Source organism: Pristis pectinata, chromosome 40 (assembly GCF_009764475.1).
Source record: "Pristis pectinata isolate sPriPec2 chromosome 40, sPriPec2.1.pri, whole genome shotgun sequence".
NCBI lineage: Eukaryota > Metazoa > Chordata > Chondrichthyes > Rhinopristiformes > Pristidae > Pristis > Pristis pectinata.
The window spans coordinates 6279369-6389493 of NC_067443.1; the positions used below are offsets into that span (position 1 = coordinate 6279369).

At 55.7% G+C, this 110125-nt stretch overlaps 8 protein-coding genes across 12 annotated transcripts in view; 2 read left to right on the top strand and 6 right to left on the bottom strand.

The window, feature by feature from the left end:
- LOC127587375 (bolA-like protein 1) overlaps positions 1 to 5689 on the bottom strand; it is a 15911-nt gene extending 10222 nt beyond the window's left edge. Inside the window, exon 1 of the mRNA XM_052045666.1 lies at positions 5682 to 5689. The gene's annotated coding sequence lies outside the window, so the exon portion shown is untranslated. The remainder of the gene's footprint in view (positions 1 to 5681) is intronic.
- On the bottom strand, positions 3546 to 4163 carry LOC127587404 (bolA-like protein 1). Its single transcript, XM_052045703.1, is given in 4 exon segments — positions 3546 to 3759; positions 3761 to 3958; positions 3960 to 4005; positions 4090 to 4163. Coding segments are annotated over 4 exon segments (423 nt in total). The 3' UTR covers positions 3546 to 3654.
- Positions 5690 to 18295: 12606 nt separating the features above from the next.
- Positions 18296 to 20331, bottom strand: LOC127587351 (leucine-rich repeat and immunoglobulin-like domain-containing nogo receptor-interacting protein 3). The gene is made up of 2 exons (XM_052045616.1): positions 20280 to 20331; positions 18296 to 20197 (listed from the first exon to the last, which is right to left on the bottom strand). The coding sequence occupies exon 2, from the start codon at positions 20183 to 20185 to the stop codon at positions 18362 to 18364; it is 1824 nt and encodes a 607-aa protein (XP_051901576.1). The 5' UTR covers positions 20186 to 20197; positions 20280 to 20331; the 3' UTR covers positions 18296 to 18361.
- A 5044-nt stretch (positions 20332 to 25375) lies between these two features.
- LOC127587405 (prostate-associated microseminoprotein-like) lies at positions 25376 to 29207 on the bottom strand. Its single transcript, XM_052045704.1, has 3 exons — positions 29060 to 29207; positions 28241 to 28349; positions 25376 to 25744 (listed from the first exon to the last, which is right to left on the bottom strand). Exons 1-3 carry the CDS (start codon positions 29205 to 29207, stop codon positions 25570 to 25572), a joined length of 432 nt encoding a protein of 143 aa, XP_051901664.1. The 3' UTR covers positions 25376 to 25569.
- A 1853-nt stretch (positions 29208 to 31060) lies between these two features.
- Positions 31061 to 37101, bottom strand: jtb (jumping translocation breakpoint). The gene is made up of 6 exons (XM_052045662.1): positions 37042 to 37101; positions 35119 to 35302; positions 33870 to 33910; positions 32505 to 32590; positions 31654 to 31733; positions 31061 to 31548 (listed from the first exon to the last, which is right to left on the bottom strand). The coding sequence occupies exons 2-6, from the start codon at positions 35235 to 35237 to the stop codon at positions 31392 to 31394; spliced, it is 483 nt and encodes a 160-aa protein (XP_051901622.1). The 5' UTR covers positions 35238 to 35302; positions 37042 to 37101; the 3' UTR covers positions 31061 to 31391.
- A 2074-nt stretch (positions 37102 to 39175) lies between these two features.
- Positions 39176 to 53733, bottom strand: LOC127587357 (cyclic AMP-responsive element-binding protein 3-like protein 4). The gene is made up of 10 exons (XM_052045626.1): positions 53705 to 53733; positions 52526 to 52681; positions 51712 to 51973; positions 48327 to 48454; positions 47417 to 47506; positions 46564 to 46670; positions 44980 to 45048; positions 42901 to 42985; positions 41047 to 41143; positions 39176 to 40638 (listed from the first exon to the last, which is right to left on the bottom strand). The coding sequence occupies exons 2-10, from the start codon at positions 52676 to 52678 to the stop codon at positions 40322 to 40324; spliced, it is 1308 nt and encodes a 435-aa protein (XP_051901586.1). The 5' UTR covers positions 52679 to 52681; positions 53705 to 53733; the 3' UTR covers positions 39176 to 40321.
- Positions 53734 to 54319: 586 nt separating this feature from the next.
- On the top strand, positions 54320 to 66854 carry slc39a1 (solute carrier family 39 member 1). 2 transcript variants are annotated; one of them, XM_052045635.1, is made up of 4 exons: positions 54320 to 54570; positions 57297 to 57424; positions 63483 to 64124; positions 66539 to 66854. In XM_052045635.1, exons 1-4 carry the CDS (start codon positions 54387 to 54389, stop codon positions 66566 to 66568), a joined length of 984 nt encoding a protein of 327 aa, XP_051901595.1. In that variant the 5' UTR covers positions 54320 to 54386; the 3' UTR covers positions 66569 to 66854. The 2 variants fall into 2 exon arrangements, with proteins under 2 accessions (XP_051901595.1, XP_051901596.1); XM_052045636.1 differs by lacking the exon at positions 66539 to 66854 and having other exon boundaries at positions 54321 to 54570; positions 63483 to 66526.
- Positions 66855 to 77514: 10660 nt separating this feature from the next.
- LOC127587343 (CREB-regulated transcription coactivator 1-like) lies at positions 77515 to 104652 on the top strand. Of its 4 annotated transcripts, none has more exons than XM_052045598.1 (16): positions 77515 to 77824; positions 79771 to 79881; positions 83431 to 83532; positions 84806 to 84867; positions 88201 to 88272; positions 91892 to 91995; positions 92314 to 92349; positions 93507 to 93589; positions 93693 to 93742; positions 96598 to 96723; positions 97635 to 97879; positions 98210 to 98538; positions 101241 to 101685; positions 101716 to 102227; positions 103495 to 103681; positions 104231 to 104652. In XM_052045598.1, exons 1-16 carry the CDS (start codon positions 77708 to 77710, stop codon positions 104434 to 104436), a joined length of 2787 nt encoding a protein of 928 aa, XP_051901558.1. In that variant the 5' UTR covers positions 77515 to 77707; the 3' UTR covers positions 104437 to 104652. The 4 variants fall into 4 exon arrangements, with proteins under 4 accessions (XP_051901558.1, XP_051901559.1, XP_051901557.1 ...); XM_052045599.1 differs by having other exon boundaries at positions 101241 to 101595; positions 101686 to 102227; XM_052045597.1 differs by having other exon boundaries at positions 101241 to 101358; positions 101389 to 102227.
- The last annotated feature ends 5473 nt before the right edge of the window (positions 104653 to 110125 follow it).

Genomic DNA, 110125 nt, shown 5'->3' on the forward strand with positions numbered 1-110125 from the left:
ACCTCCAACTCCGTCCCACCTCCCTCCCCCTCCCCACCTCCAACTCCCTCCCTCCCCCTCCACCTCCCCCCCTCCAACTCTCCTCACCTCCCCCCCAACTCTCCTCCCTCCCAACTCCTTCCCCCAACTCCTTCCCCACCTCCCTACCTCCCCAAGCCCAACTAACCGCTTGTCCCTAACCAGAACCAACTAACCAGTCACTCCATAAAAAGACCCAAGGAACCATCTCCGACAAGGTCTAACCAATCACAACTACCAGCCTCGACCCGCACTCAACCGTTCAATGACGCCCAACTAACGAGTCGGTTCCCTACCAGACCCAACCAACTAGTCATTCCGCAAACAGATCCTAATAACCAGACCAAACCTTCCTGCCAATCCAGGCAGTCTAACCCGAGTCCAGCCGGACTCTGACCATACCCGACCAGCAAGGCAGTCCAACCAGAATCCAGGCAAGCAGTTGCTCTGTGGCCTGACCCAACTAACCGGTGGCTCTCACAGAGCCGGTCCCAGACCAAGTCTGGACACGTGTCTGGTTCCTGTGTTCACACCACGCAGCCTGAGTTTGACCCTCTCCCCGGCTCCCTCCCTCCAGAAGGCGAAAGGGATAGAGGGTAGATCAGAAAATGCCTCAGAACTGTTGACGGGGAGTCTCCCAAGCCCCCTCCCCTCCCCTGTGGCTCTGTGGTGTCAGGAGCCACCCATCCTTAGTTGCCAAGTTGTCCCTCCCTCTCGTGCGTCCCGTTGTGACTCTCAGTACAATTCTGACCTTTGAGTGGTGTAGATTTAGAGAAACATTTTGCGTGAGAGTGTGCGTGTGTGTGAGTGTGTGAATTCTGTGCAATAGTGTTCCTTGTACCAGGGTCGATGTCTGTGTAAAACCCTGTGCTAGCTGGAAAATTCGATGTATAGTTTCAGTTGTAATAGAGTTCTTGTGGTGTGTTGGAAGTTAACTGTTTTGTATGATATTTAAAAAAAAAGGCCAAGAACTCAGCACAAAAATCTACTTCAAACCGTAGCACAATAAAAGGACAGATGACGAGGCTGGTCTGAATTTTTTTGGGGGGTGGTACAGCACAGGAACAGGCCCTGCGGCCCACAACGTTGTGCCCAACTATTTAAGGTAACGATGTCTAATCCTTTCTCCCTGCGCGTGGTCCATATCCTGCCAGTGCCTATCGAAGAGCCGCATAAACCCCTCTATCGTATCTGCCTCCACCCCCTCCCCTGGCAGCCCGTTCTGGGCACCCACCACTCTCTGTGTGTGGGAAAAAAAACGCCCCCTCTCACCTTAAATGCATGTCCTCTAGTACTTGATGTTTCTACTCTGGTGAAAAGATTCTGTCCACCTTAATTTCTGCCTCTCATATAAACCTCCATCAGGTCTCCCCTCAGCCTCTGACACTCAAGAGAAAACAACCCCAGTTTGTCCAACCTCTCCTTATAGCTCATGCCCTCTAATCCAGGCAGCGTCCTGGTGAAGCTCTTCTGCACCCTCTCCAAAGCCTCCACACCCTTCCTGTAATGGGGAGACCAGAACTACACACAACACCTCAAGTGCGGCCTGACCAGAGTTTATAAAGCTGCAATGTAACTTCTCGACTCTTGAACTCAGTGCCTCGACTAATAGAGGCAAGCGTGTCGTACGTCGTCCTTACCGCCCTGTCAACGTGCGGCCACTTGCAGGGACGTAGGTTTGGACTTGGACGCCAAGCTCTCTGTACAACCCTGTACAAGGGTCCTTAACCCGAAACGTTGACCGCCTGCTTTTCTCCACGGATGCTGCCCGGCCTGCTGAGTTCCTCCAGCATCGTTGGTGTTTTTCAGCTCTGCACATCCTCCTCTGTTCCTGGGGAGGAGGGGTCAAGGGCAGTAAAACTCCGATAATCCGGCACCGTTTCTGGACTGTTGGATACTCCTCCCAGCGATACCCAAAATACACTTATTTTACTTCTTTTAAACAAAAACACGTTTAATGAGCAGGTACATTTCTCAGTGGACCCGGCGAGTTTAGCGGAGGGGGGAGGATGCGACGCTCCAGACCCCGGCTGCAAACCCGGACACAGTCTGATCCCAGTCCCTCACGGATGAGGGAGCCAGATGCCAGACGCCGAGGAATGGGACGCTGGACAATCGGAGTTCACTGTTCTGGCAGAGTGGAAGGCACAGCCTTAGTATGATACGGGAGACCATTCAGCCCACGTTGGCAAACCCCTCTGCCCCGTCCTTATTGTCTCCCCCCCCCCCCCTCCCCAACCCCTGCACATTATTCTCTCATAAGCCCATCTGGTTCCTTTGGGCACTTACACGCACTGGGGGTAATTAACTGACCCCGTTCGTCCGTGGGGGTGTGGGAGGGAACTGGAGCACCCAGGGGAAAGCCACGCGGTCACAGGGAGAAGGTGCAAACTCCACACACACACAGCGCCTGAGGTCGGGATCCAACCCGGGGCTGTGTGGCAGAGGCTCTTCCCACTGCACCACCGGTGGGGGGGGGGGGGGGGGGGGGTGGTGAGTAGGAACTGCATTGGAGGGGAGGGGGTGTGGGGGGGGTGCGAAGGGGAAGGAGGGAACTGGGAAAGAGCAGGTGGGAAGTGCGGAGACCCCGATGACATCCAGCACAAGGTCAAAGGGCCCGAACGGCCTCCTCCTGAGCAAGGACGGGAAGCCCCGAAGGGGGAAAGAGTCACCAGAAGGGGGTCTCGGGAACCGGATGACCTCTGCGGGGTTGGAGCAAAGGCCACAAGCAGCTGCAGGGGGTGGTGAGGGGTGCACAAGGTGGCATTTGGGAGGAAGAAGAAAATGTGAGACAACGTTTAAAATGGGGAGAGACCTCAGAAATCGGAGGTGCTGAGGGGATTGGGAGTCCCAGTTCCGGATTCCCTCCAGGTTAACTTGCAGGTTGAGTCAGTATGCAGTGCAGTGTTGGCACCCATTTCGAGAGGGCTAGAACAGAAAGCAAGGATGTACTGCTGAGGCTTTACAAGATGTTGGTCGGACCACATTTGGAAACATTGTGAGCGATTTTGGGCCCCGTATCTAAGGAAGGGATGTGCTGGGCGTTGGAGAGGATCTGGAGGAAGTTTATAAGAATGATCCCGGGAATGAAAGGGTTAAACGTACGAGGAGCGTTTGGACGTCTCTGGGCCTGAGCTCCATGGAGTTCAGGAGGATGACGGGGAATCTCATTGAAACCTCCCGGACACTGAAAGGCCTGGATAGAGCGGACGTGGAGAGGAAGTTTCCATCAGTGGGAGAGTCCGGGATCTGAGGGCACGGCCTCAGAATAAAGGGACGTCCCTTTAGAACTGAGATGAGGAGGAATTTCTTCAGCCAGAGGACGGTGAATCTGTGGGATCTGTTGCCACAGAGGGCTGTGGAGGCCAAGTCATTGGGTGTATTTAAGGCAGGTTCTCGATTAGTAAGGGGGGGGGGGGGTTAAAGGTTACAGGAGGAGAGAGCGAGAGAGATTCAGCCATGATCGAATGGCTGAAGAGATCGATGGGCTGAATGGCCTAATTTTGCTCCTGTATCTTAGAAAAAAGAGGGCGCCAATGGCTTGGGAGAGGTGAATGTGGGCTCCCAGAAGGGTAGTGGGTCAGTCAGCCTCAGACAGCACCAACAGTCGACAGTGGAGAGTTCATTGTTTATTGGTCAGTTGGCGGGGGAGGGTTTCCCTGCTCCGTGACGGTCGTGCTTGGATCCTCCCAGGCAGGGGGGGCTCCTGTCGACGGTCGGGTCGTCCGCCCACTGCCGGGGGGGTCCTGGCGTGGATGGAGAGGGCGTGCACCTGGGCGGCCATCTCCTCCCTCACGGCCTCGTGGACCAGCCGGTGCCGTTGGATGAGGGAGAGCCCTCGAAGTGCTCGCTGACCACCACCACCTTGAAGTGGGTCTTCCGAGCCGGCGGGCACGGCGTGCTGGTGGCTCTCGTTGACCACCTCCAGGTGGGCAGGGCGCCAGGCTGCTCTCCAGCTTGGCCCGCAGGGCGGTCTCGACGGGGCGCCTCGCGGGCCCGGACGATCGTCGCCATTAGCCCGTCGGGTGGGACCCACTGCCGCCAGACTCGTGCCACTCGCTTGCCGCCAACCTCTGGGGCTGAAGGGCAGAGAGATGTCGTGAGGAGAGCGAAGGGTTTAAGCTACGGGGATAATAGTTCCCCATCCCTCCCCCCGCAGTACAGCACTCCCTCCTCGCTGCGCGGTGCTCCCTCCTCCATTCGATGCTTGTGGTGGGCACTTAGATCAGATCGAAACACACGGTGAAATGCATCTTTTACGCAGAGTGTTCTGGGGGCAGCCCGCAAGTGTCGCCACGCTTCCGGCGCCAACATAGCATGCCCGCAACTTCCTAACCTGTACGTCTTTGGAATGTGGGAGGAAACCGGAGCACCTGGAGGAAACCCACGCAGACATGGGGAGAACGTACAAACCCCTTACAGACAGCGGCCGGAATTGAACCCGGGTCGCTGGCGCTGTAATAGCGTCACGCTAACCGCTACACTACCGTGTCTGCACTTGAAGGAAAATTAAATTTGCAAAATAGGGGAAAAGGGAGCAAGAAAACAGGAGAGTCCGAATGGTCTCCACTGATGTCCAAAATTCGACCCAATGACCTCAACCAGTGGTGGGGGCTCTGAATGAAGCAGGTTACGTTGTACAAGACGCCGGTGAGGCTGCATTTGGAGTACTGTGTTCGGTTTTGGTCGCCCCTGCCTACAGGAAAGTTGCCGTTAAGCTGGAAAGGAGCGCAGCGGGAGGTTTTATGAGGATGTTGCCGGGACTGGGTTATGGAGAGAGGTCGAGCAGGTTGGGACTTTCTCCATTGGAGCGTAGGAAGTCACCTTATAAAAGTGTATACAAGTGAGGGGCAGGGTGAATGCACACCGGGGTTGGGGAATCAAGAACTAGGGGGCATAGTTTGAGGTGAGAGGGGAGAGATTTAATAGGAACCCGAGGGGCAACTCTTTCCTCCCAGAGGGTGGTCCGTATGTGGAAACTAGCTGCCAGAGGGAGTGGGTGAGGCAGGTACATGGATAGGAAAGGTTTAGAGGGATGTGGGCCCAATGTGGGCAAATGGGACTTAGATGGGAATCTTGGTCGGTATGGGCCAGTCGGGCCGAATGGACTCTAAATTTCTCCCCTTCTTGCTTCCCTATCCTCCCTGCCCCTTTTTCCAGAGATGGGGACCTCTGGTCCTAGACTCTTCGACCAGGGAGGCATCATCCCGACTCCCGCCTGTCCAGATATTTTGTGCAGTCGACCGGATGGCTCCGCAACGATCCGGATTGGCTCCGGGCCCGAGCTTGCGATGAAAGCAAGTTTGCAACGAGAGGCAAATATTGGCAATCAGCGCGGTTCGACCTCAGACGGGGTGCGGCGTTTGGGGTGAGACGCAGAGGCCAGAGACAGAGGGGGGGCAGAGACAGAGGGACGGGGAGGGGGCAGGGGGAGGGGGGCAGAGATAGAGGGAGGGGGGAAGAGAAGCATAGAGAGGGGGCAGTGCTCTTGCCCTGTCTGCATTGATCCGACACACAATGGATAGAAGCAAAGATACAACAGGAGAGGGCCCGAGCGGCCAGCCGGGCCTTGTTGCCCGGTAAACCCTCCTGCAGGGTCCCGGGACCCCAGCGCACCTGTCCGAGGACCGGGAACCCCCGGCCCCCGCTCCCCGCACCCTCACCCTCTGCAGCGCCCCGGGGACCAGCTGTCAATCAACCGCTCCTCGGAAGCGAGGCGGCGACTCCTGCCCAACGCGCCTGCGCGCCATCGCAAAGCCCCCCCGGGACTTGTAGTTCCTTTCCAGCGGGAAAGCGCCGGAGGGAGAGAGACGCTCACCATGGCAACGGGGCCTAAGCTCATGGTGGAGCTGGTGGAGCCTGAAGCCGAAGGGGGTCCGGAGGTCCCGACGCTGGAATCATGCCCAGTGGCTTCATCCGTCACTGGAACTGGATCCAGTGGGAGCCCCCCCCCCCCCAGAACTGGATCCAGTGGGAGGCCCCCCCCCCCCAGAACTGGATCCAGTGGGAGGCCCCCCCCCCCCCCCAGAACTGGATCCAGTGGGAGGCCCCCCCCAGAACTGGATCCAGTGGGAGGCCCCCCCCAGAACTGGAGTCCAGTGGGAGGCCCCCCCCCAGAACTGGATCCAGTGGGAGCCCCCCCCCCCCCCCCCCCCGAACTGGATCCAGTGGGAGGCAGCCCCCTCTGGAACCAGATCCAGCTGCTTCAGCACCAACCGTGGGGCGAAGGCTCAGCTGGGGACAGGAGCCCCTATTAGTGATAATGGAGGCCGGGCATCTCACACACACATTCACAAATCCACTCTCACATAAAGCAGACAGTCAGACACTCCCTCACACATAACACAGGCACAGACACTCACACATTACACACTGAGAGAGAGCGAGAGGCACACAGACACTCACAGAAACACTTTCTCACAGACAAAGCACAGACAGACAGTCACTCAAACAGAATATGGATACAGACACACATCGCCGACACACTCAACTGTCCTGCCGACCAGCAACATGAGAATCAGGGTCAGTATCGGTGTGTTAAGGAGAAGGTATCTCACCCCTCCCTCCCCATCTCACTCCCTGGTTCACCACAGGCTCAGTATTCTGGCTTCTGTCTCTCTCACTCACACACACACACTTTCTCAAGAGCCCTGCCTGATTTTTGCTTCCTAAACCTTAAGTATGCTTCCTTCTTCCTCTTGACAAAATGTTTCACCTCTCGTTAACCATGGTTCCTTCACTCTACCATCCTTTCCCCGTCTCAGTGGGACAAACCTATCCAGAACCCATCCAAGTGTTCCCTAAACAACCTCCACATTTCTGTGATGAATTTCCTGGAGAAAATCTGTTCCCAATTTACAGTCCCAAGTTCCTGCCTAATACCATCGCAATTAGCCCTCCCCCAATTAAAAACTTTCCCATTATCATCTGCTCCTATCCCTGTCCATGGCTACGTGAAAGGTCAGGGAGTTGTGGTCGTTATCCCCGAAATGCTCACCCAACGAGAGGTCTGTCACCTGACCAGGCTCATTACCTTGAACTAGATCCAGTACGGCCTCTCCTCTAGTCAGCCTGTCCACATACTGTGGCAGGAATCCTTCCTGGGCACACCGAACAAATTCTGCCCCATCCAAACCTTTTGCACTAAGGAGGTGCCAATCAATATTCAGGAAGTTGAAGCCTCCCATGACATCAACCCCGTTATTTTTGCACCTTTCCAAAAATCTGCCTCCCAATCTGCTCCTCAGTGTCCCAATGGCTATTGGGGACCCTATAGAATACTCCCGATATAGTGATCGCTCCCTTCCCGTTTCTGACCTCCACCCACACTGACTCAGTGGACGGTCCCTCCAGGACGTCCTCCCTTTCTGCAGCTGTGACACTGTCCCTGATCAGCAATGCCGCTCCCCCACCTCTTTTACCTCCCTCCCTGTCTCTTGAAAATCTAAACCCCGGAACATCCAGCAGCCAATCCTGCCCTTGTGGCAGCCAAGTCCCTGTAATGGTCACAACATCGTAATTGCACGTACAGATCTATTCTCCAAGTTCATTGCCCTTATTCTTAATATTTCTTGCATTAAAGTAATCACATTTCAACCCATCCAACTGACTGCATCTATGATCCATCCACTGCCCATCCCTCCTCAGTCTCTCCGCAAACGGCATCTGCCTTTACACCAACAGCTCCATCATCTGACCCAATACTGGTTCCCCGTGCCCCTGCCAACCTAGCTTGAACGCTCTAGCAAACCTGCCCGCAAGGACACGGGTCCCTCTCCAGTTCAGGTGTAACCCGTCCCTTTCGTGCAGGTCGTACCTTCCCCAGAAGAGATCCCAATGATCCACTGATCTGAAAACCCTGCCCTCTGCACCAACTCCAAAACCACACGTTCATCTGCCATATCTTCCCATTCCTACCCACACTGGCGTGTGGCACAGGCAGCAATCCAGAGATTACTACCCTTGAGGACCTGCTTTTTAAGCTTCCTCTCCTACTCCCTATATTCCCTCTTCAGGACCTCGTCCTTTTTCCTGTCTATGTCGTTCGTACCAACGTGGCCCGCGGCTTCTGCCTGCTCACTCTCCCCCTTTAGAATGTCGTGGAGTCGTTCCGAGACGTCTCTGACCCTGGCGCCTGGGAGTCAACGTACCATCCGGGAGTCTCGTTCTCGTCCACAGAATCTCCTGTGTTCCCCTAACCAACGAATTCCCCCATCGCTGCCACAGTCCTCTTCTCCCCCCTTCCCTGCTGAGCCACAGTAGCTGCGAGAAGATGGCGTGGCCCAGACGGTGGGGATCTTTGATGATGGACGTTGCCTCCTTGAGGCAGCGAACAAAACAGTACAGCACAGGCCCTTCAGCCCACAATGTTGTACCAAACTAACTAAACTGTTCCCTTCTGCCTACACAATGTCCATACTCCCCCATTCATGTGCCTATCCAAGAGCCTCTTCAACCCCTCTATCATATCTGCCTCCACCACAACCCCTGGCAGCACATTCCAGGCAACCCACCACTCTTAAAAAAGAAACTTGCCCCGCACATCTCCTTTGAATTTTCCCCCTCTCACCTTAAATTCATGCCCTCTGGTATTCAACATTTTAACCCCCGGAAAAAGATACTGGCTATCTACGCCTCTCATAATCTTATAACCCTCTCCTCAGCTGCTCCAGAGAAAACAACCATGTTTGTCCAAACTCTCCCTACAGCTCATGCCCTGTAATCCAGGCAGTGTCCCGCTGAACCTCTCCTGCACCATCTCCAAAGCCCCCATATCCTTCCTGTAATGGGGCAGCCAGAATTGAATGCAATTCTCCAGATGCGAACTAGAGTTTAAACTCCAGCTGCCATTTCTCCGACCACATCTGCAGCTGAGCTATATCCCGCTGTATCATTAGCCAGGCTTCTACACTATCCACAACACCACCAACCTTCGGGTCATCTGCAAAATTGCTAACCCACCCATCTACATTTTCATCCAGGTCATTTATACACAAGACAAAGCACGAGAGGTCCCAGCACGGATCCCTGAGGAACACCACTAATCACAAGCCTCCAGCTAGAATAAATCTCATTGACCACTACCCTCTGTCTATGGGCAAGCCAGTTCCGAATCCAAACGGCCAACTCACCATGCATCTTAATCTTCTGGATGAGCTCCCATGAGGGACCTTGTCAAACGCATTACTAAAATCCATGTAGACAACACACACAGCTCTACCTTCATTGATCATCCTCAAAAAACTCAAGTTAGTAAGACACGACTTGCCCTGCACAAAGCCATGCTGACTCTCCCTAATTAGGCCATGGTTTTCCAAATGCTCATAAACCCTATCCTGAAGAATCCTCTCCCGAACTTCCCCACCACTGACGTGAGACTCACCGGTCTATAGTTACCAGGATTATCCCTGGTTCCCCTTCTTGAATAATGGGACAACATTCGCTACTCGCCAGTCCTCCGGGACCTCGCCTGTGGCGAGAAAGGACACAAAAATATTGGTCAAGGCCCCAGCAATCTCATCTCTTGCCTCTCTCAATAACCTGGGGTGTATCCCATCAGGCCCCAGGGACTTATCCACCTTAACGCTCTTTAAGAGACCCAACACTCCCTCGTCCTTTACCTCGAAGTGCCCCAGCACATTAGCACGCTCCACACTGATCTCCCTGCCCTTCATGTTCTTCTCCTTGGTAAATACTGACACAAAGTACTCATTAAGGACCTCACCCACATCCTCCGCTTCCAAGCGGACGTTCCCTCCTTTATCCTCGAGTGGTCCGATCCTCTTGATATACGTATAGAATGCCTTGGGATCCTACTTGCCAAGGACTTCTCATGGCCCCCCCTGGCTTTCCTAATTCCCTTCTTGAGTTCCTTTCCGGCTTCTTTATAATCCTTAGGAGCTCAGTTTGATTTTAGCTTCCTAAACCTCACACATTTCCTTTTTCTCCTTGACTAAATTCACCACCTCTCTCGACATCCGAGGTTCCCTCACCCTGCTGTCCTCGTCCTTCCTTCTTACTGGAACACCCCTGTCCTGTACTCTGTGCAGTTGGTCTTTAAACACCCTCCACATGTTGGATGTGGACTTGCCCAAAAACGGCTGTTCCCAATTAACTCTCCCTAGTTCCTGCCGAATTCTCCCGGAATTTGCTCTGCTCCAATGTAATACTCTCCTGCAAGGTCCACACTTATCCTTATCTGTAGTATCTTAAGTTGTGATCACTGTTCCCCAACGAAAGGTCGGTCACCTGGCCAGGCTCGTTACCCAACCCCAGGTGCAGCAGAGCCCCTCCTCTCTTTGGACTATCTACATATTGATTTAAGAAACCGCCCTGGATGCACCGAACAAATTCTGCCCCGTCTAAAACTCTTACACTAAGGAGGTCCTAGTCTCTATTAGGGAGGTTGAAGTCACCCACGACAACAACCCTATTAGTTCCACACCTCTCCTTAACCTGTCTGGTCCTCAATGTCCCGATGGCTAGTGGGGGGCCTGCAGTATAATCCCATCAGATTGACTGCACCTTGTTTATTTTTGAGTTCTACCCACATAGACTCAGTGGAGGAGCCCTGCATTCTGTCCCCTCTAAGTGCAGCTGTGATATTGTCCCTGATTACTGGTGCAACCCCCCTCCCCCTCCCCCTCCCCCTTTTGCCTCCCTCTATTGTTTCTAAAGCATAAAAACCCTGGAACATTCAGCACCCATTCCTGTCCTATGTCTGTGTTACAGCCTCAACATCACAGTCCCATGTACTGATCCACGCTCTATAAGTTCATCACCCTTCCCCCTAATACTCCCAGCATTCAATAATACTCCACCTCATCTGTCCCGTTGTGTCTATTACTTTGCTCCTTACTGGTCACAAGATCTCCCTCCCTCTCAATCCTCCACTTTCTGACCCAGTGCTCTGGTTCCCCTCCCCCTGCCAAACTAGTTTAAACCCTCCCCAGTAGCACCAGCAAACCTCCCGGCCAGGATATTGGTTCCCCTCCAGTTGAGGTGCAACCCGCCCCTCTTGTACAGGTCACCCCTGCCCCAGAAGAGGTTCCAATGATCTAAGAACCTGAAACCCTGCCCCCTGCCCCAGTTCCTCAGCTGCTCATTCATCAGTCCTACCCCCCTGTTCCTGCCCTGACTGGCACATGGCACCGGGAGTAATCCAGAGATGGACAGTCAGAGACTTTTTCCCAGGGCGACAATGGCTAACACGAGGGGACATCATTTTAAGGTGATCGGAGGAAGGCATAAGGGGTAAGTTTTTGTTTTAAAATACACAGAGAATGGTGGGTGTGTGGAACGCACTGCCGGCAGAGGCTGTGGGGGGCAGATAAATTAGGGATATTTAAGAGACTCTTAGATAGACACATGAATGATAGAGAAATGGAGGGCTATGTGGGAGGGAAGGGTTAGATAGATCTTAGAGCAGGATGAAATGTCAGCACAACATCGTGGGCTGAAGGGCCTGTACTGTGCTGTAGTGTTCTATGTTCCATGCTCTATTAATACCTTGGAGATCCTGCTCTTCAGCCTCAGGAAAGAGGCAATATTCCCTATACTCACTGTGCAGGACCTCTTCCCCCTTCCTACCTGTGCAATTGGTGCCAACGTGCACCACGACCTCTGGCTGCTCACCCTCCCCCTTGAGAATATTCTGCAGCCACTCTGAGACGTCCTCAACCCCTGCACCTGGGAGGCAACACACCATCCTGGCATCTCTTTCACAGCCACAGAATCTGTCTGTCCCCCTAACTATCAGGTCTCCTATCACTATTTCTCTGTCTGACTTCACCCTTCCCCGCTGAGCCACAGAGCCAGCCATGGTGCTACTGACCTGGCTGCTGCCGCTGTGCCCAGATAGGTCATCCTCCCCAGCAGTATCCAAAGGGGTAGACTTTGCCAAGGGGTATGGCCACAGGGGAACCCTGACTGACTGCTTACTCCTCTTACTTCTCCTGGTGGTCAGCCATCTATCTGCAGCCTGTACCCTGGGTGTGACCACCTCAGCAAAGTTCTCCTCTATGAGGTTTTCAGCTTCCCAGATGGTCCTGAGTACATCCAACTCCAGTTCCTTGACCCGGTCTGTCAAGGGCTGCAGCTGGGTGAACTTCCTGCAGATGTAGTCATCAGGGAGACCGCAAGCTCCCCGGACTTCGTGCATCTTGCAGGAGGAACATCCCACGGCCCCAACTACCATCCTGCCTGCACTGAATCAAGGACGGAGGACTTTCAGACAGCAAAATAAAAACCTTACCTGTGCCGTCTCGCTGAAGCCCTTTTTTTAAAAAAAATACCTGCTTAACACTGAAGGAGCCGGAGCCGGAGCCGGAGCCGGAGCCGGAGCCTGAGCCTCCCCACTCTAACACTGGCCACTCCAGTACACCGTAACTTCTTTCTATTGGCTGCTGTTAACGACCTAATTAGCCAATCAATTATTAACTAACAATGTGCCAATGTGACACTTTTAGGCCCCTGTTCAGTGAAACTCGCCAGAAAGTCCTGAGACTTTATCTCTTTTAAACACTCAATTTATTGGTAAATTGGTTTCTTATTGTCACACGTCCCGAGGTACAGTTAAAAACGTTGTTTTGCATGCCGTCCATACAGATCATTTCATCACATCAGTGCATTGAGATAGTACAAGGGAAAACAATAACAGAATGCAGAATAAAGTGTTCCAGTTACAGAGAAAGTGCAGTGCAGGCAGACAATAAGGTGCAAGGGACACGACGAGGTAGATTGTGAGGTCAAGAGTCCATATTCAATAGTCTTATAACAGCAGGATAGAAGCTGTCCTTGAGCCTGGTGGTATGTGCTTCCGGCTTTTGTACCTTCTGCCCAATGGGAGGGGGGAGAAGAGAGAACGTCCAGTGTGGGTGGGGGTCTTCGATTATGTCGGCTGTTTTACCAGGGCAGTGGGGAGTGTACACAGAGTCCATGGAGGGGAGGCTGGTTTCCGTGATGTGCTGGGCTGTGTCCACAACTCTCTGCAGTTTCTTGGGGTCACCTGCGGAGCAGTTGGCGTACCAAGCCGTGGTGCATCCGGATAGGATGCTTTCTAGATGCTAGGGAGGGATGTGCCCATGATGTGTCGGGCAGAGTCCACTATCCACTGCAGCTTGTTGCATTCCTGCAAATTCGATTCGCCGTCCCAGACCATGGTACAACCAGTCAGGACACTTCCAACAGCACATTTGCAGGAGTTGGTCAGCGTGTTCAGTGACAAGCCGAACCTCCTTAACCTCCTAAGAAAGTAAAGACACTGTTGTGTCCATGCTGTTATGCTGCACTGTTTTGTTCTCCCGCCGCTGATTCGGACCCTGCACCTTCCGCACAGGACCCGTGAAGAGGGGCACTGACTACGAGGGGGCAGCTGATTGGGCCGAGGTGACATCTCAGTTGCTCGGCCAGTGGGAGGGAGGAGACCCGCTGTCCCGCCGGGTGTGGCGAAAGGTGCAGGTGTCCTTGTCACGGTTCATCCCCAGCAGCAGCGTAACAGAGGATTCTCTGATCTACGGGCTGTTCCCGGGGACACACACAGACGGACATCAGCTGCTGCTGGAAGGTCATCAACTCGGTGAAAGACGCCCTTTGTCCTGCCTGAAACTTGTTGGTCTTCCAGCACTGTGAGATGTCCGTAGGGGAATGCTGCCGGCTGGTACATTCCAAGCTGCAGGAGTACGTGCTGAGGGACGCACTGAAGCTGGGTGCAGCCAATGCGAGGGCTCGGTGGGGAAGGACTACAGTTTAGGGCTCTTCTGCCACAGGAGAGGGAGGGTCAGGGTCAGGGAGAAAGCCCCTAAATATTGTAAATACGGGACCGGGTAGTTTCCAGGGAGCCACACGTGTGGCATCGGTGCTGTTTTTTATATAAAAAGTTAACACTAATGAGTGATCTGTACAAGAATGTAAAGGTTTGCACTGTTTTATAATTGTATATAGTTTGTCTTTTATCATGAATAAAGTTTATTTTGGTCCCGCCGGCCGCCGGGAGGGAGCGACCAGGAGCGGCAGCCCTCGGCGGGGCTGCCGCTGGGGCTCCACCGGGCGCTGGAAGCAGGGAGGGCAGCTGTCCATGGTGCTGACGGCGGACTCTCCATTCGGCGAGGCTCCCCTTACCTTTGGAAGCGACCGTGAGGGGCTGGAATTCTTGGATCCATGTCGGACGCAGAGTGAACCAGTCTGCCTCGCCGAGCGGCTGTCATCACCACCTCCAATGAAGCACGCACTACCCACTCAGTGACGGGACACAGGCCTGGAGGGCAGGAATAATTCACTGGAGAGCGTCCCGGGTCCCAGACCACGTCCCGGGTTCCAGGCGCCAATATCCAGGCGAGCGCCGTCTTGTTGCTGGGCACAGCCGAGGAAGCGACGGGGACTGAGAAAACTCTGGAATAGTTTTGGGATCAAGGATGTGATTAAGCTGGAAAGGGGGCAAGAGAGTCACAAAGCCGTTGCCAGAACTAGACTGCTTGAGTTATAAGGCTGGGACTGTTCTCTCTGGAGCGTAGGGGCCTTGAGGGGTGACCTGAGAGTACGAGGGGCATCGATAAGGTGAATGATCACGGTCTTTGTCCCCAGGGTAGGGGAGTCTAAAACTGGAGGGCACAGGTTTAAAGTGAGAGGGGAAATTTAAAAGGGACCCGTGAGGCAACTTGTTCACACAGAGGGTGGTGGGTGTGTGGAACGAGCTGCCAGAGGAGGTGGTAGAGGCGGGTACAATTAAGTTTAAGAGACATTTAGACAGGTACATGGATAGAAAAGATCCAGATAATTAAACGCATTAAACGCAGGGCCAATGGGACTAGCTCAGGTAGACGGGCCGAAGGGTCTGTTTCCATGCAGTATCACTCTGTGACGCTACTGGAGATCTCCTGCCTACCGGTCAGCAGTGGGATATGTTGAGGGGGGAGCATTTGCAATAATGGGCCTGCCATCGAGACGCTCGGGTGTTGCGGGGATGGGGTGGGAGTGAATCCTCCTCATTGCGAGAGAGCCAGGTCTGAGGTCACCCCAGACCTGCAGACTTCGTGGGCGAAAGATTTCCATTCACCGATAAGGGTACAAGGTTGGCGACTTTTTAAACCCCAGGTCAACAACCAGGTGCACAAGTGTTCAGCTCTGGTCTGCGCGCTCCTGGGAGGGTGTAGAGAGGGTGCCGAGGCGCACAGTGCCAGAGAGAGGGGGCGGACTCTTTGGTACGTGGGCAGGCTTGGAGGCGTCCAATATGAGAGCGGGCAGGTCACGTACCGTGGATCTGTGCAGCACACCAGGTGGTCCACAGCGTGAACAGTGCGTGTTCCTTCTGGTCTCGGGGAGTCGTGATCGCTCTGGAGAGGCTGCAGGCGGTGCTCCCGGGCGTGGAACATCGTGGCCGGGCGCGATGATTGCAGACGTGGGCCGGTTTTTACTGGAGCAGAGGAGGCCGCGGGTGGGGGAGGGGGGCGGGGGGGGGGTGGGGGCTTAACTTCTATTCCCATGTCACAACTTTCGGGTGACTATGCACTTATACCCCTCAGTCTGTCCGTTCCACACCTGTCTGGAATGTCCACAGGAGGCTGGGACAGGTTGGGATTATATTCCTTAGAGTTTGGAAGAACGAGGTTTGACCTTATTCAAACATCAGGGGGACGTTGAGATGGTTCATTCAGTGGGAGAGTCGCGCACAAAGGGGGGGGGGCACAACTACAAAATAAAGGGGCCGGTCATTCAGAACTGAGGTGGGTAGAAATTTATTATCCCCGGATTCTCTGCCCCCCGGGGGGGGGGGGGGGGCGGTGGGCGGAAGAGGGAGAGCGCTGTTCAGCGCTGTGTGTGTGTTTGTGTGTGTTTGTGTGTGTGTGTGTAGCTGTGTGTGTGTAGCGGTGTGTGTGTGTAGTGCTGTGTGTGTGTGTGTAGCGGGGTGTGTGTGTGTGTAGTGATGTGTATGTATGTGTAGCAGTGTGTGTGTGTAGTGCTGTGTGTGTGTGTGTAGCGATGTGTGTAGTGCTGTGTGTGTGTAGTGCTGTGTGTGTGTATGTGTGTCTGTGTCTGTGTGTGTAGTGCTGTGTGTGTAGCGGGGTGTGTGTGTATGTGTAGCGGTGTGTGTGTGTGTGTGTGTGTGTGTGTGTGTGTGTGTGTGTGTGTGTGAGACGGTTGTTTGTCTGTGCGGGTCTGTGGGTGTATCTGTGTGAGTGCGCGCCCGCGCATCCCCCGGCGCCTCCCCGGATAGAAACGCACCGCAGGCTGGTACAACCCGACACATCCCGGGGCCAACCGACTGTCCCGGTATTTTTTTCACCCGGACTCGGAGAAAGGAAAGTCACAACGAGGAGAGCACAACAAGCGGCTTCTTCCCAAAGTGTCAGCCAGCCCACCAGTGTCTCCCTGACATCACCATCGGTTCCACCGGTAAATAAATTACTGCGGGGGGGCGGGCGGGGGTTATTGCCACGTTGACAGGCTGCTGATACAATCACTGGAATTCATGAGGTTCACTAGGAGCGGGCGGACCACGTCCTTTGGAGTTTTCTGATGATCTTGTGACAGATGATGGGAGGGTTTTTTTGTGGCGATTACAGGACGGGTTTGGGATATTCTGACCCAGGTTGAAGTGAAGGACAGAGTCAGGGTTTAACCTGCGCTCGGACCCCGGTGCAGCAGCCAGCGGGAGCCCGGGCACTGGATTCCCTGCTCAACCAGTTGAATAGGAGTCCGCCCGGAGACTTTGCGACACCTTCCCTGCATCTGTTGGTTGAGTTTCAATGAGGTCGCCTCCCATCCTTCGGGTGAGTCCACGCAACCCGTGAACAGCTGACACCCTGTCACGCTGCATCGAGCTTTCTCTGCGTTTGGCTTTCATTCCCAGCGCCCCCTCCCCTCCCCTTCCCTCTCCTCCCCCTCCCCTCCCCTCCTCCCCCTCCCCTCCTCCCCTTCCCCCCTCCTCCCCCTCCCCTCCTCCCCTTCCCCCCTCCCCTTCCCCCCCTCCCCTTCCCCCCTCCCCCTCCCCTCCTCCCCATCCCCCCTCCCCTCCTCCCCTTCCCCCCTCCCCTCCCTCCCCTCCCCTTTCTCCCCCTCCCCAACCACCCCTCCCCTTCCCCCCTCCCCTCCTCCCCTCCCCTCCTCCCCCTCCCCTCCTCCCCTTCCCCCCTCCCCTCCTCCCCCTCCCCTCCTCCCCTTCCCCTACCCCTCTCCGCCACCCCCTCCCCAACCACCTCTCCCCTTCCCCCTCCCCTACCCTCTCTCCCACCCTCCCCCTCCCCTCCCCCTCCTCCCCCTTCCCCCTCCCCTCCCCTGTTTTTCTTCTGTTTTAGGATAATTATGTTAAAACACTCGCAAAAGCCTCATGTAAGATGGGTGCAGGATGCATTGGGGAGTCCGCAAGGACCCAGAAGACCTCCAGCGAGCGAGCCAGGCCAACGGCTCCTTTACTCTTGCCCCGGGTCCCAACCGCTCCGGGGAGGGGTGCTGCCCAGTTGCCGGAGTCGGGAGGCTGGGAGTGTTGACAGAGGAAGAAGTAACGAGGAGGCGAAGAGAAGAAATGGAGTCTCAAACCAAGAAATATCCAGAGGCGGCGGCTTCACTTCGCAGCTTTTATTCGGGGCTCCGCTGCAGCCTCACACAAGGACCAAACTACAGCGGCCGACAGCGGTGTGGGGAACCAGCAGCGGCCGGTGGGGCCGAGTGGCTCCTGAGCTCAGCACAGAGAACGTCAGCAGGAAATTCGAGCCCCCCCCCCCCCCCCCTCCACGCCCCACCCCCGGCTCAGGTACGGGACACCCTGGGAGAGGCCGGACGAGAGGGTGAGAGAACGTGGGCTGGGGGGAAGGGATGGGGGGGGGGTGTTGACGTGGGATGGGGGAGGGACGGGGGCTGGGGAGGTGGGACTGGAGAGGGGGGACGGGCTGGGGGGAGGGGGAACGGGGAGGACGGGGACGGGGAGGTGGGACGGGGAGGGGGGTGCTGGTGGGACGGGCTGGGGGGAGGATGGAGGTGGGCTGGGGAGGGAGCCTGGAGGGGAGGGGACGGGGAGGGGGAGCGGGGACGGGGGACGGGGAGGAGGGAGGCTGGTGGGACGGGCTGGGGGGAGGTGGGCTGGGGAGGGGGCCTGGGGGGGGGAACGGGGAGGGGGAGCGGGGAGGGGGAGGAGGGAGGCTGGTGGGACGGGCTGGGGAGAGGTGGGCTGGGGAGGGGGCCTGGGGGGGGGACGGGGAGGGGGAGCGGGGACGGGGGACGGGGAGGAGGGAGGCTGGGGGGACGGGCTGGGGGGAGGGTGGAGGTGAGCTGGGGAGGGGGGACGGGGACTGGGGGAGGGGGGACGGGGACTGGGGGGCTGGGGACGGGACGGGGCCGGGCCCCCCCCCCCTCACACCACCTTCACGTTGAACCTACCGTCGCCGCCGGCCCCCGCCCCGGCCCCGGCCCCCGCCCCGCCCTCGCCGCCGGCGTGCGGCACGAAGTCAATGTGAGTGTTGTGCCTGATGGGGCCGCAGATCCGGCTCCAGGCCAGCAGCAGCGAGAAGCAGAGGCCGACCACCCCCAGGAAGGAGCAGAGGCCGAGGCCGGTGGCCGTCAGCAGGGCGCGGCGGCCGAGCGGCGGGTCCGGGACCCCGGCGGCGCCCAGCCCCAGCTCCCGGGCCGACAGCGGCCGCACCAGCAGCACGGCCGAGGCCGTGTCGTTGCCGCCGGCGTTGCGGGCCACGCAGCGGTAGGTGCCCGCGTCGGCCGGCCGCACGCCGCTGATGTGCAGCGTTCCGTCGGGCAGCAGGCGGCTGCGGCCGGCGCCGGGACCGGAGGAGGGTCCGGGCCCGGGCACCAGCACCTGGCGCCGGGGGTTGAGCCACACGATGCGGGGCGGCGGCTGCCCATCGGCGGCGCAGCGGAGACCGACGCTCTGCGCCTCCCGGACCCGCAGCCGCTGCGGCGGCTCCTTGCCGCGGATGACGGGGCTGCGGCAGCGGAAGGCTCCGGCGGGCAGCCTCTCCTCCACCTCGGGCCCGTCCAGCCGCAGACCCCGCAGCCCCTCGGGCGAGGCGCAGACCGGCCCGGCGCCCAGGAAGCGGAGGCGCCGGCGCCGCCTCACCACCCACAGCAGGCGGCAGTCGCAGGCCAGCGGGTTGCCGCCCAGCCCCAGGCTCTGGAGGGCGGCGACCGTGCGGAAGGCCGCCTGCTCCAGGCTGGTCAGCTGGTTGTCCGCCACGTCGAGCAGCCGGAGGCCGGGCAGGCCGCGGAAGGCGCCTGGGGCCACGGTGACCAGCTGCCCGCCCAGCAGCCGGAGCTCCTGCAGGCGCCGGGCGTGGTGCAGCAGGGCGGCGCGGACGGCGCGGATCGGGTTGTAGGAGAGGTTGAGGAAGCGGAGCTGAGCCTGGAGCCGGAGGCCGGCGTACGGCACCTCGCTCAGGTTGCAGCGGGTCACCGAGAGCCACACCAGGACCAGCCCCTGCAGGCTCCCGGGACCCAGCTCCGCCAGCGCCGGCCAGCCGTCCAGTTCCAAGGCCCGCAGCTGGACCAAGTCCCGCAGCCAGCCGTCGGGCACCGAGCCCGGCCTCCGCCAGCCCCGCAGCCGCAGCGCCGTCAGGTTGGCCGGCCGGCCCAGCGCGTCGGCCGGCGCCTGCCCCACCGCCGAGGCCGACACCGTCAGCTGCTGCAGGCTGCCCAGGCCGGAGAAAGCCTCGGGTCCGATGTGGACCAGGCTGGGGGCTCCCAGCGCCAGGACCCGGAGCTGGCCCGGACCCCCGAGGCCGTGGTCTAACAGGGCCACCAGCGGGTTGTCCCCCAGGTCCAGGGAGGTCAGGGCGGGGAGGCCGCCGAGGGCCCCCGGTTCCAGGAACCTCAGGCGGTTGCCCTGCAGGTTGAGGGCCCGCAGGCGGTCGAGGCCCTGGAAGGAGCCGGGCTCCAGCTGCGACAGCAGGTTGTAGCCGAGGTCCAGGTCCTCCAGCCGGCGGCTCCAAGCCCCGGCTCGGGCCCAGTGCCCGCGGCCCAGCGACCTGATCAGGTTCCGGCTGAGGTCCAGGGTCCGGGTGCCGGCCGGGACCCCGCGGGGGGCGGCCTCCAGCTCGCGGCCGTCGCAGCGCACCGTCCGGTTCCGGGCCGAGCACTGACAGGCGGAGGGGCAGCCGGTGCCTGGGTTCAGGAACAGGAGGAAGGCGACGCCCCACAGGACAGCGGCGGCTCCCGTTCCGGTCGACATCCCGGGCCGGACCTGTTGGGGGTAAAACGGGCAGCGGGTCAGCGAGGGATCGGAGGTTCCGAAGGACTTTCACAAAGCAACGGGGAATTAACACCTCCGGTTTAAATATATCCAGTGGGTAGCGGTCAGCGTGATGCTAATCCAGAGCCAGCGACCCAGGTTCAATTCCGGCCGCTGTCTGTGAGGAGTTTGTACGTTCTCCCCGTGTCTGCGTGGGTTTCCTCCGGGTGCTCCGGTCTCCTCCCACATTCCAAAGACGTGCGGGTTAGGAAGTTGTGGGCATGTTTTATTGGCGCTGGAAGTGTGGCGACACTTGTGGGCTGCCCCCAGAACACCCTACGCAAAAGATGCATCTCACTGTGTGTTTCGATGTACATGTGGCTGATAAATCAATATCAACATTGATATTCCGGGGATTCAACCCCACTTCCCCCGAGAGAGGAAATTTCTACCCCTTCGCCTCCTTCTGTAGTGATCTCTCCCCTTGTCTACGATCCTCCCACTGGTGAGAACTTCTCAACATCTACCCCGTACGTCTGCCCTCAGCATCTACACAACCTCTACCCTGTCCACTTCTCAACGTCTCCCCTGTCCACACACAAATGGCAGGAGAAACTCAGCGGGCCAGGCAGCGCCTGGGGAGAAGTGGACGGTCGCCGCTTGCGCTGGACGCGGTCTGACCCGCTGAGTTCCTCCAGCGTTTTGAGCGTTGTTCCAGCGTCTGGTGTCTCCATCTGCCCTGTCGACACCTCTTGGGGTCCTACAGAATGGAATCAACCCTGAACTGCAAGGAATAAGGTCCCAAACTGTCTCGCCTCTCTGAAGAACCACCACCCCCCGCTCCCAGGGGACCTACGACACCGGGGTCCCATCCCCAGGTCCACCTCCCACTATCGCACAGTTGCTGCTCCTGATCCCACCGGCGTTTCCGGCCGCTCTCTGTCCCTCGAGGGGGGGGGGGATGGGACCGGGCCGTGGGGCGGGGGAGGGGGTGGGACTGGGCCGTGAAAGGGGGGAGGGGGTTGGGACGGCCATGGGGGGTGGGTCTGGGCCGTGAGGGGGGGTGGGGGTGGGGGTGTGGGACTGGGCTGTGAGGGGAGGGGGGGTGGGACTGGGCCGTGAGGCGGGGTGGGGGGGGGGTGTGGGACTGGGCTGTGAGGGGAGGGGGGGTGGGACTGGGCCGTGAGGCGGAGTGGGGGGGGGGGTGTGGGACTGGGCCGTGAGGCGGGGTGGGGGGGGGTGGGACTGGGCCGTGAGGCGGGGTGGGGGGGGTGTGGGACTGGGCCGTGAGGGGACGGGGGGGGGGTGGGACTGGGCCGTGAGGCGGGGTGTGGGGGGTGTGGGACTGGGCTGTGAGGGGAGGAGAGGGGGGTGGGACTGGGCCGTGAGGCGGGGTGGGGGGGGGGTGTGGGACTGGGCCGTGAGGGGGGGAGAAGGGGTGGGACTGGGCCTTGGGGGCGGGGGGGAGGGGCGGTCAGAAGTCACGGCTTCTCCTTGAGACCTCTGACCTCCGGCGCAAGAAGCGGCGCGGACCGTGAAATGCAGAGGCTTTGTGCAACCCGCGCCCTTCCCCTCCCCGAGCGCCCCAGGTCAGGACAAGGGCGGAGGTCACAGAACTGGTACAGCACAGAAACAGGCCCTTCGGCCCTTCACGTCGTGGCCCTTGCACCTTATTGTCTGCCCGCACTGCACTTTCCCTGTAACTGTGACACTTTATCCTGCATTCTGTTATTGTTTTATCCTGTACTGCCTCAACGCAGTGTAATGAACTGACCTGTACGATCGGTTTGCAAGACAAGTTTTTCACTGCACCTCGGTACAAGTGACAATAATAAACCAACACCAATTCATCTCTCCTCTCAGTAAACTTTCAACCTCTGGCTCCTATGAAAGAAAATAGCCTGAATTATATATTTATTCCAAGATTAAGATCTCTTTATTAGTCACATGTACATCGAAACACACAGTGAAATGCATCTTTTGCGTAGAGTGTTCTGGGGGCAGCCCACAAGTGTTGTCACTCTTCTGGCGCCAACACAGCATGTCCACAACTTCCTAACCTGTACATCTTTGGAATGTGGGAGGAAGCCGGAGCACCCGGAGGAAACCCACACGGACACGGGGAGAACGTACAAACTCCTTGCAGAAATGCAAAAGAGGTTGTGTGGGATTAATCGGCAGATGTTCCGGATAGAACACAGCACAGGAACAGGCCATTCGGCCCACAATGTTGTTCCAAACTAATTAAATTAGTAATCAAATGCCCAACGAAACTAATCCCTTCTGCCTGCACGATGTCCATCTCCGTTCTCTGCACATTCATGCACCTATCTAAGAGCCTCTTAAACCCCTCTATCATATCTGCCTCCACCCCCACCCCTGGCAGCACATTCCAGGCACCCACCGCTTTCTGTGTAAAAAAACTTACCCCACTCATCTCCTTTGAACTGTCCCCCTCTCACCTTAAACGCACGCCCTCAACTATTAGACATTTCAACGCTTGGAAAAAGATACCAGCTGTCCACTCTATCTGTGCCTCTCATCATGTTATAAACCTCTATCAGGTCCCCCCTCAGCCTCTGACGCTCCAAAGAAAACAGCCCAAGTTTGTCCAACCTCTCCTTGTAGCTCATGCCCTCTAATCCAGGCAGCATCCTGGTGAACCTCCTCTGCACCCTCTCCAAAGCCCCCACATCCTTCCTGAAACGGGGGAGACCAGAACTGAAAATAGAAAATGGGGCGATGGTACTGGGACAATACGGGAGGGAACTGCGATATGTTTTAAAGTGGCGTGCATTTACCTCTGGGGCATGGTCCTCAGATGGAGTGAGATGTTGGTTCAGACCGGATCCGGCACAGGTTGGGCTGTGCTCCTGCAGCCGGCGCGGTGAGCAGCAGTCTCTGCTGAGCCAACAGTTTGCCCAGGGTTTTGGACCCACTGTGATCGAGTTACAGGTTTCTCCGGCTGCATCCCATGACTGCGTCTCCAGCACAGGAGTGAGCGATCAGGTTACCGCAACAACATTGTTCCTCTGAATATTTAAACAGGCGTCTTGTGACGATAAAGGTTTGGGGATGTAGGAGAGAAAAGAACGATTTGTCAGGTAGTGAGAGCACTGGTAACCGACGCTCAGGGACACTCTGCTGTCAAACCCAGCCAGGGCAAGGTGCTTATTGTTTGAATAGAGTTATTTTAAATCAAAGCGCACACACACACCACACACACACACACACACACACACACACACACACACACACACACACACACACACACACACCTCATCCCACAGCAGGGACGGTACAGGTTAGACGGGGAGTGAAGCTCCCTCCACACCGTCCCATCGCACACTCCCGGGGTCAGACACAGGGTGAAGCTCCCTCCACACCGTCCCATCGCACACTCCCGGGGTCAGACACAGGGTGAAGCTCCCCCGCACCGTCCCGTCACACACTCCCGGGGTCAGACACAGAGTGAAGCTCCCCCGCACCGTCCCATCACACACTCCCGGGGTCAGACACAGGGTGAGGCTCCCTCCGCACCGTCCCGTCGCACACTCCCGGGGTCAGACACAGGGTGAAGCTCCCTCCGCACCGTCCCGTCACACACTCCCGGGGTCAGACACAGGGTGAAGCTCCCTCCGCACCGTCCCGTCACACACTCCCGGGGTCAGACACAGAGTGAAGCTCCCTCCATACCGTCCCATCACACGCAGGTAAGGTCTGCTCCTAGACCTGGCTGTGATAGCCAATCACGGCAGCGGGCCGTGGATGTGTCTGTCCGAGCTGACAGTCTGCCCCTCTTCCTAGGATACGTCTGTGCGCGGTGTCCCTGGAGAGAGCACACGTGGCGCTGGATCAGTGTAAGTAGGTGTCGCTGGTCAGTGCGGACCCTGCTGTATCTCTGTGGCACTGCCATCTAGTGTGGTCTCATGAGCAAACTTCGATATGTGACACTTGATTCCCAATTTCAAATCATTGATTCGGGTTGTGAGCACCTCTGGGCCTGGCGCTAAATGGTGCCTCACTCTTCATGACTTCCACCCATTTATTCTGCACATTGACCACGATATTGCCCTCAGATCTCCTTCTCTGATCTTGCTTAATAATCCCTGGTGTAACAAAGGGCTGAAAATGAGACGTCTGGAACCATGGACCAGACCCAGCGTTCACGCGTTAACAATAAACAGCCGCCCCTTTGCCGAGGGGAGATGGATGTCTTGATAGTTACGTGGGAAGGGGATTGTTCCTGGGGGCAGGTAGGATGTGAAGTCCAGGTTCCCATCAGATTAGCCTGAATCTTAGATTGTGGAGTAATTATCGGTTAGACCAAATGCGCCATGACATGTGGTTTGCCCTGGCACATGTTGCTAGTCAGAACCTCCTGCAAAATTGGTGGGATTTTCTCTTGATCGATCCACACTCAATCTCCACATTCACATGCAGTGATGGGGTTGGGATGTCCCACTCGATAAATGACCTGAAGCTTCCGATGCCAATGCACCCCTCCCGCTGCCCGCAATCAAAGAACAGATCAATCGTGGAATTGAATTTAGGAGCTGAGAGGTAATGTTGCAGCTGTATAGGACCCTGGTCAGACCCCACTTGCTCAGTTCTGGTCGCCTCACTACAGGAAGGATGTGGAAGCCATAGAAAGGGTGCAGAGGAGATTTACAAGGATGCTGCCTGGATGGGGGAGCATGCCTTATGAAAACAGGTTGAGGGAACTCGGCCTTTTCTCCTTGGAGCGACGGAGGATGAGGGGGGACCTGACAGAGCTGTGTAAGATGATGAGGGGCATTGATCGTGTGGATAGTCGGAGGATTTTCCCCAGGGCTGAAATGGTGGCCACAAGAGGACACAGGTTTAAAGTGCTGGGGAGTAGGTACAGAGGAGATGTCAGGGCTAAGTTTTTTACTCAGAGAGTGGTGAGTGTGTGGAATGGGCTGCCGGCAACGGTGGTGGAGGCGGATACGATAGGATCTTTTAAGAGACTTGAATAGATACATGGAGCTGAGGAAAATAGAGGGCTCTGGGTAAACCTAGTAATTTCTAAGGTAGGGACGTGTTCAGCACAGCTTTGTGGGCCGAAGGGCCTGAATTGTGCTGTAGGTTTTCTATGTTCTGACAACAACAGACCACATCACTGCAGGATTATTGTTTATTATATTGACAGATAAACAAGGAACGATGCAGAGACCCTGAGGCACCGCTCATACACACAGAGAGGCTCGAATCCCGGATCAGTTCCTCCGCAGACATTTGAACTGGATTAAATCGTGCCTGTTTCTATTAACAGGAGCAGGATTTAACTTATCATTCAGACCAAGATAGGGCAGGAGACACAGCAGAGGAGGTGCAGTGAGGGGTGGGGGAGTAGCTCCTTGTTAGAACCAGGGTCCTTTCTCGCCCTTGCGTGCTCTGCCGGGGTGCAGGGGGTTGGCGGCCGAGTTGTCGATGCACGGCATCCCGGGATTCGCTTTCATGACGAGCTCCAGCCGGCAGGACTCAGGCCTCTGGACAAGCTGGCACCACTCTGGGTAGTCGACGGGTTGCTGTATGCTGGCAGGGGTTGGGGGGGGGGGGAGAAGATGGCGGTGAGTGTACCGAGCACTGACACACAGAGTGAAGCTCCCCCCACACCGTCCCGTTACACACTCCCGGGGTCAGACACAGGGTGAAGCTCCCCCCACACCATCCCGTCACACACTCCCGGGGTCAGACACAGGGTGAAGCTCCCCCCGCACCGTCCCGTCACACACTCCCGGGGTCAGACACAGGGTGAAGCTCCCTCTACACCGTCCCGTCACACACTCCCAGGGTCAGACACAGGGTGAGGCTCCCTCCGCACCGTCCCGTCACACACTCCCGGGGTCAGACACAGGGTGAGGCTCCCTCCGCACCGTCCCGTCACACACTCCCGGGGTCAGACACAGGGTGAGGCTCCCTCCGCACCGTCCCGTCACACACTCCCGGGGTCAGACACAGGGTGAAGCTCCCTCCACACCGTCCTGTCACACACAGCCAGGGCAGTGACAGCACTGGTTAGATTTTAATTTAATTTATTCTAAATGAAGTTATTTTAAGACAAACCACCTAGTATTTAGGCTCCTGAATGAAGGGTAAAACATGCTTAGGCACAGTGTAAAACCTCCTCTCCGTTATCCTGTCACACACCCCCAGGGCAACTAAAGTCCCAGCAACTATTTACTTTAAGCTTGGAAATGGATGATAACAGATAATTTGTTAATGTTAAATAATATAATAAAATTACTTGTGAAAACGTTGACTTGAACGAACTATATTTTAGATATCGTGAATGAAGGAAGTAGATTTTGAAATGAACAAAAGGTTAAATACAAAGTCAGGTTGGATATGAAGTTCCCAGAGCAGGGGTTGGGTACAGAGTAAATGCTGATCCATTGAACTAAAAGGTCAGAGGATGAAGGGGAGAGGCTGTTGGTCATTGAGAACATCGGTGCGAGCTGCCGGGGGCTGCAGATGAAGATCTGTTGCTGGTGCAAAGAAGAGAATTTATCGTTGCTGAAGCAGACCCCCTTTTCTCGGCTCGGTCGGTGGTTCCAAGGACGGGGTTGGGGGAGGCGGGAGAGACTGGAACGTCGCCGGGCTGGCTGGCATCACAGGAAGGTTGTGTCAGCGTTCCGCACACGTTTAACGGGCTGCGCCGTCTCTGCGAAGGAAGTTTCTCAAACCTTGGACTTTGCAACGCTTTGGCCAACTGTCCAGGTGAAGAGGCGACTCGCCGGCTGTGTTCCTCGTCCGTTCCATTTTAAACCTCACTGTAGCGTGCGGCGATCACTTCACACGAGGCTAGATCCGACGCTACGTAAATACAGGTCTCAAAATCCCCGCCGAAATTGAAACAAAGGGGAGACATGCAAACCCTATTCTGCATTAATCCGACGTTTCACCTGTATTTATCCCTGAGGTGACTCCAGCTTTCACTAAATGAAAGCAAAACATGTTAGACCCAGAGTGGATTTTCTTTCGCTCTGTCTCATCCAGTATCCCCGAGATTCATTGTGTCTGGCCCCCACAGTTAGAGCATAGGACAAACCGCACAGGAACAGGCCCTTCGGCCCACAATATCTGTGCCGAACACGATGCTAAATCAAACTAAATCCCTTCTGCCTGCACATGATCCATCTCCCTCTATCCCTGCATATTCACGTGTCTGTCTAACAGCCTCTGAAACCCCTCTATCGTATCTGCCTCCACCCCCACCCCTGGCAGCCCGTTCCAGGCACCCACCGCTCTCTGTGTAAAAAACCTGCCCCGCACACCTCCTTTGAACGTTCCCCTCTCACTTTAAATACATGTTCTCTGGTATTTGACATTTCGACCCTGGGAAAAGAATTTGACTCTCTACTCTGTCTGTGCTTCTATCAGGTCTCCCCTCAGCCTCCGGAGAAAACAACCCAAGTTTGTCCAACCTCTCCTTGTAGCTCATGCCCTCTAATCCAGGCAGCGTCCTGGTGAAGCTCTTCTGCGCCCTCTCCAAAGCCTCCACATCCTTCCTGTAATGGGGGCGACCAGAACTGCCCTGTTGGCTAGAGTTTTGAAGAAAGGGGGTGGGGGGGGGGGGGATCTCATAGAAACCCTACAAAACTCCAGCGGGACTGGAAGAGGTGAACTTTCCACAGAAACCATTGAATATATTCAGTAGGGGAAAGGAATTGGAGTCGTGGGAACGGCCCACATCAACCACACTGATCCCGTTTCATTCTCCTCCCAACATGCCCGGCAACTCCCCCCAGATTCCACCCCTCACCCACACACCAGGGGGGCAATTTACAGCGGCCGATTAACCCACCGACCCCCGCACTCCGTTGGGACGGAACCGGAGCACCCGGGGGGAACGTGCGGCGGAGGTCGGGATCGAACCCGGATCTCCGGGCACTGAGAGGGAGCGGCTCTTGTGTCTCAGGCGGAGAGGGTGATATTGCAGGTTTGAAGGGCCGATCGGCCGCTCCTGAAGGAGCACCGACTCGCTCAGGTTGGGGTACAGACCGGCCCGTTTACCTGGGGTACACCCACCTGTCACAGCAGCCCACGCCGAACGGACTGAGGCAGACACACTGGTAACAGTCCTCGGTAACCCAGGTGTCGCCCGTCTGCAGCTCGACGCCGCGGTGGCCACAGGTGGCTGCGGAGAGAAAAGGGGGGTCAGCGCGGCGTGAAGGTGAGGCGGGGGCCGGGAACAGGGCAGCCGAAACCCGCTCCCCTACCGGGGAGCCCACGATCGGGGCGGGACATCAATCCGGGGCGCTGGGATTTGCCGGAGACCCACGTCCGGCCCCCGCACCCCTTCCAGTCTCTGTGATCCCCTCCCTCCCTCCGACCCCTGCATCCCTCCCCATCTCTTGTGATCCCCTCCCTCCCTCCGACCCCTGCACCCCTCCCCATCTCTTGTGACCCCCTCCCTCGCTCCCCCACACTCCTCCCCGTCTGTAACCCCCTCCGGCCCCTACACCCCCTCCCCGTCTCCGTGACCCCCTCCGGCCCCTACACCCCTCCCTCCCCTACACCCCTCCCCGTCTCCGTGACCCCCTCCGGCCCCTACACCCCACTGTCCTGAGCTGCCTCGCCGCGGGTTCTGGATCTCCCTCCTCTCCGAATCCGGCCGGCTTTGGAGCCCCGTCCACCGACGCTCCGAGGGAGGGCGCCCCGGGGTGGAGCTCAGGCAGGGTGCGGGCGCCTCCGTCCCGGAGATGGGAGGATCCCAGCCCGTGCGCCGGCGGAGGAGGGACTCGAACCGGAGAGGGGCACCCAGGAACGGGCAAAGATTCCTCTTCATCCAAACCCCCCCCCCCCCCCCCCAAGGGATGCAGGGTGGCTCCTGGGAGACAACCACACCTTTTGCGTTGAAGAAACATTCTCCAGCTCCGCCTGTGGTCGCCGGGAGGAGCAGGAAGATTATCAGGCACAGAGAGGGTCCCTCAGTCCCCATCCCGCTGCCTCCGTGTGTGGCTCCCTGCCGTGCGCTCCGGACGTCCCGCTCCATTTATCCGTCTCCCGGACCTCGCCCCCCACCCCCTGCCCCGCCCCTGTCCCCCTCCCCCGCCCCTCTACCCATCTCCTGCCCCTCTCCCCCCTCCCTCACCCTCTCCCCCGCCCCTGTGTTGTTTCCCTGGTCCGGGACCCATTCAGCGACCGACTGACGGGGCGCCTTGGTCAGACCCGGAGGCTCCACAACTCCCCGCCCCCGGCCGGGTGGCCATTAGCGAGCAGGAGGAAAACCCCACCCCCGAGCCCGCAGAAAGTGCACAGCAGGATCCCAGGGGCTGGCCGGCGTCGCTGCTCCAGTGATGTTGGTTGAAGACCGTTGCGCTTGGAACAGAATTTCCTGACGGCGCGGCGCTCCCTCGGGGCCGCTCTTGCCGCGGCGCTCCCTCCCTCGGGGTCACCCCTCCCGTGGGCGGGGGGGGGGGGGGGGGGTGAAGCTCCCTGGCGGTCGCACTCTCCGCAGAGCGGCGCTCCCTCTGCCCCGCGCCTCCCCCCCCCCCTCCCCTCCAGAGAGCGGCGCTCCCTCGGGACAACGCACGACCTTCGGGGCTGACCGCCGGCCGGTGCACTGTGCGTGAGTGTGCGGGAGACCAGGCGACCCAGGGGGAGCTGAGCTGGGCTGTTCCGATCCCCTCCCCCCCCCCCCCCAACCCTGAGGCAGCTGCAAGGGATTTAACACGAGGAGCTCCCTCACCGGCTCCCCGACCACAGGTGGGTTCGATCCCCACCTCCGGCGCTGTGTGCGTGGGGATGGGGTGTCCCACACGGATGCCCCAGAGAGACGCAGCCCCGGAGGCGAGAGCAGGAACCGGGCAGTGAGGGGGCGGGTGGGTCGCTGTGAATTGTGAGGGTGAGAAGCTGGGAGCAGTTGATGAAAGGGTGGGTGGGGGGGGGGGGGGGGTGAAATAGGACCGCTGAAGTTGCGAGAGCTGCAGTCGGATCACCGGAGTATGGCCAGCCCCGGCCGGGTGGGCAGCAGCAGGGAAGGGACCCCCCCTCCCCCGGGGCGAGCCGTTATCCATGTTTGTCCAGTGTGTTTGCCCTCCGATCAGGGACGTCATCCCACAGCTGACGTAACCGGACCCATCGCTGGGCAGCTGAGATAGGGAGGTCGGCATCAATCACAGCTTGTGTGTGTTCAGACACAGGGTGAGGCTCCCTCCGCACCATCCCGTCACACACTCCCGGGGTCAGACACAGGGTGAGGCTCCCTCTGCACCGTCCCGTCACACACTCCCGGGGTCAGACACAGGGTGAGGCTCCCTCCGCACCGTCCCGTCACACACTCCCGGGGTCAGACACAGGGTGAGGCTCCCTCCGCACCGTCCCGTCACACACTCCCGGGGTCAGACACAGGGTGAGGCTCCCTCCGCACCGTCCCGTCACACACTCCCGGGGTCAGACACAGGGTGAGGCTCCCTCCGCACCGTCCCGTCACACACTCCCGGGGTCAGACACAGGGTGAGGCTCCCTCCGCACCGTCCCGTCACACACTCCCGGGGTCAGACACAGGGTGAGGCTCCCTCCGCACCTTCCCGTCACACACTCCCGGGGTCAGACACAGGGTGAGGCTCCCTCCGCACCGTCCCGTCACACACTCTGGGGGTCAGACACAGGGTGAGGCTCCCTCCGCACCGTCCCGTCACACACTCCCGGGGTCAGACACAGGGTGAGGCTCCCTCCGCACCGTCCCGTCACACACACCCGGGGTCAGACACAGGGTGAAGCTCCCTCCGCACCGTCCCGTCACACACTCCCGGGGTCAGACACAGGGTGAAGCTCCCTCTACACCGTCCCGTCACACACTCCCGGGGTCAGACAGAGTAAACACAGTGCACCTTCAACAAGCCATGAATTCGGTGAGCAGAGAGAGGCACCACCTTGATTTGTATTGTACATGAATGTAACAGGGTCCGAACACTGGGCACAGTCCTGGCTCCCCAGAGCCCGCTGTATCTCTGGCCCAGTGTGTGGGCACTCCAGAATCCCCGTGCAGTCTCACCCACAGGTGCAGGTTCAGTGTGAGCGAGGCTGCGCTTGCAGAGTCCCTCTCGTGTGCTGAAGCGAGGGGTGGGGAGGGGTCTCCGTCCGCCTCCCACAGTCCGTGCACCCCGATGGGGGGGGGGGGGGGGAGGCCATCTGCAACCCCCGCCTGGATCCCCTCTGCCTCATGCGCTGGGCCTCAGATCGACTCGATTTGCTTGCGGACTTTCTCGGAGGCGAGGCGGTCGAGCGCTCTCTGGCGCAGGACGACCGCCGCGGCGAAGACCACGGCCAGCGAGATCACGGTGCCCTCGAACCGCCAGAAGAGGGTCTCCTCCATCGACGCTGACCGGCAGCTGTGGGGCGGGAGGGAGAGGGGAGAGGTCAGGACACAGCCAGGGGGTGGGGGTTAGTTTGCTGCGGGGGCTGGGCATGGAATGCCGGTGGAATTGTGGCCTTACCTCTTGTACTCCTCCCTCTGCGACTCGGGGCAGTTTATCTTCATTGCGAATCCGGTCTTGACGCAGGCTGCTCGAGTTTTCTGTGTGGACGGCACAAGGTGGAGCTGGCAGGCGTTTCACGAGGTGGGATGGGGGGGTGGCGAGGGGGGGGGGGGGTAAAAGTCCCTGAGGGGAGGGGGGAAGAGGTACAACCCCTGATCCCCGAACCTTGTGGAACTGCCTCGGCTGAGGTGGGACCTTCTGCACCGTGCAGGGACGCCCCAGGGTCCTCTTGCCCCACCCCCCATATATCTCTCTCACTCTCCCCCCCCCCCCACCGCGCACCACACTCTCCCCCAGTTTCCCTCCACCCCCCCACCCCCGAACCTCCCCTCTCATGATCAAAGACCCCCCCCGGGACATTCTCTCTTCTCTCCTCTTCCATTGGGTAGAAGATACAGGAGCCTGAGGGCACGTACCACCAGGCTTAAGGACAGCTTCTACCCCACTGTGATAAGACTCCTGAATGGTTCCCTTATACAATGAGATGGACTCTGACCTCACGACCTACCTTGTTGTGGTCTCGCACCTTATTGCACTGCACTTTCTCTGTAGCTGTGACACTTTACTCTGTACTGTTATTGTTTTTACCTGTACTACCTCAATGCTCTCTGTACTGACTCAATGTAACTGCACTGTGTAATGAATTGACCTGTAGGATCAGTTTACAAGACAAGTTTTTCACTGGACCTCAGTACAAGTGACAATAATAAGCCAATACCAATACCGGTTACCGCTCCACCCGGCCTCCCTCCCTCTGATTTGCCCCCTGCTGCTTCTCCTCACGGCTCCCTCCACCCTCAGGTACTCACCACCTCGAACAGGGTGCACTTCTTGCACTCACTGGCCACGACAAACTGCTCGACCTGCCAGCACGGTGTGGCGGGCAGCATGCCATCTGTGGGGGGGGGGGGGGGTGGAGAGGAGAGAGTGGGGGGGTAACACATCTGGATCCACATTAGGCGGCAACCCCAGATCACCATCATCAGAGAGTCACACAGCACGGAAACAGGCCCTTCGGCCCAACTGGTCCATGCCGACCAAGATTCCCATCTAAGCCAGTCCCATATGGCCCCCATTCCTCTGAACCTCTCCTGTCCAAATGCCTTTTAATCATGTTTGTGTCTACCACATCCTCTGGCAGCTCGTTCCACACACCCCGCCCTCTGTGTGAAAAACTTACCCCTCAGGTAATCCAGGAAACAAAGTCCCAGCCCGTCCAGTCTCTCCTCACAACTCCAGTGATTGACACACCCCCTGTGAATGTTATCCGCACACTTTCCAGCTTAATCCCATCCTTCCTATAGCTGGGCGACCGCAACTGCAGACAATACTCCAAGTGCGGTCTCACCAACGACTTGTACAGCTGTAACGTGACGTCCCAACTCCTGTACTCAGTGCCCTGACCGATGAAGGCCAGCGTGCCGAACGCCTTCTTCACCACCCTGTCCAGCACAGTGTCACCACTTTCAGGGAACTGTGTACCTGTACCCTGAGGTCTCTCTGTTCTACCACACTCCCCAGGGCCCTGCCATTTACTGTGAAAGTCCTGCCCTGGTTTAACTTCCCAAAATTAAACACTTTGCACTTGTCTGAGTTCAACTCCACCTGCCAATCCTTGGCCATTTCCCCGGCTGATCGAGATCCTGTTGTAATCTTAGACGTTTAATCTTGGTGTTGTTCACAAACCTACTAACCAGGCCAGATACATTCTCGTTCCAATCGTTAATGTGGATGGCAAACAGCACAGATCCCTGCAGCACACCGCTGGTCACAGGCCTCCCCCACCACCCTCTGACCCCCATCACCGGCAGTTTGGTATCCAATTGGTTAGCTTAATTAAACTGTGCAATTCACATCTCCAGGAGTCAGCTGATCTGAAGCAGATTCCCCGGGAACAGAGAACCAGGCTCAGTCTTTCAATACCAGCAGGAGCAGGACATGGGTTCAACACAGACACACTGTCCCGTCAAACATTCCCAGAGCACACATTTGACACAGAGTGAAGCTTCCTCCACACCGTCCCATCACACACTCCCAGGGTCAGACACAGGGTGAAGCTCCCTCTACACTGTCCTGTCACACACACAGAGTGAAGCTCCCTGTAAAGCCACCCCTTTTACACACTCAGGGCAGGACGTGATAATCGTAAGTTGTAGAACAAAGTAGTCATGTACCTGAATCTTTCACTTCACTCAAAGTTAGCAAGTCACCTAAACTGGAAGACAAAAACAACAGGGGCGTTACAGAGTTGGTAATCGGGAGCAGGAAGCCCTTCTAACCTTTCCCTTACCAATCCGGGGACTGTCTCCCATTCCACAGTGTACCTGGGGAGAGCGGACAGGGGGTGTGAATCAGCAGTGGACGTGCACCAGGGACCAATTCACTGGGAGAGGAGGGGAAGTCTGAAGTTGGTGCTTACTGGGCTTCAATTCTCGGCCTCACAGCCAATCGCCAGACACTGTTGGTAAGCAGGCAGTCAGTTATACAGCACGGAAACAGGCCACCTCGTCCAAGCTGCCTAACTGGGCCAGTCCCACGTGCCTGCGTTTGGCCCAGATCCCCCCAAACCTTTCCTATCCATCTACCTGTCCGAGTGTCTTTCAGATGCTGTACCCCCTCTTTTGCTTCCTTGGGCAGCTCGGTCCATACACCCACCACCCTCTGTGGGGGAAAGCGTGCCCCTCAGGTCCCCTTTGAATCTTTCCCCTTACATATTAAACCTATGTCTAGTTTTAGACTCCCCCACCCTGGGAAAAAGACTGGCTGTTCACCTTATCTATGAGTCTTTAAACCTCTATAAGGTCACCCCTCAGCCTTCTTCACTCCAGGGAAAACAGTCCCAGATTCTCCTTATAACTCAAACCCGGTAACATCCACATAAATCTTTCCCACACCCTTTCCAGTTTAACAACACCCTTCCTACAGCAGGGTGGCCCGAACTGCACACAATGTGGCCTTATCAACCCCTTGTACAGCTGCAACATGACGTCTCAGCTCCTGTACTCAATGCCATGGCTGATGAAGGCCAGCAAATCATACGACCTCTTCACCGCCCTGCCTACCTGTGTTGCCACTACTTACAGGTTAGGAAGCTGTGGGCACGCTATGTTGGCGCCGGAAGCGTGGCGACACTTGCGGGCTGTCCCCACCACACTCTACGCAAAAGATGCATTTCACTGTGTGTTTCAACATACATGTGACTAATAAAGATCTGATTTGATCTTGGTCAGTATGGACGAGTTGGGTGGAAGGGCCTGTTTCCGTGCTGTATGACTCTATGACAGGCTTGAGGGGCCGAGTGGCCGACTCCTGCTCCTATTTTCGTGTGTCTTTCCCCTGAGCAGTCGCCACAAGGGGTTGCAAGGTGTGGGAACGGTGCGATGGTGAGGGACAAAGGTTGAGGCCCACGACTTTACAACTCACCGGATGTTTAACACGAAGAGACAGAGCAGCATCAGGAAGAAACCCTGGCTGGTGTGTCTGCACCAGCCGACAAAGCCAGACCCTTCCGGGGGAACCAGCGGCCCGCAGCTTGGCGACATGATTCCGGGAACTTGGCCGAGCCTCAAACTGTTCGAGAACCTACAGTAATGGGGGGTGAACGTTCCTGCCACATAGAAGAAAGGTTTAGTTACAGGACCGTACCTGGACAGTGGGGAGTCTTCACCTCTCCAATACCTCTCTGCCCCCCACCCCCTCCCCAAACTCCAATACCCTCCACATCAGAGCTCGGCTGGACAGCACGCAGTCTCCCGCAGAGCGGGAGGGGGCAAGGGCTGGATGTAAAAGGGGTAAGAGGTGCTGTAAAGGGCCAGGTTACTATTTGGTGAATGTCCCTTTAAGACCTGGACAGTGGAGTAGTGTGTGTGTGTGTGTGTGTGTGTGCGCGCGCGCGCGTGTGTGCGGTGCCATCAAGACAGCAAGCATCAATGTGCTGACTGTTTTGCTCAGTAAGGATCGAATTGCGCGAATTGTGTCGGACGAGAGAGAGAGAGAGAGAGAGACTGCCGGTCTCTGTATCGATGGATGAAGAGCAATAGCTGTGTCTGTCACTACAATCCATGTAAGGATTTGTCGAGCAATCAAGTGGAGTCCACTTTGTCATTAATCTGTAGTGGGAAACAGGTATTTGTGTGGGCGGCCACGTATCGAATGCCTTCGGGGTGGCAGATACTTCGGAACAAAGCAATGGAGATCATCGGAGATTGAGGTGTCGTCAGGGTTCCATCGTGGAACATGTGGATTTTGTAAATTCTCTCTACGTTTTGGCTTCAGTCAACGGTGGTTTTGCAAAAGTCTTTGCTCATGTTTCACCTTAGGACTTGCTGAACTGAACTTTGAGAACCACTCCTAGACTTGGGGTTTGGGAATTTGCCACACACACACTTCGAGTTTAGTTTCGGGGATTATGTTTGATATTTAACATTCTTATTACTACAAGTACTTATTAATAAAGTAGTGTTTAACACTCCTACGTGACTCGGTGTGTTTCTATTGTTGCTGGTACGTAACAGTGCATCGGGGATGGTCGAGAGGCGCATTGGAGAAGTGCAAGGGTTGTATTGCAGCAGAGGTGTATTGGAGCGGGTGAAGGGTGCACTGGGGAGGGGATATGGGGTACTCTCTGAGGAGAGGACTGTTCCCAGGGCCTTCGAAACCGTCTCGCCCCTTCCAGCCTCCCTCCAAGGTCCTCTTCCACCTGCTTCCTGGGAGTTTGTGCCCCTTTTGGGGCCTTCTCACGTCCCTCAATATCGCCCTAGTCCCCTTATCCCATCGGCCTCCCGCCTCCCTCCTCATCCTTCCCCGTCCTTCCCCTTCCCCATCATCCCACTCCCCCCTCGCCCCCTCCCTCACTCCCCTCCCACTCCCTCATTCTGCCCCCTCCCCATCCCTCATTCTCTCCCCACTCCCTCCCTCTAGGTCCCGGTCCCACTTCTCCACCCCCCCATGACCTGTTCCCCCAAACCCTCCTCCTCCTCCTCCTCCCCTTCCCCCCCAGACCCTCCTCCTCCTCCTTCCCCCCCCCCGGACCCTCCTCCTCCTCCCCCCCCCCCCAGACCCTCCTCCTCCCCCCCGGACCCTCCTCCTCCTCCTCCTTCCCCCCCCCGGGACCCTCCTCCTCCCCCCCCCGGACCCTCCTCCTCCTCCTCCCCCCCCCCGGACCCTCCTCCTCCTCCTCCTCCTCCCCCCCCCGGACCCTCCTCCTCCTCCTCCTCCCCCCCCCGGACCCTCCTCCTCCTCCTCCTCCTCCTCCCCCCCCCGGACCCTCCTCCTCCTCCTCCTCCTCCTCCCCCCCCGGACCCTCCTCCTCCCCCTCCCCCCCCCCCCCGGACCCTCCTCCCTCACCGTCTCCCGACGTCCCTCCGCCGCCATTTTACCGCCCCAGCCGACGAGGTGATAAAGTCGGGAAGAGCGGCGCCAGAGAACGCGAGGGAGCGAGGGCGCCGGCACAGCGCCCCCTGGCCCGGAGGACCGGCCGGCACAGCGCCCCCTGGCCCGGAGGACCGGCCGGCACAGCGCCCCCTGGCCCGGAGGACCGGCCGCCACAGCGCCCCCTGGCCCGGAGGACCGGCCGGCACCGCGGGTGCTGACGCGCAGCAAGAGATCACTCGGCCCATCCTGAATGTCCTGCTCCCCTAGCCCTTCCTTATAACGTATTTATCCAACGTCCTTTTGGCAGTTCCCGGGCAATCTATTTCCTTTTGCTTTTTCAGATTCATTTAATCTTGGTCCATGCCAAGCACGATACCATCTAAGCCGGTCCCACTTGCCCGCGTTCGGCCCGTATCCCCTGTGGGAAAATCTGGAACTCGGGGGTCACTTTTAAAAATTAAGGATATGCCCATTGAAGAGAAGAGAGACAAACCTACCTACTAGTGGCCCTTGCACCTTATTGTCTGCCTGCACTGCACTTTCCCTGTAACTGTAGCACTTTATTCTGCATTCTGTTATTGTTTCCCCTTGTACTACCTCGATGCACTGATGTGATGAAATGAGGTGTATGGACGGCATGCAAAACAACGTTTCTCACTGTACCTCGGTACAGGTGACAGTAATAAACCAATCTTTTTCTCTTGGAGGCTTCACTCTGCATAACCCTCAAAGGGTGATGTTGCTGCATAACTTTTGGAATTGTACCATTTCAATCTGAATTGTACTATTTGATTTATATTTCCTCTCCTGTTTTGTGCACTCCGTCCGCTCGTTTCACCCGTTTCTCTGTACCCTCCCCAAAGTCCGTTCATTTTAACGACATTGCAAAGTTCGCAAGTTGGCTCGAAAGTTAGCAAAGTGTCCCACGATATTCATACCTCAGAAGTGAAAGCTTTGCTTCCCACACCAGCTCTGGGGAGCAGTCCTGATAACATTGGCTTTTGGCGCACTGGCCTTCGTCAGTAAGGGAACTGAGTATAAACGTTGAGGGTGTCACGGTGCGGTTGTACAGGACACTGGTGAGGCCACACTTGGAGTATTGCGTTCAGGTTTGGTCGCCCTCCTACAGGAAAGATGCCATTAAGCTGGAAAGAGTACCGAAAAGATTTACGAGGATGTTGCCGGGACTCGAGGGACTGAGTTATAGGGAGAGGTTGGACAGGCTAGGGCTTTATTTGGAGTGTCAGAGGGGTGATTGTATAAAATCACGAGGGGCATAGACAGGGTGAATGCACATAGTCTTTTCCCCAGGGTCAGGGAATCAAGAACTAGCAGGCATAGGTGAGAGAGGGAAGGTTTAACGGGAACTTGAGGGGCAACCTTTTTCACACAGAAGGCAGTATTTATATGGAACACACTGCCAGGGGAAGTGGGTGAGGCAGGTACAATAAGAGCTTTTAAAAGACAGTCGGACAGGTATGTGGATAGGAAAGGTTTAGAAGGTTATGAGCCAAACACGGGCAAATTAGACCAGCTTGGATGGGCATCTTGGTCAGCACAGAGCAGTTGGGCCGAAGGGCCTGTCTCCATGCTGTACGACTCTGTAACTCCCATCTGGTCCCCACCAATCTCTTCTTTCTGTCCCTTACCTTCTACAGGACCTAACGTGGCTGGCAGGCCTTTCACGTGGAACATTGACAAAGGCTATTTTGTTTGTCCATGTACACAGCATCCACCACATTACACTGCATGATCTCGTCTCACACACACACACACACACACACACACACACACACACACACACACACACACACACACACACAACCAAACTCTTCTGTCAGCTACAGAAGCTCACTCCACATTTCTCCCTTGTTCTTAACCAAAGCAGTGGAAAAGGACAAGCTCAACAAATGATCGTGGAGTGGAATTCACAGTACAATTCCAGCAGGGCTCCGGATCCGTGCGACACACTCACTTTTACTACAAAGAGTTCCCTTGCCCTACGTAAAAATTATTCGGACTCGAGGTGACTACAAAATATCAGGTAAGAGAATCAGTTACAGGAATGGTGTGACACTGAGAGGGCTCTTCAGCAACTGGAGGGTTTGAGGTTATGCAGATATCAAATATTTTATTTCATGTAGATTGCATCCCAGAACAAACAGAGAGACAGTGAGAGAGAGACAGACAGACACAGAGAGAGTGACAGAGAGAGAGAGACAGACAGACAGACAGAGAGGTGGAGACAGAGAGGGGGAGAGAGATGGAGAAATAGAGAGAGACAGAGAGAGAGACAGAGAGATACAAAGAGAGAGACACACAGGCGGAGAGAGAGACAGACAGACAGAGAGGGGGGGACAGAGAGGGGAGAGAGATGGAGAAATAGAGAGAGACAGAGAGATACAAAGAGAGAGAGACACACAGACGGAGAGAGAGACAGACAGACAGAGAGGGGGAGACAGAGAGTGGACGAGAGATGGAGAAATAGAGAGAGACGGAGAGAGAGACAGAGAGATACAAAGAGAGAGACACAGGCGGAGAGAGAGACAGACAGACAGAGAGGGGGAGACAGAGAGGGGACGAGAGATGGAGAAATAGAGAGAGACGGAGAGAGAGACAGAGAGATACAAAGAGAGACACACAGACGGAGACGGAGACAGACAGAGAGGGGGGGACAGAGAGGGGAGAGAGATGGAGAAATAGAGAGAGACAGAGAGATACAAAGAGAGACACACAGACGGAGAGAGAGACAGACAGAGAGGGGGGGACAGAGAGGGGAGAGAGATGGAGAAATAGAGAGAGACAGAGAGAGAGACAGAGAGATACAAAGAGAGACACACAGACGGAGAGAGAGACAGACAGACAGAGAGGGGGGGACAGAGAGGGGAGAGAGATGGAGAAATAGAGAGAGACAGAGAGATACAAAGAGAGACACACAGGCGGAGAGAGAGACAGACAGACAGAATGAAGGGAGAGAGTGATAGACAGTGTAAGACACAGACAGAGGGAGAACCAGGGACAGGGCAGAGGTTTCGGGGAACCTAAGTATAACCCGCCACAGTGAGGAATGCCGCACCCACAGTCCCCTCTCCCGAGCCCGGTGGGAGAGCGCCTGTCCCGTCAGGAGGGGAAGTGTCTGGGGGTCAGTGCGGCCGGGCACCCACTGACCGGTCCCTCGGTGTCCTGTCGTCCACACAGGCCGGGGGTCCCGTCAGCGGGCGGGGGTCAGTCGGCAGCCGTGCGGTTCCCCCCGTCACATCTCGTCTGCGTGCCCGGGTTTGGACGAGTCGGCGCCCGCGGGTGAAGGGTCCTGTCCTGGAGGTTGAAGGCGGCTCCCGTTGGCGGTGGCGCCGGGACCGGACGGGACAGGCGAGGGGCTCCTGCCCGCCTCCTGGTGGCTGCCCCGGGCGACGGCAGGCTCCCCCTCGGGGGAGGGTCGCGTCCCGCCGGCGGTGGGCAACATCTGCAAGGGGTCCGCTGGGTCCCGCCGATCGCCCTGCAGATCCACCGGTTCCGCGCCTTCCGACCTCCGGGAGGACTCCACGTCGGTCAGGATTGTCCGGGAGATCACTGCAGAGGGAGAGAGAGGGCAGTATATCCTGAGAAGGGCGGTGAGGAGGGAGCGCTGCGGGAGGGGCGGTGAGGAGGGAGCGCCGCACTGCGGGAGGGGCGGTGAGGAGGGAGCGCCGCGCCGCGGGAGGGGCGGTGAGGAGGGAGAGCCGCGCCGCGGGAGGGGCGGTGAGAAGGGACCGCCGTGCTGTGGGAGGGGCGGTGAGGAGGGAGCGCTGCGGGAGGGGCGGCGAGGAGGGAGCGCCGCGCCGCGGGAGGGGCGGCGAGGAGGGAGCGCTGTGCCGTGGGAGGGGCGGTGAGGAGGGAGCGCCGCGCCGCGGGAGGGGCGGTGAGGAGGGAGCGTCGTGGGAGGGGCGGTGAGGAGGGAGCGCCGCGCCGCGGGAGGGGCGGTACTGAGGCCAGGTGTACCTCCGGTGGGTTTGTAGCCCTGCTGGCTGACCGGATTCTCCAACCGGAACGGGCTGTAACTGGGAAAGATCAGCAACACCAGGGAGCAGGCCAGGATCTGCAGGAGGGACAGAAAGGCGTGAGCGGGGCGGCCTCCGGCGGGGCGAACGCTCCGTCCCGGTGACCCGCGCCTCGGCAGCGGGAACAGGACGGCGGATCCCTTCGGATCTCCGTCCGAACCGTCCCGGGTTCAACCAGGGCAGCGCTCCCCCAGCTGAGTGAGGGTGACTTGTTCCACCCCAGGTCCATCTCCCCATCTACCTCCCCACCAACCCCCAGAGAAAACTCGGCTCCAGAGAAAACAACCCAACTTTGTCCAACCTCTCCTTGTGGCTGAAGCCCTCGAATCCAGGTGAACCCCTTCTGCAGCCTTATTTGATGTAGCTTACCCCGTAGCCTCACCCTTCACAACAGATTTCACAGACAAACATCTGTAACCTTCTCCAGCCACCATTTGGTCTCGCCTGGGAGTTCACTTGATTTACCCATTCCTCTCCCAACTTCCCTGCCACTGAAAACCGACTTGTATTTCTCTTTCTGTTGAAGGATCCCAGACCCAGAACATTAACAGTTTCTCCTTCCACAGATGCTGCCTGACCTGCTGAGTGTCTCCAGCATTACCTGTTGTTTCAAAAATCTACCAGTTGTAGTCATACTTTCTGCTTATAATTCAGGTTTACAGTCCAGAGTATTTACCATTGGTAACTTTAGACCCTGCACTCTGCCCTCTCTCTTCCCCCACTCCTCCCCCTCCTTCCCCATTTTCTCTGAAACTTAATTATTGCTTTGGTCAGTTCTGATCCTTGGCATGAAACATTAACTGTTTCTCCACAGATGCTGACTGACCTGCCAGGTATTTCCAGCACTTTTGAGTTTTGATGACCGAATTTATTTTTGGATTGAGCGCCTTGCCCAATGTCCGAACTTTAGTGAAGGGTGCGGAGTGAGATCAGGATGTACCACGGGAATCCCAGGCCACATTAGATTCTTCCGGTCTGAGGACGAAGAGGTATCAGATACCTGACATCTACAGGAGACGCTGCCTCAAGAAGGCAACGACCACCGTCAAAGATCCCCACCATCCGGGCCGTGCTGTCTTCTCGTGGCTCCCATCGGGCAGGAGGTACAGAAGCCTGAAGTCCCCACACCACCAGGTTCAGGAACAGCAACTTCCCTTCAACCATTCGGTTCTTGAACCAACCGGCACAACCCTAATCACAACACCAGGACCACTTTGCGCTACAGTAGACTTTAGTTTTTGTTCTATTTGTGTTCTTTCTTCTATAACATGCTTTTCTTGCAAATGTTGTGTTTCTAATACAATCTGCCTGTTGTGCTAGTGCGAGTATGATTTTCCTTGCACCTGTTGAAATGTCTAAAACTACAGGGCATGCATTTAATATGAGAGGGGGAAACTTCAAAGGAGATGTGCAGGGCAGGTTTTTTTTTACACAGAGAGTGGTGGGTGCCTGGAATGTGCTGCCAGGGGTGGGGGTGGAGGCAGATATGATCGAGGGGTTTAAGAGGCTCTTAGACGGACCCATGGATGTGCAGGGAATGGAGGGAGACGGACATTGTGCAGGCAGAAGGGATCAGTTTAGTTAGGTGTTTTATCACGAGTTTAATTAATCCAGCACAACATGGTGGGCCGAAGGGCCTGTCCCTGTGTGGTACTGTTCTGTGTTCTATGTTCTGTACATACATGGACTTGAGCGTTGACTTTGATGCCCTAGTGGGCCCCTGGATCCCCCCGCTCAGTATTCCACTCCCCCCCCCCCCCCCCCCCAACCCCTGCTGACGTTACTGCACACTCACCATGACGCAGGTGCTGGTCTGGGCCGCTTTGTTTGACGTCTGTTTAATTAGAGACTGCAGTCTCCGCAGCTGGGTGATCAGAGACCTGGGGATGAGAAGAAGGAAAGTGAAATGCAGCCGCTCTGCCCAGGACCGCGAGAAACACAACCCAGAGAACATCGTGCAAATCAACCTCCCCTCTCCCTCAGCGATGGAACACCCCTTGCAGCACCATGGACTTGTCCCTGATTGTGTTTCTGTACAATCTTTTTCTAAAATTTATGTACAATTTACGTTCTGGGTGTTGTCTGTACCTACGTGCCTGTGATGATAGAGAAACAAATGCTGGAATCTAAATGAAAAACACGATGATGCTGGTGGAACTCAGCAGGCCAGGCAGCGTCCGTGGAGAGAAGCAGGCGGTCAACGTCTCGGGTCAGGACCCTTCTTCGGGACTGAAGATAGGAAAAGGGGAAGCCCGATACATAGGAGGGAAAAGCAGGGCAGTGATAGGTGTCCGTAACCGCGACCTGCATCTCCCCGTTGCCGGTCACTTCAACTCCCCCTCCCACATTATCACTGACGTCGGTCCTCGGCCTCCTCCACTGCCGGGAGAATTCTGAGCGCAAACTGGAGGAACAGCACCTCATTTTCCGGCCTGGAGCCTTGCAGCCGAACGGCATGAAGATTGAATTCCCCCACTTTAAGTAATCCCCACCCCCCTTCCCCACAAACACCCACCCCCCCACCATGCCCCTTTTCTTCCCTTCCTGCGCCTCTTTCCCCTCTCTCTGTACCTTTGACCCGTCCCCCAGTGGATCTGCTCTCCCCTCCTCCCCCACACCTGCCCATCACCATCTCTTACCTGCATCTACCTATCGCCACCCCGCCTCCCCTCTTTTGTCCACCTATCACTGCTCTGCTTTTCCCTCCTATGTATCGGGCTTCCCCTATTCCTATCTTCAGTCCTGAAGAAGGGTCCTGACCCGAGACGTTGACCGCCTGCTTTTCTCCACGGATGCTGCCCGGCCTGCTGAGTTCCTCCAGCATCGTCGAGTTTTTCATTCTCATTGTCCCTCCTTGTGCTCACGCCACGGCCAAGAAAGCTCACCAGCGCCTCCACTTCCTCAGAAGGCTGAGGAGATCCGCAATGTCCCAGTTGACCCTTCGCCGTAACGGTTAGCGTGACGCTATTACAGCGCCAGCGACCCGGGTTCAATTCTGGCCACTGTCTGTAAGGAGTTTGTACGTTCTCCCCGTGTCTGCGTGGGTTTCTTCCGGGTGCTCCGGTTTCCTCCCACATTCCAAAGACATATGGGTTAGGAAGTTGTGGGCGTGCTGTGTTGGCGCCGGAAGCGTGGCGACACTTGTGGGCTGCCCCCAGCACACTCTACACAATAGATGCATTTCACTGTGGGTTTCGATGTACATGTGACTAATAAAGATACCTTATCTATCTTATCGATTTTTATAGATGCACCACAGAGAGCATCCTATCCGGATGCATCACGGCTTGGTACGGCAACTGCTCTGCCCGGGACCGCAAGAAACCGCGGAGAGTTGTGGACACAGCCCAGCGCATCACGGATGCCAGCCTCCCCTCCACGGACTCTGTCTACACTTCCCGCTGCCTCGGGGAAGCAGCCGACATAATCAAAGACCCCACCCACCCCGGACATTCTCTCTTCTCCCCCTCCTCCTCTCAGACAGAAGATACAAGAGCCTGAAAGCGCGTACCACCAGGCTCAAGGACAGCTTCTACCCAGCTGTTATCAGACTCTTGAATGGACCTCCAACACACACTAAAGATGGACTTTTGATCTCCCAATCTACCTCGTCGTGGCCCTTGCACCTTACTGCCTGCCTGCACTTTCTATGTAACACTTTATCCTGCATTCTGTTTTCCTTTTTACTACCTCAATGTACTTGTGTACGGAATGATCTGTCTGGATGGCTCGCAGACAAGAAATTTTCACCGTATCTCAGTACGTGTGACAATGATAAACCAATTACCACACGTTACTGCACGGTAAGGGAGCGACGTACTGCAGGGAGGGCAGAGCAGAGGGAACGCGGACGGGACGGACGAGAGATACTCACAGGTTGTGGTGCTCCAGCTGTTCCACCTGCTTCTGAAGCTCTTGGTTCTGAGCGGTGCATGCAGCAACTCTGGGGGAAGACAGAAGGCGTCGGAACCGTCACTCACCTACCACAGGCCCCGCCCCTCCAGTCCCAGGCCCCGCCCACCCTCAGACGTCCCTGGAACCCCCCCCCCAACCCCTCATTCCGCCCCCAAGATCCACTTCCTACGCAAACTCTGGTCCGGCCGCACTTGGAGTATTGCGGGCAGTTCTGGTCGCCCCGTCACAGGAAGGATGTGGAGGCTTCGGAGAGGGCGCAGAGGAGGTTCACCAGGACGCTGCCTGGGTTAGAAAGCATGAGCTATAAGGAGAGGTTGGACAAACTTGGGTTGTTTTCTCCGGAGTGTCGGAGGCTGAGGGGAGACCTGAGAGGAGTTTATAAGATTATGAGAGGCAGAGATAGGATAGACAGCCAGAATCTTTTTCCCAGGGTAGAAATGTCAAACACTAGAGGGGGAAAGTTTAAAGGAGGTGTGTGGGGCAAGTTTTTTTTTTACACAGAGAGCAGTGGGTGCGTGGAACGTGCTGCCGGGGTGGGGGTGGAGGCAGATACGGTAGAGGGGTTTAAGAGGCCGTTAGACACACAAATGTGCGGGGAATGGAGGGATGTGGATCACGTGCAGGCAGAAGGGATTTAGTTTAACTTGGCAGCATGTTCAGCACAGACATTGTGGGCCGAAGGGCCTGTTCCTGTGCTGTACCGTTCTATGCCAGAACCAACCCAACTGCAGACTTGGCCATGCCCCTCTCCCACTCCCCTCCTACCTGCCCCTCGTCTGCCTCTCCCCAGTCCCCTCCCAAGCCACCCACGCCGTCCCTCGCCCACCTCCTGGGCCCAGCCCACGGACCCTGTCCCTGATCCACCCTCCAACCTCCGCACCCCCCCTTCCCGGAACGTCTTCTAGTCCCCATCCCGGGCACCGCTTAGAGTCATGCTGCACGGAAACAGGCCCTTTGGCCCAACCAGCCCGTGCTGACCATCTAAGCCAGTCCCATTTACCCCTGTTTGACCCTTATCCCTCTAAACCTTTCCTATCCGTGGGCCCGTCCAAGTGTCTTTTAAATGTTGTTAACGTTCCTGCCTCAAGCACTTCCTCTGGCATACGGACCACCCTCTGGGTGAAAAAGTTGCCCCGCAGGTTCCTATTAAATCTCTCCCCTCTCACCCTAAACCTGTGCCCTCTAGTTCTTGATTCCCCAACCCTGGGGAAAAGACTGAGTGCATTCACCCTATCTCTGCCCCTCATGATTTTATCCACCTCTTTAAGATCACCCCTCCCTCTCCTGCGCTCCAGTGATAAAAATCCCACCCTGCTGAACCTCTCTCCAGAGTCCCTCGAACATCTTCCGCTGCGCATTTTCCAGCTTAATGGCATCTTCCCAACAGCAGGGCGACCAAAACTGAACACAATCTTCCAAATGCGGCCTCGTACGACCGCAACGTAACATCCTGACCTGCTCCCAGGCACAAAGCCCCGGCCAAGCCGTGACGGACCACCGACGCCCCGTCGACCCCAGCACTCCTGGCCTCCCTGCACGTCACCTGCTCTCCAGCCCGTCGATGTATTCCTTCTTCCTCCTGCGACTCTCCTGCGCCGACTGCTTGTTCCTGATCTTCCTCCGAACCTTCTTCAGAATCCGCTCCTCTGCCTGGGGTGGGGAGGAGAGTGAGGGAGAGAAAGGGTTAAACACAGACTGATCAGAATCAGCTTCATTATCACGGCCCTAGATGACGTGAGATGTGTCGTTTTGCGGCAGCAGTACAATGCAAGGCCATAAAATTACTATAAATTACAAAAATGAATAAATACTGCAAACAGAGGAATAACGGGGTAGTGTTCATGGGTTCATGGACCGTTCAGAAATCTGATGGCGGAGGGGAAGGAGCTGTTCCTGAATCGTTGAGTGTGGATCTTCAGGCTCCTGTACCTCCTCCCCGATGGTAGTAACGAGAAGTGGGCATGTCCTGGGTGGTGAGGGTCCTTAGTGGTGGATGATGTCTTCTTGAGGTATCACCTCTTTCACCCCTCCCCGTCTCCGTGACCCCCTCTGGCCCCTGCACCCCTCCCCGTCTCCGTGACCCCCTCTGGCCCCTGCACCCCTCCCCGTCTCCGTGACCCCCTCTGGCCCCTGCACCCCTCCCCGTCTCCGTGACCCCCTCTGGCCCCTGCACCTCTCCCCGTCTCCGTGACCCCCTCTGGCCCCTGCACCCCTCCCCGTCTCCGTGACCCCCTCTGGCCCCTGAACCCCTCCCTCTGCAAATTCCCATTGTTCTCCACTGGAGTTACGGGAATTCCTTCCCTGATTCCCACCCACCCCCCACCCACCGCCTCGTCCCATTGCTGTTCCCCGGATGTGCCCTGGTGCTGGGGTGTTGGTGACGGTTGCCAGGATACCTTGGTCAGCGGTAGGTTGCTAGGCAGTACGATGCCTTCCTGACTCAGCAATCGCTTCTCCTCCTCGGTTAAGGACAGATCCGGGAAATGCTGCCAGATAGGAAGGAGACAGTTACCCCGATCACTTCCACCAACACTGCCCACCCCAGTCACCCAGAGGTACGGCCCGGAAACAGGCCATTCGGCCCACTGAGACCGTGCTGACCATCGGCCAACCACCTACACCCATCCCATCCTCCCCACGTTCCCATCAACTCCCCCCACACACGAGCAGCCCATTTACCCACCGACCCCTGCACTGCAGAGGGACGTGGGCGGTGAACCCACGCGGTCACAGGGAGAACGTGCAAACTCCACACAGGCAGCGGCAGAGATCGGGATCGAACCCGGGTCACCAGCGCCGGGAGGCAGCGGCTCAGCTGTGCCGGCCCATCCATTACACCCAGTGTATCAGGCAAGAATGGGCGCCCACACTGGTGAGGACCCACACACCATCTCCCCGGGGTGCCACCTCTCGCCAGGGGAGACAGGGCCCTCCTCTCAGTGAGGGATGAGACCTTCCTCTCCCCCCGGGACAGGCACCCGCTCTCCCCAGCATCCCTCCTCTCCCCCTGGGACGGGTGCCCCCTCTCCCTGGGGACCTTCCCCTCGGGACGGGCACACCCTCTCCTCCCCCACCCCCGGGTCAGGTCCCCCCCTCTCCCCAGCGTCCCTCCACTCCCCCCGGGACGGGTGGCCCCTCTCCCCAGGGTCCCTCCTCTCGCTGCGGGACGGGTTGTACACTGTAGCCGGCCACGGTGCAACCAGATGCGGATCCCTCCAGCCGGGCAGTGCTGGGGCCTGAGCTGGCTGCCGGACCCATCCCTCCCTCCCCCCCACCCCCAGCACCCTGCCCCTCCGCTTGCCGTACCAGCAGGCTGTCCGTGGTGCCCGGGTCGCCGCCGGCGCCGTATCCTGCCCTCCTGGCGCCGCTGCTGGTTCCCGGTGCAGTGTCTACGATGCAAGCCTCGGGCAGCAACACCTGGCTCTTCCAGCTGCCTGCAACGGGTGGAGGGAGACAAAACAGCTGGCGGTCACTCCACCACCCCCCACGCAACCCGACCCCTGGCACACGTGTACCCACCGCCTGCGGTCGCGCACTGCCCTTCCTTCACCGTCACCCGCGGCTGAACCCCGGAGCCTCGCAGTGCCATGGGAGCACCCTCCCAAGGGGCAATTAGGGACAGGCGATAAGTGCTGACCTCGCCTGGAACACCCACGGGAGAGTGAACAGAGGACCACAAACATTCGGACGCCGCTACGGCCGTACAAGCGATCGGTGAGACCCACTCGGCAGACAACACGGCAGGAAGAACGCGATAGCAACAGAGAGGGTGCAGAAGAGATGCACCAGGACACTGCCCGGAAGGAGGGCTGCGGTTAGGAGGAGAGGTTGGATAATCCGGGTTTATTGGAGACAAAGACCACGGGTGCGGGAATCTGGAGCAATGCACAAAATGCCGGGGTCAGGACGTCACAAGTCCACAAGGCAAAGGAGCAGAAGTAGGCCATTCGGCCCATCGAGTCTGCTCCAGGAGCTAAACTAATACTATTCCTATCCAGCCCCAATTCCCGGCCTTTTCCCCATATCCCTTGATACCCTGACTAATTAGGTACCTATCAATCTCCTCCTTAAACACCCCCAAGGATCGGGCCTCCACAGCTGTATGTGGCAACGAATTCCATAAATCCATGATCCTCTGGCTAAAGAAATTTCTCTCCATCTCTGTTCTAAATGGGTACCCTCTAATTCTAAGACTGTGCCCTCTCGTCCTGGACTCACCCACCAAGGGAAACAGCTTAGCCACATCTACTGTGTCCAGTCCTTTCAACACTCGAAATATTTCTATGAGGTCCCCTCTCGTTCTTCTGTACTCCAGTGAGTACAGTCCAAGAGCCGACAAATGCTCATTGTATGTAAGCCCTTTCATCCCAGGAATCATCCTCGTAAATCTCCTCTGAACCCTCTCCAACATCAGCACATCCTTCCTAAGATATGGGGCCCAAAACTGCGCACAGTATTCCAAATGAGGCCTCACCAGTGCTCCATAGAGCCTCATCAACACCTCCCTACTTTTATACATGATACCTCTCGAAATGAATGCCAACATAGCATTTGCTTTCTTTACCGCCGATCCGACCTGCTGGTTAACCTTTAGGGTATCCTGCACATATCACGGCTTGGTACGGCAACTGCTCTGCCCAGGAATGCAAGGAGCTGCAGAGAGTTCTGGACACAGCCCAGCACGTCACGGAAACCATGGACTCTGTCTTTACCTCTCACTGTCTTGGTGAAGCAGCCGGCATAATCAAAGACCCCACCCACCCGGGTCATTCTCTCTTCTCTCCTTTTCCATCGGGTAGAAGATACAGGAGCCTGAGGGCACGTACCACCAGGCTCAAGGACAGCTTCTACCCCACTGTGATAGGACTATTGAACGGTTCCCTTATACAATGAGATGGACTCTGACCTCATGATCTACCTTGTTGTGACCTTGCACCTTATTGCACTGCACTTTCTCTGTAGCTGTGACACTTTACTCTGTACTGTTATTGTTTTTACCTGTACTACATCAATGCACTCTGTACTAACTCAATGCAACTGCACTGTGTAATGAATTGACCTGTACAATCGGTATGCAAGACAAGTTTTTCACTGTACCTTGGTACAAGTGACAATAATAAACCAATACAAATCTGCAGAGGGAAATGGACAGTCGATGTTTCGGGTTGAGAACCTTCGTCTGGTTTACTCTCACTGGAACGGAGGAGGCTGCGGGAGCAACCTTAAAGGCAGGCACGGTAGTGTAGCAGTTAGTGTAACGCTATTACAGCGCTGGCGACCTGGGTTCAATTCCGGCTGCTGTCTGTGAGGAGTTTGTATGTTCTCCCCGTGTCTGCGTGGGTTTCCTCCGGGTGCTCCGGTTTCCTCCCACATTCCAAAGACGTACGGGTTAGGAAGTTGTGGGCATGCTATGTTGGCGCCAGAAGCGTGGCGACACTTGCGGGCTGCCCCCAGAACACTACGCAAAGGATGCATTTCACTGTGTGTTTCAATGTACATGTGACTAATAAAGATATCTTATCTTATCTAAAGCATGAATAGGGTAGAGAGGATTCTTTCCCCAGGGCACAGGGAAGTCCAGAACCAAAGGACGCAGGTGAGAGGGGGGAAATTTAAAAGGGATCCAAGTGTAAGATTTTCACAGTGAGGGCGGTGATGTCTGGATCAAGCTGCCAGAGGAGATAAAGTTGGTAAATTAAATTGGTAAGTTGGTTTATTATTGTCACGTGTACTGAGGTACAGTGAAAAACTTTGTTTTGCATGCCGTCCATACAGATTAATGTATTACAATGGTGAATTGAAATAGCACCAGAGAAAGCAGTAACAGAATGCAGAATAAAGTGTCGCAGTTACAGAGATAGTGCAGCGCAGGCAGACAATAAGGTGCAAGGGCCACAATGAGGTAGATTGTGAGGTCAAGAGTCCAACATCGTTAAATAGTCATAACAGCGGGATAGAAGCTGTCCTCGACCCTGGTGGTACGTGCTTTCAGGCTTTTGTATCTTCTGCCCTATGGGAGGGGGGAGAAGAGAGAATGTCCGGGGTGGGTGGGGTCTTTGATTATGTCGGCTGCTTTTCCGAGGCAGTGGGAAGTGTAGACAGAGTCCATGGAGGGGAGGCTGGTTTCCGTGATGCGCTGGGCTGTGTCCACAACTCTCTGCAGTTTCTTGCGGTGTTGGAGGCAGATCCAGTTGCAAGGTTTGGAGGTGTTTGGAGAGGGACTTGGATAGGAAAGGTGTAGCGGGGTACGGGACCAATGTGGGTGAGTGGGGTTAGTGCGGACAGGTACCACGGTCGCCATGGACACGGTGCGTCAAAAGGGCCTGTTTCTGTGCTGTAGGATTCTATACACACACACCAACAGATCTACAGATGTTACTGTTGGAAGTATCCTGACTGGTTGCATCACTGGGAGGGGGACGGGGAGATGGGGGGGGAGGGGGGAGATGGTAGGGGAGAAGTGGGGGGGAGATGGGAGATGGAGGGGGGAAATGGGGAGGGGGAAATGGGGAGGAAGAGGGGAGGGGGAGATGGGGGAGGGAAGGGGAGGGGGAGTCAAAGGTTGGGGGGAGATGTGGGGCAGGGGAGGGGGAGTGGCAGGAGAGGGAGGAGGATTTCACCTACCCTACTGACAGAGCCCCCCCACCCCTCCCCTCCCCTCCCATCCCCCCACTGCTCTGAGATCACCGACCGAGCTCGATGGACACCAGGTCGGCATCAACGCTCGGTGCCTCCGTCTTCACGCTGACCCCGTACACGAGCTGGAAGAGGCGGGCAGGGGTGGTCTCGGCGGGAAGGGGGCTGTCGGGCCGCTGGTCGTCGGAGATGCCGCTGTCCGTCTCGGAAGCCGTCTCGGCCGCGCTGTTGTTGTTGTTATTGTTGTTGTTGTTGTACACCTCGTTGGGGTTCACGGGCATCTGCAGCAGCTTGTCCAGCTCCACCCTGCTCACACCCTGCGGGGAGGGGGGGGAGATGCTGGCCTCAGGAGGGTAAACACCAGACTGACCCTCCGACCCAGACCTCCCCCTGCGGGGGACCACTCCCTACTGGCTGGGCCTGAGACCGAGGGGGCTCAAGGTCACCTGATGCAGAGGGTTGAGGGGTCCGGGGAGGGAATTCCAGAGCTCGGAGCGACAGAGGAGGAGGTGATGGGAATCGGGAATGTTCAGGGGGGCTGGGAGTGTGGGGGCTGCAGGTGTCTGAGAGGGGTGTAGGGGCTGGAGGGGGGTCACAGAGACTGGGAGGGGTGCAGGGTCCGGAGGGGGTCACAGAGATGGGGAGGGGTGCAGGGGCCGGAGGGGGTCACAGAGACGGGGAGGGGTGCAGGGGCCGGAGGGGGTCACAGAGACGGGGAGGGGTGCAGGGGCCGGAGGGGCTCACAGAGACGGGGAGGGGTGCAGGTCTGGAGGGGGTCACGGAGACAGGGTTGCATGGGATTTCAGAGACTGTAACATCCTATAAATAGTATCCACATCAGGACACAACTCCTCAAAAGCATCGCTCACCCCAGGTCTGGTGACTGACCATTTAGCCATCACTTCTTCTGCCTCTTCCTGTCCTTCGATGGTAATATTCGGTCCGGAATAGCCATTCCCTGGGAATATTCCCTCCTGCTGTTCCTGGTAACTGACCAGAAGGTCCTGGTCACCAGGATCCATGTCCTCAGAAAGAAATAAGAAAACTGGTACCTAGTTTAGCACTGCATTCTCTGGTCAAATCCCCAAACCTAACCCTCCCAGGCAGAGATAGTACAAGTTATACACAGAATGAAGCTCCCTCCACACTGTCCCATCACACACTCCCGGGGTCAGACACAGAGTGAAGCTCCCTCTGCACCGTCCCATCACACACTCCCGGGGTCACTCACAGAATGAAGCTCCCTCTACACCGTCCCATCACACACTCCCGGGGTCAGAGACAGAGTGAAGCTCCCTCTACACTGTCCCATCACACACTCTTTGGTCAATGACAGGGTCATACAGTCGGGGGGATCAGTCAGTTGCACGCAGATGGGATCACACTGTCGAGGGGTCAGTCAGACACGCAGTGACGGGTCGCACTGTCCAACATCTCGATGGGGAACCATCGAGTCTCCACCCCGTCAAGAATCATTCAGGATCGCCTCTTGTTATTCTAATTCCCCATGAAGAGAAATTCAATCTGCTCAACTTTCATCATACAGCTACCCATTCATCCCAGGAATTACCCAGTGAAGCTTTTGAAGTAAACCCTCTCTGCCCTGCCTCCAATGCAAACGCATCATCCCTTACACCAGGACACCCAAACTGTGTGCAATTTTCCAGGTGTGAAAATCTCATCACCTCTCTGTACAGAAGTTCCCTACACTGTTTCCCTATAATGGCAATTACATCGTTTGGAACTGCACCTTGGCTGCAGGACTGTGCTTTTATGCTTGCACAGGACTTGGGCTGTGCAGGATACCAAGATCCTGGATCTGCCCTGCCTCCCTTTACAATGAAGTAAATGCAACAACAGCTGGTTTGACAAGCTGTCATTTTCCACATGTTTACCATTGCACATTAAGTGTTCAATGTGCACTTTTTTTAAAACCGTCTTCTTCCTTGCTTTAGCACTCGGGTAAATTGCACGACCTGATTTAAAAGCACTGCCAGATCAGAAAGCCCCTCACGCAGACACCCTGCCTCTGGACTTGGGCAACTTACCACAACTTCCAACCTGGCACCGATGACGTCACCGCGCCTCAGCCTCCCCCAAACTGCGCATGTCAAGAATAACAGGCCCGCCCTGCTGCAAGCCGATTGGTTCAATTAACAGACCCGCCCACGGCCTCGGCCGCGTTGATTGGTTGCTCGGCAGCTGACCGCCATGTTTGTGAGGGGCAACTGGTAAATCTTTGACAAGAAGACACCAATTCCAGGCTTGAATGATACATCTGGAGTGAATTCAGGTCCTGGTGGTTGTCATTATCCCCGCGACGGTTCCGTTTGGTTGGTAATCGAGGAGGATTCAGTCTGTGCCCCTCACAGAAATGGCGTCGGAACCCCGCCAGCTGTTTCGTGATGGGCGACGTCAGGAACCAATCCGGTGCGGAGGTCGGGAACCACGCCCACCAATGGGAGCACCCCTCTCCTCAATAAGCCACGCCCCCTAAGCCATCCGCGTGCTCTTGCGCCAAGCTCCGCCTCTTTCCAAAACCGACAGCGGTTCGAGGGAGAGCCCGCCCTCCGGCTCGGAGATTCGAAACGCTGATTGGTCGGAGTCATGTCAATCGGGGTCCGAGCTGGAGCCCGATTGGCTGGTTGGGCTGCCCCTCGGGAGCGCTCCGCCCTCCCGGGTCGGCGTCGACGGGGTGGATGGTGTTGTCGGCGGCTGTGGCCTGAGGCGATGGCAGAAGCGGGGCCGGGGAAGGTGCCGTTGGAACCGGGCGTAGACCTGAGGATGAGTCCCGGGACGGAGGTGAAGGTGGTCTCGCTCGCCCTGCTGCTGGGCCTGACCGTGCTGAGCGGGCTGCTGCCGGTGTGCGCCCTGAGGGGAGCGGCGGCCGTGGCGGGAGGCTCGGCCGGAGCAGGTGAGGAGGTCGGCGGCTGGAGGGCCTCGGGGTGGGGTGGGGTGGGGACTGGACTGATGTACCCTCGGGGGGTGGGGGGGTAGGGAGGGAGGGGTCTGGACTGATGTCTCCTCGGGGGGTAGGGAGGGAGGGGTCTGGACATGTCCCCTCGGGGGGTGGGGGGGTAGGGTGGGAGGGGTCTGGACTGATGTCCCCTCGGGGGGTGGGGGGGGGGTAGGGAGGGAGGGGTCTGGACTGATGTCCCCTCGGGGGGGGGGGGGGGAGGTTGGACTGATGTCACCCACCGTCCCGGGGCAGTCAGGGGTTAATTAACACCCCTAGCCAACAGACCCCTGGGGCAGTAAAGGAGACAGGCTGGGGCTTTAAATGCTCTCGGGGGAGGGGGTTAACTGTGCCCTTTGCCCAGGTGAGGCCGTGAGGGAGGGGTTAATTGTCGTCTCCTGGTGAGTGAGGGCAGTGAGGGAGGGGTTAATCATGGACCCTCTCAAGAGGGATGATGGGGGTGGGTATTTGTGCACCCTCCCCAGCTGAGATCCTCCCTGGGTGAGTGAGGGGTTAATTGTGGCCCCCTCTGAGCAAGACTTAGTGGGGTGGAGGGGATGGGGTTAATTGTCACCTCCATCCAGCTGAGGTGGTGTGAGGGGTTAATTGTGGCCCCTCTGAGCAAGATTGTGAGGGGGCGATGGGGTTAATTGTCACCTCCAGCTGAGGTGGTGAGTGAGGGGTTAATTGTGGCCCCTCTGAGCGAGGTGAGGGAGGGGGTTAACTGTGTCTCGGTGAGATGGTGCGTGAGGGGTTAATCATGGCTCTTCTCGGTGAAGGGGGGTTTAATTTTGGAACCCCTTCCCCAGGTGAGATGGTGAAGGGGGGGCGGTTTAGTTGTGCCCCCTTCCCTGTTGAGCTGGTGGAGGAAGGGGGGGGTGGTTTAATTGTGCCTGTTCCTGGGTGGGAAGAGGTGGTTAATTGTGGGCCCCTACCCCCTTCCCAAGCAAGATGGTGAAGGTGGGTTAATTGCCCCTCTCCAGGCAAGATGATGAGGATGGGTTAACTGAAATGGGATGAGGAGCGGTCTTAACGGCCAACGGGTTGGGAGGAAGTGGAATTGTGACACAGGTTGGAAGGGGGAAGAAGAATTGGGAAAGAGGATGTGTTTAACATGTCAGGCTTTTCCCAGAACATGGAGCCTCTGAACCTCCCGCTGGTCCCGACTGTTCCCTGTACCCTGTTTACAGCAGGCACGGGGTGGGTGCAGGGGAATGCATTGTACTTTTCAGCTGGGGTCATTCTTTCTGCAAGCTTCTGGGGCCGTTTTGTCAATACTGTTCAAAGAATTATAACGGTATATCTCTGCAAGCCCCTGTTTCAATCCGTACATGCCTCATTTCCACAGGCAGGTGACCAACTTGCAAGCAATGCTAAAATGCTTAATTTGGATTAATGGTTAATCAAACTCCACAGTTGAGGATCTGATTGATTAACTTGTGTTCGCTAACCTGCATTGTCTGCTGGTTAAGTATTAGCTGTGTCGATGTGTCGAGTTACAGCCATGGTCTCAACTTTTTCACACTTCCATTCCCCCCCCCTCCAGCCCTACAAACCTCTCTGCTCTCCTCAATTCTGGGCACTTGCTTTGATTATTCTGCCACTTGTGAGCTGTCTGGACCCTGAGTGCTGGTCTTTTCTCCTGAAATCTCTCCTCTCCTCTAAGATCACACTCTTGGACTTGTCTTTGAGTCACCTGCTTATAACCTTGTTTGCAAAAGCACCAGTTTTATTGCTAACTCTCCTGTGAGGTGCCTTGATGTTTCAATGCATTAATGGAGCAAAGGAATTCTGTTGAGAAGCCCCAGGTACAGTAACTTTTATTTCCCTCAATTGTTGGCAATTTTTGGAGGTTAAGAGGAGACCTGATAGAAGTTTATAACATTACAAGAGGCATAGATAGAGTAGACAGCTGGTAGCTTTTTCCCAGGGTCGAAATGTCTAATATTAGAGGGCATGCGTTTAAGGTTGGGGGGGGGGGGGGGGGGGGAAGTTCAAAGGAGATGTGCGGGGCAAGTTTTTCTTCGTACAGAGCGGTGGGTGCCTGGAATGTGCTGCCTGGGGTGGTGGTAGAGATACGGTAGAGGCTTTTAAGAAGTTCTTAGATGGGCACAATGTGCAGAGAATCGAGGGATATGGACCTTGTGTAGGCAGAAGGGGTTAGTTTTATCACTAGTTTAATTAGTTCAACACAACATCGTGGGCTGAAGAGCAGGCACGGCAGCGTAGCGGTTAGTGTAACGCTTTATAGCACCAGTGACCTGGGTTCAATTCCGGCCACTGTTTGTACGTTCTCCCCGTGTCTGCGTGGGTTTCCTCTGGGTGCTCCGGTTTCCTCCCACATTCCAAAAGACGTACAGGTTAGGAAGTCGTGGGCATGCTATGTTGGTGCAGGAAACGTGACCCGCAGAACACTCCATGCAAAAGATGTACATGTGACTAATAAAGAAATCTGATCTTGCCTCCTCTGATCTGATCATACCTGTTCCTATACTGTATTCTCCTGTGTTCCATGGCTTTGTCCTGGTTTGCCCAGGCTGGGTTCAAAGGGCTGAATGGCTCCTGGGCCTGATCTGCACTGGGGTTAGTCCCACCTGTCAGACTCTCTTCAGCATACATTTTACTGCCAGCCAGTGTTTAACCCCAAATGTATTTCTCACCTGGTTCTAATGCTTTTCCTGCAGGCCAGCGCCGCGTTCTCAGTCTGCTCAGCTGCCTGGCTGGGGGGGTGTTCTTAGCCACCTGCCTCCTGGACTTGCTCCCAGACTACCTGGAAGATATGGCTGCGGTGTTGGACAAGATGAAGATCGTCGTGAGTATCCCCTCTGCTCTCCAATCCCCCCACCCCCCTCCCCTCCCCCCCTCCCCCCCCCCCCACCCCACCCCCCCCCCCCGGCGCCAATGAGTGTTGTTAGTCTGTTTCTCTCTGTTCCCTCGTACTCCGATGTGAAATGTCCTTGGTGGAGGGAGGATTAAAAACTTCAAGGCTCTTTTATTCCCCACCCCACCACCACCACACCCCCTGCTCTTCCAGTTGTGTCTGGGGATCTTTTACCTCAGAGACTGCACAGGGCTTTGGTTTAAAAAGGTGGCAGAGCATTGGATTCCTTTGGTGCACCTTTTCAAACCACCACCCGTGCACGCCCCCCCCTCCCCCGGGCAGGTCACACTGACAGGAACGCCATCCTGAGTAACTGTCTGTAGGGTTGAGATTTTCTGATAAAAGATCCTCAAGACTGCACGAAGAACAGAGGTTCTCCCCACTGTCCATAGTGCAGGCTTGCACACTGGTCTGTCCAACTCCCTGATTATCCCAATTCCGCAGATTATTCTTTCTGTTTTCTCTGTAATGTTTAGTCCACTGTCCAAGTGATCTCCCACCTGTGGTGAGCACCATCCCTCCTCCGGGAACATTGCTTCATGAGATAAACAAAATTTATCGTGTCTGTGTTAAATGGGAGACCCCTGATTTTGAAACGGCTGTCCTTTAAGTCAATATTCCTCCATCTAGAAACCTCTCCACATCTGCCCCATTCAAGTCCTCTCTTGCTCCAGGCACAAGCCTAATCTGCCCAAAATTTCCTCACTGGGCAATCTACACATTCCAGCTGTCGGTGTTGTGACTATTAACTGAGTCACTGGAGATGCTGAAGCTGGTAGACAGGTCCTTTTTCATCACAACAAGCAGACATTATCTTGGAGACACTCTCAGTTAAATCTCTCTGCAAAAAAAGTACATCAAGATTTTGTGCAAAGATAACAGCAAGTGATTCAATACAACTTCAACAGCTACAATGACGTTGTTTACTTCAGTATCTTGAGTCTTACTTACAATGGGAGCGCACTGTAACTGACAAGATGCCTCTGAATGTTTAAACACCTTTGCTGGGACACACACGTTCACGTGGATGATCTAAAAATCTGAAGACAGAACCCAGGCACCCAGAACCAGTGTTAAGATAACGTAGCTGGAGTCTAACACCTCATCTAACATTGTCCTCTTGTGTGTGACTACTGCACGCTTCACCATCTCACAGTTGTGAGTTTGCAGACCACATCTTGAGTATCTTCCTACTGTAGCCACTATCTACAAAGCTGTCCTTTTAATTTTAAACTGGTTCCTGCTTGCAATTTCCATTAGGACCAGTTTTCCTGAAGACTGATTCTCATTTGAATTAGTGTCCATTATATCCACATTATTTCCATAACTCCCGAACAATTGGTCTAGTAGACCTTTCCTGAACTGCTTCCAATGTATTAACGTCCTTAAATAAGGAATCCAGTGTACTGCTTTAACCGGTGCCTTATCTAACCAAAGCATCTCCCTCACAATAAGCAAAGAACATTCCTTTCTCTGCTGACATAAGACGAGCAGAGCTCTGCAATCTTCACCGTTAATATGATGACTTTTCTATCAAAATGGGCAATTTTGCATTTTCCCCCATTCTCCTTGCTGGATCTTTGCCCCTTCGCTTTGCCCATCCATATCCCTTCCCTGCTCCTTTGCGTCCTCCCAAGCTGAGTGTCGCTAACCTGTGCTCCACACCAACCGGCAATGTCTTCCTGCCAACCTCTGGTGCAGGGCAACTGATGGTAATACCCTAGGCAAGCATTTTCCCCACTACACTCGTCAACGCAGATAATTAGTTTATTATTGTCCCGAACTGAGTTGCAGTTTTTAAAAAAAACTTTGTTTTGCATGCCATCCATACAGATCATTTCACCACATCAGTGCATCGAGGTAGTACAAGGGAAAACAATAACAGAATGCAGAATAAGGTGCTACAGTTACAGAGAAAGTGCAGTGCAGGCAGACAATAAGGTGCAAGGGTCACGACAAGGTAGATTGTGAGGTCAAGAGTCCATCTGAGCGTACAAGAGGTCTGTTCAAGAGTCTTATAACAGTAGACATAACAGCATAATTGGTTCCCACTCTGCTGGAGAGATTCGTGTGGCTAGGAGAGCAGGTCAGAGGCTGGGTGATCTGCAGTGAGTGGCCTTGTGGCACCCCAAAGCCACAGTGGAATATTCTCTACTGTTCTGGGTGTGTGGAGCTCCTCAGAAACTCGAAGCCATTTGGGACAAAGCAGCCTGCTTGACTGACACCCTGTCAGCCACTGAATATCCAGACTCTGGGAACTAGTGCGAGGGGGCTGTTGTTGTGGGAGAGTTAGCTCCTGCACCACTGTGGGGGCAATTCCCCGCTCAGCGTGAATCAGATCCTATCAATGTCACAAGTGCTGTGCGGCTGCTGAATAATCAGTATTGAATCCGCTCCCCTGCAGGAAGCTGCTTGTGGTTCCCTATCTCCAAACAGGAAGGTTGCCGCTCCTGTTGCGTTGGCAATTAGCATATGACAATGCAACAGTTGCCAAACTCCTTGGCTGTTGTGCAATGGCGCACTTACTCTGGGTTTGTTCCATTCCATTGACTTAAAAAAAAATTTTTTTTTTATTGATCTGGGCATCATTGGCAAAGCCAGCACTGAGAACTGCCCCCCTTGGGAAGATGAGGCTGCAGTCCTTGGTGTCATTTGAGTCCTTATAGCAGAGAAACAGGCCCTTCTGCCCATGGTGTCCATGTCTGACCATTATATCCAACTATTCTACTGGCATTGACGATTCAAGTCTAGATGATTAGATGTTGTGAGAGTCTCTGCCTCCGCCTCCACCTCCCCCTCAGGCGTGGTCCAGATTCCAACCCCCTTCTGGGTGAAAATATTCCCTCCTCAGATCCCCTCTAGTCTTCACCTACCTCTGAGCTAAAACCTCTTGTTTTAGATACCTCAACTGTGAGGGGGTTAAAATGATCTTGACTATCACCCTGCCTCATAATTTTGTACACCTCTATCGGGTCACCCCTCCGTTCCCCACCTCAGTCTGTCCAATTAGACCCTGTAACTGAAGTCCTGTATTCCAGGCAACATCCCGGCGAATCTCCTCTGCACTCTCTCCAGCGCTGTCACATCTTCCCGAGAGAGTGGCAGCCAGAACTGCGTACGGTATCCCAGGTGCGGTCTAACCAGTGTTTCATAAAGGTGTATGTGTCATCCCAACTTGGCGTTCTTCCGGCACTTTGGTTTTTGTTTCAGCTTGATGAGATGTTTCCCAGTCGGTGGTGGTGGGGAACGTGGAGGGGAACCTGCAAATGGTGGTGGTCCCCTGCTGACCTTGGGTGGGAAAGGTGGCTTTGGGAATTGCTGATGGCACTGTGGCCAAGTTTGCAGACAACACCAAGATGGGTGGAGGCAGGGAGTCTGCAGAAGGACGTGGACAGGTTGGGAGAGGGGGTCGTGGCAGGTGGAATACAGGGGAGCGAATTGTGAGGGTTATGGTAGGAAGAATAAAGGTGTAGACTGTTCCAGATGGAGGGAGAACTCAGAAACTGGAGGGGTGAGGGGACTTGGGAGTCGTAGTTCAGGATTCCCTCCAGGTTAACTTGCAGGTTGAGTCAGTAGTAAGGAAGGCAGATGCAGTGTTGGCATCCATTTCGAGAGAGCTAGAACAGAAAAGCAAGGATGTACTGCTGAGGCTTTATGAGGCGTTGGTCAGACCACATTTGGAATTACATGAGCAATTTTGGGCCCTGTATCTAAGGAAGGATGTGCTGGCCCTGGAGAGGGTCTGGAGAAGGTTCACAAGAATGATCCTGGTTAACGTTTGAGGAATGTTACGTCTCTGGGTCTGTGCTCGATGGAGTTCAGAAGGGTGAGGGGGGAATCTCATTGAAACCTTCCGGATACTGAAAGGCCTGGATAGAGTGGTTGTGGAGAGGATATTTCCATCAGTGGGAGAGTCGGGGATGCGAGGGCACAGTTTCTCTAAAACTGAGGTGAGAAATTTCTTCAGCCAGAGGGCAGTGAATCTGTGGAATTTGTTGCCACAGAGGGCAGCAGAGGCCAAGTCATTGGATGCATTTAAGGCAGAGATTGATTCAAAGGGTTGAAGGTTACGGAGAGAGGGCAGGAGAATGGGGTTGAAAAATCAGCCATGATTAATTGGCAGAGCAGACTTGATGGGCCGAATGGCCTAATTTTGCTCCTATGTCATGGGGCTTCAGCCTGGGTGAGTAACTGCACTGTAGACTGTGCACACTGCAGCCACTGGGGGTGGAGAGAGAGAAGGAGGGAGTGCTTAGGTGGTAGATGGTTTGCCGACCAAGTGGGCTGTGTCGTCCTGGATGGTGATAAGCTTCCGAGAGTGCTGCGCTTGCCCAGAATATTCTACCACACTCCTTGTGCCTTCCGGATGGTGGGAAGGCTCTGGGATGTTGGAAGGTGACCACGGATACCGGTCTCTGACCTGCCCTTGTAGCCACTGGACTCATTCCATCAAGTGTCTTCAACTGTCAGTCCCTCCCTTGAATATATCCAGCTCCTGAGCATCCGTGGCCCTCAGGAAGAGCAGAGAATTCCATTAGGAGGGGCAGAAGAGACACTAGATGCTGGTGGGGTGGAGAGTGGGGAGAAGGGGCTCCATCATGGATCTCACCACTTTCTGGGGCTTACAGGAACGGAGGACTTGCCCCTTCCCCACTTCTTCCACTGAGACATTCAAGCCACGTCTGAAAATTGCGCTGCCTGCTCCAAGCCCCTAAAGTGATCGAATGAGTCTGCCATCAGCTAGTAGCAGCCACACTAGGAGGGGCTGCCATGTCTTCACTCTGCATGAGTAAGCTCGATCTGGGACTAACGTCTCTACAGGTTTGCACGTCCCCAAAGAACATGGGTTTATGTGCTAACAGCTTGGACGGTGCTGGTGAGAACATAATCGGGGGGATGTGGGCACAAATATTGTGTGTAGCCAGCACTGGATCAATGCAGAGACACCGGAGACTGCAGACACTGGAACCTGGAGTAACAAGTAACCTGCTGGGGGAGCTCAGCGGGTCGAGCAGCGTCAGTGGGGTGGGGGGAGGAATTATCAACGTTTTGGGTTGAAACCCTGCATCAGGACTGAGGAGAGGGGAGATGGCTGGTATAGGTGAGGGGTGAGCCCGAGGGGACTGGTGGACTGGGGGGCGGGTGAGACGGGATCGGTGGACCGAGGAGGGGTGAATGATGATGGGCAGGTAAGGGAGGGGGTGGGGTGGAGTTAGGAGGCCAGGGAGGGGAAGAAAGAGGCAGATGGAACAAGGTGGTGGGGTGGGCGTGGGGACAGCTGCTGGAGGATGATAAGCTGGAACACAAAGGGCACGATCTGGCCCAGATCGATCCCTTCTCCTGTCCCCCAGTACCACCTGCTGTAGGTGATCCATCCTGAGGAAGTTGTTATCGACTGATCACTTCCCTCGGCCGTTTCACTGACTCTGTACGTTGCAGAGCTGGTTTTTTTAGTTTCTTTCTCAGCTGTTGCACTTCAGTGATTTTTAGTGTCGTTTAAGCTGCCAGGAAGTTAAAGCAATCTGCAGTGAGCTGACAGAGGATTCATTGTCCATTAGAGACATGATCTTCTGAGACGTCCCATAAAATAATTCCCTCACCCAAGGCTGGGACTGCACTGTTCAAATACAATCTAAAGCTCCCTCCACACCGTCCCATCACACTCCTGGGGTCAGACACAGGGTGAAGCTCCCCCCGCACCGTCCCTTCACACTCCTGGGGTCAGACACAGGGTGAAGCTCCCTCCGCACCGTCCCATCACACACTCCCAGGGTCAGACACAGGGTGAAGCTCCCTCCACACCGTCCCATCACACTCCCGGGGTCAGACACAGGGTGAGGCTCCCTCCACACCGTCCCATCAAATACTCCCGGGGTCAGACACAGGGTGAAGCTCTCTCTACACCTCCCCGCCGCTGGACCTGGTACCTCACGGTGCCAAGCGCTGCCGCTGACCGTGCCTTGCGCCTCTCTTTCTCTCCCTCCTGCAGCTGGAGTTCCCGCTGCCCGAGTTCATCGTCGCCATGGGCTTCTTCCTGGTGCTCATCATGGAGCAGATCACCCTGGCCTGTCGGGACCAGGCCGGGAACACGGAGGAGACCAGGGCGTTGCTGGGCCGTCCGTCGCCACACCACGAGGGCCTGTCCCCCCGCGAGGAGGCCGCCCCCCACCTCCACGTGGACTTCAACTCCCACTCGGCCATCCGCTGCCTGGTGCTGGTGCTGGCACTGTCCCTGCACTCAGTGTTTGAGGGGCTGGCGCTGGGCGTGCAGCAGACCAGCGCCAAGGTGGTGGAGATCTGCGTCGCCCTCTCCGTCCACAAGTGCATCGTGGCCTTCAGCTTGACCCTGAAGCTGGTGCAGAGCCGGCTGAGGTGGACGGCGGTGGTGGCCTGTGTTGTCACCTTCGCCGTCATGTCACCCCTGGGCATCGGACTGGGCATCATGCTGACTGAGGACTCCAGCCACCAGCTCGTCCGTGCCGTGCTGGAGGGCATGGCCACTGGCACCTTCATCTATATCACCTTCATGGAGATCCTGCCCCATGAGCTCAACTCATCCCACCAGCGCATCCTCAAGGTCATCATGCTCATCCTGGGCTTCTCCCTCGTCACCGGCGTCCTCTTCATCAAGGTATGAGGAGAACCGGGGTGGGGAGCGGTCATCCTACCCGTGTTTCTGTCTGCCTTCACCTCCCTCCACTGTCAGTCCCCTCCCCCTTGGCTTCCTGAGATCCAGCGACCAGTGGCCGTTCAGTATCCCAAGCCTGATGGCTTTCCCCCGTTTCCTCTCCCTCCACACAGCGGCCGGTCCCCCTGTTCTTCCCGCTCGAGCCAGGGAGAGTTTTACCTTTCTTTGCCCTCTCTCTCTGCCCCTTCCCATCTCCCACTCGCCTCGCCCAGCTTAAGTTGCTCTGAGAGTCCTCGAAGCAAGGTTCTGGCTCTTTCACACTCTCTCCTGCAACTCCCAGCTTTCTGTGCCACAGTCCAGGGGCCAAGGTTGGTGGGGGTGGGAGGTGTGAGGGAGCGCCGGTCTCCTGGTGCCTGAAGCCATGTTGATGCTCTGCTGGCTGTGGAAGGGGTTCAGTGCCACCTCTCCCCTCTTCTACTGATGGCTACAGCAGAACTGTGGCCCATTTCACCCCCCCCTCCCCCCCCCCACTCATCCCCAGTCCTTGATAAGCCACAGAACGAAGCCGTGCCCTGGTAGGGAGAGCTGTCACCCGGCGGACACACTGAGGCTGGTTCCTGTGCAGGGTCACGGCCGGAGGAAGCTGCTGTGTCGCGTGCCCACTGAGTCGGGGTGGGTGGGGTGGTGGTGGGGGGCCAGGCGACGTGTCCGTCAGCGGGACCTGCGGCTCTCGGGCACGAGCGGTTAACCTTTCCGAAGGCTCTCTGCAGCAAAATGCCTCCCAAAAGCTGGGGCTTTCATGGGGCCGGGGGTCTCCCAGCTATGCTTCCGGCTGTGAGGCAGTGTCCCCACAGCTGGATTCGTGACTGGAGTCCGGCGGCTTTCACAACGGGGCATGTTCCTGGTGGAATCGCTGCACTCTGTCTTTCTCTCCATTCTCTTTCCTTCTCTCACTCTCTCTCTCTCTCTCTCTCACTCTGTCTTTCTCTCCATTCTCTTTCCTTCTCTCACTCTCTCTCTCTCTCTCTCTCTCTCACTCTCTCTCTCTCTCTCTCTCTCTCACTCACTCTCTCTCTCTTTCTCTCACTCTCACTCTCTCTCTTTCTCTCACTCTCACTCTCTCTCTCTCTCTCTCTCTCTCTCACACGTTATTGGTTATATTTACGGACACTATCACGCACAAACATCTGTAAGCGCACTGCACACAGTGAGTGACTCTGAACCGATGTGTGTTGTTTACTCTGAACCAGCTGAGCACACAGCTGCTGGGACTTCACTGGGGACTGCCCCAGTGATGGCAGGTTCTGAGCCCCATCCAAACCCTGCGTGAAATGGGCCGGGCCAACAGTAAATGATGCCGCGCGAGCGCCAGAGAGCGAAGTGGTCAGCAAGAGGCCACGGGGAGCCAGGAGCTGGGAACCCTGAGCTGCAGGACTCCAGACCATGGGCTGGGGAACAGAGTTATCATTGCCCAGGAACTCCCGTCTGCTGGGATCCTGACTCTCTGTCTCCCTGAGTACGTTGCTGTGTTTCCTGCTATCTATGGCAGGTGGACACAGCCAGTTCCATTGTTAGTAAAGTGGCAGAGTGGAGATTGGTGGGATGGGAATGGGAAGGAACTGTTGCCTCAGAACACTGTGCCATGGAGTGTCTGTTGTGAAAGAGATTGCTGTATTTTCTAACTTCCTCCATTTTAGTAAGGATTGGTGCAATTATAGTGTGACAGATCACCGGGGTTCCCACTTAGGCGCACCGTTGGATATCGAGATGTGCTCTCAGCTGTCTGTGCATGGTTAGGGCCTTGGACATTTGCTGTTACATAGCCAGGCTGTGGAGATCTTGGTTTGGGGTGGTGGGGGGGGGTGGAAGTGGGTTTGGAAGATGATTCAGTGAGAAACTTGGCAAACTCAGGGTTCTGATGACTTAGTGACACCCAGGGTTTGAGAGAGGTGATATTAGCCAGCAATCCTCCTCATGATCAGTGCCCAGTGACCCCGGGGTTAGAGGGAGGGGGAATCAGCTGGGGTTCCTGCTCATCACTGCCCAGTGACCCCAGTATTGGAGAGGGGAAATGAGCCTTTAACTAGAGAAGGAAAGGGGTTGATATGAATTCGTCGGCCAGTTTGCCTCATTCTGTGGTCCAAGTATAATTTTGAACTTGAATTACGTTTATCTCGCACTGGTGAATAACCATCCTCTCTCTTAATTTTTGAATCTATTTTTATCATAACATATCAAAGTAATATTTAAAACAAAGATTTCAGCTTTGGATTTGCCAGTTTCTTGGTACCATTGTAATACAGCCATTTCTGCTGCTTTTAGTAACAATTTCATAAGTAATTTTTGTATAAATGTGACACTATTTTGTGTAGTTTTTGACACGAAGTAAAAATATTTTAAAAATCTTTGTGTTCCAGTGTGGAACTGAACTTGCATTTGGATGTTGAAGTACGATGCACATTTGTAAGTAATTGAACTCGTTCATGGGTCTTTTTAACAGGAAAATATCTTTTTTAATCTTTAAACGTGCTGATTATATCATCTGATTTCCTTTGCAGCCCTAGTACTGCACCCTTGCAGTAGCTGCAAGAAAGTAATGCTGTAACTTTGAGACCATGCCTTTTTCTATAGTGTTTAATATTCATTCAAGGACGAATATGTGTGCCTTGGACCTGTGGGGAGAGGGTTTCACTGGATTGAAAATCAAAAACCTGCAGATGCAGGGAAATCCAAAATAAAGCCCAAAACTGCTGGAAAGACTCAGCTGGTTCAGAAGAGTCTTTGACCTGAAACTTTGACGCTGTTTCTCTCTCCTGACCGGCTGAGGATTGTTTTCCAGACCGAAGGAGCCATCCTCTGATGAGTGTGTGTATCTCGAGTTGAGAAGGATGTGAGGTGACCCCACTGAAGCAATGCGAGGCTTCGAGAGAGTAGCAGTGGTTGTGAGGATGTTTACTTGATTGGGGGGAGATCAAACACAGCCTTGGGATAAGGCACGTCCATCTAAGTCTGCAATGAGGAATTTCTCTGACGGCTGTGGAACTGGAATTCTCTCTCCCACCTTCAGGGAGCAGCCTGAGCTTAGTCATCGAACATAGCACAGGAACAGATGTCTGTGTTGACCATGATGCCAATTTAAACTAATCCTGTCTGCTCACACATGGTCCATATCCTTCCACTCCCTGCCTGTTCATGTCTGTCTAAATCTCTGCTGTTGTATCTTGCTTCTGCCACTTGCCTTAGCAGCACATGCCACTCTCTCTTTCAAAACAAAAACTGCCACATAAATCCCCTTTAAACATTACCGTCTCACTGTAACGGCATGCCCTCTCACATTTGATGTTTCCACCCTTGGATAAGCATCTTAAATACCCTGTCTACACCTCTCATAATTTGATGTATCGAGACCCCAAGACGTAGGAGTAGAATCAGGCCATTTGGCCCATCGTCTGCTCCTCCATTCAATAATGGCTGATTTTTCTTTAAACATTCTTCTGCCTTATCCACATAACCCCTAACCACACCCCCCTCCCTTCCCCCCCCCCCCCAAATCAATCTCTGCCTTAAATACGCCTTAAATGACTTGGCCTGCACAGTCCTTGGAACAAATTCCACAGATTCACCACCTCTGGCTGAAGAAATTCCTCCTCATCTCAGTTCTAAAGGGACGTCCCTTTATTCTGAGGCTGTGCCCTCAGATCCCAGACTCTCCCACTGATGGAAACGTCCTCTCCCTGTCTGCTCCATTCAGGGCTTTCGGTATCCAGTTGGTTTCAATGAGATTTTGCCCCTCACTCCATCCTTCTGAACTCTTGAGTACAGGGCCAAAGCCCAGCATAGCTTTGTGCACGAGAGATCGTGTCTTATGAACTTGATTAAGTTCCTCCATGAGGTGATCAATGCTTCTATCAGGTCGCCTCTTAGCCTCTGTCACTGCAGGGAAAACAATCCAAGTTTGTCCAACTTCTTATAGCTAATACTCCCTAATCCTGGTCAACCTCTTCTGTATCCTCTCCAAAGCCTCCACATCCGTCTCTTAATGGAACAGCCAAAATTGCATGCCATACTCCAAATGTGGCCTTACCAAAGTCATACAGCATAGACCCAACTCATCCATGCCAACCAAGTGCCTGCATTTGACCCACATGCCTTTCATGTCTATGTACTATGATGGGAAAGGTCCCGTCTATGTACTTGTCTAAATGCCTTTGAAATGTTGTCATTGTTCCTGACTCCAGCACACAAAGTCATTGAATATATGTAACGTTAAGACCCTTGAACTACAAGAACGTAAAGGGGAAGAAGTCAAAGTCAAGTTCATTGTTATGTGCGCAAGTCCGTGTGTGCACAGGTGCAGTGAAAAACTTACTACAGCAGCATCACAGGCACATGATTTTTACAAGATGAGATATTTTTATTAGTCACACGCACATTGAAACAGTGAAATGCATCTCTTATGTAGACGGTATGAAAAACAAAGGCCATTTTAGTGCAAAGTGTTCATAATGTTGCTAAACTCTAGTGATTAGGGTTGTGCTGGTTGGTTCAAGAACCGAATGGTTGAAGGGAAGTAGCTGTTCTTGAACCTGGTGGTATGGGGACTTCAGGCTTCTGCACCTCCTGCCCGATGGGAGCTGCGAGAAGGTGGCACGGCCCGGATGGTGGGGGATCTCTGATGACGGACGTTGCTGCCTTGAAGTAGATACCACGGATGGTGGGGAGGGATGTGCCCGTGATGTAGCAGGCAGAGTCCACTACTCTCTGCAGCCTCTTGCACTCCTGCGCGTTGGAATTGCTGTACCAGGCTGTGATGCAACCAGTCAGGATACCAGTGGAGCAGCAGCCAAAGTTCCAATTCACATAACCAACTGTACTCTTATCTCAATCGTTGTAGACAACAGCAAGAGGGCAGGTCTACACTGGCTGTTGTCCCTGGATCAGCCGACAAGCTCACTCCGTTCCTTCGAGGCATGTCAGGCTCCTGTGGAAGTGACAGCTTATGGCTGGGTTACTTGGTTCTGTGGGGCTGGATGTGGCCAGTACTACTGGGTGTACAACGCTCTGCTCCTGGCTGCCAGTAGGTCAGAATCCATGGTGGGGGGGTCATTGCCCTCATCTACAAGCAGGAGGGGGAAGGACGTCAGGAACTGGCTGCCTGCTTCCCTGTTGAATGTAGATTACCAATTGAGTCGAGGGCTTGTGCTCCACCCAGCAGGGAAAGATCACCGTCAGCTGTGTGCTGCCTACATGCCGAACAAGGGGTCGGCTTGGATCAGGAGAAGGCCTTTGACAGGGTGTCACACGTCCAGGTTGGACGTGCTCTCCAAAATGGGCTTTGGGGAGGGAATCGGGAATTGGATCCGACTGCTCTACACGGACATCAGTCGCACGGCCCCAAAGCAACAGGTAGGGGGGCCAGCAAGCGCCCCTGTCGAGTCAGGCAACGGCTGCGCGCACTCCCGTTGCGGTTGTACGTTTGTTGGGCCCTTTTGCCGAATCCGTCGGGAGGGACACGGGTATAAGTGGGGGGGGGGGGTAACGCCAGGCAGTGGGGGCACCCTGGTCAAAGTCTCCAACATCATCAGCTCACCACCACCTCCAGCCCCGCAGATCGGGGGGTGGTGATGTCCAGAGTCAACCGCGGCGAGAGTGAAGCCACGTTGTCCAGCGAGTGGACCAGCTGCTCCTCTGTTTCCTTTGATCAGCTGACGTTGCTGGGAATCCGGTTTGCCAGAGCCAGGATTGGGATGCAGCGGGTGGGTAAGGAGGCAAAACAGCTGGGAAGCCCCGTAACTGCGCTCACTCCCCGGGGGATAAACCCCCTGATCATCAGCGGGAGGGTGCTGTCCGTGTTGAGGTATCTGCCGCCCACTGCTCTGGCCCCGTTGCAATCATCCAAGCCCATTGTTAAGAGCAGAGACTCGCCGAATGTCAGTGCGTGAACCTCCAGAGGAAGGTTGGTGAGGTCGAGTACACCCTCCCTGGCTCCCGTTCTGCTGCCTGCCTTGATGTGTGGCAGCACCAAGACAGGTGGGTCCTGGGTATGCAAACGCCAAGCGTGTGTTTTTGACTCTCTCCCTCCCCAGTGGTCACCAAGGGCTGATCTGGTCACATTCCGTTCAGTTGGAGCGCTCCACACCGGCTGTCCGTCGAGGAACACCTCCGAGCTAAAAAAAAACCCCTTCAATCAGGCAGCAGTCCGCACGGAAAGTCATCGGATTCCCTGCAGGGATTGGAAGGCAAGTCCTGTGCGGTCTGTCCTAGTTATCTGAGACAGTGTCTCATCAGCAGGACTCTTAAATATAAGTCATCAGCTCGAGTGAATTGCCACGTGTACCGAGCTTTGATTTGCATCTCATCCGGACAGATCATTCCGAACATTTGTGCATCGAGGTTGTACAGAGCGAACGGCAATAACAGAATGCAGAATAAAGTGTTCCAGTTACAGAGAAAGTGCAGTCCAGGCAGACAATACGGTGCAAGGGCCACGACGATTATTGTCACATGTACCGAGATCTAGTGAAAAGCTTTTGTTTGCGTGCCATCCGGATCAACCATACATCAGTACATTGACCACGAGAAACTGCAGGGAATTGTGGACACAGCTCAGCACATCACGAAAACCAGCTTCCCCTCCACGGACCCCGTCTACACTTCCCCCTGCCTCGGGAAAGCAGCCGACATAATAATCAACGACCCCTCCCAGCCCAGCCACTCTCCCCCCCCCCCCCCCCCGTGGCCCTTTGGCCCACAATTTCTGTGCCCAACACAATGACAAATTAAACCAAATCCTTCCTTCCTACACGTGGTCCATCTCCCTCCTCTCCCTGCAATTCATGTGTCTAACAGCCTCTTAAACCCCTCTATCGTATCTGCCTCCACCCCCACCCCTGGCAGCCCGTTCCAGGCACCCACCGCTCTCTGTGTAAAAAAAAAACCCTGCCCCTGCACACCTTTGAACATTCGCCCTCTCACCTTAAACGCATGTCCTCTAGTATTGGACATTTCAACCCTGGGAAAAAAGATTCCACCCTATCTATGCCTCTCAAGGTAATCAAAGACCCCTCCCACCCCACACATTCTCTCTTCTCCCCCCCTCCCATCGGGCGGAAGATACAAAAGCCTGAAAGCACGTACCACCAGGCTCAAGGACAGCTTCTATCCCGCTGTTATAAGACTATTGAACGATGTTGGACTCTTGACCTCACAATCTACCTCGTTATGGCCTTGCACCTTATTGTCTGCCTGCACTGCACTTTCTCTGTAACTGTAACACCTTACTCTGCATTCTGTTTTCTATGTACTACCTTGACATACGGAATGATCTGTCTGGATGGCACACAAACAAAAGCTTCTCACTGTATCACGGTACATGTGACAATACTAAACGAATACACTAATTGGTTGGAAATTGTAGTAAAATCCCAAGAATTGCTTGATTATGTGCTAATGGTAAAATAATGGGAATAATTTATGTGGTCAGTTCTGGTCTCCGCACTACGGGAAGGATGTGGCAGCAATAGAGAGCATGCAGAAGAGATTCACCAGCAATGGAGGGCTGCAGTTACAAGGAGAGATTGGACAGGCCAGGTTTGTTCTCACTGGAGCGCAGGAGGCTGAGGGGTGACCTTGTATCAGGAGCATGCACAGGATAGATTGGTATTGGTTTATTATTGTCACTTGAACTGAGGTACAGTGAAAAACTTGTCTTACAAACCGATTGTACAGGTCAATTCATTACACAGTGCAGTTACATTGAGTCAGTACAGAGTGCATTGATGTAGTACAGGTAAAAACAATAACAGTACAGAGTAAAGTGTCACAGCTACAGAGAAAGTGCGGTGCAATAAGGTGCAAGGTCACAACAAGGTAGATTGTGAGGTCAGAGTCCATCTCATCGTATAAGGGAACCGTTCAATAGTCTTATCACAGTGGGGTAGAAACTGCCCTTAAGCCTGGTGGTACGTGCCCTCAGGCTCCTGTATCTTCTACCCGATGGAAGAGGGGAGAAGAGAGAATGTCCCGGGTAGGTGGGGTCTTTGATTATGCTGACTGCTTCACCAAGACAGCGAGAGGTAAAGACAGAGTTCAAGGAGGGGAGGCTGGTGTCCGTGATGCGCTGGGCTGTGTCCACAACTCTCTGCAGTTTCTTGCGGTCCCGGGCAGTTGCTGTACCAAGCCGTGATACATCCAGATAGGATGCTTTCTATGGTGCATTGGTAAAAGATGGTGTAGTATCATTTTCCCAGGACCAGAGAGTCTAGAACTAGAGGGCACAGGTTTAAGGTGAGAGGAGAGATCTGAGGGGTGAGTTGCAGCTGTATAAGCTGTTGGTGAGGCCGCACTTGGAGTACTGTGTACAGTTTTGGTCACCCTGTTAGAGGAGAGACGTGGTTAAACTGGAAGGAGTACAGAGGTTTACGAGGATGTTGCCAGGACTGGAGGACCTGAGTTATAGGGAGAGGTTGGCCAGGCTAGGGGTCTTTATTCCTTGGAAAGGTAGGAGAATGAGGGGTGACCTTATAGAAGTGTTAAGGCGTAGATAAGGCGGACGGTAACAGTTTCCCCAGGGTAGGGGAGTCCAAAACTAGAGGGCATAGGTTCAGGGTGAGAGGGGAAAGATTTAAAAGGGGCCTGAGGGGCAACTTTTTCACGCAGAGGGTGGTGAGTGTATGGAACGAGCTGCCAGAGGGAGTGGGTGAGGCAGGTACAACGGTATCATTTAAGAAGCACTTGGATAGGTACATGGAGGGGCGGGGCCTGGAGGGATATGGGCCGAACACAGGGAATTGGGACTAGCTGGGTGGGCACCGTGGTCGGTACACAGTGGTTGGGCCGAAGGGCCGGTATCCGTGCTGTATTGCCCTATTGACTGGAACACAGAGGGTGGTGGGTATCTGGAACTTGCTGTGTAAGGAGGTGGTGGAGGCGGATATAACTACAATAAAAAAGGCACTGGGATAGGAAAAGGTTCAAGGGGTTACCGGCCTAATGCGGGTAAATGGGATGTGTAGATAGGTGCCACTGTTAGCAAGGATTAGATGGGCCGAAAGGGCCAATTTCTATACTGCACGATGCTACCAGCATAACTTGTGATTAAAAAATGTCGAATGTTCTGTGTAGTATTCAATGGATTATTTATGAATAAGATATATTTTGAAATAATTTTAAAAACGTAACACGAAGGATGGAGAATAAATGAAATCCCTGTCTGAAACGAATGAAGTTATCTCAGCGAGGATCCCCCTTCTCATTACCGGCGTGGTCGCTGACTTGCATGAAACCCCGACTCTGCCCAGTGTCCGGTTCTGACTTGTTGCAATTAAAGCAAGGATACAGAGCGTGAAATCCGCATCTGCCACGATGGAACCGACACCGACATCCAGCCACCCACAGCCGAGCCTGGAGCACCGCTCTCTGCAGTAAAGTAACAGCCAGCGAGACCTGGGTGAGCACAGCAACCTCCCACTGGCATCAGAAGCTTCGACTCTCTGTTACAGCGTGTAAAGGAACTGAAAGCGAAACGTTGATATTTAGAGTAACAGGTCCCCGGCAGTGGGTTACAGGCTGGGATCTGATCCAGGGGGTCGGGGGGTTTATATATAGAATAACAGGTCCCCGGGAGTGGGTTACGGGCTGGGATCTGATCCAGGGGTTCGGGGGGGGGGGGTTATATATAGAATAACAGGTCCCCGGGAGCGGGTTACGGGCTGGGATCTGATCCAGGGGTTCGGGGGTTTATATATAGAATAACAGGTCCCCGGGAGTGGGTTACGGGCTGGGATCTGATCCAGGGGTTCGGGGGGGGGGGGGGTTATATATAGAATAACAGGTCCCCGGGAGCGGGTTACGGGCTGGGATCTGATCCAGGGGTTCGGGGGGTTTATATATAGAATAACAGGTCCCCGGGAGCGGGTTACGGGCTGGGATCTGATCCAGGGGTTCGGGGGGGGGGGTTATATATAGAATAACAGGTCCCCGGGAGCGGGTTACGGGCTGGGATCTGATCCAGGGGTTCCGGGGGGTTTATATATAGAATAACAGGTCCCCGGGAGCGGGTTACGGGCTGGGATCTGATCCAGGGGTTCGGGGGGTTTATATATAGAATAACAGGTCCCCGGGAGCGGGTTACGGGCTGGGATCTGATCCAGGGGTTCGGGGGGTTTATATATAGAATAACAGGTCCCCGGGAGCGGGTTACGGGCTGGGATCTGATCCAGGGGTTCGGGGGGTTTATATATAGAATAACAGGTCCCCGGGAGCGGGTTACAGGCTGGGATCTAATCTATATACAGGGGGTGAGAAACTATAGCAAGCAGCTCAGAAAACATCCGCCAATGATTCCGATGCAGTGATTCACTGTAAAGAGCAGCGTGGTCATGTGTGCAGCCCGTCACGTAATTGACTCACACTTTTGTACTGTGGCTGTTTCCGAGCTCCTCCACTGCGGTCAGACTTCAGTGAAAATTCAATCCCCGAGCCTGGCAGTGTGAGAGACCGGACCAACGTGTCCGCCGCAGGTCGAGAGAGGTTTCTCATGCGGTGATCGCAGTGAACTGTTTAACACCTGACGGCAAATCAATGTGTAGAGCAACAAACGATCTGCTGGAGCAACTCGGCTGGTCGAGCAGCATCTGTAGGGGGGAGAGGGGCTGTCGACGTCTCACCTGCGTCAGAATTCCTCCAGCAGATTGTGTGTTGCTCCAGATCCCAGCACCTTGTGTCTCCAAATGAATTTTTATTGCAAGTCGAAAAGTAAATGTATCTGAAATGTTTTAAGTAAATGCCTCGGCCTGCTGTAGTTTCTGAGGGTCCTCCGCCTCCCACAGATGCTGCTGGACCCGCTAAGTTCCTCCAGCAGATTGTTTGTTGATCTGTTGTAGTTTAATTTCCTTTCCCAGCACGTCGATAACCCGCAAAACATTACAGATGCTGGAATCCGGGGCACGGCAACACACAAGGTGCTGGAGGAAGTCAGCCGGTCAGGCAGCATCTGTGGAGGGAAATGGACGGTCGGCCTTTGGTGCTGAGAGCCTGAATCTGGACACTTCATTATTAAAGGTCAAAGTCAAGTTTATTGTCATCTGCACAAGTCCATGTGTGCACAGGGGCAGTGAAAAACTTACTTGCAGCAGCGTCACAGGCACATAGCATCAGATAAGCAGCATTCACAAGAAAAACATTAATTAAATTTTTTTTTACAAGCAAGAACACAATTTGAATAAAAAGAAGTCAATTTTAGTGCAAAGTGACCAAAGCAGTTAGTGTAACGCTATCACAACGCCAGCGACCCGGGTTCAATTCCAACCGCTGTCTGTAAGGAGTTTGTACGTTCTCCCCGTGTCTGTGTGGGTTTCCTCCGGGTGCTCCGGTTTCCTCCCACATTCAAAAGACATACGGGTTAGGAAGTTGTGGGCATGTATGTTGGCGCCAGAAGCGTGGTGACACTTGCGGGCTGCCCCCAGAACACTCTGCGCGAAAGATGCATTTCACTGTGTGTTTCGATGTACATGTGACTCATCTTATCTTAGGAACTCAGCAGGCCAGGCAGCATCCATGGAGAAAAGCAGGCGGTCAACGTTTCGGGTCAGGACCCTCCTTCTGGACTGAAGACAAGAAAAGGGGAAGCCCGATATAAGAGGGAAAAGCAGAGCAGTGATAGGTGGACAAAAGAGGGGAGGTGGGGTGGGCACAGGGTGGCGATAGGTAGATGCAGGTATGAGATGGTGATGGGCAGGTGTGGGGGAGGAGGGGAGAGCAGATCCACCGGGGGCTGGGTCAAAGGTACAGAGAGAGAGGGGAAAAAGGGGTAGAAAAAAGAGAGGGTAGGAAAGGGAAGAAGCATGGTGGGGGGTGTGGTGGGGGTTGGTTTGAGGGGATTACCTAAAGTGGGAGAATTCAATGTTCATGCCGTTCGGCTGCAAGGTTCCAAGCCGGAAAATGAGGTGCTGTTCCTCCAGTTTGCGCTTGGAATTCTCCTGGCAGTGGAGGAGGCCGAGGACTGACATATCAGTGACAGTGTGGGAGGGGGAGTTGAAGTGACCGGCAACGGGGAGATGCAGGTCGCGGTTACAGACAGAGCGCAGGTGTTCAGCGAGACAGTCACCTAGTCTGTGTTTGGTCTCGCCAATGTAGAGGAGGCCACACTTGGAGGACTGAATGCAGTTGATGATATTAAGGGAGGTGCAGGTGAATCTCTGTCACACCTGAAAGGACTGTCTGGGTCCCTGGATGGAGGTGGTGGGGGTGGTGTAGGGGTAGGTGTTGCACCTATGGCGGAGGCAGTGCAAAGTTCCCGGGGTGGGTGAGGGGGTGGGGTGGGGGAGTGAACTAGAGAGTCGCAGACAGAGCGGTCCTGCGAAAGGCAGAAGGGGTGTGCATTTGGTATTGGTTTATTATTGTCACTTGTACCGAGGTACAGTGAAAAAACTTGTCTTACAAACCAATCGTACAGGTCAATTCATTACACAGTGCAGTTACATTGGGTAAGTACAGAGTGCATTGATGTAGTACAGGTAAAAACAATAACAGTACAGAGTAAAGTGTCACAGCTACAGAGAAAGTGCAGTGCAATAAGGTGCAAGGTCACAACAAGGTAGATCGTGAGGTCAGAGTCCATCTCATCGTATAAGGGAACCGTTCAATAGTCTTATCACAGTGGGGTAGAAGCTGTCCTTAAGTCTGGTGGTACGTGCCCTCAGGCTCCTGTATCTTCTACCCAATGGAAGAGAAGAGAGAATGACCCGGGTGGGTGGGGTCTTTGATTATGCCGGCTGCTTCACCAAGACAGTGAGAGGTAAAGACAGAGTCCAAGGAGGGGAGGCTGGTGTCCGTGATGCACTAGGCTGTGTCTACTACTCTCTGCAGCTTCTTGCGGTCTTGGGCAGAGCAGTTGCTGTACCAAGCCGTGATACATCCAGATAGGATGGGAAGACGGATGGATGGAAAGATATGCTTGGTGGTGGGGTCCCATAGGAGGTGGGGGATGCTCCCCTGGCCTGCTGAGTTCCTCCACAACCAGATTCTGGCATCTGCCGTCTCTATAACAATGCAAAAAGCCCACCGTCCATCTCCCTCCACAGATGCTGCCCGACCCGCTGAGTTCCTGCAGCGCTCAGTGTGTTGCTCCAGCCCCAGGAGATGTGGACTACAATACCCACAATGCCTAGGGGGGGTAGATGGGTCTGATATCACAAGCTCATGCGCGGAGCATGCTGGGAGTTGTAGTGCATGGGCTGTGGAAAGGCTTCTGGGAGGCGGAGGGCGCTGGAGCGGGAGGGCTCGGCGGACGTGGGACGGTCGGTCGGGCTGGTTTTTGGTTCGGAAGGCGGGGGAATCCGTAGCTTCACCTCGCCGCCCGCACCGTCTGTGGGAGGCGGGACGGTCGGTCGGGCGGGTTTTTGGTTCGTCAGGCGGGGAGGGCGGGGGAATCCGTAGCTTCGCCTCCCCGCCCGCACTGTTTGCGGGGGGTGGGACGGTCGGTCGGGCGGGTTTTTGGTTCGGAAGGCGGGGAAGGCGGGGGAATCCGCAGCTTCGCCTCCCCGCCCGCACCGCCCGCGGGCGGCCACACAGAGATCGCCATCAACATGGCGGCGGCGAATAACCCTCGGAAATTCAGCGAGAAGATCGCGCTGCACAACCAGAAGCAGGCGGAGGAGACGGCCGCCTTCGAGGAGGTGATGATGGAGATCAACAACTCGCGGGTAAGCGGCGCCGACCGAGGCCCCGGGCCGCCGGCGGCCCCCTCAGCCCGCGGGGCCGCGGCCTAGCGCGCAGGCTCCGGGCGCACCGGTCACTCCCACCCCGGGGGCCCGAGGGGGCTGGTGGGACGGCCCGTCAGTGCCCGACACTGGGCTACGGTACCTGTAGGGACGGGTCTGTCGCTGTTTAACACAGTACAGTACCGGTGGGGACGGGTCTGTCATTGTACAACACTGGGGTACAGTACTAGTGGTGACGGGTCTGTCGCTGAACAACGCCGGCGTATGGTACCATGGGGACAGGTCTGTCGCTGTATAACACCTGGGCAGAGTACCGCTAGAGACAGGTCTGTCGTTGTATAACACTGGGGCACGGTACTGGTGTTGATGGGGTTGTTGCTGTACAAGATCCGGGTACGGTACCGGTGGGGATGGGTCTGTCGCTGTATAACACCAGGGTACGGTACCGGTGGGGATGGGTCTGTCGCTGTATAACACCGGGGTACGGTACCGGTGGGGATGGGTCTGTCGCTGTATAACACCAGGGTACGGTACCGGTGGGGATGGGTCTGTCGCTGTATAACACCGGGGTACTGGTGTTGATGGGGCTGTTGCTGTACGTCACTGGGTACATGATTGGAGAGGGCAGGTCTGTCACTGTGAAATAGTGGGCTCTAATACTAGTTGGGAAGGGCCTGTTTCTTTGTAAATCCGGCTTGCAGTAATTGTGGGGATGGGGATATCTGTGTACAACTGTTAACGTACTGGTGGTGAAGTTTTTGTCTCTGGATTACACAGGTACTGTGCTGGTTGGGACATTTCTGTCACTGTAACATTAGGGTACAGTCTGGCTGGGGACTGCAACAGTAGGATACAGTGACATACCCATCCCCACCAGTACTCTACCCCAGTGTTATACAGCGACAGACCCATCCCCACTGGTACTGTACCCCACTGTTATACAGTGACAGCCCCGTTGCCACCGGTACTGTACCCCCGTGTTTTACAGCGACAAACCCATCCCCAGCAGTACTGTACTACAGTGTTAAACAGCGACAGACCCATCCTCACTGGTACTGTACCCTGGTGTTATACAGCGACAGACCCGTCCCCACCAGTACTGTACCCTGGTCTTATACAGCGACAGACCCGTCCCCACCAGTACTGTACCCTGGTCTTATACAGCGACAGACCCGTCCCCACCAGTACTGTACCCCGGTGTTATACAGCGACAGACCCTTCACCACCAGTAGTGCCCCAGTATTGTACGATGACAGACCCATACAGCGACAGACCTGTCCCCACCGGTACCGTACCCCAGTGTTATACGGCGACAGACGCGTCACCACTGGGCTGTGTCCCAGTGTCTTACACTGTCAGACTTTATAACACTGGGGCTGCATAGCCCCCACCTGTCCTGTAAGGTAATATGTAAAATACATCAAATGTTTCTGCATTGTCACTTGACGAGATGACCCCTGAGTGGACCACCGTGAACGGTGGGACTGATGGGCCGGCTGCTGCTTCTGCTGTTGTCTCGTGTTCCTATGTTCCTTGCTGCAAATCATTCTGCGTCTTGTCGGTCCCTCCCGCCTCTGGCTCACGTTGAGCCTCGGCCTTGGATCAGGATCGTCTGTGGTGAGGGTCAGCTTTGAATTTCATCCTCGATCAGGCACCTGCGGTTGATCTTCTGCCTGGTGGGTGGATTCCATCCACTGCGTTACGATGTGTCTGGATTCCCGTGTAATGCTTGGATTGACTTGGTTTTCTCCTGTGCGCCCAGCTGGTGTGTGTGCACGTGTATGTACCCCTGTGTGTACGTGTGCGCGCCTGTGCGTGTCTGTGTGTGTATGTGCGCACGCGTGTCTGTGCACGCACATGTGTGCGTGTACCCCTTCTGCCTTGCCTGGCCAGTAAACCATGTCCTTCTCCACACCCTCCCCTTCTAGTTACAAGCACAGAAGGTGCAGCAGCTTCGCCTGTCGCACACGCGAGGGCAGTATTATGGCGGCTCGCTCCCAAACGTGAACGCCATCTCAAGCAACACCGCCGAGTTCCAGGTAATGTGTCTCTTCACTGCTGACTCCTCATTCCCACGTGCTGACTGGTCGTGGCTCAGGGGAGGGTTGTGCCTTATGCATCCATTCAGCTCCAGAGGGCTTCATGCCCTGCCGCTTCTGCTTCCAGTAAAGCTCCTACAATCTGGCACTCTCTGTGTTCAGGTGGTGCTGGACTGGCTGGTTACTCTCATTAATACCACAACCAGCTTTCAACTCAAAGTGAGTTTTAGTTGTTACGTAGTATGACAAAAACACTTCCAGTAAATGGGGAAGTTTAAAGGGTGCAGGGAGCAGGGACCTGGTTAATTAATGTGGAATCAGGGTCCTGGTGAATTTGAAGGGAGTGTGGGAAATGGGTCTGCAGTGAATTTAATGGGAGTGGGGAAACAGGGCCCACAGGTGAGTTTTAAGGGAGTGGGGGGACGGGGTCCCGGGCGGTTTAAGGGCGTGGGGGGACGGGGTCCCGGGCGGTTTAAGGGCGTGGGGAGACGGGGTCCCGGGCGGTTTAAGGGCGTGGGGAGACGGGGTCCCGGGCGGTTTAAGGGCGTGGGGAGACGGGGTCCCGGGCGGTTTAAGGGCGTGGGGAGACGGGGTCCCGGGCGGTTTAAGGGCGTGGGGAGACGGGGTCCCGGGCGGTTTAAGGGCGTGGGGAGACGGGGCCCCGGGCGGTTTAAGGGCGTGGGGAGACGGGGTCCCGGGCGGTTTAAGGGCGTGGGGAGACGGGGTCCCAGGCGGTTTAAGGGCGTGGGGAGACGGGGTCCCGGGCGGTTTAAGGGCGTGGGGAGACGGGGTCCCGGGCGGTTTAAGGGCGTGGGGAGACGGGGTCCCGGGCGGTTTAAGGGAGTTGGGGGACGGGGCCCCGGGCGGTTTAAGGGAGTGGGGAGTCATTACCCAGTAAGCCTGATGCCAATCCCTCAGGATTTCCAAGCAATCGTATCATGGAATATCACGGTTTTACTGATTGGGTGGGCACTGCCCGTTCCCTGGTTTTAAGCTGCTCTCCAGGGCAAATGCCTCATGCAGCCTGAAAATCAAACACAAGATCTGCAATTGCTGCAAATCTGAAGATCCAAGCCACGCGCTGCAGGTCAGGCAGCGTCCACGGAGGGAGAAACGGGTGACTTTTTTCTGGTGGGAGACCCTTCGTCAGAGCCCTAATCCAAGCCCACACTCGTGCACGACAGGGGAGGGGTCTCTTTGAGACAGGGCTTTAAACTGAGCCCCACCCGCCCCCTCTGAAGTAATGAGCGACCCCAAGGAATGATCGTTAGGCACACGTTGGCTACATTCTGCAGCCTGAGGCATTGGTGTAGAAGTGATTCAGAGGTCCCCACAGCAGCTCGGGAACAAACATCAGTCTTAAATGAAATGTCCTTCAGATAAAAGCACTGCTGCACCTAACTGGCCTGTCCCAGACCCCTTGCAGTGTTATTAAGAAAGATTCAATGTAGGTATCACTTGTAGAGTCAGGCATTTGTTACCCCCAGGAAGGTGCTGGGGAGCTGCCTTCTCGAACCTTGTAGTGGCAGTGGAAGCAGACACGATAGTGGCGTTGAAGAGAGGTTTTTAGGTAGATGTGTGAATGTGGAGGGATATGGGTCACGTGCAGGCAGAAGAGTTTTAGTTTAATTCGGCACAGACGTGGTGGGCCGAAGGGCCTGTTCCTGCGCTGTACTGTTGTGCGTTCTAATACGGGAGCAGGCAATGTGTTTCTGCGTCGGAACGGTGCATGCCCTGAAGCGGAGCTCGCGGGTGGTGGTGTTACCCTGGCACCTGCTGCCCTTGTCCTCGGCGGTGGGGGAGGTGCTGAGGGAGGACACGGTACAGTCGCGGTGCACGGGCGGTGGAGGGAGTGACCGCTTCGGGTGCCGAGCAAGAGGGCTGCTCTGTCTGTTGGAGCTACACTCAGTCAGGCCAGCGGGGAGTGTTCCATCTCCCTCCTGAATCCGAATCAGGTTTATTATCACTGATGTATGACGTGAAGTTTGTTGTTTTACTTCAGCAGTACAGTGCAATGACCTAATCATAAATTACAAAAATAGAGTGCATAAAAAAGGAATAACGAGGCAGTGTTCATGGACAGTTCAGAAATCTGATGGCGGAGGGGAAGAAGCTGTTCCTGAATCGTTGAGTGTGGGTCTTCAGGCTCCTGTACCTCCTCCAATGGTAGTAACGAGAAGAGGACATGTCCCGGGTGGTGAGGGTCCTCAGTGATGGATGCCACCCTCTTGAGGCACCGCCTCTTGAAGACGTCCTCGATGGTGGGGAGGGTCATGCCCGTGATGGAGCTGGCTGAGTCTACAATCCTCTGCAGCCTCTCGTGATCCTGTGCATTGGAGCATCCATACCAAGCGGTGATGGAACCAGTCAGGATGTTCTCCCCTGTACATCTGTAGAAATTTATAACGGTCTTTGGTGATGTACCGAATCTCTTGAAACTATGCAGGGGACAGTGGAGGGGCTTTGGGATGTCAAGGGGTGAGTCAGTCACTGCGGGATACCTAGTCTCTTGTCACCACAGTATTGGGGATGGACCAGTAACTGCTGGGGGTTTGCCTGTGATGCCCACATTGTTGTTTATTTGTTCAAGGGCTTCGCAGGCTGAGCCAGCATTTAATTGCCCGTCCCTAGTTACCTCTGAGGAGGTGGCGGTGAGCTGCCTCCTTGAACCGCTGCAGTCCTTGAGGTGTGGGTGTACCCCACAGTGCTGCCGGGGTGGGAGTTCCAGGGTTTTGACTCGGTGACAGTGAAGGAACGGCGATAATATTTCCCATTCGGGGTGGAGTGTGGCTGGAAGGGGAACTCCCAGGGGGTGGTGTTCAGTGTGCGTCTGCTGCCCTCGTCCTCCTAGCCGGTAGAGGTGGTGGGTTTGGAAGGTGCTGTCTGAGGAGTCTCGGTGTGTTGCTGCAGTGCATGCTGTAGATGGTCCAAACTGCTGCCACTGTGCATCGGTGGTGGAGTGAGTGGGCTGTTATCTCCTGTAATGGTGTGGAGCTTCTCGAACGTTGTTGAAGCTGTCCTCGTCCAGGCAAGTGGAGAGTGTTCCATTACACTCCTGGCTCGAGCCTCATAGAATGTGGACAGGCCTTGGGGAGTTATAAACAACTCAGCAGGTCAGGCAGCATCTGTGGAGGGAAATGGACAGTCGACGTTTCGGGTCGAGACCCTTCTGGACTGATAGAGGGGAGATGGCTAGTGTAGCTTCGGAGCTCCTGTGGCCGCATTGTGTACGTCTTACCCCTGTTCAGCTTCCCATAAATGAACTCAAGAATAATCTATTCTTGAGGCGGGGAGCTGGCTGGGGTCCCTCCATCTTGTTGCTGTCTGTGGGAGCTTGCTGTGCACAGATTGGCTGCCGCATTCCTCACAAAAGGGGAACCCAGTTAAAGCAAAGGGCGTTCGGCTGACCGTGAGGTGGGAACGGAGGTCGAGCCACTGAGTAAATGTTCCGAAGTGGGGGAAGTGGGGATGTATGGGAGAGGGAGCCACGGACTCTGGGCTTACCCGGTCAGCTCTGCCTACGTTGTGTTTTTCTGCTTTGACCCACAGAGTCCCTTCAACTCGGGGCTGGACTCCAGCCGAGGAACGCGGCATCACGGACTGGTGGAGAGGGTACAGATCGCCAGGCTGATGTCACCGCACAGACGGCAGATATCCTTTCCTTATTTACCGGCTTGAGGATGGCTCCTCCCGGAGCAGTGAAACAAACCGAACCATGGAACGCTACAGCACGCAAAACAGGCCATTCGGCCCTTCTAGTCTGTGCCGAAACTTTATTCCGCTAGTCCCATTGACCTGCACCCAGTCCATAACCCTCCTCTCCTATCCATGTATCTATCCAAATTATTCTTAAGAGTGAGCCCGCATTTACCACGTCAGATGGCAGCTCGTTCCACACTCCCACCACTCTCTGAGTGAAGAAGTTCCCTCTAATGTTCCCCCTAAACCTTTCCCCTTTCACCCTAAAGCCATGTCCTCTCGTACTTATCTCTCCTAATGTAGGTGGAAAGAGCCTACTCGAATTTACTCTGTCTATATCCCTCATAATTTTGTAAACCTCTATCAAATCTCCCCTCACTCTTCTGCGCTCCAAGGAATAAAGTCCTAACCTGTTCAATCTTTCCCTGTAACTCAACTCCTGAAGACCGGGCAACATTCTAGTAAATCTTCTCTGCACTCTTTCAATCTTACTGATATCCTTCCTATAGTTAGGTGACCAGAACTGCACACAATACTCCAAATTTGGCCTCATCAATGTCTCATACAACCTCACCATAACATCCCAATCAGAGCATTTTCCCACACTGTGGAATTATAAAGGCACAGAAAGAGTCCCACCGGGCCCATGCCAGCTCCCAATAAAATAATTCTCTCCCATTCCCTCCCCCCCCCCCCCCCCCCCATATCTATTACCCCAAATTTGAAACCCACATTGCATTTGCTAAAGGGAACAGCTTCCCTCTGCCTTGCCCAGTCAGATCGCCCCTTAGGGGTATCAGCCTCGGCTTCTCCAGCCTGATCTTGTGGGTAAATTTGCAGCTCCCCCCCCCCCCCCCCCCCCGGGACCTGCTGTGCCCCTCTGAAAACACAGTGGCCAGAATCGGGAGCAGTGCACAGAATGAAACAGGGAGATTTTCCCATTGCGGCAAGTTGCAATGTAACTCTGCTGATTTTTGGCTCCGTGCGCCTTTGCTGATGAATCTCGTGACACCTCTCTCCCGGAGAAATGAAGGTGCCTCTCTGTGCGGCAAACAGAAGCCGTGCATCTGAACAGTCACTCCAGGGGGCAGTCCCCCCCCAGACGCCCAAGTTTGTCTTCCTCCCCCCCCCGACAATGTCAGCACAGTGTAAGCACTTTAAACCCCAGCTTTGGATGACAGTGTTCCCTGCGCTTAGAGTTACGTTCCTTGACCAAAGTGTGCACGTCGACAGCTCCCCGTACAGCTCTGCGTACCTATCACCTCCACCAGACACCAGCTGGAGAAGGTAAGCTGCTGCTTTCGTTAACTACAATACAGAGTGCTTTTAACTGAAGTCATTCAACCGCGGGGTTCATTGGTGCTGGTTAAATTCAATAGCACAGTGTTTAAGAAACTGTTATAGTTCCCAACAAGTGCTCCCAGGCTGATGACTCTCCTGCCTCAGCTCATTGGTTTGCCTACTGCTAGAGTGTCGTTAGGTGGTGTTGCCACAATATAGAAACCTAGAAAAACTACAGCACAATTCAGGCCCTTCGGCCCACAAAGTTGTGCTGAACGTGTCCCTACCTTACCCTAGCTCCATGTGCCTATTCAAAAGTCTCTTAAAAGACCCTATCGTATCCGCCTCCACCACCGTTGCCGGCAGCCCATTCCACACACTCACCACTCTCTGAGTAAAAAACTTACCCCTGACATCTCCTCTGTACCTACTCCCCAGCACCTTAAACCTGTGTAATCTTGTGGCCACCATTTCAGCCCTGGGGAAAAGCCTCTGACTATCCACACGATCAATGCCCCTCATCATCTTATACACCTCTATCAGGTCCCCCCTCATCCTCTGTCACTCCAAGGAGAAAAGGCCGAGCTCACGCAACCTGTTTTCATAAGTCATGCTCCCCCATCCAGGCAGCATCCTTGTAAATCTCCTCTGCACCCTCTCTATGGCTTCCACATCCTTCCTGTAGTGAGGCGACCAGAACTGAGTACAGTACTCCAAGTGGGGTCTGACCAGGGACCTATACAGCTGCAACATTACCTCTCAGGATTAGGAGCATCTCTCACGGCATTGACCAAGAGCAGACCATGTGCCCCTACTGCTGGGAGGGTTTAATTGCACAGGGAGCGCCCATTATAAGTTTGACAGCACAAAACATTGACCTGAAGTTGTATCGCTGGTGTCAGACTTCTGGATGTACAATATAAAGGGTAGGTAGCATTGTGACTGAGTTAGCAGCCAGTGTGATCCAGAGGCAGATCCTACCACAGCAAGGAAGAACTTAAGTAATGAATTCCACCTAATATAAGCACATTAAGGAGATAGCAGCACACCACTCTGCCCTTCAAGCCAGCTGCTTCAATTCGATCGTGGCTGTATTTTCTCCAGGTCTCCTCTGCTGGTTCCCCATAGCCCCTAACTCCCAGATGTTTCAAAACTCCCTCTTTAAAACATTCCCCCCCCCCCCCCCCCCCCCCCCAGTGATCCAACCTCCACAACTCTTCAGTGTAGGGTGGCTAAATGGGTAAATTGGTCTATTATTGTCACATGTACCAAGGTACAGTGAAGTATGCCATCCATACAGATAATCCAACAGTGCATTGAGGTAGTACAAGGGAATGCAGAATATAGTGTTACAGCAGTGCAGGCAGACAAAGTGCAAGGGCTACGACAAGGTGGATTATGAGGTCAGGAGTCCATCTTGTTGTACTAGGGAACCGTTCAATAGTCTTATAACACAGGGTAGAAGCTGTCCTTGAGCCTGGTGGTACGTACTCTCAGGCTTTTGTTTCTTCTGCCTGATGGGAGGGGAGAGAAGGGAGAATGTCCAGGGTGGGTGGGGTCTTTGATTATGTCGGCTGCTTTACTGAGTCAGCGGGAAGCGTAGACAGAGTCCGTGGAGGGGAGGCTGGTTTCCGTGATGCGCTGGGCTGTGTCCACAACTCTCTGCAGTTTCTCGCAGTCCTGGGCAGAGCAGTTGGCGTACCAAGCCATGATGCACCAGGATAGGATGCTTTCTATGGTGCTTGGATAAAAATTGGTGTCGGAACCTCCTCGACGAGTAACTGTAGCACAGCCTGGGGCTGGTACAGGTGTGGGCTCTGGAAGAAGGGAACAGTGGGGGTTGGGGCTTCTTTGCCACTTTAACTGTCGGAGCTACAGGCGATTTTTACCCCCACATCATAACCATTCAGGTAAGAGAAATTTGCCCTCGTGAAATTCACAGATTACAGCCAAACTCTCCGGGATATGGAATCAAAATCCGCTCTTACGAAATCTATATGCGGGAAAAGAAAGTTTTTCTTTCAACGCCCTATTTCTTGACGCACACACGGATGCCGTGGCTTCGTGACGTGGAAAATTGCGATGCAGATGGTTCTCTCAGAGCACAACTGTATTCCCACGGTCTCCACCTCTACCTTCTCTCTGGCCCTTGATCCCCTGTCCCCTGTTGTCGGGTGCCCGAAGCAGTAGGGAGCTCAGAGTCCACTCCCCTTCTGTGGTACTGGTCCTGTGGTGGAGTGCAGACTGAGGCTTGGGAGGAGGGTGTTGCCTCCTGGTGGAGCCACACTCAACATACATTCACTCACACTCGCACCTGTACACCAGGGTGAGTTTGACTGCTCTGGCCATTGGTGTCGTCTTCCCATGGACCATGTCAGGCCCCCCCGGCCCCTGATTCCCTCCCTCTTAAGGGGTGAACAAGGACCCCCACCTGAGGACTGCTGATGGCGACCGGGTCAGAGTCATTTGCAGTGCACGAGACAAACCATTCGGCCCATCGAGGTCCATGATGGTGCTTTGAAAGGGCCGTCCCCATGACCCTGCAGGGGAAGGCAATGCCCCCCATTTGATCTCTGATCCTGGGATCACTGGGGGGGGGGGGTGGCGGTTGAGGGGGCTGCTGTGGTTCACATGTAGCCCTGGAGCAGGGCAGTGAAGCAGCTGGGCAAAGCGGTCCGGGCAGTAGGAATGGCCACCTTTCCCCAACCCCTCCACACAACTCTTTCGACATTAGTACTGCCAATGGCCCCTCCCACCATTACCCACCCAACCCAACCCCCCACACCCCCCACAGGGCCCTCACTGGGGCCACACACACATAGCCCAACGGAGGAGAGCTGGTGACCCTGGCTGACCTTTCAACCCAACCCCCCCATCAGCCGTCATCTCTTTAAAGGATGCACAGGCTAGAGGGGCCGAAGGGCCTTCTCCTGCTGGGATGCTCCGATTATAACTTCAGTTGGGTGGACGGGGACCTAATGATTCCCATTCAGTAGCAGTTACCAGCCAGGCCTCTTGGATAATATATCGTTAGTGGCGGTGTTGTGTCTGGAGTTCACTTGCGCTCTCTCTCGCTCTCGCCCCCCCCCCCCCCCCTTCGCTCTCGTCCCCCCCTCGCTCCCGCCCTTGCCCCCCTCGCTCCCTCTTTTATCCCACCAGTTTCCCTGCCTTCCCTCTCTGTCCTCCCTCTCTCCTATAACTGCCTGCTGCATGTCCGGTCCGCTGCCTTCCAGTTCTGGTCGCGATGGGAGGTGCTCTCCGGGCCTCTCTCACTGTTTTGTCTTCAGCCGTGTTTGTAACCTGGTTTATTTCTCCCCTGCCCGGCCCCTCTCTGTGTAGGAGTGCCCTACCCTGGTGCAACTTCCCAGCCGAGAAGGGACATCGCTTTGGATTGACGTCAGCCCTGAACAGGTGAATCGGTTGTTCCTGTACTCTGCCCTTCGGCCCCCAATCCCCTGCCTCCCGTTACTGACCAACTCCACCTGCCCTGCCCCAGGGTGGGAGCAAGTGACGTACAACACCCTCCGACCCCCAACCCTGTCCACTCCCTCCCGTCCAGCACCGAGCACATCTGGTCATGGAGTCTGTGGGCTGGGGTGGATCTGTGAGACGGGCAGAGACGGCTTCATCCCTCTCTGTGGTTGAAGTGATGTCATCACCGTTCACACTGCCCCAGAGACCCGAGTTCAATCCCGACTTCCCCCGCTGTGTGTGTGTGTGTGTGTGGAGTTTGCACGTTCTTCCTATGACTGCGTATTGTTTTCTCCGGGTTCCCTCCCACGTCCCCACGACGTACGGGTCGGTGGATTAATCGGCCGCTGTAAATCGCCCCTCCCCCCCTTAGTACGTGAAGAGCAGAAGGGTGACGAGAGTAAAGGTGGGTCCGATTAAAGACAAAGGTGGGAGGATGTGCCTGGAAGCTGTAGAAGTGGGTGAGGTTCTCAATGAATACTTCTCTTCAGTGTTCACCAAGGAGAGGGGTATTGATGACGCTGAGGACAGTGTTGGTAAGGGTAATGTTCTAGAGTATGTAGCTATCAAGAGAGGATGTGTTGGAGCTGTTAGAAAATATTAGGACAGGTACGTCTCCGGGGCCTGACAGGATATTCCCCAGGTTGCTTCGTGAGGTGAGGGAGGAGACTGCTGAACTGTTGGCTAGGATCTTTGAGTCCTCATTGTCCACGGGGATGGTACCGGAGGACTGGAAGGTGGCAAATGTTGTCCCCTTATTCAAAAAAGGTAGTAGGGATAGTCCAGGGAATTACAGACCAGTGAGCCTTATGTCTGTGGTGGGTAAGCTGCTAGAAAGGATTCTAAGAGATAGGATCTATGAGCATTTAGAGAATCATGGACTGATTAGGGACAGCCAGCATGGATTTGTGAAGAGAAGATCTTGCCTCACAAGCCTGATAGGGTTCTTTGAGGAGGTGACCAGGCAGATTGATGAGGGTAGTGCAGTGGATGTGGTCTATATGGATTTTAGTAAGGCGTTTGACAAGGTTCCGCATGGTAGGCTTCTTCAGAAGGTCAGAGGCCAAGGGGTCCGGGGAAGCTTGGCCATGTGGATTCAGAATTGGCTTGCCTGTAGAAAGCAGAGGGTTGTGGTGGAGGGAGTGCATTCGGATTGGAGGGCTGTGACTAGTGGTGTCCCGCAGGGATCGGTTCTGGGACCTCTACTTTTTGTGATATTTATTAAAGACTCAGATGAGGGGGTGGAAGGCTGGGTTAGCAAGTTTGCAGATGACACAAAGGTCGGTGGTGTTGTGGATAGTGTGGAGGGCTGTTGAAGCTTACAGAGGGATATTGATAGGATGCAGAGCTGGGCTGACAAGTGGCAGATGGAGTTCAATCCAGAGAAGTGTGAGGTGGTGCACTTTGAAAGGACAAACTCCAAGGCGGAATATGTAAATGGCAGGATTCTGGGCAGTGTAGAGGAGCAGAGGGATCTGGGGGTTCATATCCACAGATCACTGAAAGTCGCTTCACAGGTAGATAGGGTAGTTAAGAAAGCTTATGGGGTGTTAGCTTTCATAAGTTTAAGGGCCGTGAAGTAATGATGCAGCTTTACAAAACTCTGGTTAGGCCACACTTAGAGTACTGTGTCCAGTTCTGGTCGCCTCATTATAGGAAGGATGTGGAGGCGTTGGAAAGAGTGCAGAGGAGATTTACCAGGATGCTGCCTGGATTAGAGAGCATGGATTATGAGGAGAGACTAAAGGAGCTAGGGCTGTTCTCATTGGAGAGGAGGAGGATGAGGGGAGACATGATAGAGGTATACAAAATATTAAGAGGAATAGATAGAGTGGACAGCCAGCGCCTCTTTCCCAGGGCACCAACGCTCAATACAAGAGGGCATGGCTTTGAGGCAATAGGTGGAAAGTTCAAGGGAGATGTCAGAGGGAGGTTTTTCACCCAGAGAGTGGTTGGGGCGTGGAATGCGCTGCCTGGGGTGGTGGTGGACGAGGCTGATACGTTGGGCAAGTTCAAGAGATTGTTTGTTAGGCATATGGAGGAATTTAAGATAGAGGGATATGTGGGAGGAAGGGGTTAGATAGTCTTAGGCGAGGTTTACAGGTCGGCACAACATTGTGGGCCGAAGGGCCTGTATTGTGCTGTACTGTTCTATGGTTTTAGTGTGTGGGTGAGGGGTGGAGTCGGGGGGGAATAAAGTGTGGATTCTTGTACATGGGTGTTTGATGGTCAGCATGGACGGTGGGCCGAAGGGCCAGTTCCCGTGCTGTGTTTAAACTTCACGAGCTGTATGATGCTCTCCTTGTGTTCCAGCCCGTCCTTCACAGGCAATCATTCTTCACCCAAGCAAATACTGGTGCAATGAGTCCTCCGCTCCTCTGGACTTTCACCAGAAGTATCAGCCTGGGAGCTCCCTGCCAGTCCCACGGTGCGCTGCAGCCTTCGCTGTTCACCTGCAGAAACAGGTGCGAGCCTCGCTTGTAAGGTGGCTCTCCCGACAGTGCGGCACTCCCTCAGTGCTGCCCCTCTGACGGTGGAATCACCTCTCCGATAGTTCAGTGCTCCCTTGAGACAAGTTATTGTTGAGGCCACAACTGGTGTGTGTGTGTCAGAGAGAGAGACTTCCCTCCTGCTGGCTTTTTGTGTCTCCTCTCCAACCCTCATGCACTTCCTTCCCCTGCACCCTCCTACATCTCCCCTCCCCTCCCCTCCCCTCCCCTCCCCTCCCCTCCCCTCCCCTCCCCTCCCCTCCCCTCCCCTCCCCTCCCCTCCCCTCCCCTCCCCTCCCCTCCCCTCCCCTCCCCTCCCCTCCCCTCCCCTCCCCTCCCTCCTCCCCTCCCCTCATCTCCCCTCCCCTCATCTCCCCTCCCCTCATCTCCCCTCCCCTCATCTCCCCTCCCCTCATCTCCCCTCCTCATCTCCCCTCCTCATCTCCCCTCCTCATCTCCCCCTCCTCATCTCCCCTCCTCATCTCCCCTCCTCATCTCCCCTCCTCATCTCCCCTCCTCATCTCCCCTCCTCATCTCCCTCCCTCATCTCCCCTCATCTCCCCTCATCTCCCCTCCTCTCCCCTCATCTCCCCTCATCTCCCCTCATCTCCCCTCATCTCCCCTCATCTCCCCTCATCTCCCCTCATCTCCCCTCATCTCCCCTCATCTCCCCTCATCTCCCCTCATCTCCCCTCATCTCCCTCATCTCCCCTCATCTCCCCTCATCTCCCCTCATCTCCCCTCATCTCCCCTCATCTCCCCTCATCTCCCCTCATCTCCCCTCATCTCCCCTCATCTCCCCTCATCTCATCCCATCCCATCCCATCCCCCCTCCCCTCCCCCTATTGCCTCCGTGCTCTCTTTCTGCAGTCCTCTCGCATTCTGCTTCCCCTGGCTGTCCTTCTCTCTCCCCGAACCTGGAACCCTTGCCCTCCCCCGGCCCCTCCCACAAACCTCCACCCCTCTCTGATTTGCATCACGCTGCTTCCCATTCCTCCCTCCCCACTCCGATCTGCCCCCTACTCTCGGTGCATCCTGGCACTGCCACTGACCTGTGATTCTCCACACAGAACCAACTCGGACTCTGCGCTCCACACCAGTGTGAACAATCCCAGTGGCACAGTTCCCTTCACCAGCACCGCACAGACAGCACTGAGCCAGATCAAGAAAAGTGGTGAGTGTCAAGGGGTGGTGAGCCCCCCGTCCCTGTGGGGTCCTGACCCCACCCTCCACCCCTGTCCTGGGGTCAGACACAGAGTGAAGCTCCCTCCACACCGTCCCATCACACACTCCCGGGGTCAGACACGGTGAGGCTCCCCCCGCACCGTCCCATCACACACTCCCGGCAGAAATGTGTGGACCTGGGGGAGTGGATCTAACTGGACATCTCAACAAGTGCACTGGGAATGACCGACGGGCTCAATGACCTTTCTCAGTGCCGCGGAGTCCCACGACCCCAGGTCATCACAACTTCCCTTTTTGTTTTGTCCAGGTTTGGTGGACGGAGACCTGGATAGCCTCGGTAAAGGTGAGTGTGTCCGAAAGGTGAGCAACTTACCGTCCGAACGGATACCTCCCCCACCAGATCACCAGCTCCTCTCTCTCTCCCGCCCAGCGCTGCGTAACTGGTTCCACAGGAACGTGGGCTGTGCTGGAACGCAGTGCGTCGGCACTGTTCCACAGCAGGGTGAACGCCTCCAGGGCAGGAGGGGTGGGTGCAGAGGGAGTGTTCTACCCTGTGAGCTCAAGGCAAGTGGAGCTTCTTGTCGCGTGCACGAGTGCGGAGAGGTTACAGGGAGAGTGGAAAAATTTGCTTGCGGCAGTGTCATAGGCACACGGATTCAAACAACACAGTACACGTATTGTACATGCCAGTGAGGGGAGACAGAAAAAGACTGCAAAAACTAGGTACTGTTGGATTCGACTGTTTTAATTAGTTTTTTTAAACATGTTTAGTGTTTAATACACCTCAAGTGGCTATACAAGGAATGGCTGCTTACTAGCTTATTGGTTCGTCCACCAGGTGAATATGTGTTTTTTTTCATTGGTTGGTTTGGCCACAGGTATCTAATAGGTTTCCTGATTGGACTATTGTTAGCTAAGGAGTACCTCTTATCTCAGGTGTTACAGATGTCGGTTTTCGTTAATCTCTCTCTTGCTCTCCTCCCCCACCGGCCTGAGCTCACCTTTAGTTCTCTTTGTCTCGGTTCATCTCCTAGTAGTAAAGCCAGTGCCATGCGCTATGTGACTGTTCCTTTGTTTTAAACTTTTCCAAAACTTTGTGAAGCACCGAGTTGTTTTCAACTCATTCCTGGACTCCTGAAAGAACCTGCGGATTCGAAAATAACCGGATCCGACAGTACCATCAGAATCCAATGCAGAGCAGGAGGTGGTCCGCAGTGTTTCGTCGCTGAGGTGGGGTTAGGGTTGTGCCGGTTGGTTCAAGAACCTGATGGTTGAAGAGAAGTAGCTGTTCCTGAACCTGGTGGTGTGGGACTTCAGGCTTCCCGATGGTAGCAGCAAGAAGAGGGCGTGGCCCGGCTGGTGACGCCAGAGGCCACCCTTGCTGCTGTTGACATTGAGGATCAGCGTGTACGCAGACATGGGCTGGTGGCGAAGAAAGTACACCCCCCCCCCCCCAACACAGGAGGATTCTCACTGCTGTCTCTCTGCTTTCTCCTGCAGCTTTCTCCTACTCGGTCTCGCCCAGCAATAACCTCCAGGATGAGGATAGGCCACTGCCCAAGGCACTGTGGGACACTCAGAAGGTGAGGCACAACGTGACCGTCTCGCGGCCACACCCCGACACTGTGTTCTCGCCTTCGTTCATGGAGTAAAACAAAATCTGATCAAACCCCTGTTGGTTCGCAGGTCCAGAGCGTGGCGTCCCGGCCCAAGTCCTGTGAGGTTCCTGGCATCAAGTAAGTGAGAAAGGGACGGGCGAGGTCTGGCACTGTGTGTACTCCATTGTAGAGGAGTTTCAATACCTGTGGCCCGGGAGTGTGTGACGGGATGGTGCGGAGGGAGCCTCACCCTGTGTCTGACCCTGGGAGTGTGTGATGGGACGGTGCGGAGGGAGCTTCACTCTGTGTCTGTCCCCAGGAGTGTGTGATGGGACGGTGCGGAGGGAGCTTCACCCTGTGTCTGACCCCGGGAATGTGTGATGGGAAATGTTAGAGAGAGTTTTAAGTCAATGGTGTTTTATTTCAAAATTTACTTATGAATAACATTTCTGAGAGATGCAAACGCAGAATATTGAAGTCAACATAACATTAGCATGATATCAGTTTCATTCATTTACAAAGTTAAAGTAAATTATTTTTGCAGTTTAACATGCATCTCAATTTGTGTGCAGTTCAGGCAGGACTGTCGTGTGTGATAAGACAATGAAGAGGAAGCATTCTGTATCTAACTCCTGCTGTCCCTGCCCTGGGACTGTGTGAGGAGGCAGGCTAGAAGGAGTTTAACTCTGTACCCAGCCTGTGTTCTCCCTGCTCTGGGAGTGTGTGACAGGACGCTGCGGAGTGCAGACCCACACAGTGCTTGCCTTGGGGACATTTGACAGAACTGTTCAGCAGGAGCTTTAGTCCGGAAGGAGGTGATAGCAGGAGAGTAAAAGAAACTATAATGCAATAAAACGAGGTCAGGTTTGATGAAAATCACCTGCAGGACATGGACGAGGCCCAACGCAGAGTATTGTGTGCGGTTCTGCTCGCCCAGCTAGAGGAGAGATGTCATTGAATTGAAAAGGATGCGGAAAGGATTCACGAGGATGTCACCGGGACTGGAGGGCTTGAATTATAAGGAGAGACGAGGACCTGGGACTTTTTTCCCCTGGAGCGTCGGAGGTTGAGGGGTGACCTTATGGAGGTGTATAAAATCATGAGGGGCGTAGATAAAGTGGAGGGTCACCGTCTTTTCCCCAGGGTAGGAGAGTCTAAAACTAGAGGGCACAGGTTTAAGGTGAGAGGGGAAAGGTTTAAAGGGGACCTGAGGGGCAACTTTTTCACGCAGAGGGTGGTGGGTGTGTGGAAGGAGCTGTCAAATGGAGCGGGTATTTACAGCATTTAAATCGCCACATTCTGTAGTCTCTGTGATAAATTCTTCCTTCCAAAGTGGGTAACATTGCCCTTCCCCGCATTATACTCCATCTGTCTGCGCCTCGCCCACTCCTCACTTGCTGACCCACCCACCTTTGCGTCATCAGCAAGTTTGAGCACAGTACCCCCTAGTCCCTTCATCCAAGTCAACAATATTGACCATATGTAACAGAGGCTCCATCACTGACCCCTGTGGCATCCCGCTGACACTGCCGGCCATTCCTGGTGATCCACTCCTCCCAAATATTTTCTGCAGTTCTCCAGTCCCCTGCCTATACCAACAGTTCATACCCAATCTCATCTGCTCTTTTCTTGTGTAGTGCCCTTTTAAACACAGAACACTACAGCACAGTACAGGCCCTTTGGCCCACGATGCTGTGCCAACATTTTATCCTGCTCTAAGATCTATCTAACCCTTCCCTGCCACATAGCCCTCCATTTCTGTATCATTCATGTGTCTATCTACGAGTCTCTTGAATGTCCCTAATGTATCTGCCCCCACAACCTCTGCCGGCAGTGCGTTCCACACACCCACCACTCTCTGTGTTTTAAAAAAAACTTAACCCTGACATCCCCCTTGTATCTTCCTCCAATCACCTTAAAATTATGCCCCCTCGTATTAGCCATTGTCGCCCTGGGGAAAAGTCTCTGACTGTCCACTTAATCTGTGCCTCTTATCATCTTGTACACCTCGATCAAGTCACCTCTCATCCTCCATCGCTCCAAAGAGAAAAGCCCTAGTTCGCTCAATGGTATGGTATCTATGGTTTCTGTGGTATCTAATCGACTGCCTTGTAGAAATGCAAATCTGCTGGTGCCCTGTTAACTTCTCAAAAGACTTCTGTCAAACAAAAAGTCGTAAAGAGTTGTACAGCATAGAAACAGGCCCTTCGGCCCAACTGGTCTGTGGTGACTGAGTTGCCTACCTGAGCTACTCCCATCTGCCCGCGTTTGGCCCGTATCCCTCTGAACCTTTCCTGTCCATGTACCTGTCCAAGTGTTTTTTAAACGTTGCAGTTGTTCCCACCTCTCCCACTTTCTCTGGCAGCTCATTCCACATCCCCACTGCCCCCTGTGTTGGAAAAACTTGCCCCTCAGGTCCCCTTTAAATCTTTTCCCCTCTCACCTTAAACCTATGTCCTCTAGTTCCAGACTCCCCTACCCTGGTATGTCCTCTAGTTCCGGACTCCCCTACCCTGGGGAGAAAGGCTGTGACCTCCCACCCTACACCCCTCGTGAGTTTATAAACCTCTATAAGGTCACCCCTCAGCCTCCTTCATGCCAGGGGAGAAAGTCCCAGCCTGTCCAGTCTCTCCTTATAACCCCAGCCCTCTGGTCCCAGTAACATCCTTGTGAATCTTTTTTGCAAACCTTTATTTAGGAAAAGAAACGAAAGATTGGCAGTTGTCAGCTGTTGACTGTTTGCAGAGGTGCTTCTCTTCCTGTCTTACTGGGTGTGTCTCCCTCTAAACCACACTGCCGGTCTTGGTGTGTGTTCTGGTGGTGAGACAACCCCCTTCCTTTCTGCTACCCACCAGTGTGCACAGCCACCCATACCGTGCCCTCCCGGGGATGGTCAGGGTCCCAGGAGGACAGGGGCGGCTGCAGGGGTTGGGGCGGGAGACTCGGAAAGAGGGAAGTGGGGAGGCTGACGCTTTCTCCGTCTCCCCCAACAGCAAGGGCCGCCTGCTGTTCTCTGAACCAGGGACGTTGTTGACTCAGGAGGGCTTGGAGGAGTCGATGGCCTGGTCACCGCCTGCCCAGCTGAAGGATGACGTGTGGAGGCGAGGCAACAAGATAGGGCAAGTGAATGGGGTGGTGAGGGCACCGGGGAGGGTTGGCTTGGTTCTTGCCAGAGGTTCCCCTCCCCTCTCCCATTGCTGGATCAGGGTCGTTGACCTGACCAGTGTGGGACATGGACCTTCCCCCAGCCCCTGCTGGATCGGAGGGGTAACTGCACCCCCCCACCCCCCCGTGTGGGACGCCCGTCCCCTGCTGGATCGGAGGGGTAACTGCACCCCCCACCCCCCCCCGTGTGGGACGCCCGTCCCCTGCTGGATAGGAGGGGTAACTGCACCCCCCCACCCCCTGTGTGGGACACCCATCCCCTGCTGGATCGGAGGGGTAACTGCACCCCCCCACCCCCCGTGCGGGACGCCCGTCCCCTGCTGGATAGGAGGAGTAACTGCACCCCCCACCCCCCGTGCGGGACACCCGTCCCCTGCTGGATCGGAGGGGTAACTCCACCCCCCCGTGCGGGACGCCCGTCCCCTGGTGGATAGGAGGGGTAACTGCACCTCCTGCTCTGGGACAGGCCCCCCCACCCCCCCACACCCTCCTGCTGGCTTGGAGGGGTAACTGCACCCCTGGTGTGGGGCACCCATCCCTTAGTGGATCGGAGGGGTAACTGCACCCCTTCTCTGGGACACCTCCGCTCCCTGGTGGATTGGAGGGGTAACCACACCCCCCCCCCCCAACCGCTCTTGAGGCACCCCACCCCCACCCCCTGGTGGATCGGAGGGGTAGCTGCGCCCCCTGCTCTGGGACACACCCCACCCCCTGGTGGATTGGAAGGGTAACCGCACCCCCTGCTCTGGGACACCTCCCCCTCCGCCCCATGCTCGATGGGAGGGGTAACTGCATGCTCCCCACCCGGTCTGGGACACTCCCCACCCCCTCAGCTGCCGTTAACCAGGACCTTTGTTCCTTGCAGCCTCTTCCCGTCACCGGACGCGGCCGGTGGGGTGTCACATGTTCCCGGGGCGCTGAACACAGGTGGCTCCCTCCCGGACCTCACCAACCTGCACTTCCCGTCTCCGCTGCCCACGCCTCTGGACCCCGAGGAGTCGGCCTACAGCGGGATCAGCGGGGGCAGCAGCACCGGCAACCTAGCCAGCACCATGACCCAGCTGGGCCTCGGCACTTCCCTCAGGATGGCCTCCGGCTTCGACGGCACAGGTAGGAGAGACGTTCCCACATGTCTGACCCCAGGAGTGTGTGACGGGACGGTGCGGAGGGAGCCTCACCCTGTGTCTGACCCCGGGAGTGTGTGACGGGACGGTGCGGAGGGAGCCTCACCCTGTGTCTGACCCCGGGAGTGTGTGACGGGACGGTGCGGAGGGAGCCTGACTCTGTGTCTGTCTGGGAATGATGGATGGTGCATTGTTGAAGGGGGTTCGTTCACACTTGGTGCTGGGCAGGACAGTGGGCATCTGCAGGGTGGCACCCTTGCTGCATTGCCTGGCGTGGTGTGGGGCTTTACTAATGGCTTTACTAACTTCTCTGCAGGTCTCTCCTCCTCGCTGCAAGGGTCCCTCAGCAACATGTCTCTGCAGTCGTCCCTCAGCAACCCCTCCCTCCAGTCGTCGTTGAGCACCTCCTCCCTCCACTCCTCGCTCAGCGGCTCCTCCCTCCACACCTCTCTCAGCAACCCCTCGTTGGCCCCGGCCCCCAAGCAGTCACCGCTGAGCGCCTCTCCCCTCCACTCCTCCCTCAGCACCTCGCCCAGGAGACGGGCACCACTCAATCCCCTCGTCCTGTCCGGACCTGACTCCAGGAGGACCCACGCCAAACAGTTCTCGCCCACCATGTCTCCCACCCTCTCGTCCATCGCCCAGGTAAGAGGGAACGGGGTCGTCATTGGGGGTCACAGGGCAGGGAAGGGCGTGATTCGCGGGGGAACGTGGCGGGGCAGGGGCATCTGAGGCACTTGCCTGGGCGGAGTTAGTCCATGCACTCCACATCCGCCAGATTACAAACACAGAGACTACAGAACTGAGGTAAGAGAGTAGTGAGGTAATAGATTGTATCCGGATTACGGAAGAGGAGGTGCTGGCTGTCTTGAGGCGAATGAAGGTGGATAAATCCCCAGGGCCTGACAAGGTATCCCCCCTGGACCTTGTGGGAGGCTGGTGCAGAAATTGCAGGGGCCCTGGCAGAGATATTTAAAACGTCCTCAGCCACGAGTGAGGTGCCGGAGGACTGGAGGATAGCTAATGTTGTTCCATTGTTCAAGAAAGGCTCTGAGAATAAGCTGGGAAATTATAGGCTGGTGAGCCTGACGTCAGTCGTGGGTAAATTATTGGGAGGTATTCTGAGGGACAGGGTATATAAGTATTTGGATAGACAGGGCCTGATTAGGGGTAGTCAACATGGCTTTGTGCATGGCAGGTCACGTCTAACCAATCTATAGCGTTTTTGGAGGAGGTCACCAAGAAGGTCGATGAGGGAAAGGTGATAAATGTTGTCCACATGGACTTCAGCAAGGCCTTTGACAAAGTCCCACATGGGAGGCTGACCCAGAAGGTTAAGTCGCTTGGCATTCAGGATGAAGTAGCCAGTTGGATTCAACATTGGCTTAAGGGGAGAAGCCAGGGAGTGGTAGTAGATGGTTGTCTCTCTGACTGGAGGCCTGTGACTAGTGGTGTGCCGCAGGGATCAGCGCTGGGTCCGCTGTTGTTTATCATTTATATTAATGATTTCGATGATAATGTGGTAAACTGGATCAGCAAACTTGCAGATGACACCAAGATTGGGGGCGCAGTGGACAGCGAGGAAGGCTTTCAAAGCTTGCAGCGTGATCTGCGCCAGCTGGGAAAATGGGCTGAAAGACGGCAGATGGAGTTTAATGCAGACACGTGTGAGGGGATGCGCTTTGGGAGGACAAACCAGGGTAGGACTTGTACAGTGAATGGCAGGGCACCGAGGTGTGCGGCAGAACACAGGACCCGGGAATACAGATCCATAGTACCTTGAAAGTGGTGTCACAGGTAGATAGGGTTGTAAAGAGAGCTCTTGGCACATTGGCCTTTGTAAATCAGGGCACTGAGTACAGGGGTTGGGATGTAGTGTTGAAGTTGTACAAGACGTTAGTGAGGCCGAATTTAGGGTATTGTGTGCAGTTCTGGTCACCTACCTACAGGAAGGATATCAATGCTTGAAAGAGTGCAGAGAAAATTTACACAAATGTCTCCAGGACTTGAGGACGTGAGTTCTAGGGAAAGGTTGAAGAGGTTTGGACTTTATTCCCTGGAGTGCAGGAGAATGAGGGGAGATTTTATAGAGGTGTACAAAATTATGAGGGGAATAGATAGTGAATGCATGCAGGCTTTTTCCCCTCAGGTTGGGTGAGACTAGAATGAGAGGTCAGAGGTTTAGGGTGAAAGGTGAAATATTTAAGGGGAATCTGAGGGGGAACTACTTCAGTCAGAGGGTGGTGCGAGTGTGGAACGAGCTGCCAGTGGAAGTGGTGGATGTGGGTTCAATTCATTTAAGAGAGGTTTGGGTAGGTGCATGGGTGAGAGAGGTTTAGAAGGATATGGTCCGGGTGCAGGTAGATGGGACTAGGCAGAAGATATGTCTATCAGTCACGTGTACATCGAAACACACAGTGAAATGCATCTTTTGCGTAGTGTGTTCTGGGGGCAGCCCACAAGTGTCAACATAGCACGCCCACAAATTCCTGACCTGTACGTCTTTGGAATGTGGGAGGAAACCAGAGCACCCGATCAGGTCAGCATGGACTAGATAGGCCTAATGGCCTGTTTCAGTGGTGTAGTGCTCTATGACTCTATTACCTTTCCCTGTATCTACAGGTCAGGAGCGTGACGGGACACTCCCCACCTCCCTGGGTGGAGTTAGTCCATGCACTCCACATCCGCCACATTACCTTTCCCCGTATCTACAGGTCAGGAGTGTGACGGGACACTCCCCACCTCCCTGGGTGAGTGCGGCTCCCACAACTCTCAGGAGGCTCGACACCACCCGGGACACCCCAGCAGCTCCCTCGGTCGGCACCCTGTCCACTCCCCTCCCTCCACCACAGCGGCTACAAAATGCACCACAGTTACGCTGACAGCTCCTCCCAAACCCCCTCCTCTCCTGCTGAGGGCAGTGGGAACGCCACCACCCGCAGGTTCCCCCTCCACCATCCCGACTGGGAAACACATAGGCTGTTCCTTCACCATCACCGGGTCTAAATCCCCAGAACTCCCTCCCCCGGGAGTACCGCTGGAGCACCTCCCCCAGAAGGACTGCAGCCCCTCCTGCTTGAGAGGCAGTTTAGGGGTAGGCAAAAAATGCTAGTAAACTTAATAAATAAAACTCTTCTCTCGCCAAGTGCTGGAACTCAGCAGAACACGTCGGGACAGAGGTTGGTGGGGCGGTGGATGGTGCACACTACACTGGGGTGTGTGGGGAGGGGTACGGTGGGTGTTTAGTGACGGGGGGGTGGTTAACTGGGCTTGTGAGTTCGGGGGCAGCAGGGGCTTGGGACGTCTCTCCCACTCTGCAGGTCTAACTCTCTCCTCTCTGCTCCCAGGGTATTCCCTTGGACACCAGCAGCCTCTCCATAGACCAGCAGTTGCCACCCTATCCTTTCTGCCAGCAGAAGGCGTACCAGCAGGCCGGCTTCCAACCATCCCAATCCCAGCAGACAGGTTATCAACCATCCCAATCCCAGCAGACAGGTTATCAACCATCCCAATCCCAGCAGACAGGTTATCAACCATCCCAATCCCAGCAGACGGGCTACCAAAAGACCCAGACTCCCCAGCAGACAGGTTTTCAACCATCCCAATCCCAGCAGACAGGTTTCCAACCACCCCAGCAGACAAGTTTCCAACCATCCCAATCCCAGCAGACAAGTTTCCAGACATCCCAATCCCAGCAGACAGGTTATCAACAATCCCAATCCCAGCAGACAGGTTATCAACAATCCCAATCCCAGCAGACAAGTTTCCAGACATCCCAATCCCAGCAGACAGGTTATCAACAATCCCAATCCCAGCAGACAGGTTATCAACAATCCCAATCCCAGCAGACAGGTTATCAACCATCCCAATCCCAGCAGACAGGTTATCAACCATCCCAGCAGAGTTTCCAACTATCCCAGCAGACAAGTTTCCAACCATCCCAATCCCAGCACATAGGCTATCACAAATCCCATCCCTCCCAGCAGACAAATTTCCAGTTGTCCCAGTCCCAGCAAACAAGTTTCCAACTGTCCCAGTCCCAGCAGGCAGGCTACCAGCAGTCACAATCCTCCCAGCAGACAGGCTACCAACAGTCCCAGTCCTCCCAGCAGACAGGCTCCCAGCAGACAGGCTACCAGCAGCCACAGCCAGGTTACCAGCAGACGGGATCCCAGCAGTCGGGTTACCAGCAGCCCCAGCAGAAGCCGTTCCAGCAGCCCTACCAGCAGCAGAAGCCACCAACGTTCCAGCAACCTCATACCAACACTGTTCAGCACCACCAGCAGCCATCGTCACTGCCCTCCTCCTCCCAGCCGGCACCCGGACCCCTCAGTGTGAGTACTGCCCCTGGTTGGGAGGGGAAGGGCTTTGGTGACGGGGTTTGCCCACTCCCGCTGCCCATTGTAACTGGGTCACAGGACGACTGCAGTGGGCTTCGAGGTGGAAGGCACCTGGCTGTCCAGGGTTTGTGTAGAGGGCCAGTACAGAGGCAGTGGGCCAAAGGGCCTGTAACAGGCCTGGGTCTTGTGTGAGGGCCGGGGAGCAGCCACTGAGGCTTGGCAGGAGGAGCAGGTCCCTCCCCTTCCCACGTCTGGACTTGGGCGGGGGGCGGTAACCGGCAGAGCCCAAGGTTCGATCCGAGATGGACACCGATCCCAGACGTCATTGGGCTGGCACTGCCTGTTCTGGGCCACGGCCCGGTGCCACCTGTTCCGGGCGGTGTCCGTCCCCATGTATTAGAGCGGGGGGGAGAGGCTGTGTTTCTGTGTGTGCGTGAACGCCCTGTTCACTCAAAGACATTAATTGTCTACATCCCTCCCCCCTTCACCGCCCCTCGCTCTCTATTCCCCCATACTCTCCCTCCTCTCCCTCTCCCTCCTCTCCCTCTCCCTCCTCTCCCTCTCCCTCCTCTCCCTCTCCCTCCTCTCCCTCTCCCTCTCTCCCCTCCCCTCTCTCCCCTCCCCTCTCTCCCCTCCCCCCTCTCCCCTCTCCCCTCTCCCCCCCTTCCCCCTCCCCCCTCTCCCCCTCCCCCCACTCCCCCTCCCCCCTCCCCCCTCCCCCCTCTCCCCCTCCCCCCTCCCCCCTCTCCCCCTCCCCCCTCTCCCCCTCTCCCCCTCCCCCCTCTCCCCCTCTCCCCCTCTCCCCCTCTCCCCCTCTCCCCCTCCCCCTCCCCCCTCCCCCCTCCCCCTCCCCCCTCCCCCCTCCCCACTCTCCCCTCCCCCCTCCCCCCTCCCCCCTCTCCCCCTCCCCCCTCTCCCCCTCCCCCCTCTCCCCCTCCCCCCTCTCCCCCTCCCCCCTCTCCCCCTCCCCCTCTCCTCCCCTCTCCTCCCCTCTCCTCCCCCCTCTCCCCTCTCCTCCCCCCTCTCCCCTCTCCTCCCCCCTCTCCCCTCTCCTCCCCCCTCTCCCCTCTCCTCCCCCCTCTCCCCTCTCCCCCCCCCTCTCCCCTCTCCCCTCTCCCCTCTCCCCTCTCCCCCCTCTCCCCTCTCCCCCCTCTCCCCCCTCTCCCCCTCTCCCCCTCTCCCCCCCTCCCCCACCTCCCCCCCTCCCCTCCCCCCTCCTCTCCCCTCCCTCTCTTCTCTCCCCTCCCACCTGCCCGATCAGTACAAATCAGATGCAACGACAGCCAACCTGAACAGCTCCTTGTTCTGTGGAGATGTGGGGAACTCCTTACCCCACACCGAGGGCCTGATGGGGAGCAGCCCGCTGCTCCGGGAACCCCCGCCGCTCAGCAAGCAGAACCTGTACTGCTCCACACGCACGGGCACCATCCCCGACATCATCCTCACAGGTACCTGCTGTGACCACTGGTCACTCCCTCCCCCCGGCCGTCCCATTTCCCCCCCCCACTGTCCGTCTGTCCCGATCCCCCCCCCCACTGTCCGTCTGTCCCGATCCCCCCCCCCACTGTCCGTCTGTCCCGATCCCCCCCCCCACTGTCCGTCTGTCCCGATCCCCCCCCCACTGTCCGTCTGTCCCGATCCCCCCCCCCCACTGTCCGTCCGTCCCGTTCCCCCCCCCACTGTCCGTCTGTCCCGTTCCCCCCCCCCCACTGTCCGTCTGTCCCGTTCCCTCCCCCCCACTGTCCGTCCGTCCCTCCTGTCCCTCCCCCCCCCGTCTGTCCATCCCCCCGTCATCCATCCCCCCACTCCCCCGTCCCGTCCCGTCCCCCTGTACGTCCCCCATCCCTCTGTCCCTGCTGCCCCTCCCCTCCCCATCCCACCCGTCCCCGAGGAGGGAGTGCCCCACCTCCTGCCCCCCTTTCACCCACCTCCTGCCCCCCTTTCACCCCTCCTCTCGCCCCCTTTTCACCCCACCTCTTGCCCCTCTCTCCCCACAGGCGACTCCCCGCCCGGCTTCTCCAAGGAGATCACCAGCGCCCTGGCGGGCGTGCCGGGCTTCGAGCTCGATTCCCAGTACCCGCTGGATGACGAGCTGAAGGTGGAGCCCCTGACCTTGGACGGATTGAGCATGCTCAACGACCCCGACATGACCCTCCTGTCCGACCCCACTGTCGAGGATACCTTCCGGACCGACCGGCTGTAGCGGCGGGGTGTGGGGGTTGTCTGCCTCCCTCCGCACCCTCAGCCCAAGGCCGTCGGAGACGGGACCCTCGGGGGTGCCGAGGCCGGAAAGGCGAGTGGGGGCCTGGTCATCGGACAACAGCCCCAGGGCGTGCGCCGATCGCTCGCTGCCCTCCAGCACGGACCGACGGAGGTCCACCCAGTGTAAATACCGTGTATTATTACGCTGTATTATGGAAGCGACTGAGGGAGGGAGGGAGGGCTTGGTGTTTCTTCTGTGAGAGAGAGAGAGGTGTCGATGTTTGCTGTGGAGCGATGTGTCCGGTGTTTAATGGGAAAGCCAGCACTTATTGAAGGGGTTGGGGGTGGGATTGGTGGGGATGAGGGAGTGGCATGGGAGCAGGGGACCGGTGTCTGGGAGTTCCTGGGGGAAGAGGGGGAGGTAGGAGGTGAGGGATTGGGGGGGGCGGGGGGGGAGGGAGAGGGGATACAGTCACGGCGCTACAGGTGATGGACAGGGCAGTGCCTTGGGGGTCCATGCCCCGGGTGACACCAGCAGAGACCCTGGTCCCCTGCCCCAGTCCCCGTGAGCGAGCAGGGTCTGTAGAGGTTACCCTAGAGCTGGTGGGTGGGGGTAGGGGGGAGAGGGGGTTCCCTGCTCCCACCTAATTGTGCTGGGATCTTCCCATCCCCTGCCCCACAGTACAGGTCAATCAGCTGGTTGAGATGTGGCTGCTAACTCCGCGGTGTGTACCTGTGATGCCTCCCTGATCTCACTGGGTTAAAGTTCTCGGTGTCAGTTCAATGACCACAGACACTTGGTGACTTGTTGCAGTGAATCCCTGTGTCGGGATAAAGCTTTCGGATTTTCATAATATGGGTACGGTACCGGTGGGGACGGGTCTGTCGCTGTATAGCACCGGGGTACAGTACCGGTGGGGACGGGTCTGTCGCTGTATAACACCGGGGTACAGTACCGGTGGGGACGGGTCTGTCGCTGTATAACACCGGGGTACAGTACCGGTGGGGACGGGTCTGTCGCTGTATAACACCGGGGTACAGTACCGGTGGGGACGGGTCTGTCACTGTATAACACCGGGATACAGTACCGGTGGGGACGGGTCTGTCACTGTATAACACCGGGGTACAGTACCGGTGGGGACGGGTCTGTCGCTGTATAGCACCGGGGTACAGTACCGGTGGGGACGGGTCTGTTGCTGTATAACACCGGGGTACAGTACCGGTGGGGATGGGTCTGTCACTGTATAACGCCGGGATACAGTACCGGTGGGGACCGGTCTGTCGCTGTATAACACCGGGGTACAGTACCGGTGGGGATGGGTCTGTCACTGTATAACACCGGGGTACAGTACCGGTGGGGACGGGTCTGTCACTGTATAACGCCGGGGTACGGTACTGGTGGGGACGGGTCTGTTGCTGTAATACACCGGGGTACGGTACCGGTGGGGACCAGATCATTTGGGGATTTCCCCCCGAGCACTGGTACGGAACTTTTGAAGACTTTGTGGTTAGTTTGTGTTCACTACAGGAGCCTCCTTCCTCACCACTGGACACTGGGATCATCGCCATCACTGCTTCCTCAAACAGTGCCTTCAAATTCCACATACATTCCTCAGCGCAGTGATGTCCTCCTCCTGGTGTCTGCCTGCTCTGACCCCCTTCGCCCTCTCTCTGTCTCGATCTCTCTCTGTCTGTCCCCTTTACTCTGCATCTGTATTAAACCCTTGTTTGTTCTGCCTGCCTCGCCCCCTGTCTGTCTGTCTGTGTCCACACTTCCCACCAGTGCTGTGTGCGTGGGGAGTGGCTGTGGTTACCTGCTGCTCCTGAGGCCGTGTTGCAGAGAGTGGGTTGTGTGCTGTGCCACGCTGGGATTTGTGTGTGCATGTGCGTGTGTGTGAGTGTGTATATACTGTAGATAATGTAATATATGGAAGTTGTTTAAAGTATTCTCCAAGCTATGCAATGTTAATGTGTGCTGTGAATGATGCCAGACGGTCGATGGGCTCGGCTAATCACAACCCCTCCACCCCTCTCCAAGCGGACGGTGGTCCCCGCAGTCCGTGGGAGCCGAGCAGAGTTCTTCCAAGGACACCCCTGGGTGCCCGCAGTCCTTGTGTGGACCCACGCTGCCAGGGCAGGGCATCCAATGCCAGCCGACATGTACCCCCCGCACAGAACCACATCATCAAAGCCTCCGGTCGATGGGGAGCAGGAACCCTGGCTGATTCCCCCTCTCTCTCTAACCCCGGGGTCACTGGGCAGTGATGGGGAGCAGGTACCCCGGCTGATTCCCCCTCCCCCCAGAACTGACCACCGTGTGTGAAGCCAGTGCTGCAGTTGCTGTCGGTGTGGGGAATCTGCAAGGGCAGACCGTTCCCCCCCACCCTCACCCACCCACCTGAGCAGTGAGGGCAGAGGGCGTTGAATCTCCTGAGACCCCTCCCTCAGCCAGTATGGAGACTAGCCCCTCTAAATCTGCCCTCAACCACCCACCCTGAATCCATCAGAAGGTCCTTTCGAGGTAGGAACAGGGCAAGGGGAGCTGGGAGGGTGGTTCTGCTCCTGAGCCCTGTTGCCCTCATTATCTCAACTGCCTGGAGCCTCCCTATCGCCGTCTCCCCCCAATTCCTGCCAGGCTGGAGGGTTCCAAACATTCCTCCCCTCTCTCTGCCCCCCGTACTCCCCCCCCCTCCTCTCGTCCTCCCGCTGAGGAACTCTGGCAGTGGCCCCTGTCCCTCAGCTGGGCTTTTCCCCGCTGGACCGTGTGACGATCTGGTCCCACTGCACGCCGTCCCTGCTCCATCCTTTCCCGGAAGCCCTCTGTGGCCGTGACGAAGCCTGGAGCACCCTCCTCCGCGCTGGCACCCACGGCAAGCCCCCCCCCCGGTTCCCTGCCCGATGTCCCACCAGCCCCACTGTGTCCTGTGGACTTGTATCAGGATGTGTCGTTGCGAGAGTTTGTCATGCAGAGCTGATGGTTAATTTTTTTTATTGTATAACTTTTGTAAAAGATTATTTTTTGTTAACATTTACTGTTACATGTTTTAAAAAAAAGCAAAATTACAAAGAAATCTACATTTTAACCCGCACTCTTGTTCCTTGCTAGGGCTGGAGTCCATATGCTGCTTCAAGCAGTTAACTGTTCCAGGTCAGAGAGACGCACAGCACGGAGACAGGCCCTTCGGCCCAACTGGTCCGTGCTAACCAGGATTCCCATCCCAGCCAGTCCTGTTTGCCTGCGTTTGGACCTGTCCCTCTAAACCTTTCTTATCCGTGTCTGGCCAAGTGTCTTTTAAAGGTTACTGTACCTGTCTTTATCATGCAGTTCCTTGCACGTTCAAACCACCCTTTGTGTTTAAAAATAAAAGTTGCCCCTCAGGTTCCCATTAAATCTCTCCCCTCTCACCTTAAACCTGTGCCCTCTAGTTTCCCCAACCCTGGGAAAAAGACTGTGTGCATTCACCCGATCGATGCCCCTCGTGATTTTATACACCTCTATAAGATCACCCCTCACTCACCTACACTCCAAGGAATGAAGTCCCAGTGTGTCCAATCTCTCCCTATAATGCAGTCCCTCGAGTCCCGGCAACATCCTCGTAAATCTCCCTCTGCGCTCTTTCCAGCTTAATGGTATCTTTCCTACAGCAGGGTGACCAAAACTGAACACAATACTCCAAGTGCGTCCTCACCAACTTGTACACTCAACGCCCTGACCGATGAAGCCCAGCGTGCCAAACGTCACCTTCACCCTGTCTACCTGTGAAGCCACTTTCAGGGAACCATGTACTTGTGCACAGTTTTTTTTCCTGGGGTTGGGGAATCAAGAACTAGAGGGCACAGGTTTAAGGTGAGAGGGGAACCTGAGGGGCAACTTTTTCACCCAGAGGGTGGTCCGTATGTGGAACGAGCTGCTGGAGGGAGTGGGTGAGGCGGGTATATTAACAACATTTAAAAGGTACTTGGACAGGTCCACGGATGGGAAAGGATCAGAGGGATATGGGCCGAGCTGAGATGGGAATCTTGGTCGGTATGGAGCAGCTGGGCCGAACGGCCTGTTTCTGTGCTGAGTGGCTATGATGTTGGCTGGAGAATGCCAGTGCCAACCTTTGTGCATTCCTGGGCACCGGGAATGCAGTAATCAGCCCCTCTGTAAGATCCAACCTTGGGCTCGATACCTGTCCGGACAGTACCCAGTGACCCTCTACGTCCTCCTGACAGCCTGTGCGCGAGGGCCGTCCAGTGGCGCGGCGGGTAGAGCCGCTGCCTCCCAGCCCCAGAGACCCGGGTTCGATCCCGACCTCCGGTGCTCGGTGTGTGTGTGTGTGTGTGTGTGTGTGTGTGTGTGTGTGTGTGTGGAGTCTGCACCCTCTCCCTGTGACCACATGGGTTCCCTCCCACATCCCAACAACGCGTGGGGTTGGTGCATTGATCGGCCGCTGTAAATTGCCGCCCTAGTGCGTGTGTGAGGGGGTAAAACCTGGTGGGGGGGGGGGAGTTGACGGGAATGTGGTGAGAATGAAATGGGATGGGTGTGAATGGCCTGCAGGGACTCGGTGGGCCGAAGGGCCTGGATCTTTCTATGACTCTCCGCGGGGGAGAGAGTCCCGAGCTTTTAACGCACAACCGCCCTGCGCTGTTTCACCCGGAGATGGGTTCAGACATAACTTGACTCGAGCTGTTCCTCAGGTGAGATGTGTGGAGGAGGTGGAGAGGGTCAGGGAGGGAGGGAGGGAGGGAATTCCAGAGCTCAGGCCCAGGTGTCTGAGGGCAGAACTTCCGAGGGGACGTGATGGAGGTGCACAACACCGTGAGGGGCGCAGGGAGGAGGAAACCCTCGAGCAGAGGCGTTCGAAACCACATTTAGGTTCCAAGAGGATATCTGAGGAGGAATCTTTTCCCCCAGAGGGGTGGGGGTGTTGGAATCTGGAACGCGCTGCCCGGGGGGGCGGTGGAGGCAGAGACTCTCGCAACATCTAAGCAGCATCTTGACAAGCGCTTGAACCGCTGAGGCAGAGAGAGTTCGGGACCAAGTCCACAGTGTTGACATACGGAGGGGTCCAAGTCCATAGCTCCCTGAAGTTGGCTGCACAGGCTGACAGGATGGTAAAGAAGGCATACGGCACGCTTGCCTTTGTTAGTCGAGGCACTGAGTTCAAGAGTCGGGAAGTTACGTTGCAGCTTTATAAAACTCTGGTCAGGCCACACCTGGAGTATGGCATTCAGTTCTGGTCTCCCCATTACAGGAAGGATGTGGAGGCTTTGGAGAGGGTGCGGAGGAGGTTCACCAGGATGCTGCCTGGATTAGAGGGCATGTGCTATAAGGAGAGGTTGGACAAACTTGAGTTGTTTTCTCTGGAGCGGCAGAGGCTGAGGGGAGACCTGATGGAGGTTTATAAGAGAGAGACAGCCACTATCTTTGTCCCCCAGGGTCGAAATGTCTAATGCTAGAGGGCGTGTATTCAAGGTGAGAGGGGGAAAGTTCAAAGGAGGTGTGTGGGGCAAGTTTTTTTACACAGAGAGTGGTGGGTGCCTGGAATGTGCTGCCTGGGGTGGGGGTGGAGGCAGATACGATAGAGACATTTAAGAGGCCCTCAAATAAGCCCATGAATGTGCAGAGACTGGAGGGATTTGGATGTTGTGCTGGCAGAAGGGGTCAGTTTAGTTAGGCATTTAATTACCAATTTAGTTTG

Excerpts from the sequence above, each read along its gene's own strand:
- LOC127587351 (XM_052045616.1), bottom strand. The coding sequence starts at position 20,185 with ATGTCGACCGGAACGGGAGCCGCCGCTGTCCTGTGGGGCGTCGCCTTC.
- LOC127587405 (XM_052045704.1), bottom strand. The coding sequence starts at position 29,207 with ATGGAGCGGGACGTCCGGAGCGCACGGCAGGGAGCCACACACGGAGGC. Across the intron at positions 28,350-29,059 it reads ATGTTTCTTCAACGCAAAAG|CCACCTGTGGCCACCGCGGC; the intron begins GTGTGGTTGTCT and ends TTCTCTCCGCAG. Across the intron at positions 25,745-28,240 it reads GGCGTGGGCTGCTGTGACAG|CATACAGCAACCCGTCGACT; the intron begins GTGGGTGTACCC and ends AACCCCTGCCAG.
- jtb (XM_052045662.1), bottom strand. The coding sequence starts at position 35,237 with ATGTCGCCAAGCTGCGGGCCGCTGGTTCCCCCGGAAGGGTCTGGCTTT. Across the intron at positions 33,911-35,118 it reads CTCTTCGTGTTAAACATCCG|TTTAGGTGACTTGCTAACTT; the intron begins GTGAGTTGTAAA and ends TTTGTCTTCCAG. Across the intron at positions 31,549-31,653 it reads CAGAGGGAGGAGTACAAGAG|CTGCCGGTCAGCGTCGATGG; the intron begins GTAAGGCCACAA and ends CCCGCCCCACAG.
- LOC127587357 (XM_052045626.1), bottom strand. The coding sequence starts at position 52,678 with ATGGATCCTGGTGACCAGGACCTTCTGGTCAGTTACCAGGAACAGCAG. Across the intron at positions 51,974-52,525 it reads GGTCAGTCACCAGACCTGGG|GGTGTGAGCAGGGTGGAGCT; the intron begins GTGAGCGATGCT and ends CCCTCCCCGCAG. Across the intron at positions 46,671-47,416 it reads GCAACCTACCGCTGACCAAG|GCAGAGGAGCGGATTCTGAA; the intron begins GTATCCTGGCAA and ends TCCCCACCCCAG.
- slc39a1 (XM_052045635.1), top strand. The coding sequence starts at position 54,387 with ATGGCAGAAGCGGGGCCGGGGAAGGTGCCGTTGGAACCGGGCGTAGAC. Across the intron at positions 54,571-57,296 it reads GGGAGGCTCGGCCGGAGCAG|GCCAGCGCCGCGTTCTCAGT; the intron begins GTGAGGAGGTCG and ends CTTTTCCTGCAG. Across the intron at positions 64,125-66,538 it reads CCGGCGTCCTCTTCATCAAG|TGTGGAACTGAACTTGCATT; the intron begins GTATGAGGAGAA and ends TTTGTGTTCCAG.
- LOC127587343 (XM_052045595.1), top strand. The coding sequence starts at position 77,708 with ATGGCGGCGGCGAATAACCCTCGGAAATTCAGCGAGAAGATCGCGCTG. Across the intron at positions 79,882-83,430 it reads GCAACACCGCCGAGTTCCAG|AGTCCCTTCAACTCGGGGCT; the intron begins GTAATGTGTCTC and ends TTTGACCCACAG. Across the intron at positions 93,743-96,597 it reads TGTGAGGTTCCTGGCATCAA|CAAGGGCCGCCTGCTGTTCT; the intron begins GTAAGTGAGAAA and ends CTCCCCCAACAG.